This window comes from Natator depressus, chromosome 6 (genome assembly GCF_965152275.1).
Source record: "Natator depressus isolate rNatDep1 chromosome 6, rNatDep2.hap1, whole genome shotgun sequence".
Classification (NCBI taxonomy): domain Eukaryota; kingdom Metazoa; phylum Chordata; order Testudines; family Cheloniidae; genus Natator; species Natator depressus.
The window spans coordinates 56,016,675-56,127,927 of record NC_134239.1 but is presented as its reverse complement, the minus strand read 5'-3'; the positions used below and the strand labels follow the sequence as shown (position 1 = coordinate 56,127,927).

The 111,253-nt window shown below is 42.1% G+C and overlaps 1 protein-coding gene across 1 annotated transcript; it reads right to left on the bottom strand.

Moving 5' to 3' along the window:
- Positions 1-16,632: 16,632 nt before the first annotated feature.
- Positions 16,633-105,676, bottom strand: TTC17 (tetratricopeptide repeat domain 17). The gene is made up of 25 exons (XM_074955305.1): positions 105,500-105,676; positions 87,964-88,053; positions 86,535-86,704; positions 83,090-83,201; positions 82,155-82,286; positions 81,291-81,400; positions 78,874-79,018; positions 78,309-78,448; positions 77,888-78,048; positions 76,572-76,684; positions 73,609-73,755; positions 72,942-73,057; positions 72,331-72,505; positions 71,678-71,755; positions 68,592-68,816; positions 64,790-64,976; positions 38,933-39,106; positions 35,947-36,197; positions 34,716-34,881; positions 30,339-30,459; positions 26,164-26,323; positions 25,336-25,419; positions 22,948-23,067; positions 20,422-20,565; positions 16,633-17,747 (listed from the first exon to the last, which is right to left on the bottom strand). The coding sequence occupies exons 1-25, from the start codon at positions 105,650-105,652 to the stop codon at positions 17,616-17,618; spliced, it is 3,606 nt and encodes a 1,201-aa protein (XP_074811406.1). The 5' UTR covers positions 105,653-105,676; the 3' UTR covers positions 16,633-17,615.
- Positions 105,677-111,253: the final 5,577 nt, after the last annotated feature.

The following is a 111,253-nucleotide window of genomic DNA, read 5'->3' as shown; positions in this document are numbered from 1 at the left end:
AGTAAAAGATTAATTATCGGTAGTAGTGCAATTTCTGCCCTTGCCCCATAGCCAAGATTCAGGAGACAGGGAAGCAGAATAGAGAAATTACGTTTCCATTTCTCTTCAGACCTTTGCTGCCTATGTCATGTGTCAGTTTCACAAGAGAAATTCTTTTGGATCCTTCATACAGGAAGAAATATCTTGGTCCCAAGGGTTGTATGGGGGGAGACAAATCTCAACATTTGCCAAACATCTATCTATCTGAATTAAATACATTTGTAGCACACAACACACCCTGCGAAATGGAGACTGTGAGGCTGGCTTTGTCAGGCAGGAGAGAGTTAATCCCTATGGGGTGCTCATGTACGTCAGAGCAGGTTCCTGTCTGTGCAGTGCTTAGCTTGGATTGAGAGCTTTTGTTCCTTGTTGTTTTTCATGATTTCTTTGCATTTAATAGTGTTTGGATTCCTGGCTTTTTAGACAACGTTTTAAAGCACGTTTCATGCTGGCAAAAGGGGCCAGGTTGACAGCCCTGGAGATGGCTGCCTTCTGGGTATCCACAGAATGGGTACAACTTGGGCATCAGCAGGGAAAGCTTCCCTACACTGAGCCCAGCCAATGTGCCCTGCCCTGGAGGGGCCACACACCCTAGGTGTGAAAGACTAGTTCAGACTCTCTCATCTCCCACTGAATTCTTGGGTTCTCATATGACACTAATATTTGCCACTAGGTTTTGGAAGGTTGACAGCTGCTCGCTAGGAGCTGGACTGAGACCTCCACCCCACATTTCCTTTCACCCAGGTCCCCAGATAGCCCTTGGAGAGCAACTACTTCTCATTGCTGAGATGGGCCCCAGCTGAACTGGTGACCTAGAGATAAAAAGGCGGTGTCTCTCACTCCTAATTCCAGAGTTTTGACCTCCCCCCTGCCCCTTGATTTATTTTTAACAGAATCTGAGTCCATATGTCAGAAAGTGGGTCTGTGGGTCTCTAACAGCTGGTTTGAAACCAAATGCAGAGGCTATTATGTTTGAATCTGCTTGAGTTGGACTCTGGCCTGAACCCTACATTCTAGAAGATATAGAATACATGTGCTGAAGTGCCGTGTTCTAGCTACTGCACTGACAAGTGCCAAGCAAGATAAATGGGGAACTCCCTGCAACTTGATTCTCCATTCAGCTCTGGACACCTTGGTACCAGAATCTGGGGAAACGAGCAACCAGTGTGATAAAGGAGCTGAAGGAATTGCTTATAAGGAAGGTCAGGAGAATTCATGAAATATGTATAGATTAGCCAAACAATGACTAAGGGCAGGAGGACAGAATGACCATCTACAAAGAGGGAGAGGAATTGTTTAGATTGGTGCAAAGAATGAAACTGAACAAAGGAAAATTTAGCCTGAATATCAGGAGATTATTATTATTATTGTGGAAGAGACAAGAGGTGGAATATTATCCCTTGGAAAAATTATAGCTGGATTAGATAAAGCTCCATTGAATATTCTGCAGGGACCAATCCTGCCCTCGACTAGATCACCTCTATTAGCCACTTCCATTGTTAATTTCTCTGATTCAGTACTGGTTGTGTCCTGTCCAGTGCATACAGATAATTATTACTGCTTGATCTTCAGTTCTAGATAACCTTCTCAGCCCACCCAAAATGCACTGGCACAAACCTCTCATAGTAAATGTTGAACTTCACAATGTTAAACTAAAGATCATTTAAATGGAGAAAAAGGGTGTCTTCCATGCTTTTTGATATGCTATGTGGCCAGACCTTTTAGAATGGCGCCCTCTTGTGCTCATGGAGCTCTGCTGTTTTTCTTTTTTGGAAAAGGTGGGTCCCAACAATTATGAACAACAATCATTCTTTGCGCTCTCTATGGTGATATTTATTTTCATAGTACTGAGGAAACATTAATTTAGCCTCACAATATATTCCATGACCTAGGGACATAATATTAATCCTGATGGAGAAACTGAGGCACAGAAAAACAAAGTGATTTGCTCAAGGCCAGAGGGAGAGTCAGAGGTGGAACAAGAATGTGCTCAGATTACAATGTTCTTTCTACTATGGTGTTTGTCCACAGCCCACAGTGGTGTGAGGGAACAGACTGCTGCATGCCTCAGACTATCTCTGAGAATGTATAAGAGGCTCGACTTAGTTTATCATGGGGGGTGTGTGTGGGGGTGGGGGGAGCTGTAATAATGATGTACAGTTTGTTGGTCATCTGATCTGGATGTTTCACAAACTACACATACAGGACCAGGGTGAAAGTAATATTAAATCCTTACTGGTATGGGGCCTTGGGCAGAAGGGGCAGGGCTGGGGTCAGCTGCCCCCAGCAAGCCCATCCACGCTGCCGGGCCCCACTGCCCAGGGCTCCGGCCGCGGCCATGGTAGCAGTGGCAGCCAGGAGCACCAGGCCCTTTTAAATCACCGGCCCCATACCGGTGATTTAAACTGCTGCTCCTTTTGCCCCTCCCCCCGTCAGCAGCCCCGGCCGGGGGGGGGAGGGGCAAAAGGGGCAATGATGTTAAAGCACAGCCGCAGTGCTTTAACGTCATTGCCCCTTTTGCCTCCCCTGGCGGTGGCCCTGCCACTGGGGTCCAGCAGGGCTGCTGATGGGGAAGGGGCAGCCGCTAGGGAAGTGGGCTGCGTACAGGCTTCTTACCGGTATGCTGTACCGACCGACTTTCACCCCAGTGCAGGATCCTAATGTTCTTTACAAAGTACATATACACGGGAGTCATTTCACTTCTCCCCCTTCCCTCCCGAAATACCGCTATCTCTAAGGTGGGAAGGAGAATCCAGCAAACAACTGGTACACAGCATAGCGGGAAAGGAGAGCAGATGTACACCCTGGAACCCCCAACTCTCTCTTACCAAACGTGCTATGGGATCTTTAATATCAAATAGCGCTGTATCCAGATCCGAATCCCAGATCTTAATGCCCTGAACTTCAGGGTGTTTGAAATCTGAATCTCGATTCAGAGCCAAATTTTGTGGCCTGCAGCCAGTCCCTAATGTCCATGCAGAGCACACAGCACATCAGTTTTCAAGGTCTCCTATGAAAAGGCTCACACAATAATTTGCATGGAACTTAGCCAATGGATCCAGAGAAAGTGGAAGTAGACAATGGCTGGCTCTGAAAATGAGACACAGTGAAAGCCTACATGCCTCAGTAACAAAGTGTGAAATCCTAACTCAAAGCTACATTCTAATTGTATGAGCTCATGATTCCTCTTTTTCAAACCATTGCATGTAAACTGGTCTCAGCACTGTGACATCAGCAGAGCTCTAACAAGGCAATTCTCTGCTTTATAGAGCAAATGAACCAAATGTTTGTATTTTCTTTAGTGAATTTTAGTGCTGATGAAGGGTGCCGGACTGATTTGGGGGGCAGATGATGGTCCCGTTTGTGCACAGAGACAGGCACCATAGGAGCAGCAGCAGGGAAAGCTTTCCTCACACTCCTCCCTGCCAGTGGACCTCACCCTGGGAGGAACATCTTTACTAATAAAAGCACAGCTCAGTTTTCATTCCTTTTCCTCCAACGTTGCCCTCAATAGGGGCGGGGGAGAGGGAGGAGGGCGGAGAAATCAGTGCCAACAATGCTGGTGGCTTTGTAATACAGACCCCTGTCCACCTAAGCCATTTTACACAGGCTACCAAAGAATCAGGAGGTAACCTGATCATTCACTGTTAACCTGGGTTACACATGAACCAGTGATCTAAAGGTGAGAGCTCTATATTTACATTACCAGTCCCTAGAGGCACATATGCCCACCCATTGTGCTAACTGGGTGTGTGATGAATTAACCAATCATTAACTGGGAGGGTTACTGAGAATTCAGATCCTTTAATAATCTACAAGCCAAATTTCAAGAAACACTCTGTGTCCAGGCTGCTGAAAACGGCAGGAGTTTAAACTAACAGAAACCAGAGCCAAGCCGTTGCAATGGGGACACCCCCCACCCTTGTCCTATATTTGCTGCCCCTGTCTATAACAAAATACATGATGGGATAGGGAGTGGTGCATGGGGAAAGCAGCGACTGTCTGAAAATAGGGGATCTGTTTTTGTGAGAGGGGGCGTTAGAGGCTCAAAGAGGAGGGGAGAACCCTCTTTGTGTTGGGAAGGGCACGGCCTTCCAGCAGCCTTTGCCCCCCTTTAGTCTTCTTCCTTCCCCCACACAGTCCTGCTGTCTCCAAGCGTGGGGAGCTGCCCACCAGTTCCTGGTCATGTTTGGCTGTTTGTAAGAGTGCTCGTTTCTGTAATGCTCAAGCTGGGGTCCAGCTGCCACCTGCAGGATTGAGGAAGCGTAGGCCTCAGCTTCTTTCCTTTTGACCACTCACAAGTGTAGTAGGTGAGATATGCTTAGAGTGAAAGTGGCCCTTGTGCTGAAATCACCGAGTCCTCCCATTTCCAAAAGGCAATGCCGTTCCTCCCTCCTCGGGGAGGAACAAAGGAATCCAGCTCTGAGGCTGGTCTCCTTTGCGTCCTCTCTCCAGCATAGGGCAGAGTTAATGAGTGAACAGTATGTGCCTCTTTTAGACATGTTTTTCTCCCTTCTAGCAATAGATCTGGCTACTCCCCTGGATTATCACATGGCGGTCATTACATAAATGCTGGCATTATTGGTTCATGCACAAGAATTTTCCCACTAGTAACCTGGAGATACCAGAGGGGCCCGTTTGCTGGTCTCAGTATTTTCCCCAGTGAGCATACGTTCATACTTTTAAAAAAAAAAAACAAACTCTGATTTAACAGATGTGTCTCAGAAAAGAAATAGAACAGGAAGAGCAAGGATGCTACAGGTTAGCGCTGCAGGGCTTTGGCACAGCTGTATATGGGCAACCCAGAACTGGAATAGCAAGGGGTGCTGCAGGCTGGAGTTGAGGGAGCTGGCACAGCAATAGCTGGGGTGTGTAAGACTGGAATATCAGGGAGTGCTGTGGTGAAAATAGAGGGGTGTTGACAGAAAAGTGCAGGGCACTAGGACTGAAATCACAGGGGCTGCTGAAGGCCAAGACTGAGGTACATTGTCAGAGTTGCCTGGGGTGAGGCAGGAATGGGATAGTCACAGGGCCAGAATAAGGTACTTTGGGAAAACTTGTATAGTGTTTACCAGGCAGTGCCATGCTGATTTGGGATTTGACACACTTCGAACAACTGCATATTTTCAACAGGACATGGATTCCCCAGCAAAGCACACTACTGAGCAGGAAAGAAGCAAGTCTGACCTGCTCCCAGCAGGAGAGACCCTCGTAGCTGTGTCCAGCTATGTCCAACGTTTCCAGGAAGCTACAGTGATAAGTTGTTACGGATCACCTCTCAGCTATGCTGCAGCTTCCCATTTAACAGCTGAGAGGGCCATAGCAATGATAATGTTGGAGTGGTTCAGTATCTAGCTATTTTCCCAGCATAGAAGGAGGAAACCCTTTTAAACTAAGGGCGGGGGAACAGTGAAAGGTGTGGAGGAGCACACAGTTCAGAAAGACACATCACTTAGAGGAAGATTTATCAAAGGTGATGCTCTATATCCTATTAAATAGGACAGGATAGAAGTTGATAAAGTACAGGTAGGAACTGAAGAGAAACAGGCAAATGAAAGTGTCCCATTCAATTCCATCAGATAATGGCAGACAGCTAAATATTGATGAATTTTGTAAGTGCTTGTATACAAATGCAAGAAGTCTAAATACTAAGACGGGTGAACTCGAGAGCCAGGTGTTAAATGAGGATATTGATACAATAGGCATCACTGAAACTTGGTGGAACGACAATAATCAATGGGACATGGTAATAACAGGGTACAAAATATATAGGAATGACAGAGTAGGTCAGAGTGGTGGGGGAGTGGCACTATACGTGAAAGAAAGCAGAGTGAAATACAGTAAAAATCTTAAATGAATCCAACAGTACCATAGAATCCGTATGGACAGAAATTCCATGCTTGAACAATGAGAGTATAGTTGTAGGAATATACTATTGACCATCCAGCCAGGATGGTAATGATGATTGTGAAATACTCAGGGAGATTAGAGAGACTACAAAGAAAGAAAAACCCAGTAATAATAGGGAATTTCAACTACCCCCGTATTTGAGTGGGAACATCAGCTCAGGACAGGACGCAGAGATAAAATGTCTAGACATTATGAATGATTGCTTCTTGGAGAAGCTAGTCCTGGAACCGACAAGGGGAGTGCAGTCCTTGAGTTAGTCCTAAGTGGCATACAGGATCTGATCTAAGAGGTGAATAGAGCTGAACTGCTTGGTAATAGTAATAATGTAATGTAATTAAATGTAACATCCTTGTGGGGGATGGGGGGTGAATACCAAAGAAATCCACCACAGTGGCATTTAATGTCAAAAACTACACAAAAATGAGGAGATAATTGAACAGAAATTAAAGGGAACAGTCACAAGAGTGAAATGCCTGCAAGCTGCATGGAAACTTTTAAAAAACAACATAGAGGCTTAAACTATATGTATACCTCAAATAAAAAACAAAAAACAAAAACCAACAACAGTAAGAGGACCAAAAAAAAAAAAAAAAAAAAAAGCCAGCAGAGTAAAAGAGGTTGTTAAAGACAAAACATTTAAAAAAATTGAAGTCAAATTCTACTGAGGAAAATAGAATGGAGCATAAATTCTGGCAAGTTAAGTATAATTAGGCAGGCCAAAAAAGAAGTTGAAGAGTACCCAGCAAAAGACACAGAAACTAACAGCAAATATTTTTTTAAGTATATCAGAAGCAGGAAGCCTGCCAAACAATCACTGGACGATAGAAGTGCTAAAGAAGCTCTCAAGGAAGACAAAGACATTGTGGAGAAGCTAAATGAATTCTTTGAATTGGTCTTCACTGCAGAGGATGTAAGGGAGATTCCCACACCTGAGCGATTCTTTTTCAGTGACAAATCTGAGTAACTTGTTCCAGAACCTCCTCTTGACACCTCAATCTGGAACAGTTGATGAATTAAACAGTAATAAGTTCCCAGGACCAGATGGTATTCACCCAAGAGTTCTGAAGGAACTCAGATATGAAATTGCAGAACTATCAACTGTTGTATGTAACCTATTGAGTAAATTAGCCTCTGAACCAGACGACTGGAGGATAGATAATGTAACACCGATTTTTAAAAAAGTCTCCAGAGGCGATCCTTGCAATTACAGGCTAGTAAGTCTAACTTCAGTGTCAGAAAAATTGGTTGAAACTATGGTAAAGATCAGCATTCTCTCTCTCACACACACACACACGATATGTTGGGGAAGAGACAACACAGATTTTCTGAAGGGAAATCACACCTTGCCAATTTATTAGAATTCTTTGAGGAGGTCAAACAAACACGTGGACAAGGGTGATCCAGTGGATATAGTGTACTTAGACTCTCAGAAAGCCTGTGATGGGATCCCTCATCAAAGGCTCTTAGGCAAAGTAAGGAGTCATGGGATAAAAGAGAAGGTCCTCTAATAGATCAGTAACTGCTTAAAAGATAAGAAACAAAGGATAGGAATATATGGTCAGTTTTCAAAGTGGAGAGAGATAAATAGCGGGATCCCCCAAGGGTCTGTACTTGGACCAGTTCAACATACTAATAAATGATATAGAAAAAGGGGTAAACAATGAGGTGGCAAAGTTTGCATGAAATACAAAATTACTCAAGATAGTTAAGTCCAAAGCAGACTGCAAAGAGTTACAAAGGGATCTCACAAAACTGGGTGATTGGACAACAAAATGGCAGATGAAAATCCATGATAAATATAAAGTAATGCACATTAGAAAATATAATCCCAACTATACATACCAAATTATGGGGTCTAAATTAGCTGTTACCTCTCATGAAAGAGATCTTGGAGTCATTGTGGAGAGTTCTTTGAAAACATCCACTCAATGTGCAGCGGCAGTCAAAAAAACCCCTAACAAAATGTTAAAACCATTAGGAAAGGGCTGTAGCTCACGAAAGCTTATGCTCTAATAAATTTGTTAGTCTCTAAAGTGCCACAAGTACTCCTTTTCTTTTTACAGATACAGACTAACACGGCTGCTACTCTGAAACCTAGGAAAAGGATGATAAAAAGACAGAAAAATGTCAGAATGCCACTATGTAAACCCACGGTACACCCACACTTTGAATACTGCTTGCAGTTCTGATATCTTTTTTAAGATGGAGCAATATTAGAATTGGAAAAAGTACAGAGAATGGTAACAAAAATGGTTAGCAGTATGGAACAGCTTCCATATCATGAGAGATTAAGAAGATGGGGGCTGTTCAGTTTGGAAAAGAGGCGACTGAGGGGGGATAGGACAGAAATCTATAAAACATGAATGGTGCTGAAAAAGTGAATAAGGATGTGTTGCCCGTTCACATAACACACAAACCAGGGGTTATTCAATGAAATTAATAGGCAGCAAGTTTAAAACAAACAAAAGGAAGTACTTGTGGAACTCATTGCCAGATGTTGTGAAAGCCAGAAGTATGCCTGGAGTATATGTCTGGCCCAGTATGGCCATTCTTAGGATCTTGAGACCTTCCCTGGAGTGAGGAGGAGAGAACCTAGGGAGAGTGAAGTGGAGAAGGCGGCAATCACTACCGTTCCCCATCCTCTCATGTTTGGCAGATGTGGGGAGGCAAATAAAATAAAATAAAAGGACTTGCTGCCCAGGATCCCACTGGAGACCTTGGGGCCAGTCTGCAGGTGAGTATGGGATACTGTGTCTTGGAAGAATGTAATCAAGAGATGTTGGTGGTGCCTAGGATTTGAAGAGCCATACCAAATATTTCAATCCTGCCCTGCCCCTGTTGTGTTCTACGGTCAGTTTTCCACTCTCACTAACACTAAAAGTTCACTCCACTTTTCTAAACCTCCTTCCCAGCACCCCACCCCCCAGATTACCTTCACCTTAACACCATTGGTTCTGAAGACTTTCAGCTTGGCTTTCTTGGCACACAGAGAAGTTCTTAAAGGTCAGAAGCATGACCTTGGAAGGCTGGTCTCATGTTAAATAGATCAGTCCCAGTACTGGTGGAAACAACTGCTAAGCCAAGGAGTTACCCAGGCCTCAGCTCCTCAAGCTCTGCAGCTGTCTGATTGCCTCTCAACTACTAGGGGAAGGGAGACGTGCAAAGAAATTGGGTTAAATCAGTAAATAAAAAGACAGGGAAAAATAGAAGTTTTCCCCTTGGATTCATATGGATAATGGGCAACGACTATTTCTCTGCCTCGCAGAGAGATTATTCAGGCCACATTAAACATGGCAAGGAAAGCACTTTAAATCACCCCACAGAGATCTAAAGGACTCCAAATCCTTTGGATGCTGAGAGGAAGAGCCAAGTGGCCAAACAGGCCAAGCCCAGAGGCGTTCCCCTCTGGAGACCTGGAAACAGTGTTTTTGGGGTGTGTGGTGCTCAGAGGGCATTTGTTCACCTTAGAAAACCACCATGCTGCACAGCAAGCTAAAGGGATTCCTTGTTCAGCAGAGCAAGAGGGAGATGACCACGATCCCAAAACTGAGGTGCATTGCTTGAGCGCAGGCGGAAGAAGTTCACAGCATTTCTGCTCAGCATTCGCCACGGCTATTGGTTTCTCATTCTCAGAAACGCTAAAAGCCACCACCAGGTCAACCATTAAGTCATATCTTCTCTGGTGGTGGCTCCCAGAGAATAGAGATCTCCCCAACCTTCCAAACTGTGGGCACCTTTTGTGGTTGCTGTTGTCATGCTGTGCCATTTCCAATCAATCACTTACAAGAAAAGAGGACAAACGTGAATAGAAAGTCAGTCAACTGCTCTCTTTTCCCTCCAGTGTAGGACCCAGGGTGTCTAGTTTAAACTTCAACAGCCCTAAAATAATAATAAATAATAATAATATTAAATAAGCTTAGAGAGCAAATAATTTTGAGTCTAGACAGAGATGGAGACAACTAAAAAGGTATAGTGCAAAGTTTTTCACTACTTCACTCCTAGGTTAGACGGATCACTGCTTGATTTGCTGGTGTCATATCTTTTGTTCTAGGCAGAGAGATGTGGAGCACTTTAATGCCAACCAAATAAGGACAATGATGCTGGGGCAACAGGGCCACAGATCATTATAAGTCTGGTGGCAATATGTGTTCAAGGAAAGAAATTAGTGTAACAGCATCATCTATTCTCGAACATCAAGAAGTAACCAGGGTATTAGAGTATGATCCTTAATGCACTCAGATACACTTCTCCACTCCTGGCATCTCCCATCCAGGGTGGCTCTCCATCAGTTCAAACTTAATGTGGTCAAAATTGAGTTAATAATATTTCCTCAAGCCCTGCCTTATTCCTTCAATTCTCTGCAAGATTTGATACCACCACCATTCTCTCTGTCACTTAGGTCCATCTTCCTCCACATTTAAAAAAAAAAAATCTGCCCTTTCCTCTTCATTGAAGTGGCCAAATCATTCGTTCATGCCCTGATCAACTCCTACTGTGACTATCACAGCCTCCTTCCCCTGGGTCTTTTAGACACTAACCATGTCCCAGCCAAAAGGCTGTTGCGAACTATCATCTTTCCTGACATCACTTCTACCTTGTCACTCTCGGAGTCACTTCACTGGCACTGGCAAGTTAAAACTTATTTGTCCTTGCCTTCCAAGCCTTACATCAAACAGGCCTAGGCTATGTCTCTGACCTGGTCTCCCCTTTGTTTTCCTGTCCTCTCTGCTCCATCAATGACACCAACCATTCTCCCCTTTTTTGTTTCCTCACACGTCTGTGCCTTCTATCACCATACTCCTTACACTTGGACCTCCCTTTCAAAATCTGTTCATCTACCCACTCACCTCCTGAAAGTCCACTTCTGCAGCAATACCTATGAAAAATGGCTGCTTGACCCTTTACAAGACACTGTAAATAAAATGAACAAAAAAACCCCCAAACTCAACTACCCAGAAAAAACGTATGCCTGCACTGGGTAACCTTTTCCCGCTTCCTTTCCCGGCTATTGCTGGTCTGTGTTATATCCTTGCTTACCTGCAGCACCGGATTGGACACCTATGGATATTGATAAAAATTTGAACAAATAAGTGTCATTCAATCCCTGATCCTGCACAGAGCCCCATACTGGTGGATCCTTGTGCTCACACATGGTAAGCTTGTTAGAGCTGAGGCCTGCCTTGCTGTGAAATAACTGGCATCATAAAATATAAATAATAAAATTATGTTAATAATGAGACATGGTCTAGCAATATCCTGATTCTGAGGGACTAAAGAAGGGGAAGTGCTTAAAATTAGTAAACCAAACCAAGCCAAACCAGTCGAATATGCAGTAAACCTAGCTCATTTTGTACTGGTAAACTTACATTCCCTCAGTAGTACCTCTTCCCTCTTTGTCTCCCCTCCTCAAGTGTTGTCAATTCTCACAATTTTATTGCAAATCTTGCCATATTTAATGTTTTTCTTAAAGCTCCAGCTCCTGAAGACATGTGATAAGGTGGGACTTTCAGCTTTCCTTTAAAAAGAAAAGTAAGTTTCTGACCCTCATGGATGCAGAGAAAAACTGGGAAACATGAATCAGCACACACTAAAGGCTCAAAAACCGGAAGGCAAAAAGAAATCAAGTAGACTTTAAAAAATCATGAGATTTTAAACAATCTCATGATGTTTTGGGACCTGATTCATGACTTTTGAAGGCTTGTGGTTAGCAATAAAGCTCCTCCAGTCGTATCTCTGCCTATGCCTTGATCCTGTCAACACTTACACATGTGTAAGCTTTAACATGAGACTAGTCTTATTTAACTCAGTAAGACTACTCACTTGCTTAAAATTACATGCCTAAATGTTGACAGGTCTTAGATTATAAAATCTTCAGGGATGGGGCTGAGTCTGTGTGTGTCCAGATGGCGACTAGTGCATTTTTGGGTGCTCTGCAATAAAAAATTTTTATAACAACTGACCCAGGTACATGGAGACATGGAAGCCTTGCTTACCTTTTTGGACCTGTGTTCAAGAGGATCCCAACTGATGTAAAGGAATATGACCAGCGGATCTCCTAAGAAATCAAGGTTCTAGAGTTACTGGCAGCATTCCAGAGGGACACCACTTATGCTGCTTGAAACCAGGGGATCATTTTGATTACTACACTCAAGAACCAATAGTTCTCCAGGGGAAAGGAGCTTGATTTTTTCACACTACTCAAGGGGTGATCTTTAAAACTACCTGCTGACTATTGATACAGTGGTCCTTAAATTCCTCCTTTCCTTACCTTTATGAGTTTCACTGGTTATCCTGATATTAATTATTATTCATATTATTTGTATTATGTAGCGCACAGAAACCCCAGCTGAAATCAGGGCACTGTACAAAGACGTAGTGACAACTGTCCCTGCCCCAAACAGCTTATTTTCTAAATAGACAAGCCAGTGAAAGGGCGGGAGGAGGAAAAGCAGCACAGAGGGGGGAAATGACTTGCCCAGGGTCACACAGTAGGGTCAGTGGCAAAGCTGGGAATAGAATTCTTGGACAGAGAATCAAATGTTTTTTGCTGTGTGTATTCCCACTTTAAAACAGAACACAGATCTCCTGACTCCAGACCTAGTGCCCTAAACCCCGATTCAATAAGAATGCTAAGAAAAAGGCTTGTAGTTCTACAGTTTTTACCCAGATTATGGTTTTGCACACATTTTTTGGGTAAGCTATGGAGGAAGGGGTGAACTCGGAGTTCATAAGCTTAATCAAAGAAGTCTGTTTTCAGGAGCATGTTTTTGACTTCTCTACAGTTGGCTTGCAACAGACAGAGTGAGGAAAGAAGAATCTAGGGTACTGGTCATGGAAGTCATGTTCCCACTTCAAACTATTACATTACAAAAAGATTTGATAAAATCTTGTGCTGTGGGCCACGATGGGAGCAATGAAGAGGTTTATTTCCCTTTCCACTACAGTGTTGATGAAATTCTGATCAGCAGAACTAGTTTGATTTTGCTGACTCAGAGCTGCCTTTTGTTGGGGACAGGGAGAATCAAATTTTTCTTGCTGTGAGTTTTCCCACTCTGATTTGGACTCACCTGGAACCGCAGTGGTGGCAAAGCACTTTTGAAATTTCTTCTCCACTTTCAGCTGATCTAGTTTCCCGAGTTCCTGGATGTGCTCTGGAAATTTTGGGCTACCACCTACAATTAAGACATGTGTCCTTCTTGGCTGATATGATCTAGTAGGGTGGTACTGGGTCCACTATTGGTGGAGATTGTCTCCACTTGCCTTCCCTTTATGAGGACAGTGAGCAAGCATCTCTCATGTTAGTCCATGGATCAAGATGTGATCTTGTCGTGGACAATCTTCCCAATTATCACCCTTTGTCCTGAATTTCCAGTTTTTGGAGATTATTGGTGGAACAAGGCTTCTATGGCATTACCTGAAGATGACAGAGCTATCTGGGGAAGGGGAGAGTCCACCCACCTTGTGTCAATAACATACAATAACTGGACCACTGGCTATTGCTAGATGCCCGCATGGTAGCAGTGATCAAGAGGGGTTTTTTTGGGCTAGGTGATTGTTACATTTGCCATCAGCTGAGAGAACTTGCGCCAGCTATCTAGGTCTTTGTCACTCTTGGACTGGATTACTACAGTGATACACTTAGAAATGTCAGTCTGTGCACAATGAACTGGCTATTTTTACATGGAGCATCTCACTTTCTGCTCCATAAAATGCACTTGGCTTCCAATTCAGCGTGCTAGTTTTAATTTACAAAGCCAATTTTAAAACAAATTTCTGTGGTGGTCTGGGTCCAGCATACCTTACCTCTTCATGTTTTAACCTGATATTTGAGAACAGCTGGGATACTCAAGTTGTCAATCCCTATTGAGGCATGGCGTTTGGAATGAAGGACATTCTCTTTGGTTTTGCCTTCTGATCAGACACACGCAACTCTATTGATTCAAGGCATATTACAAAGACTATATCCACTCAGACGTTTTCTTAGGGGATGGTTTTGTGGAAAAGGTCTTAGGCTATGTCTACACTAGCACTTTCTTCGGTAAAACTTTTGTCGGTTCTGGGGTGTGAAAAACACACACCCCAGCTGACATAAGTTTCACTGACAAAAGCTCTAACATAAGAATGGCCATACTGGGTCAGATCAGAGGTCCATCAAGCCCAGTATCTTGTCCTCTGACAGTGACCAATGTCAGGTACCCCAAAGGGAATGAACAAACAGGTTATCATCAAGTGATACATGCCCTGTCACTCAATCCCAGCTTCTGGCAAACAGAGGCTAGGGACACCATTCCTGCCCATCCTGGCTCGTAGCCATTGATGGGCCTATCTTCCATGAATCTATCTAGCTCCCTTTTGAACCCCGTTATAGTATTGGCCTTCACAACACCCTCTGGCAAGGAGTTCCAGAGGTTGACAGTGCGTTGCGTGAAAAAAAAAACTTTGTGTTTGTTTTAAACCTGCTACCTATTAATTTCATTTGGTGGCCCCTTATTCTTGTATTATGAGAAGGAGTAAATAACACTTCCATATTTACTTTCTCTATAGACCTAGCCAAGATGCAGACAGATTTCAAAGAACAGAGTTTCCCTTAATGGACGAATTATTTATTAGGTATTTGTCTGAAAAAGTTGATGTGAACTCTGGAAAGTAATCAGATTAAAAAGGCCTGTAGCGCTGAGTTCTGCGATCTTCTTGCTTATGGTACCAGTTTGTGGATATTGTCATGCACACATTCTCAGTTACTGATCAACAGTGTTTGTTCCATCCTGTTGTATGCTACCTGCACGGCTATTTCTAAGAGAAAAGTATACAGCAGTCCTCATAGTATTTTACATCTGGTCTACTATGGTATTGTTAAACATTTTAATCTCTGCTGAATTTGAGCATAATTTCTAGTGGTCCATAAAGATTTGTTGAATCCTATGCCAAGGCCAACGATTGTTTTCTACCTTCCTCCCACTGCTGCTCTAGGTTCTCATGGCCTTGGCATTCACATGAACTGGTACCAGCCAGAAAGAGACAGCAGCAGTGTAGAGAATCCAGAGTGTGGCAATCTCTTGATCCTGACCAGAAGATATAGGGGAGCAAGAGGAAAGCACCTCCTCAGTCCAGACCCAGAACAGGAAATCGTACTTTTCCTTTTAAGATTTGTGGATGAAGCGGCAAGGGAGCATCTGTACCACGAACTAGGTGGCTCCCAACATCTGTTATCAGCTCTAATTGCAAACAAAGGCTGAGGTAAGCAGCAGACTGAAAAGCCACTTTGTAAACAGATTTTTCCAGCTTGGTTGTTGCTTCAGTTCAACTATGAGCAAGTCTTTTACTATAATTATTCCTGGCACAAGCATACAATTGAGATTTCTTTCAATTTATCTTCACCCTACCTCTTGGCTACAGAAACCAAGCTACACTACCATACAACAAGCCTCTTCAGAGTTCAGATCCAAAAGCTGTGTTTTACCAGATCTTCTAGGAAAAGATTCTGGAGAATCTTACTGAAATTACAATTTCTGTATTTTTGCCGATATACACATTCCTCCTCCTCAATAACCTTTAGCTTCCAGTAAACTTCTAGTCTGGGGAATAACAAGTTTTGTGACACCCTGGGCTTTGTTCGCAACCAGACGATGTCGCTTAACGCATACATATTGACTAATTTTTATAAAAATGAATCTGCACAACTGTAATATTTGGTCAGACCTACATCTTCTTTAGATAAGCAGAAATTGGAATAAATAATTCTCAGCACTTATCTTCAGAGTGCATTAAAGAACCCACAGATCTTCATTACAGGGGTATTTTATGAGCTGGTCAAGAATGGCTTCTGTCCAAAACCAGAAATTTTGTAAAAAAGTTACCTAATTTTTTCCATTTTTTAAATAAAAGCCACCAAAATTTTGATTTTTCTCCCCCTATTCCTTTTTCAATGGCAAAACAAAAAGAGGGAAAATGGGATGGGAGGAACAGAAGAGGGGAAAAGGTACATGACATCTGAAAAGAACAGCATTCTAAAATGTTTAAAAACTTCAAAACAAAAAACATTGTTGATATTTTTGTGATTTTCCCGCCCCCTCATTTTTCAACAAGCTGTATCTGTGCTATTATCACTAGATCGGACTAGAGGACGACAGTTCTGTTTCAGAACTTTTGAGGTTCCAAAATTTATTTTTGTTCTGCGCTGGGATGAAAACCCTTTCAAATGCTTTTGCACAAATGAAATGGTCTCAAAATGTCTGTTTTTGGATCAAAACCTGAGCTTGGGAAGGCACTGCCTTGGGATATGGGAGACCCAGGTTCACGTCCCTACTCTGCCTGATTCAGAGCAGAGTTCTTCATTCCAGATCACTCTGCATCAGGCAGAGCAGTGACTTGAACCAGGATCTTCTACATCCCAACCAACGTCAATGCCCTAACCATCCACACTACACAGTGAGAGTCTCTCTCTCTCTCTCTCTCTCTCAAAAAAACCCCAAACAAACCAAAACCAAAAAACCCTAATGACAAAAACCGCAAACTGCTAAGTCTCTGCTAAATGTTTCAGCTTCGATGAAACAAATTTTGATGAATTTAATCTAGTCAAAAGTATTCCGACCAGCTCAAACTAGCATCTCCCTTTTTTCTCCCCCCCCGAAAGAGGAATCTGAGGCACACAAAAAATTAAACCACTGGCCAGCGTTTTGTTCATAAACATAATTTTATTTGTTCCAAGTATGTGCCCTTGTTGATTCAACAATGATGTCTGGAGCTTCAGGTCCTCCACCGACCAAAGAAGATTGACATGGAAACACTTCACCTGACTTGTTTGCTCACAATTTCTGTTCTCTCTTCTTCTTCTCAGCAGTTGAAAGTCTGTAAGGCTCAGAGAGATAGACTGTAACACTTGCACCTTATTCCGAGATGGGTAAAAATACAGCGAACAAAGAATTAGTAAAACAAAGACTCAGGGCTGCAGAGGGCTTCGAATATACAGACAGATATAAAACCCCTTATTTGGATTTTAACTGATTGGCTTCTTTTTGTCTTGTAACCAAAATATAAACCATTTAGACTGTGGTCTCCTGCTGTTCCCATCCTCCTATTCATCCCCATCCCGCAACAGTAATAACAGTATAAAAAAGGCTTGATGTTCCTAAAACACTTTGTTTTTTTAACTAAGATTTTGTATTAAATCATGTTCCCTCCTCCTTCAACAACTAACTTGGAGCTGGTAACACGGCAATATGGACTGGACGAGACTGGGTAAAGCATGAATTTCTGATGGGTGAAGAGCTGATTATAACTTTTTGCTATTTGGTGCAGGGATGTGCTTTGCATTTCCATTGACTTAAATGCTACAAAATGAAGCAAGTTATTGTTGGTGCTGGCGCCAATTTGAGCATTAAGAAAAACCTAATGATCCTGGAGTATGTCGTGGACACGTGGAAAGTTTCTTGGCTCAATATTTACACAGATGTTTTAAATCATGGCTTGTGAAATGTATTTATTTCCCAAAGATAATCCCCCGCCTGAAAAAACAAACTAAAAATCCCTTGATCCAAACCCCATTTCTTTCCAAGAGTTTTGTTAGAAATCTTGATTCCCCAATTTATCTTAGCACCCCTCATTAAAAGCAGAATAGTGAACAATGATTTTGTTTTCTTAAGAAAAAAAGACGAAGCTGCTAATCTTTATGGAGACCGTCGCTCTTTTTTCATGAGTAAATGACACTGGATGGTGCGGATTCGACTCTTTGCTGGTGCAAACTCAGGCTGCAGTTTTAATGTTGATTCATACCATCTCATGGCCTTTTCAAACTCCTCCTGTAAGGAAAGAAGATTGAAAATGTCAGCTTTCAAAACAGCAAAAGCCACAACATATTCTATTCACTTCCTGTCCTAAATGATTGTGCAGTGCTGTGGTGGGTCATTAAATGTGAAGTGATCTCTATATTTTCCTCACCTACCTCTCAGGGATGTTATGTGGTTTACGACCCAATCCCACAGAATGATGAGTGACAATTAAGTCAATGAGAGTTGAGCATGCTCAGCCCCTCCCAGGATATGACTTTTGGGGGTACATCTACACTAGAATAAAAGGACCATGGTATGGCATGGCTGGGCTGGGTCAGCTGACTTGGGCTTGCAGGGCTTGGACTGCAGGGCTAAATATTGCTGTTTAGATATTCAGGCTCAAGCCTGAGCCTGGGCTCTGAGACCCTCCCCCTTCGCAGGAGTCCCAGAGCTCGGGCTCTACCCGGAGCTCAAATATCTACAGAGCAATTTTAAAATCCTGCAGCCTGAGCCAGCTGACCTGGGCCAGCTGTGGGCATTTAATTGCCATGCAGACTTGATCAATAAGCACTTTGAGATCCTTGGATAAAAGGAGATATAATGCCTAGTACTGTAGCCTATTTTTCAAGATTTTTTTTTCTATCTCAGTTTTTTTCTTTTAAACACAAGTTGCACAGTGCATTGAAAGGCAGTGTGGGTCAGCGCTTAGAGCAGGAGACTCAGAGTTAAGACTCCTGGGTCTTGCTCTGCCGTTGACTCAACAAGTGGTCTTGCTTAAGTCACACCTGTTCTGTACCTCAGTGTTTCCATTTATACAATGGGGATAATACTCACCTCCCCGTGAGGTTAGGAAGCTTAATTAAATCAAGGCTGGTGAGGCTTTCTGAAATTTTTGGATAAAAGATGCCAAGTGTTATTTATAATAGTTACACAGACCAACCAACAAAGTTTTTCTATGATTCACCAAGAAGGGGCATTTGTTGTGGAATTACGCGTAAGTAGCCCCAAACTAGTTTCTTATGGGAAAAGTGAGAAATTAATGAGCAGCATCTGATGTGAAGAACCAGAGACTTTTCCATTTTCAGCTCTTATTATTTACAGTTCCGTTAGTAACATACATAAGGATAAATTTTATAGTGATTTGGTTTTACCCTGATGTCCCTTTAGTTTTATTTTCTACACAATTCTACAGTTTTGTGCAAGACTCTGTAGAATCTCCCAGAATTTTCTCCACCTGCCAGATGGCTAACATTTCCAAATTATATGACAATTTGCTGGTTAAATCTAGTGTATGTCAACATTTTTAATGCTGTATTGGTAGCTAATATGACATTTTTGATACTTAGCTTACTGGGACAGATTCTGCTCTCAGAAACAGTAAAGTAATCCCATTCACCCTGCTGGAGCTACTCTTTTTGATGTATGTGTAACTTGACCCAGAAGAGGAATTTGTCTCCATGCTACAGGCCCTATGTAGTGCCTGAACTGGTGCAAAAAAGGCCCCTCACAGGGAATATCCCAAGTCCAGGGAGCCCTCTCCACTTGGCGCTGAACCAATTCTGCCAGCTCTGTCGTGCCCCACCCCCACATCCCCCACCAAGAACCCCTAGGTCCAGGGGGCATTTTGGAGGCAGGGAAAGGGTGTGCTGAGGATGGGAAAAGGCATGGTTGTATGTATTTTCAGAAGATTAACTTTAAAGGGACACCAGCAACTCAATTTCACTTCTGTCTGACATGTTTTGCATACTATTACCTCAAGTGACCACTCAGATTACTATAATATAAAAGGGTAGTAGAAAAAAAGTCTCAGTTTGTTTCCACTGTACATTTGGCAACATTGTGTGCAGTTAGTGCCACAATATATCCAATTATTTATATGTTCCACCCCCACTACAGTAGTACCTGGCCACCCAGTCAGTTTCCTCTGTTATTTGTGTGGGCCTTTCATACAGCAACAAAGGAGAGTCAAAACATTTTAAAACATTAAGAATATGTGACTAAGTCCTGAAAAATTGGCAGGGGCAATCAGAGGCAAGTATAGTACCTGACAATACTTCAGACTCATTCGTTGATACTAAGTAGATTTCAAGTTGATGGTACCCCTTTAACCATCCTGATTTCTTGGTACCAGCCCTACTAATTGATTAGAATCAAGTATACAACATAGGTCCAATGAGAAAGGGATAATCTAGGAGCATGAGAGACACTTGCTCCTTTTAATCAACAGGGTGTAGAATCATATGTTGAAAGAAATATGTCTACAATGTGAGGGAGTTTAAACTCTCTCTAGCAACTAGTGATCTTTGTGGGTTGATAATCTAGATATTGAAATTATGCCTCACTTGCGTTATCCAGTTATTTTGTATTGTATTGTAACCCTTGGGCCTATAGACAGTGACATTATTTATAGGGGAGATTAAGCAGAATTATCTACACCTGGCTACTGTCATTACTAGGCCTTGTAGCTATAGCATTGTTACACCAGACTATAAATACAGTAGCCATCCCAGTATTAAATGATCAGTTTAGATGTTGGAATAATTAAAAGAGTATATTTGACAGAATATTCCTCCTTTCTGATCTTGCTCATCTCCACTTCCAGCCTCCTGAACCTCTAGCCTTGAAATTCTAAGTTTGCTCTTGGGCTCAAAGCTGCTTTACGCTGTATCTGGAGATGGGAGAAAATCTAGCAGCTGCTACTCACCATTGCAACATAGACATTAGCTAGTGTGAAATGATTAACCACGAAGTGCGGGGCTATTTCCACTGCCATGGTAGCCACGATGATGGCATCATTCCAAAGTTTTGCATTGTGGAAGATGTTCGCTAGGCTTATTAGTGGGACATCCTGAAAAGAGAAGAGCCAGAGGTATAAAGGGATGGGGCAGTACAAGCTGCAGTCTCTTGACCCTGCATCAAGGGGTTGGTAGTGAACGCTATTGGCAGAGGGGCTCTGCCCTCTCTTCCCTCCCACTGGATTATTTCTTGGAGATGGATGGGTTGCTCCTATTTTATTTCCCATGGGTTTAGACTTCAGAAGTACAAATCCAGATCTCTGTAATATTTATATGTAATTACACACAAAAATCTACATTAACAGTTCATTCATTATGGTTGCAAAGTCAAGCACTCAAAGGTTAAGAAATGCTAGTTTTAAGGTTGCCTCTGCAATCCTAATTTGGCTCCCTTAAGCATATGCATGATATAATCTTTAATTACATGATCCCATACTATTTTTCCCCCACGGGACTCCGCTGGGGATAAATCAGTGTTGTGTAGTGAAGTTCTCATATGTTGCAGAAGTTAGAAGATGCGTAGTGATGAGTCAGGGGATTTCGGGAAGAGAAAGGACGGTCTTATCGTTAACGCAGCTGAATGCTTTGTCACAGAGTTCCTATGTGATGCTGGGAAAGTTGCATAAACAGGTGGCCACTAATTGTTTATTCCTCATTTTCTGGGCACCTCACGGGGGTCTGATTTGCAGAAGAGGGGAGCACTCACAGTTGCAAATTAAATCAATGAGAGCTATGATGTGAACACACAAATTGCTACATAATGCTAAGTACTCTTAAAAAAAAATCAGACCCTAGACATCTCATATTGGGCACCCAAAACTAATGGACACTTCTGACATTAGTCTCCCTGTGTTTCCACTCCCCATTGTTAAAACGGGGAGAGTACCTCACTTCACCTCACCTCACCGGGTGTTGTAAAAATAAATTCATTCATGTTTGTGAAGCACTCAGATACTATAGTGAAGAGTGCCACAGAAAAACCTACAAGGAAACTCTGTAGTCAGAAAAGGGTTTGAATAACATTCCGTAAATAAGGCATGGAGACACACACGAGGATAAAACAAAATATTGAATAGCTGCTCATTCAGTGCCAAACCTCACAGAGTTTTCAAGCTGTTGGATTTCAACAAACCAAGCCCACGTGTTTTCTGGAGACAGCTGCTCCTTCAAGTAGGAAGACAAGTCCTGAGGTTGGAAAGCATTCTGGTGTTGAGCAATGACATGAAATTGCTGGAGATTGGTCAGCACTGCAAGGGTGTGTTCGTGCCAAGTTGGCAGTGTGCTAACAACTGCCAATCATGTTACTCCAATTCCTCCCACAAAACACATTGCTAAGGGAACCAATTCTGAAGACCCTTAAACAGTTCAATAAAAAGAAAGTGGTGGGGAGATACATAAAAAGTTGATGGTGCTTAACCTGCATAATCTCCTAGTTCCAGTCTTCCTTTAAGAGATGCAGGACAAAGCAAGACTGAATTACAGAAGTGAAACAGATGCAGTAGAAGTGAAATAGATACAGTGTTGTCAGGTGGAGTGCACTTGGGACAGGGAAGCCAGGCATAAACTAATTTCTCTCTTTCCACCCATGAAGAGCCCATCACCACAGTATCTGACCACCGCACAAACACATGTACCTCCTCCCAATATCCCTTCAGGTAGGGAAGCACCCTAATCGCCATTTTAAAATGGGGAATAGAGGTGCACACAAAGACTAAGTAATTGGGCCAGGAAGTTTGTGGCAGAGCCAGCAACAGACCCCAGCTCTCCCAAATTGCAATCCAATGCCTTAATGACAAAACCATTCTTCCTTTTTTTCCCTTCAGTTCTAATCTCAGCTCTGCCATGGACTCACTGAGTAGCCTTGGCCACATCCCTTCTCCATTCTATGCCTCAGTTCCCATAGCTGTAAAAAGAGGCTAATAACTATGACCAACCTCCCCAACAGAGGTAAAACTCTTTGTAGATGGAAAGTGCTATATAAGCAGTAAGCATTCCTAGAACATATTAACTAATCCCTGGGTGGCAGAAACAACAAATTCCTGTTCCAGCATGCCTACATAAATTTAGCAGCTAAGGCAACTGCATATGATCAAGGGATTCATGTATGAATCGACAGCCTGCCTGCCATTTATTACTGAGCATATCAGTCTTGAAGGACATTCACCTGCCTTTCCAGGCTCGGGGAGACTTATAACTGTGTCTTCTGCTGCTGTGTAAAAATACATCCTATATTAAAGAGGTGATGAACGCCTCAAGGACCTTCACTAGGACTGGCTAATATCTTAGGTCAATGTGTTGGCCAGGTGAGAGTGCATATGACATTTACACTAGTTGGGGGGCGTTGATGAGAGCCAACTGATGAGAACTCGTTATCTGGCTCAGAGCCACAAGTTGGGAAGAGCTGCCATTTCAGCAGTGAACAGTGTTGTACGTACCTTCATGTGATGCGGCGCATAGTGCAAGGCCTGCCGCAGACAGTCTATTGCCTTCTTCCCTTGACCTTTCACCCTCCAGTAGAGAGCTGCCATGCTGGAGAGGACCCAAGAAGTCTGATTCTGAAAAAAAAACAATGCAGCAGGGGGAAAAGAATTACACAAACCTGTACAAAACATTCTCCCAGCCCCACCTCCTCCCTCTACATTCCCCCCAGATCCATAACCAATGTTTTCCATTTAAAAATTAAACAGTATACCTTTACAAAAGGCGGCAAAAAAGAGAGTTTGTTGCCTAATAATGAGATATACAAAACAGCTAAGTTATTTAGGTTGCAAAGTCAAATGCCTGAAAATGCCAAATTTATGGTTGCTTCTGCAACTTTCATTGTGACCTGTTGTGCATCCATCTTGTACACTCTTGAGGCATGAGTCCTATGGAAGAACAGTATGTAATTAAGGACTGTAACAATGTATCTGCACCAGCAGGCCAAATCAGTGTTGCATGGACAACCTTAATTCTGGCATTTCATAATTTCTGAGTGCTTGACCTAAAGAAAGAAGAGTTTAGTCACTCTCGAGTAACGATGGTCCTTTCAGATGTGTTGTCCACCTGGATTCTACTATTGGCATGCATACAATCCATGCATGTAAGATTGAATTCTCCTAGCCAGCAGTGTTTGTTGGGACTACACCTGCACCCTAGTTGTCATTATGCCTCCCCACCCTGCCAGCTGAAGGCACAAAAGAAAGAACAGGCCCAACCATCCACCGGTTCCTTCACCAATACAGAATCTCAAAGGAGAAGGACTCCATAGTTGTGGGGAAGGGGGGGGGGGGGTCATGGAATCCATATGTATTACACCTTACACTGTAGGGTAGATAACTGAGTGACTGTTCACATAGATTTCACTCTTGGTAACTAACAAGCAGCTATCTGGCTGCTTGGAGATGGCGAGTCGGAGTCCTACTTAAACAAAGACGTCAGGACAGCCTTACCAAAGCGGGCATCTGATCTAGAAGCCTCTACCAAAGAGTAGTGGGCCATTATGGAACTAACAAAGTCTAGGTTGTTCCAGGGCTAGTAGATAGTCCAATATTGCTGAAATGAGTGATATCAAGACAGACCATTGACGCTGAGATGCCCAAATAGGAAACCTCTTCCATTAACTTTATAAATGAGCCTGGTTCAGGGTTTCCTGCTTTGGAGCAGGATGTTCTGAACTTCACCTGATCAACTTCTTTTGGTGGATGTCAGTCAGACAGCAGATATAATGAAACTGGGTCCAGGTATAAAATCTGACCATTGTTCTATGAGACGCACACACGCACATGCACACTATTAACCAGGGGTGAAAGTAACTTAAAGGACTTACCGGTACTCTGGAGTCCTGAGCAGGGGCATGGCCTCAATTGGAAGAGGCTGGGCCTTTAATGACTTAAAGGCCCCTGGAGCTCTCAGCTGCAGTGGTGGCTGGGAGCTCCGGGGCGATTTAAAGGGCCCGGGGCTCCAGCCACCCCTACTGCAGCATAGCTCCGGGCCCCTTAAATCACTGCCGGAGCCCCAGGCCCTTTAAAGCGCCACCCGAGCCCCACTGCCTGAGCCCCAGGTTAGCGGCAGCAGGGCTCCAGCGGTGATTTAAAGGGCCCGGGGCTCCGGCCACTGCAGGTCTGGTAAGCCGTACCAGACTGTACTAGCTTACTTTCACCTCTGCTATTAACTCAATAGCAGGCTTGCAGTGTTTGGATAGGTTATTTGGCTAAGGAATAAAACTAGCTGATGGACGATCTGTGTTCTATGCTTAACCCAGCCACTGTCTTAGTGAGAGGCCTGTGGTAGACCACAGGGCAAATTCCTGGTTCACTTATTTGGGTGAAGCTCACTGGATTCAGTGGGAGCTGTAACTGTGTAAGAGAGGAGAATCTGGACATTAATCTCTCAATATTTTAGTTTCCTCAGCTTTCCTTAGCTTCCCAGCTTTAAAACAGACATAACAGTACTCTCCCTATTTGGCAGGGGTGTGCCAAGCCTCCATTTATTAATGTTTTCAAAGTTCTTTAAGATCCTCAGCTGGAAGCCAGTGAAGAAGAATGAAAACACTGCCCAGTACAGGGATGATGTCATATGGGTTGAATACTTTAAATGTTTTATTTTATTAAAGAGATATGCACAGAGATCTGATGGATTCACCTCATGTTGTATAAGCACAGAAGGTGGGTCAGAAAAAAGCGTACAAGCAATTGTAGATACTGCATAGAGACAGAACTCTCTTTAAACTATCATCCTAGACTGAGTTTCTAGACACATAGCCCTGAGGCTGGATTGTCAGGCAAGTAAAGAACAGGACACTATAAGACCCTGCTTCAATTTTGTTTGTCGCACACACATACCTTTTCCAAAACTTTGGCTATTCGAGTTCCGACTTGTTCTAATGACTGTGGTGAATATTGGTCTTTGCCAAGATTCTGTAATACCTGGGAAGGAGGAAAAGGCAGGTGCTTAGAGGGTGGAAATTGACAAGATGAAATCAAGGAAAAACAGATAAGAAAATGGCTTCTTAAAATCTGATGCTGTCTCCCAGCAAAGACCTGATCCCGCCCCTAAGAAGCACTCTGTGTTGCCTGCGTATCTGGGGGCTTTTGTGTATGTTACAAATGCACTAGCTGGCAGTGAGAATAGGGCCCCTGAAGTACAATACTGAAATGTGAAAGACATGACAAGAAAGGATTCAGCATTTTGTGATCTGCTTAACATACATGGCAAACTTTTCTTTACATAACTTCGTTATTGGCAAAAGATCCCAGATTGACAGCTCTAGCGACTGTTTAGCCACAGAATAGGTACAGCCTTGGTGGCAGTTGCTTTACAAATTTCCTCTCCAGTGTGTCTTAGAGGGACCACTTCTAGGAATGAGGAGGCAGTTCAGTGTCCAGGGACCATTTGATTCTCATCTCTTTTGTTTAGAAAGCCAACAAGGGAATTAACAATATGGCCTCTGAGCTACTAAAAAATGATGTGAGATCATCATAGACTGCTGAATACCCATTAGATGGTAGTATTCATCCATTACTACCCATGAACAGTCAATCAGCGAGGAAAGGTTCATTAGCCTATTACAAATCCTTGGAACCATCCTATCCTTAACATAAACCTAATTGTCTCTTGATCCTTAAAATCTCGGATAGCCACCAAACAGCAGTGTGAAGACAGAAGTGTACCTCTTTTAGCTGACTCTCTCCAGTGTAATGCAGGCTAGCCCTATTGGAAACCCCTTGCAGATGGTCCAAGGTGTGCATACTGGCAGGTAGATTGGGGCTGCAAAGGGGCTCCATGGCTGGTTCTTGCAGCTGTGTGGCAAAATTGATGTGCTCTGTAATGCTAGAAAGGAATTAAAACAAGTTCTAAGTCATATAAGATCCTCCTGGTCAGGAGAAGGAGAGGGAGGAGTCAATTAACAACAACAGCTTATCTAGCAGGTAAGTTTTGTTTGGATGCTGGCAGAACCTCATTTGGAGAACAGGAAGAATTTGACCTTCACTCTGAAGACAAAATTCGAAAACAGCAGCCTTCTTTGCTAACCCATTCTAGCTGATGCTTGTCTATCTTATTAGACTATAACTAAGTGGTAGAGAAACAAGGTAGGCGAGATAATATCTTTTATTGAACCATCTTCTGTTTGCAAGACAGAAAGTTTTCGAGCTCACACGGAGCTCTTCTTCACGAGTGGCCATTAACCACAAACTAGTTTCCTTACAGCAGCAGAGTTGATATAGGTCACCAAGGATGGAGGTATATTGGTAGTTTTTCCATTAGCACTTCGTACACGTATGATTATACAGCTCACACAACCCACCCACCCCCAACCTCGCTCAGTGTTTGCTTTAGTTAGAGCAGGTTTCCAAATCCAAGACAGCTCACCCTCCTCTGTCTGCCTAATCAATAGGTTTTATATTCTCTTCTGTGAAGAATCCAAATACAAAGGGGACTTGCAATATTACAGAATGGGCTAGAAAGGGATGAGAAAAGGGGAAGGGAAATAGTCTATTTATTTTGTTTTAAATAACAGTGATTACAAGGAAAAACCACTCAACAAAAGAATACAACAAAAATTAAACTAACCAATATGTAAATCAAAAAACCAAAATATACCCGTGCAAACCCACAGCCCTTCCCCAAAGCCCGAGCAAATAGATGGCCTTTGCAGCAATCCCTGAACGTCAACAGATTCCGACCAAGGTGGGTATCAAGGTCCAGAGTCGAAAGGCCCTGCTGGAGAATGACCTGCTGACAGCCTCCTCTCTATTATATCACTGGGATCTAACTCCGCACCTCCATTGACCGCAACTACAACACTATCACTCACAGGCAGCACTCTCTCAGTCCTTAAACACCATCTGGAAACCAGCAGGCAGCCCAGGTAAACCTGGGAGCATTGGTGTCGTGCTCACAAGATACTGTGCATAAGAAATAGGCTGCAGGATTCTGCACAAGAATGGATTTACGGAGGAGGAGCCCCATGTATATTGAGGTGACAGGGGCAGGGACAACAGTAACATGGTTTGTATTTGAGAGAAAAGATTCTTGCCAAGCACAGATAGAAAATAGCTGCCCTGTTCATTGTGTGACTTTATGGGTGACTTTAATTTTCCTGATATCTGCTGGGAGAGCAATACAGCGGTGCATAGACAATCCAGGAAGTTTTTGGAAAGCGTAGGGGACAATTTTCTGGCGCAAGTGCTAGGGGAGCCAACTAGGGGGGGCGCTTTTCTTGACCTGCTGCTCACAAACCGGGTAGAATTAGTGGGGGAAGCAAAAGTGGATGGGAATCTGGGAGGCAGTGACCATGAGTTGGTTGAGTTCAGGATCCTGACGCAGGGAAGAAAGGTAAGCAGCAGGATACGGACCCTGGACTTCAGGAAAGCAGACTTCGACTCCCTCAGGGAACGGATGGGTAGGATCCCCTGGGGGACTATCATGAAGGGGAAGGGAGTCCAGGAGAGCTGGCTGTATTTCAAGGAATCCCTGTTGAGGTTACAGGGACAAACCATCCCGATGAGTCGAAAGAATAGTAAACATGGCAAGCGACCAGCTTGGCTTAATGGTGAAATCCTAGCGGATCTTAAACATAAAAAAGAAGCTTACAAGAAGTGGAAGGTTGGACATATGACCAGGGAAGAGTATAAAAATATTGCTCGGGCATGTAGGAAAGATATAAGGAGGGCCAAATCGCACCTGGAGCTGCAGCTAGCAAGAGATGTCAAGAGTAACAAGAAGGGTTTCTTCAGGTATGTTGGCAACAAGAAGAAAGCCAAGGAAAGTGTGGGCCCCTTACTGAATGAGGGAGGCAACCTAGTGACAGAGGATGTGGAAAAAGCTAATGTACTCAATGCTTTTTTTGCCTCTGTTTTCACAAACAAGGTCAGCTCCCAGACTGCTGCGCTGGGCATCACAGAATGGGGAAGAGATGGCCAGCCCTCTGTGGAGATAGAGGTGGTTAGGGACTATTTAGAAAAGCTGGACGTGCACAAGTCCATGGGGCCGGACGAGTTACATCCGAGAGTGCTGAAGGAATTGGCGGCTGTGATTGCAGAGCCCTTGGCCATTATCTTTGAAAACTCGTGGCGAACGGGGGAAGTCCCGGATGACTGGAAAAAGGCTAATGTAGTGCCAATCTTTAAAAAAGGGAAGAAGGAGGATCCTGGGAACTACAGGCCGGTCAGCCTCACCTCAGTCCCTGGAAAAATCATGGAGCAGGTCCTCAAAGAATCAATCCTGAAGCACTTACATGAGAGGAAAGTGATCAGGAACAGTCAGCATGGATTCACCAAGGGAAGGTCATGCCTGACTAATCTAATCGCCTTTTATGATGAGATTACTGGTTCTGTGGATGAAGGGAAAGCAGTGGATGTATTGTTTCTTGACTTTAGCAAAGCTTTTGACACGGTCTCCCACAGTATTCTTGTCAGCAAGTTAAAGAAGTATGGGCTGGATGAATGCACTATAAGGTGGGTAGAAAGCTGGCTAGATTGTCGGGCTCAACGGGTAGTGATAAATGGCTCCATGTCTAGTTGGCAGCCGGTGTCAAGTGGAGTGCCCCAGGGGTCGGTCCTGGGGCCGGTTTTGTTCAATATCTTCATAAATGATCTGGAGGATGGTGTGGATTGCACTCTCAGCAAATTTGCAGATGATACTAAACTGGGAGGAGTGGTAGATACGCTGGAGGGGAGGGATAGGATACAGAAGGACCTAGACAAATTGGAGGATTGGGCCAAAAGAAATCTGATGAGGTTCAATAAGGATAAGTGCAGGACCCTGCACTTAGGATGGAAGAATCCAATGCACCGCTACAGACTAGGGACCGAATGGCTAGGCAGCAGTTCTGCGGAAAAGGACCTAGGGGTGACAGTGGACGAGAAGCTGGATATGAGTCAACAGTGTGCCCTTGTTGCCAAGAAGGCCAATGGCATTTTGGGATGTATAAGTAGGGGCATAGCCAGCAGATCGAGGGATGTGATCGTTCCCCTCTATTCGACACTGGTGAGGCCTCATCTGGAGTACTGTGTCCAGTTTTGGGCCCCACACTACAAGAAGGATGTGGATAAATTGGAGAGAGTCCAGCGAAGGGCAACAAAAATGATTAGGGGTCTAGAGCACATGACTTATGAGGAGAGGCTGAGGGAGCTGGGATTGTTTAGTCTGCAGAAGAGAAGAATGAGGGGGGATTTGATAGCTGCTTTCAACTACCTGAAAGGGGGTTCCAAAGAGGATGGCTCTAGACTGTTCTCAATGGTAGCAGATGACAGAACGAGGAGTAATGGTCTCAAGTTGCAATGGGGGAGGTTTAGATTGGATATTAGGAAAAACTTTTTCACTAAGAGGGTGGTGAAACACTGGAATGCGTTACCTAGGGAGGTGATAGAATCTCCTTCCTTAGAGGTTTTTAAGGTCAGGCTTGACAAAGCCCTGGCTGGGATGATTTAACTGGGAATTGGTCCTGCTTCGAGCAGGGGGTTGGACTAGATGACCTTCTGGGGTCCCTTCCAACCCTGATATTCTATGATTCTATGATTCTATGATTGCTGCTAGAGGACCGTCTGAAACAACTGAGGATCTACCACTACCCCTAAACTGCAAATGTGGGTGACCCACAGGGACAGACACCCTCAAAGCAAAGAACAAAGGGGCTGTCTCAGTCCCCAGCCCTGCTGTTGGCTCCATGTTAAAGACTCACCTCCTTGGATTGACTACCATAGAGGTGGTATCAAGATTGGCTGAAGCCATAGCAGAGTTGCCATTTGCTTTAGTGGGCCACTAAGATGTTTGGCATACGTACATAAGACTACCATATAGCCACCCTACCCCAATTATTTAAGTTCACATGCATGATACTCACTCAATATTTTTAGCAGAAACAGCTAGCCATGTGCTGGCTACAGTAGTGAACTCCACCCTCCGGAGTTTCAAACACTCATCAGGACTTGGCCAGCCCAGGCTGCGATAGTCACGCCTTTTTCCTAGAAAGAAGCAGGTAATACAAGGAATTATCTTAAAAAAAAAAAAAAAAAAAAAAAAAAAGAAGCAAGCTACAAAGATTCATTTTTAAAGATTTAAAAAGCGTCAGATTTACACAGCACTTTACACATGTAGAGGCATGTGAAGTATTCCCTGCCTCAAAGAGCTACGACCTCAGTCCTGCAATTGGATCCCTGTGAAAAGAGCCCCACACCTGTATGGAACCCAGAGGTCTGTCTATGGTGATCTGATTGCTGGATTGGAACCTAAATAGGATATGACAGGCTCCAATGTGTATGTTTAAAAACTTTTTTATTAATACCTTTCCACATCTGAAGTTTAAGAATAATAATTCTCTGGGTTACACACAAAAAAAGCAACGTGTTACCTGCATTTGTGCACTTGAACTTTTTTGAGGTAAATTATTAAATAGAAAATATTACCAAGGAGGTGCTGAGCTTTCCTTGTCAGTTCTGCAGTTACTTCCAGAATCAATGCAAATATTTTTTGATTATTGTAGCCTCTGTTGTTCTTGTTTCAGAGTGAGATGGAATAATGTCAATATTTTTCAGGGAATAATATTATTATTGATCATGATGGCTGATAACTTTTACACCGTCTTGCTTGTGGATCTAAGAGTACTTTAGAAACCATTAAGAAATTAAATCTCGGAAATCCCTATTAGGTTGGTGAATATTATTCTTCCCATTTTACAAATGAGTAGATTGAGGCAGGGAGATAATTTGTCCATGGTTACTCAGAAGATCAGTGACAAAGTAAGGAATAAGACCAGTGGGCCAAAACCCACTGAAGTCTTTCCACTGACTTCAGTGTGTTTTGGAACAGGCCCTAACATTTCAGATTTCCCGTTTTAATCACCAGTCAATACTGTCTCTCACATGGGAGTTTCAAAACAAGTGGAGTGTATAAACAGAAAAACATTTTAGCCATTAAATAGCTCAGCAAGAGGCTAACTATGCTGGCCCTATATGGTTCTCACTATTACAGTGCTTAATAACATCAACAATACTATGTAGAGAAAAAAAAAAAAAAGCAAGCAAGCAAAGAGCTAAATACATTGCCTGGGCAGCATTTCAAGATCTATTTCTACTTACTTGATTTTCTTTCGCCATTTGGATCCAAATCTTACCTCCTACGCCTGCATGAAAGTGCTTTCCCTTTATTTTTGCAAAATTAAAATAAATCTATTACATCAACTCATAGAAAAGACTGATTAGAGGCCTGTTAAAGGAAGTTGCACTCAGTGTGTCAGTGGGAAAATTCATGCCAGGGTAATCATTTCTCAGCATGTCGGTACTGTGGAATGCATTTCACTCTTCGGTATTCAGTAGTTCACATGGGCATTTCTGAGCCCACCCTCCTGGTGGTGGTGGTGGTGATCATCTCACTAAGGGATGATAATATATAACAAGAGAAAGGATGGTCTACTGGTTAGGGAGCTAGCCTGGGAAGTGGGACATCTGAGCTTATTTCCCTGCTCTAGCAGAGATTCCTACATGACCCTGGGCATGTCACTTTGCCTCTCTGTGCTTCAGCTCTCCATCTGTAAAATGGGGATAAATAGTACTTCCTACCTCACAGGTGTATTGAGAGGATAAATATAATAAAGAATATGAGATGCTCAGATACTATAGTAAAGGACACCATACAAATACCTATGACCGAGATAGCTCAATAATATTTGGGAGCTCAGCATTATGGGGGAGTGTAAGGTCACAGCTCCAATCCAATTTCCAACCTGCGTAGCCTCAAGTAATCTTTACTGTTTAAATATTAAACAAATCCAAGTCTTCCAACTGCTAAAATGGGAGCTTATTAAAAGGCGCATACAGTAACTCCTCACTTAACGTTGTAGTTATGTTCCTGAAAAATGCAACTTTATGCAAAACGATGTTAAGCGAATCCAATTTCCCCACAAGAATTAATGTAAATAGGGGGGCAGGGTTAGGTTCCAGGGAAATGTTTTTTACCAGACAAGAGACATTGTATACATATACAATATAAGTTTTAAACAATTTTAAACCAACAGTTTAATATTGTACACAGCAATGAATGATTGTAAAGCTTGGTTGAGGTGGTGGAGTAAGAGGGTGGAATATTTCCCAGGGAATGCCCTTCGCCTGAGCCCTCAAGTGTTAATACTCCGCTGTTAATGTAGCTTCGCACTCTACAAGACAGCGTGGACTGAGGCAGGAGGGAGGAAACAGAATAGATGCAGGGCAGTAGCTGCAAACACTTCCCTGCAAAAACTGAACTTGATGATGAACCCACGCTCTGCAGCTGGAGCGCACCACTTCCTCCTCCTGACAGCACATGCATGGCTGCACAGGTGCTGACTTGCCCAAGTGCTGGGGGGTGCGTGCATAAGTGAGACACGTGCATTGCCCCTTTAAGTATGCTGACCGCACTTCAAGTATGTTGCTCTTTTAAGCAGATCAGACAGGAAGCAATAGCTTCCTGAAGCTCCCCCCAAGCCCTGTCCCCTCCTCCGCTTTGTGGAGAGGGGGTACAGAGCGGGGGTGGGAGCAGGAACATGGGGACATTCTGACATCAGCATTCCTCTCCCCCCCATCCCCCAGCAAGCAGGAAGTTCCCAGGAGCAGCTTCAAGGGAGAGGGCAGGACAGGAGCAGCACGGCAGTCAGGGGAGGGACAGCTGAACTGCTGGTAGGCAACTGCCAAGACACATACCCTACAGGGAATTTAAGGGAGCTGATGGGGGAGGGGCTGCCAGCCCCCTCTGGTTCTAATCCCCACGAGGAGGGGTTGCTCTTCCAGAGAATTCTGTAAGCAGTGGACAAAAGCAGGCAGCTGCCAAATGACGTAATAAGGGAGCATTGCGCAACTTTAAACAAGCATGTTCCCTAATTGATCAGCAACGTGACAACGTTAACCGAGACGACTAAGTGAGGAGTTACTGTATTAGAACCTTTAAAGTGGCCTCCTAAGTCACAACGTCAAATCCACCCCAACTGGTCAAAGTCAAAAAGTTTCCCTGAGCAGTGGCTCATTGACATGATATGGTCCAGGCATATCGGATTCACAGCAAACAGTACACTAGGGAGTGATGTGGCCAGCATCATGTCCAACCACTTTGACTGTCCTAGTCCAATGAATCAGCTACCCATTTTGCAGCTGGGTGAACTGGAGGTGGCCTTTAAGTCTGAGATTGAATTATACTCAAACCCACAACCTTCAGGATTGTAGTTGAGCACCTTACCCACTTGGCCATCCCATCTTTCAACAGGTCACCGACTAAAATTTGGTGCAATAAGACAGCCCTTTGCTTGAAAATACCAATATGGCTAGCATCAACTCTGCAACATTACCCAAGGACAACACAATCTAGACTTCATGTCTGCTGAAATCCTCCCCATACCTTCATTTCATCTCATCTTGACTATTTGAACTCTCTCCTCTATGGCATCCCCAGGCTCCAGGTGCTTCAGATTCCAGCATGTGCAGAATACCACTGATGGCTCCTGTGGTGGATGCACACCTTCACACTTTTGTCAAGCCTATCTTACAGATCTTGCTTCTTTCTATTTTCCTTCTGCTTTCCCTCTCTGCTCCCTAGCACAACCTTCATCTCTCTCTTCACCTTACTTCACCTCAGTTGGTGCAAGAGTCTTCTCTTCTGCAATTCCTGCCATCTGGAACAGATGTCTAGTCATTGTTTCAGGCCATCACCAAAGAAAACAGTAAAAATAAAAACTCAGCAGTACTTTGTGACTGGGACCATATTTGATTTTTGTCTCAAAGTCCTTGGAGCAGGGATCATTCATTATATCAAATGTATCTCATACTGTGTCTGTCACCGGGGTATCTGAACATACAAAAATGCTGTGCACTTCAATGACACCAGGTAAATTACTACGACTACTACTAACTTCTCCACCTCATTATCTCTCTGGCTTCATTCAAATATTACCCCAAAACATCTTTCCTCCCTTGCTTTTTCTCCTCTCAATTTCTCTCTCTCTCTCATTATTTTTCATTTTACCCCCGAAAGTGTTTTGAAAAACAGCTGAGATGAAAGATGCTATACAAAACACAACTGTGCTGCACTCTAGAAATAGGGGCTCCTAGGAGAATGTTTGTGGGATAGAATTCTAATTGTGCCACATTCATATAGACCGAAATATACTTCTCTAATCTCACTATTATCCATTTGATGTATTAATACAATGAACTGTGAGGCACTGAGGGATTTGCTTTCCCTGAAAACAGTAATTTACCTGGTGGTCCAGGGGAGGGTATCTTTGGGCCACTGATCTCCAGAGCCATTTGGTACAGGTTTTCATCTTCGGCATTAACCCCTTCCTCTCCATTTCTCCCAGGGGGCTCCTGAAGATCCAAGCTTTCTGCTTTTGGTTTCTTTAAACGTTTGACCTGGAATGTGATCTGTAAAAGAACAACATTGTCACAGTTACCCCTACCAAATTATACTGTATTGCACAAATGAAATACATTAGAGGATTCATTTGTGTATGTGAGAGAAAATCCATTTAATTGCTACAGAACTGGAACACTTTCCTTTTAGTTCTGTTCCTAGCACCATCAAAATGGACATCAGGTATCTTCACACTAACTAGACCTTTTAGTTAATATTGTACCCTCCCTTTTATTATAATTTTTCACTGGGGGTAAAAGTCCAAGGCCAGTTAAAGCAGAATAGCATTTTGTTTTTTAGTTTTCTGAATGCATCAAGGTAGATATATTTTTTTTAAAAAAGACAATTGTTTATTAATGTTTTTCATGTTGTTGTCACGATCCCAGGGTATGCGAGAGTCGGGGGTGAAAAATCTTTTATTGGACCAACTTCTGTTCATGAAAGAGACAAGTTTTTACACTACACAGAGCTCTTTTTGAGGTCAGAAAAATACCTAAAGAAGAGTTTTGTGGAGCTCAAAAGCTGCTCTCTCATCAGAGAAGTAGCTCTAATAGAAGTTACTTCAGCTGCCTTGTCTCTCTAAATTTATGCATTTATTTATCAAAATGAATTCAGTTCTGGTAAGTGCCAGATCTGAGAGCATATGAGAATGAAATCCTCTACCTGCACAATGCAGTGTAAATTTCATTCACCAGCAGTGAGACTCAACCATCGTCTCTTGCCTGGACCGCCCCAAAGATAAGAGGTGTACTCTAGCTCCATGGCTCATTCAATACTTGGCCTCTTTGCTACCAATAAAGATGTCAATTAGTAACAATGCTGATGGCAGTTTTGTCTGTTAGGAGGTGGACTGACGCTACCAATTTATTTCTCAGAGGCCATCAACCAGCTCTCAGGTGGTCATGTCTTTTGGTCATTTATGACTCAGGAAAGACTGGTGACCTAGAGATTAAAGACTCTGTATTCCAGGCTGAAGTGTTCAGCCTCCCTTCAAACCATCATTGTTACAGTCATGGTAAATTAGCATATGACTTATGAATGCTACTAAACTATATCTTGCAAATGAGTGCTCTTACCCATTCAGCTTCATCATCATCTCCACAATCTCCAAAACAGGAGCTAGCCAGTCCATCCTGAGAACCTGTCTTTAGAACCCGAATTCCCTGCAAGTCCATCCGACGACCTTTCACCTCCAGTGCCCCCTCAAAGGCTTCAAGAGACCAGGAATTTTCAAACTCGTCTACCAAGGCCAACATTTCTTCAGACATCTGAGCATCTCCCAAACTCTCCATCCCTTCTGAGTCATTGCTTTCTGCAACAACTGTGTCTGAAATGAAATGTCAATAAGCGTCACCAAAATTATTTGTGTTACAATAGTATCCAAAGGCAGTACAAAGGGATATGCCTAAAGTCTTCTACCTGTACAAATATGATGCAGACCATCTAAGACCTTTCATTAAAAAAAAGTAAACACCAAGCAAGGAACTTCCTACAATTTAAAAAAATAAACAACAACAACAACAACAAAAAAAAAACCACAAAAAAACCCCCAAACAAACAAACAAAAACAAAAAATCACAATTTCCACTTTTTGAGAGCCGGAAAACTGATTTTCTTCAACACACCCTGGCTTGTTAAAGTTCTTCAAAACTGTTGAGTTGCATGGGTTTATTTGTTATTATAGGGCTGCTCATGAAAGCTGGATTGACAACAATATTTTGTTTTAATAAACCGAACTGAAATATTTCATTTGAATGAATCCCCTTCCTCACCATGAACATGCATGCACACAAAGGACTCTGAAAAGTGACATAAGCAAACAAGGTTTAGGTGAAATTTAGACCTTGCCATGACCATGGCAGTTGTACTCTCAGTACCAACTGCTCTTTTATTTTTTTCAGAATCAGAAGTATTGAATAGGAAGATCACTGCTCGCTCACTGTGCATCACAAATGGTCAGAAGCTATTGGAAAGTCTTTAGGAAAATATAGGTCTTTGCATAATGATGCTTCATCAATTGCTGATTCAAAAGTGGACAACTCTAGATCAATTCTCATTCTTCTTCTCCCTGTCCATGACAATTGTCTTTGTTTCAGTGGGAAGACAGACAGCTGCTTCTCTGTAGCTTTCTGAGCTTGAGCACTGAGGACGTGGCTACACTTGCAGATGTAGAGCGCTGGGAGTTAAACCAGCCTTCGGAGACCGCAGCAGGGAAAACGCCGCCGTGTGTTTACACTGTCAGCTGCAAGCGCACTGGCGCAGCCACATTAGCAGCTCTTGCAATGCCACAAAGAGCAGTCCATTGTGGTAGCTATCCCAGCGTACGAGTGGCTGCAACATGCTTTTCAAAGGGGGGGAGGGGGGCGGGGAGTGTGACAGGGAGTGTGTTGTGTGTACGTTGGGGGAGAGACTGTGTTTTGGGGGGCAGAGAGTGTGTCAGCATGCTGTCTTGTAAATTCAGACAGTTGCAGGCCCCCCGCCCCCCCGGCATTCCACAGTAATTATTTGCTTTGTCCCGCAGCAGATAAGCATGCCGCCTGTCAGAAAGGGAGCTTTCAAAGGGGATATCCCAGGGGTTCTCAAACTGGGGGTCAGGACCCCTCAGGGGGTTGTGAGGTTATTACATGGGGGGGGGGGGGTTTGAAAGCTGTCAGCCTCCACCCCAAACCCTGATTTGCCTCCAGCATTTATAATGGTGTTAAATATATAAAAAAGTGTTTTTAATGTATAAGGGGGGGTTGCACTCAGAGGCTTGCTGTGTGAAAGGGGTCACCAATACAAAAGACTGAGAACCCGTGGGATATCTGCATGCCTGCAGCAGAGTTGAGAGAGTGAGTAGAGTGGCCACTTTACTTCAGGGGATTATGGGATGTTTCCGGAGGCCAATCACAGTGCAGTAATGCAACGCGTCGTCCACACTGACGCCCAGGCGTTTCAGCCGGGGCGCATCAAACTTTATGCTTCTCGTGGAGGTGGATTACCAGGAGCGCTCCAGCTGCAGAGTCCAGGCACTCTAAGTGCCTTGCTCGTGTGGACACCTCAGGAGTTAGGGCGCCCGGGGCTGATTTAATGTGCTCTAACTTGCAAGCGTAGCCAAGCCCTGACATGGAGTAAAACTCTCCATGTCTTGATCTTACCTCTCGAACTACTAAGGTGAGAATGAGATGGATATATAAATGAACATAGTGTGTTCTAGGAAATAGTATCCTTAAATCTGGACCATACTCTACTCTCTGGGCTTTTACTTGGACCCTAATACTTTTTTCTGTTAGGCTTGAGGAAGAAGAGTGGGGAACAGAATAGGATCAGCTTTAAAGGTTACTTGTTTCTCTTCCTCTCTCTCCCTGGAATAAGGAGACGAAATAAGGAGTTTTCAAGTGCCACAGAGTGAAACGTTATCAAGATCCATTTCAGCAGTTTACCTCATTACTATTGTGTTTCACTAGGGAAAGTAAAAGGGAGGAAAACTCACCAGGATTGCTGTCTGAGGAGTTCAAAATCTGAAGGGTGTTAAATATTAATGCACACAATTCTCTGACTCTTATGTCATGCAGGGGATTGCTTTAAGGCCTTATACAGTACACCCCTAGTAAAACTCACATTAAAGAGGCAGAATGTGTCAAAGATGCTTCACACACTATTTTAAAAACTTTATAACATCTTAAAGGTTTCATTATTATTTCACTTTGGGAGGAGCAGCAACTCGAGAAACAAGTCATGTTCCAGTAAATGAGAGTATTGTACACAGCCTGTGTTTTTGCCCACACAAACTAAAAGAAACAGGGCACTTGAAAGGTAAAAGAAACTCGGTCATAGCCTTGGCTGCAGCACCTTTAATTTGTCTGCTGTTTGGGAAGGACTTGAAAGATCATATAAGAAATCAACTGAATTAAGAAATAGCCTTTCTTCTGTCTTGTCATAAGTGTTTCATCCTTGTGGCAAGCAAAACTGGAGAGCACATCTATAGGAAGGAAAACAGCTCTTCCGAAAAGGAAGCTCGGCTTGAAGTGTAGAAAGTGGCTCATTGTCCAAGCATGCACCGAAATTCTAAGGATGACTTACTTTCCAGTCTCAGGGAGGAAGGGTCTCCTGTTGAACTCTGAACAAAGGCTTCTGGATCTTCTTCTATATCTCCCTCAGAGTTTTCTTCCTCAGCTGTTATTACAGACTCTTGGGGGTCACCGAAGTACTTCTGCTTGTCATGGCTGCCATCATGGTTTCTCTCATGACAGTGGCCTGTAAAAAACAGAGAAAGAGACACACACATTATAAATCACCTTCCCTCTGGACACATCTAATACAAACCCTAAATTATTAAGTTGCAGAAGCAACACTCTAGAAATGACATTCCACCCCTTTCCTTCTTCTCCTACAAGGTACCGAGGATCCTCAACTCAGTGAGATTTTAGTGGGAGTGCAGAGTGCTAAGCACTTTGCTAGATCAGGCCACTAAAAGTTCAGAATACAAGGATCTCAGATGCTTAATCTACTCTGATTTTCTCTTTCATTAGTAGCCCAGTTTCTTCTCCTGGAAGATTACTGGAGCAACTAGTACCTGGGGGAAAAAAACACTGGGTGTTAACTGGGATGTATATTTCTGAAGCACGATTTAGTCATATTATTATAACCTAAGCTAAAATCATAAATTCATTGAAATTTAACTCAAAATTCAGAACTCCTTGGTGTCGGCATACAGATTTGGAAGCCCAGAACCCATTGAAGACATAAAAAGGACTACACAAAATGTCTGGGAGAAATTTCACAAAAATCAGACCCAGAAGGAAAGACAGTAATGAGCATAGACAGAGCAATATATCCATTTATCTTGCATTATGATTACACTGCTCTCTTGACATTCTTCGGTAAAACCTCAGGGTAAACAAGCGATGTGAATAAATCTTAACAGAGTCTGAAAAACAGCCTGAAATAAGGAGTAGCCACTTAAGAATCTAACCACAAACTCGTAATATTTTCAATCTCTAAAGTACATTTCAACTGCAGATCTCAAATGCTTTATCAGTGTTAATTAACAGTAAATCTCAATGTTCCTACCTTATGCACTTATATGACCCTCATCACAGTAGTATCTGAGCACCTACTATATTTTATTTATCAATGTAAGGAATCAAATGCCCACCCCTCACAAAACCCCAGTGAGGGACGGAAGTGCTATTATCACCATTTCACAGCTGGGGAACTGAGGCATAGAGAGACTAAATGACAAAGGAAATTTGCATTGGAATAGGAAACTGAGCCCAGGTATTCAGTTTCAGACTAGTGTCCTAACCACTGGACCTTCCTTCTTGTCTCCTGTGAGTGAGGTAAGAATTATTGCATTCTGTTTCCAGATGAACATACTTAGAGATGAAGTAGTGAATCAGTGGCAGAGTTGGAAATAAAATGCAGGAGTCCTGAGGCTCAGTCCCCAACTCTGTCCTCAAAGATGCTAGTCACATTGCTTACTGCATTATGGAAAGTGTGCCAATTCCACAGTGATGGGTGTGGTAATAAGCTCCTGAATAGATGAGTCGTTTTCAACCTTTTGCACACAGTTTTAGGATCTCCTTCTGACAAAGACAGACACACAGAGAAAGGGAGGATGATTGTGACTTCCAGACTGAAAAACCATGGAACAGATCATGCTGTCTCCAAAGCTTATTCTTTGATACTGGAACTTTAGAATTTCTCTGTCTTTGTAGAAAAAATCCAGTGGGAATTGTGGGTGATCAGAACCTCTGAAAAATCAGCTCACACATTTTTACTGGGGATGCACCAACACAAACAAACAAACAAACAAAAAAACCGCTAGATCTTTAAACCTCCTAGTGACAGTAAATATTTACTTCTCTTTAGCTTTTCAGCTGTATATTGAGATGTTGGCTAAACTAAATTTTTTGAAATGGGTGAATGATGAAACAAAATGGAAAAAGTAAACGTTATGAACTGTTTTAACATCTGCCATACAATTAAATTCTTTCTGGTTTTCACACTTTACTTCTTTCACCAGTCATTGTATCTCTGCCTTTTTCCCCTTCTACTCTCCACGCCTTCAATGAATATTTAATTTTTTTCATCTTTTTAAATCTTTGCAATACGCAGAGAGCTTCATATGTAATTTATAAGAAATGGTGTGCACAAGATCCCAAAGCTGAAATTAGTCCTTCTGGCTGACATCAACACCAGACTGACTTTGATGCAAGTCAGGTGCATTCTAAGAATATGATGCCCTTCAGCGGAGGGAACCTTGGTCAACTTAGCATTCTGATGAAGAAGAAGAAAGTAGAAGAGACTGAGGTACAGACAGGTTTTTTTTTTTTTTTTCAAACTATTTTAAAATTAAAAAAACTGGGAATAGCAAGGGAAAAATACTAAGACATTTAAAAGAATTACTTAAGACTAGCATCGTTAATATTAATTTACAAACACTGACAGCTAAAAACAGACTGCATGAGAGAGTTGGTTTCTTGGGATCAGAAGTGCTGCTATATATAGAAAGCCAAGTGGCCTAAATTTTTTAATTACTGCTTCCAGTTGCCTGGCATCACTGGAGAAGAGAGAAGCTAGTTAAAGCCAAAAATCTTTGCAGATTGGATCAAGTTATTGATGCTGGTGAAAAGTCTCAAGTTAGAACTTTAAATCCTCTGCCCCCAATGATAGGTGCCAGAAGAATAACTGGAGAACATGGGGTTAGAAGGATGGACTAAAAGGTTGTAACATAGCCCAGAAGCACGTGACCATTCATGGGCTGTAGACTTATTATTATTAATTATTTGTGTTACTATAAGATCTAGGAGAGCCCCAGTCACAGATCAGAACTCCATTGCATCAGGCACTGTACAGACAGATTAAAAAGAGTTCCTGACCGAAACCCAGGTGAACATTTCCAACCTCTCTTGTATTCTTGTTTCCCAGTTTATCAGCAGTAGAGTTCTGTGTGTAGAGCTACTGCTGATGAAGCTAAGACAGAACACAGGGGATTCTATTCTACCTTGTGCAATACCAACAGAATAGTTTACTAAGTTCCAGTCAGTTGCATCTGTGTTACACTGACGATAAAGAGGTTGCATAGGTGACATTAGGTCGTTATTTGGCCTGCAAGGCCTTTATTATAGGATTTGATGTAAGAGAAGGGGGAAAAAAAGCCCAGATTGATTCTTCAAGTCATGCTAACTTTGCAGAGCTAGAAATTGGAGGGTTAGGGGGAAACTCTTTACCTATAAAGGGAGTCCATTTAATGGGAAAATCAGGGACACATTAAGAACCCTCAATGACATACTTTGAAAGTCACTTGTGAGCAGGAGTGCATATCAATTGCATTGATGTACTGTCAACTGCCACATCTGTGTTTACTTTCCTTCCATCCCCGTAATTCATTGATAGGCTGTGGGCATCCAATGATGAACACTAGGCTAGCAATAATTATGGCTGTTGCTTATACCATTTCCCTGATTAGTGTGGAAAGAGTTTCCCTTCTCATTCCCCACCCCTTGCCCCCAGGGTATCATATTATAAAATACACTGTTATGGCATGTTTTTTCCAGATGAAAGTCTCAACTCACCAGATAAATGGTGCTAGAAACCACCATGTGTAATCATGGTTGACACTAGCATGGTTTCAAATACTAAACAGAACAGGTACATTTCATTTGAATTAATAGAACTGCAGTATGCAAATACGCTAAAGAAAGAAGGTATCTAACTAGGAACTTACATGCCCCCATTACCATAGTATGAATACCTGATTGACTGGGATACCCTGAAGTCAGGGCCACCACTAAATGAGCCAAGCTGCTTGTAGGGCAGCAGCACAGAATGCACACAGGAGTACCACAAAGAAAGGGAAAGGATCAGAGATATTAGAATGTCCTCCTTTAATTGATCTGTAAGGCCCTCTCCTCCATCTATTCCCTCCTAAACATTTCACGTCATGTCAAAAGGGGAGAGGTGGCATTTAGTAACAAATATATGAAGTATCAAAACACTGAAACTCCCTATACCATTTTACATTGCAATTACTTTGGGGGCAACTGTGCTTGTGTTTGTAGAGTACCTACTACAATGCAGTCCTGATCCTGATTGGGGCCTCTGGGTATTACTGTAATTAAAATTTTAAACAATAGGGAGAAGACCCGTTAGATCCTCCATTCTACTTAGCACAAGGAGATAAACTGCACTAGGAAGGAAGGAAAAGAGCAGTACAGCAACAAAGAGGAAAATGGGGAAGGATGATTTCAGCCTTTAGCAGCAACTGGAATGCACATTTGTGCATGTGTGGTGATAGAAAAAGGGTAGTGAGCAGGAGAAGAGGAGGAGTTGAGAGAGGGCAAGCACTGATCATCCCATCCTGGGAAGATCTAAGAGTTGTATGTGTATTAGACGCTAAGCATAGCTCATGAGGTGCTTCATGGTCTCAGACAACATCCGATGGTCCAGGGACATCTACATCGAACACGTCACCGGCCACTGACAGTACCAGGAGGTGTGAGCCGGAACGACATCGTGCTTCGACTACAAGAAAGGGACTGAGAGACTTTATCCATTGGACCATATGAACTGGAACCATAATCTCACTGAACGTTAAATCTCATCAAATGAGGGTCAATCCATCCTCATCATTGTATCCACTCATTATATACTCCACACCTGAACATAGCCATTATATGAACAACATACCCTCATATCTCAATGTCTGTACTTTGACCTGTCAACCTTTTACCCCCAATCAGGAATACTGAATGCATCCGATGAAGTGAGCTGTAGCTCACGTAAGCTTATGCTCAAATAAATTTGTTAGTCTCTAAGGTGCCACAAGTACTCCTTTTCTTATTACAGACTATGTATTCCTTATGCCATCCGATCCTAAACCAAACTTCGCACCCTTGATAACCTGTACATTATTCCCTGATAACAAGAAACTTTTATGCTTCAACTCTGTGCCATTCACTTTTTAAAAGCATCATCTTAATAAAATTTTTAAACTGCAACTCAAGTAACCAGGCTTCTCTTTGAAGACAAAAATCATATTTGGGGAAAAATATCCATCTCTTATTTGTTAAGTCAAAAACTTTTTTGTGAACAGCATAGACTCAAACACAAAGAGTCCCTGCCCCAAAGAACTTGTATGCAGAAAAGACTGGATGCCTGGGAAATTGCAGAGGTTTTCATTAATTATTACTGTTGGCTTATGCCTTGTGGGTCTCATGGAAGCAGAGTGTCTAGAAGGGACTCAACCATGGAGTCAAACTTTTTACACTAACAGTAATGAAGTGATTCCTTGAAGTGTTGTTCCTTGACTTTAGCAAAGCTTTTGACACGGTCTCCCACAGTATTCTTGCCAGTAAGTTAAAGAAGTATGGGCTGGATGAATGGACTATAAGGTGGATAGAAAGCTGGCTAGATTGTCGGGCTCAACGGGTAGTGATCAATGGCTCCATGTCTAGTTGGCAGCCGGTATCAAGTGGAGTGCCCCAAGGGTCGGTTCTCGGGCCGGTTTTGTTCAGTATCTTCATTAACGATCTGGAGGGTGGTGTGGATTGCACCCTCAGCAAGTTTGCATATGACACTAAACTGGGAGGAGAGGTAGATACACTGGAGGGTCGGAATAGGATACAGAGGGACCTAGACAAATTGGAGGATTGGGCCAAAAGAAATCTGATGAGGTTCAACAAGGACAAGTGCAGAGTCCTGCACTTAGGACGGCAGAATCCCATACACCGCTACAGATTAGGGACCGAATGGCTCAGCAGCAGTTCTGCAGAAAAGGACCTAGGAGTTATAGTGCATGAGAAGCTGGATATGAGTCAACAGTGTGCCGTTGTTGCCAAGAAGGCCAATGGCATTTTGGGACGTATAAGTAGGGGCATTGCCAGCAGATCGAGGGACGTGATCATTCCCCTCTATTCGACATTGGTGAGGCCTCATCTGGAGTACTGGGTCCAGTTTTGGGCCCCACACTACAAAAAGGATGTGGAAAAATTGGAAAACGTCCAGCGGAGGGCAACAAAAATGATTAGGGGACTGGAACACATGACTTATAAGGAGAGGCTGAGGGAACTGGGATTGTTTAGTCTGCGGAAGAGAAGAATGAGGGGGGATTTGACAGCTGCTTTCAACTACCTGAAAGGGGGTTCCAAAGAGGATGGATCTAGACCGTTTTCAGTGGTAGTGGATGACAGAATGAGGAGTAAAGGTCTCAAGTTGCAGTGGGGGAGGTTTAGGTTGGATATTAGGAAAAACTTTTTCACTAGGAGGGTGGTGAAAAACTGGAATGCGTTACCTAGGGAGGTGGTGGAATCTCCTTCCTGAGAAGTTTTTAAGGTCCGTGTTTAAACTTTAAGAAGTTTTAAAGCCCTGGCTGGGATGATTTAGTTGGGGATTGGTCCTGCTTTGAGCAGGGGGTTGGACTAGATGACCTCCTGAGGTCCCTTCCAACCCTGATATTCTGTGATTCAGACTCAGATATCTTAAAATCTAAATTAGTCACCAATAATGCTGTTTATTTCTTGCATTACATTTGCCATGGACAGCAATGGCACATTGCTCATTTTCACAGCCTGATTCCCATATAGCATCCCGCAGCCTTCGGCTAGTAACAATGTAGGAGAATCAAAGTGAAAACATACGCAGGTTTTCATTTTTAAAGCATGTAGTTAATTACAGGAATGGAGTCTATGTTGTGTTTTTATTCTTGGCTTTTTGGTTCATGGATTACAATGTTGCCAAGCTTCAATATTTTATCATGAATCTCATGATGCATGTTAAGTCCCTGCTCCTGGTTTCATGTGATTACATAAGAATCTCAGCTTTCATTAAAAAAATACAATTTAAAAAGTTTCTAGCACTCACGGCTGCAAAGAAATGCTTGCAAGCATGACCCATAAAGGTTCCACCATCACCACAAGTCAAACAACAAGAATGCAACCTGAATAAATTTTTAAAACCATGATTTTTTGGGGGCCTGACTTATTATTTTACCTAGCTAAGGTGTTTGAGAACAAGGGTTTCCTTGTTAAATAAAACCACTGCAGTGTAACCAGACAACCCCAGCACAGCAGGAAGTCAATCTAGTGAGTGAGTGTCAGGGTACAAAACAGACTGATGGAAGGGCTAATAAAAGAAAATTAATCCCATACTTGTGCACTTGGGTTTACTTCCACAATATAGTACACCTCACAGTGAATTTAGTATAGTTCTACTCCATAACTCAAGTGTTTCTTTCACTGTCAAAGCAGCACACCCCTATGCTTCACAGAGATGGAAATGCTACTCAGTAGATAGGCAAGTCCAACTGTAAGTATTTGAGGAATGTTACACTATAAACTGCATCCTGTTTAACCTCACTGCCAATTGCCTATATAGAACCACACAGGTACATATCATATTGCCAGCTAACAATAAGAGAGATAATGTACATTACTCATTCTCACACAAAAACTAGTGACAATTCATGGATCCCAGGAAGGTTTAAGGAGACACTTACTACTAGGGTGTCTACAAATTAAAATTTAAAACTGAAGACTTTAGATATATCCACCATACAACTGAAATTTCAACACAACATATCATTTATCTGTTTGCAGGCCCAGAAGTGTGTTTGGTGCTTTACAGAACAAACAGGATGGAAGAAACGGTTCATGCCTCAAAGAGCTTATAATGTAATTTAGTACTAGTGAGCCTACCACCAACACCACCATCTTGGGTGGTGATCCTTACAGGTCTCAAATTATCCAGGTTTTAGATCCATCAAGCACTTGGAAAGGAGATCTCCGTGGATGGGTCATTCAGTCGATGGCACTCTTCTCTCTACATCAATACTGAGCCAACATCCCAGCATAATGTTAGGAGCAGTTGTGCTGCTAGAGGTGACATCTTTCAGGTGAGATATAAAACTAAGGCCTTGACCTCTTACAGTAATTAAGATTCCCACTCCACCTCCTATAAGAGTTGCAGTGTTAAATCCAACAGTTATGATTCGAGTGATTACATTCTGCATCTCAGAATACTTCCTGCAGTTTCAGGTGGATATGATATTCAGTTTCTTAAAATTTTGTGCACTATTAAACAGCTGCTACTTTTCATCCCACTTTTCAGTTATGGGTGATTTACTTTTGTATGCTATTTTGGTTACAAAACACGCTGAGACCCTTTGGAGCGAAGACACTCTAGTAGCATAAGATAGCATTAACTAAATTAACTGAATAGCATGCAATCTTAGTTAAAAATAAATAGTCTTCGCAGAAACTAGAGGATAATGACCAGAGCCTCAGATGGCATAAGACAGCATAGCTCCACTGACTTCAGTGCAGCCCCGCTCATTGAACAGTAGCTGGGATTTGGCTCTAAACACCAAGCAGCATCCACACCATCCCATTTGTCACTGCGTTGCCTATTGTTTCTTTATAGAGGAATACATATTTACATTATTATTAAAAAAACACTCACCATCCTGAGTTCTGTTAGCACAGAGCACAAAGTGAGACACGCTTACTGAACAAGCTGGGACTACAGCGTCACCAGGGATTCTTTCTGATGACATGACCTAGCCTCCCTGAAATGGCTACAGAGAATCCTGCTCCACGACTGATACTGAGGAGACTAGAGTTTGCTATTTTACAGCACCCAAAGATGTGCAAGACAGGGCCCCTGCCCTATAGAGCTTGTAATCTAGTCTTGAGATGAGCTACAATGAATAAAGGAAACAAGCAGCAGGGAAGGGATGGGATAAGGAAAGATGCTATGATCATGGGGCTTTCCAATACTGTCCTAGCTGTGTCTTAGTGGGTCAGTAAAAAAAATTAAAATAATTAAATAAGGAAGATAAGTGATAATAGACTCTACTGTTGTACTGACTCACTCACTGGGATTACATGGCTATGGTAAAATATGGAACAAACAAACTGCAGTAGGACATGCATCACAAACAAACAACAATTCTCTCCCCATTTTTCAAACTCTGAACTGGCTTTTTGCCACCACAATGCATGATTCTGCTCCCACTGAAGCCAGTGGAAATTTTGCCACTGACTTCAATAAGGGCAAGATTGGATTCCACAATGCTTATAAATAATGCAAACATACTTGAAGTTCCAAAGCATCAAGCAGCCAGTAAAAATCATAGGCAGTGCTGCCGAGGACTACAGTTGGCATCCAGCATTCTCAGGTAGCGAAGGACATAAGGTTTCCTTCTCCATTGGAATACTGCAAAGTCAGCTCAGTAGCAAACATTTAACTGAATAGCTCTCTTTTCCTGCTCTCCATTTCTCTGCTTGGTCCCTGCTTTGGACCTAATTTGCTGGATGTGCACTGTACTCCTGAAAGCATAGGCTATGATTTCTAATGGCTGCTTCAGTTGTAGAACTCTCAAATATTATTAAAGAGCTAACATCCAAGAAGAACTCAGAATTCAGATTAGTTTAATCTCAACTCTTTTCATTATTTCATACAGAAAGGTTGATCATATTTACAGGTGTTTTTTTAAAAAAAACTTTAAAAAATACTATTGACAGCTTTCAGTCAATAGTATTTGCAACAGTACCTATGAGTGAGAAAGTAGAGCTAACTAGAAACTGAGTGAAATGCAAAACATAAACCACCCTCCTGAGTGGCAAAAAGTAATTTTTTTTAAAATTGTCAGTTATAATTTAAGCCGTTAGTAGTAAACTCCTCCTTTAGGTTACCTTTCAGTGGTCCTTAGTCACGTGGGCTGGGCTTTGCAGAAGCACTCCGTGCTGGTCTCCCAGTCTAGTTAATAGTTTCAGGTGAGCAAAGTTAGGCCAACACAGAGTGATTCTGAACATCCCACCCACATACACCAGTGTGTAGAGGGCATCACAACTTGTTGTGCCTTTTGCAAACAGAGCAAGCCACCTCATTCTAATTTTACAATGAAGTATGTAAAGTTCATTCTTTTTTATTACATTATCCCAGTAACAGGTTTTCAATTAAGAGGATTATTACATAGTAAATCAGTCTTCAATAGTGGGAAAATATTTTGTTTTTTTAACCTGGGGGGGTAACCAAAAAATTCATTTATTTAAATTGGCTTAGCTATAGATTTATTTTTAAGACTAACCATTAATCTCAGTACAGCAGTTTTTTTATGATGAAGGCTTATTTATTTATTTATTTATTTATTTAAACAGAGATGCTGTCTGATAAAACCAGATTTCTTGTTCATGTTAAGAGATGGTAATACCTTACCATTGCATAATGGACCTATCTCTGATGAGCACAGCGCCACAAATTGCCCTTATGAAATATAAACCTACAATAAATAAAACATGAATAGAAAAATTGAAGAGGAAGATCTGCCTGTTTAAATTTGTATGCTGTGTGGTTTGGAAGGGACACACACCAAGACAACATACCCTTGGAGAATCCATTGGGCTGCTTTACAAACAGTGTAGCAAACCCTTTAAAAAATATCCTCTTTAATAATTAAGGGAGGGAATGAAGGGCAAGAGGGGACCTAGCTATATTAAATCACTGCACACCCTCCGTTTCTTCTCCTTGATCGTCACTGGCTACAACAGAAGCTCGTTCTTTATGACGCGGGTATAGAAGCCACAGTGTGCTCTCAGAGCTGTCTGGGAACGGGGCCCAAACATGGAAGAAGGTATCTAAATTTAACTCTCCATCCCCGTCAGCAGATAAGAGACTAGAAAATGAGATTAGCAATGCCTCTCTCAGAGTGCTCCACTGCTACATATAGAGCAGCAGGTTAAGCAGCATTGTGGTCTGAATTTCAATTAGTGAATCAAAAATTACTCGACTTCCTTTGGAGAAAGGCGGGGGGGGAGAGAGACAGAGACACACACACATACAAGTTCAGAATGCTGATGGCTCGTCCTCAGTGAGTTCTCCTATGCACTTGGTCCTGCATTTGCTAAATAAAAGTATTTAAAATTTAAAACCACTATTACTTTTCTCTCCACATGGCTATGTCAGTTCATAATCACACAATAGACCATTCAGCTCACTTATGAGACAGACCCCATCATTGGTTGGCAGCAGTGAACTTCCTGAAGGGGGTCTGATGTCAACTTTTGATCAGGGGTGGATTCTCCCTGTCACTACTACAAATCAAGGCAACAGAGATCCACTAAGTTCAAATTAAAAATAAGTCTACCCAGAATTACTTGCCCTCACTTTTTATAGAAGAGTCAGGCCTGATCTACACACAAATTTTGTATGGGTATAACTATTTCGGCCAGTGGTGTGATTTTTTTTTTTTTTTTAAGAACCAAAATAGCTGTACTAGAATACAAGTGCAGTTATACTGGTATAGCTTTTTCTCCTTCCTGTACATGAGTAAGTTATATGGGTATAAGCACCTTTTTACCCCCTGTGACCCGTGGTGCCTGGGGCAGCCCTCACCGGAAATGCCAAGGTCAGGGCAGGCTGCAAAAGGGAGAGCAGATACACAGAATCACCTCTGTGACAACTGAAATATCCTCAACCATAGGCTGAAAGGCACCATCTGTCTGCTCCACAGACAAAGGACTGGAGGTACATTTGCCTTCATTAGGCCCATTGCTATTTTTAACAGGCAAATAATTGGAAACAGTTTTCCCTTCAACAGATAAACCATTGCTTTCCACAAACAGTGGCTCATCACACTGAGCTACTTTAAGCACATCACTTTTACTTGGGTCAGGCTCACTTTCATAAAACTTCACTTGCCAGCAATCCATCACCCACCAGAAATCTGCCCTTTCGTTAGGGCTTCAAACTGACCATCAACTTTGATTTGCTCTAAAGAAATGTTTCCCTGAGCTTCTTTCTGCACTTCATCTAATTCCAGATTCACTGCTGAGATATTAGACATTCAGAAATTTCTTCACCATATAAACTGCTTTTCTGACTGGACAAACAGCTATTTTCCACAATCCCAAGGCTAGAGACACCCTCTTCCTTGTTACAGCATACCTGGTTAAACACGCCACTGCTTAGAGAGTCAAACACACCCACACACCCCCGCCACCTTCACAGACAATACAGAGGATTCACATTCATACTTTTTCTGGGACTGGGTTATGACATTACCCTGATTAAACATAGTTACCACATTATTAAACAACATACCAACGTTCATATAAACTGAACAGACTATCTCCATCATTGCTGTAAAGAGGAGCTGGGCTTCCAGGATAGCACAGCTCCTACTGTTCTTTCATTATTTTGATTTGGAGTTTAAGTTTGGCAACTTCGGTCTCAGCTTGCAGCAGCTCCAGTCACCTCTTGTGAGATTCTGTCTCTCTCTCTCCAGCTTGCTTGGTTCTTTCCTCAGCTTCTTTTTCCAGCTGGGCCAAGGCTTGCTACTCTTGCATCCGAAGTTCTGCCATTTCTCTCTTATGTTGAGGACGCTGTCCCTCTTTCAGGGTTTGACGTTTTGATTGTGGATCACTCATTGTGATTAACTTTAACCTTTGACACAGTTTTAAAATTTCAAATTTGGAATAGCGTGGGGTTCTGATCCAAAACCAAACGACCTGGTTCTGTGAATCCTGCCGACTACACCAATGTGACCCATGGTGCTCGGGCAGGCCTCACTGGAAATGCCAATGTCAGGGAAGGCTGCAAAAGGGAGAGCAGATACTTCCAAGCCTGGTAGGTAACACTGAAGTTATTCTCCTCAACCAGTCACAAACTGTACTTCTCATCCCCCACACTGGTTATCAAGAAGCAAAAAAGAAATCACACAGCCCTCTTTATTGCATTCCCGTTTTCTGGCTCCCAATCAGCACCTAGGTCCAGTACAGTGAGAAGTTATTTTAAACTCTGCTCACATTTACAAAAATGTTCTTCTGACCCCAAAGCGTTGGCCATGTCACCAGGTCAGTATAGGTTTGGATCTTACCCAAAATATCACGCTGCCAGCCAATCCTTTAGTGTCTAAAACTAAAGGTTTATTATAAAGAAAAAGGAAAGAACAAGAAGAGAGATGTTAAATGGTAAAACAATCACATACGTACAAAGACTTCAAAGTCCATATATCAGGTTCCTAGCAGCATTGGTGAGTTTGCTGACTTAAAGGTCCCTCTGGAACACATCCACAGCTTGGATGGATCATTCAGTCCTTTGCTCAGAGCTTCCGTTTGTAGTAAAGTTCCTCCAGAGGTAAGAAGCAGGACTGAAGACAAAATGGAGAAGATGCAGCTTCCTTTTATTATAGTCTTGTGCCATGCAGCCTGTGCTTCCTTTGTTTCCAACACAAGTTGCTTAGCACATGGCTTGGAAGCCGTGCATGCCCATGCATGCCTTGCTGAGTCATAAGGTGTGTCCTCTGCCTTCTCTCAATGGGTCAATTGTATAGCTGATGGCTCTCGATGGGCCATCAAGCAGGGTAGGCAGCGCTGATGCCAAACTGTCTGGGGGTGTCACCCAGAAGCATAGCACAATTTTTGAAACACAGACATACAGACCTATAACCCATAATGCAACAGTGATACAAACGTATAAACAAGATCACCACATTTGGCAAATTATAATGTTTTCACAGATATCTTACATGGCATATCTGGCATAACTCATTGCAATTTTACAACATTGGTATTCATAATATCCCAAAGTGTCCCCCAGATTCCATAGAGTGTCACACCCCCACTAGAGGTTGTGCTGATTTAATTATACCGGTATAGTTAAAGTGGTTACATTTATGTTAAGACAAGTCCTGAGACTAACAAACATCACAACTGACCAGCCCACACCCAATCCTCTTTGAAACCCCACCTCCTTAGCACAAATTCCCCCAACCTCACTCTACTGGGCCATTGTTCTAGGTTTTTTTGTCTCGTGCTAGTTAGACATATTCCCTGTCCTGTAAACTTATCTATCTGTTGGGTCAAATCCTATAATCCCTGTCTGCTCGAACGGGACTACTCATATGAGTTAGACTACTCACATGTAAGGGCACTGCAGGATCAAGCACTATGTTTGATAATCAGTTCAACTAATGGTGCTAAAAGCCACTTACCTAACTATAAAAAATAATATTGGTAGAGTTACTTATTCCACATGATGTGGTAAGATCCACATTGCAAAGTCATGTAACAAACTGCATTAACTTTGATTGTCTCACGCGCACTCTGCCCATGAATTCTCTGTGGCAACTGCTTCTAACACTCCCACCATCCCCAGATTTCAGACACCTAATATTTTTAACAATAATCTGCCACAAGTGTTTCCTTATGTTCCTCTACATGTGGTACTTCTTATCCTTTACCAAACGACATTAATTTTTATTGCATGAGTAATATTCAGGTCCAAAACAATGATAGATTTAATTAACCTGTATGGGATAGGCACCTGCATAATTCACTCATGGCTTTGTCACTCATGAGTAATGCAGCCATCCAAAACTCATGTTAATTAAACTTACACCACATCATGTGCTCCTTACACAGTAAATTTCATCCCACAGCCTAATTGCTTGTAAAGGACTATGCAGCCCTATGGCATTCTAAATTTAGAGAAAAGTGAGTCCATTTTCTAAACTGAGATTAATTTACCTCAACATAAAAAGGCAACAACTTCTGGGCTGGAATGCAACAGCTGTTTAACAATACTCAGCAATGGCACCCAACAGTTTTAGACCAGGAAGCAAAGAATACCATATAGTTAGCTAAAATTGCTAGGGGAATTTAGGACAAAAAATAATGCTAAATTTGGCCAGAACTAGTTAATTTCTCTACTCTTGCAAAAAGCATGATGGGATCTTTACTGGACACTTCAGTCAAGATCTTGGTTTCTGTTCGAGGAGAACATGTTTAGCAGCACAGTACTGGAGCACTGGGCTATTTGCTGATGCAGAGGCAGGAGTGCCACCTACTCAAGCATCAGTAGTACTTCCTGAAGAACACATGCCCTCTGTCCTAGCCCACCACTCCTTTGCTTGCAGAATCTAAAAGAAATACAGAACAACATATTTCTTTTTTCTATAATATGTATTCTCTTCTTACTCATTTGACACACATTTATTAGAAATGTGGGAATAGCCATTTTTGATCAGACCAGATCAGTCTATCTAAGTCTCATGTCAGGTCTCTCACGCTGGCCAGTACTAGATGCTGCAGAGAAAGATGCAAGAACACCTTCATGGGCAATTATGTAATAACTTACCCAGAGGGGAAATTTCTTGCTAATTCTAGGCAATTAGCAGTTGGCTTATGGTCTAAAGGACAAGAATTGATATCCTATATATTTTTTTCCAGCCATATCTAATGTAACTGTGGACTTTCTCATTGTCTATATAACTGTTGAAACCCGTTTCCAATCCCAGTGAGCTCTTGGCTTCAAAGATATATTGGGCCATCAAGATACATAGATTAATAATGCAATGTATAAAAACGTGTTTTCTTCTATCCTTTTTACATTTGTTGCCTCAGTTTCATTGGATGCTCCCTGTTTTGTTCCTAAATGAGCCAAAATTACCAGTTTTGGTTTTTGGTTTACACAGTATCACTGCTGAGATAATTCGAGAACACTGCTTGCTAGCTGGCATCAAGGGCTGAGGAGTTCATGTTTTGTTTTTGCAGAGACCAATAATAAAAAAAACCAAAAACACTACCTGCACTAATTTGTCTTAAAGTTTCTAAGTCACTATAGTGAAAAATGGTGAGTCAATGGGACATTTCCTACCAGGTTAGAATTTTTAAATATAGGCCAAATTTGGAACAAAACTATGAATGTCTTTAAAGTTTCTATTATGCGACCAATTTAAAAAAAAATGTAAGAAATTCAGGCTTTTGTAAAATTACTGAAGCAGCTGTGGAGGATTTGTTCTCTCATTTGCTTTTCATTCTACAGGTCTTTATCTTCAATAGTTTGTCCTTATATTTAGCAATTTGGCCCATGTTTACTCACTGCCATATGACTGGAGGACATGGTTCTAGCTGTTAAGTAAGCAAGAATCCCTGGCCAGAGGAAGAATTTAAGAGAGGGCAGCCCAGAGAAGCAATACAGTGAGGGACATGAGCCATTGAAAATAAATGTCTCCCTCTGGGCTACAGACCACAAGGTTCAGAGGCACTACGTATGTGGAACAACACAAGAACAGGTATGGCTCAGTTGGTCAGGTAGGCATGCTCATTATCAGCCTATGAGAGCTCACACGTTCAGCATTTTGCCTGACAACATGGGTCACCTTTCACACAAGGCTATGAAGGAGAAAAGACTCGTTGCTCTCAAATAAAGGCAGGGGAAATTGACTTGGCTCAATGTCCTGTGCCCGAGTGCACAGTGAACAATAAGTAGGATTAACTTCCTCAAGAGCCCAGCCAAGGAATCCCTGCAGAAAGTGAAGGCTGACAAGAACAGCATGTAAAAGCAAAATAAGGCTGATGTACTGCCAGTGACATACTATTTTAGGCTCCAATATTGAGGATTTCTTCTCCATTGTTAAAACAGTACCAAGCTCCGTCCTACAGCTAGGATAGGGATTTTGTAGTGGGATGCTTGGAAAGACCACACTGCCCCCTCCCCCCCAGTAAATACTGGCCCAAGGAACATCCGTTTCCTTCCATAGGGAAGCTTTCAATTGTCCTAGTTCCACAGTCAGTCACTGGTAGCTATACTAGGTTATAGTTTTAGAGCTTTTGAGGGCATTCAAAACAATGCAAGACAGACAACAAGGATCGGGATCAGGCAAAAGAAAAACAAGCCAATAAAATAGACAAACCATGGGTCACCAAAGTCTATCTCATGGGTCAAAAATGGTTATGGAGTTAGACAAGGCCTGGGCTCAGAACTTCCCCTTGAGTAGGGTTATATATCCCAGGGATACTAGTACTACCGATGCCATTGCCAGCATGCATTGCATCATCTCAATTGCTCAAAGCACCGCATACTGATCTGATACAACCTGAATATAAAGCATTGCATGGTAGGCCCTTCAATCTCCACAAGCCACGCTCTGAGGTTAAAAAGATCTCCAGCTTAAGCAAAATAGGTACAACCTTCAGGATCCTGGCAAGTTGCTAATGAGGACATGTTTGGGCCCCTCATGATAGACGCAGATATCCCTATTCCAATTGGACTCTAGACAACTCAGATCTGCTCTGGACCACCCTGAGGTGGAGCCAATCTTTTCTAGCCTCTTCTTTACTCTGAACAGCATTGTCTAATCTGATCTAAAAGTATCAAACTCAAAGAGATGAACTGCTCCCCAAGAGATCATAGTAATTTGGAAATGACCCACAACTACTTTGTTAAACCTCCCTGCAGAACCTTGCTGCATTACTCAGGTTGCTAAGAACTCAGTGTTGTGCCCAGCACTACATGAAAGGATTTTTAAAAGGGGTGTATACATGGATAGGGAAATACTAAAATTGGCTTTATTTTGGAAAAAAAAAAAAGTTACAGGGAATTATTGTGAAGAATCTTAGCATCTCTTTTCATTTTCCATGGGAGCAAGCAAGTTTGGAAACTGCTGTACCTTGGCTTATATCTATTGCAAAAAAGAGCCACTAGACAAGTAAGAAAGTCTGCAGGGAAAGACTTCATTCAAGCAGCCATCCCTGGCACAAATTTGTCCTGCAAGTACCGGAAAGTCTACATTAAGGCAACAAAGGCAGGAATCTTGTTTTCTAGAGTAATTCTCTGACAAAAAACTGTCTCCTAGTTATATGTGGTGAAGACACATCCAATGGATTAGCTACTTAGAATGTGGAACTAAACCAAAGCAGATTTTGGTTCTTAAATGATTAATTCTTGGTTTGAATGATTATTGAAAGAAGCTGCAAGGGAGGAGGGAACTGTTACCTCCCTCCTTGGGACTGGTGAGACTGCAGCTTGGAACTGGAGGATCAGTGAAAGACCAGAAGACCATATTTTCAATTAAAAGACTTCTATAGACCCTACCAGAATAAGTTCCCTTGGATTTGCAAAAAACTTTAGACATCTATCACTGCTGGGTCTACCTCTAAAGAGAAAACAACTGGAATAAGTACCACTCTTATTCAACAGATCTGCTCCGTGTATTGAATCAGGCATATTTGTTCACTTTACTGACTAGAGTAAGTTTGAACCACTCTTGTTGGCATTGCAGAGCCAATGCAGTTTAGAGAAGGTGACCTGATTCTATCTGCAAAGCAACAGATCCGTTAACTGAAATGCAATTGCAAGGTCTCTGTTGCTGACAATGCTTGGGGCAGAAAGAATCCAGCTTGACTTTCAGATCCCAGGGTTAGCAGTAAGAAAAAAAAATTCAACTCACAGGGAAAATATTGCCATTATTTAGTTGTTTGCCAACAGAATACATATATACTTGTCAAAGCCTTTGAAACACAAAGGTAGCCATCAATAGATATTTAGAGTTTCTTAATTCTGTTACAAACAAGATCTCCAAGACAAATCCTAATGTAATTCCCTCTCCCCAACTACCCTTGCTTCAGAGAGTTTATCTTGCTATAGAAGTAACTGAGGGCTTGTCTACACAAAGTTCCAGAGCAAATCCACATGGAAACATTTTTATACCAGAACAAAAAAGTGGGTTAAATGAAAAGGAACAAGGCACTCTGTTTCCGGAATGAGAATGTCCAGACATGGAGCTGATAAGGAACAGCTACTGTGCTTTAAATTCACACCCTACCTTAATCCACACTAACTTTCAAGACCTGACTGATGTTAAACCTAATTGCACAGTAGGGGGCAAGAAATGAATGTAACAGGCTAACTTACTCCCTCTAATGCATGCAGAATTCAAGGGACATACTAACAATGACCTCTAAATACTAAAAACTCAGAAGAGATCAAGCATCCTCCATTCAGCGGATAAGGGAGGGAGTCATTAAGAAATAGGATAAACTTTATTTGGATGAAGATACTCACTTGAGAATCTAACCTAGTCAATGTGTGTTTCGCTTGCAGCTTTTATCTAGTGTAAATGATGGGTTCTCTGTAACTTGAAGTCTTCAAATCATAATCTGAGGACTTCAGTAACTCGGTCAGAAGTTATAGTTCTATTACAGGAGTGCATGCGTGAGATTCTGTGCCCTGTAATGTGCTGGAGGTCAGACCAGATGATCATGATGGCCCATTCTGGCCTTAAACTTTATGAGTTCCTAGTTGGAAGAAAAAACTCTACAACAAAATTAGATTCTGAGTTTGGCTTAAAAAATACCAAAACCAGACACCTCTAGATAAAAAGATGAGAATGTCTTGAAGAAAAAGCAAGTTAAAGCAGCTTGAGCAAGGGAAACCTCAGTTGATGCCAATACAATAAGCACAAATGTCTACGGACTATATCCAAGACAAACTTTGTGGAAAGGATACCTTTAGCAGCTTTCCATTTAGAACTGCAAGGCTAATCATGCTCTATAGACTATCCCAGGGTCCAATCCTAGGTAAGTAAAGGACAGAGGTGCTTGCACATATTTATTAATTTAATTAATTTCATATGAAATATTTCCATAGTTGATAACACAAAAAATGTTTCATAATTAGTTGCAAAGGTAATAAATACACCATAGTTTTATTTGAAGTGTATAGCACTTGAAAGTCTTTTTGCTTTGAGTTTGTGTGGATGAAATATTACTCTACAGAACTAGGAGTAGAGTCTAGTGGTTGCAGCCTGCTGCTGGGAGTTCGACTCCTGGGTTCCACTCATGAGTCTGCTACTGACTTATAACATTAATTTAGGCAAGTAATTTAATCTCTCAGTTCTTTATCCTATCTCCCCAACCAAATGGGCATCTGATGCTTGAATAGTGCCTATCTAAAAGTTATGTTGAGACTCAGGTTTCTCCTTTGAAGCCAGTGTCACTTGGTTTATGGTCTAAGCACCCCAAGTGTCTACACTTTGAAAAGGCAAAGAAAGAACAAAAGAAAATGCATTTTTTTTTTTTTTAAAAAAGGGAGCAGATACTTTCCCCCATGCTTTATTTTAAAAGGAGGTGGATGAAGGAATCTAAACTTTTGACTTCCTATGGTGTAGGATATTCAGACCACAACAGGGCACCAAAACCAAAGCACCTTCTTAAAAATAAAAGTGTACAACTGCTGTTCAATACATAACCTGTGTTGCAAAATATGCACATCATAACATCACACAGAATGTGATGAAATGCGTATTACCTAGGAAAACAGGCACCTACATGCAAAAAAATTTGCATTCATAGTACATGATGGTATGAACATAGTGTATGCTGAAAGGCTTACAGCAAACATCACCTGTACTTCGTAACCAGTAAAAAGGCTAAATATTTAATAATAGCACACCCACCTGGTGTATAAGTCAGACAATTTGAGACCAAAAAGACACTGGAAAGTCTAAAACATTAAAACAAATGATGATTTCAAAATGGAAGAAAATGTATGCAGTCTATATACTACTAGAGGGTTGCTTCAATCTTCCTTTTAAAACGGGTTGCTTTTTAAAATGACAACACAACTTGAGGCCAGGAGATCATACAAATGGAAATAATTAGAAAGAGGGGTGCAATTATTCACAGACAATAATATTTTGTTTAAAAATAAAAGGGGTTTTGCCTGCCTATAGTTTAGCATTATATGCAATAAAGCAGCTTTTTTGAGCACAGGGCATGGGAAGCTCCCATACTACAGCAGCTGCCTCGTTTCAGCAGTCACCTTAGAACTGATCCAACTGTAATCTCCAGTGCAGTTCAAAGTTACTCTAATACTATGGCAAGCAGCTTTCCCCAATATCTGAGTGTTCAGATTATGGCATTATGCAGTGTAAGGACAACTGCTTTCCAAAAGGGTTAAAGAATTTTCAAAGAGGAAGCTTCTTATGTTAAAATGAGGTTTTTAACCTCTCCCCCGCTGCTCAGGGATTAAAAAAAATGTATAACATCCAGGACACAGTTCCTTTCATTATCAGACGGAACATCTGCGGCTTGCTGCACTAGCAGGACCAGCAGAATATAGCTGACGGGAGTGGCTAACTCCTGAGAGTAGCTTTTGGGATGCTATGGAGTTGACCAATGTTTCCTGTTTGCATTTTACTCCTTTATGTCAATTTCTTTGATCCTGTTACTTGCACACCCTTTAAGACTACTTTAAACAGCTGTTGTGCCACCTGTCCTTCCAATTATGTTTAATATGTATATGAAATACTTGACATGTCAGTCTTCTAATAACCGATCACCAAGTAATTAAACATCTCCTGAGCTCCCACATCACTTTCCATTAAGGGCCAGTATAGGTAGGACCCTTGGCAGTTAGTCTCTTGGTTGGTATTCCCCCAATTTCCTTGGAATGTGGGAAGTGTTTCTGTTGGTCTAAATTATGTAAAGTGCACTCAGATGCTAGAATGACAGTGCCTAAAGACTCTAATCATCATCAACAAGAGTCCACAATTTTCACCTGTTGACAGAAACACGTTTCCTGCAGTGACATTGCCTGTCTAGAAACCTGAAAGTAAAACAGTTTAATATCATACTGTGCATATTTATAGGGACATGGAAGGTTAGGTTTTTATCAATCATTTGTGATAAAAACAATGAAAACTGTTTTGTTGATTTACCCCAATCCCCTGCAGTGTTTATAACCCAACCTCAACAGTACTGGGTTAGTGCCCTAGATCTGGAAGGTGGAAACTAAAACATAAAAATGAGATAGAGTGGGACTATTAAATTTAACCTGCTTCAGACATTAAGTGCCCTGATTCCAACATGTCAGTCAGCTCCCCGCAAAACAAAGATGGCAGGAAAACAAAGCCTGCTACTCAGACGCTGGTTGTTTTCAGGTGGGGTGGGTAATCTAGCAGTAATGAGCATCCAATAAAAATTTAGCATTCCTACAGCACACCTTCAAAACTTCTATATAAACTTTAATATAGTGTCTCAACACTCCTGAGAGGTAGGGATGGGTTACCCTCATTTTACAGATGGAAACCAAAACAGAAAAAAAGATACATGAGCCTCAGAAACAGTCTGTGCAAGAGCCACGACTACAGTTCAGCAATGTGCATTTCCTAATCCCATGCTCACACCATTACTCCATGCTGCTTCCCAAATTCCTCCCGAGCCCACTTGCTCCTTTCTTGTAAGCATGCACAGAATCAAAGCAAACTAGAATTCAATACCTTGTGTGCCTTGCTACCTGTCCCAATTCACACTAATGTAGCAGACAGGCAGAGCACAGGGATAATACAACTTGCACTTGTTCCTGTAAACTGAAGCACAGAAAACTTTGCTAGTGTTCTTTTGTATAATCCCCGACCTTTGATAAGCATTATTTAAAAGTTTAATTCACAGGTACTGAGTTTTAAGCATAGCACATGCTGCAAGACTGCTCTTATATCTGGCAACATATGTGAAGGGCTTCAAAATTAAGGAGTGGGTGTGTGTGAAAACTATGCTGGTTGACCCTCCAGGAGTGGGTGTGTGTGTGTGTGTAAACAATGAGACAAAGCTGAAAAAGGGGAAAAAAACAACATCATGAACATCAGGAGACTATTTTTAGCAATAATTTATTTTGGCTCTGGAAGAGTGCCCCAAGGCAAACAGAATCCCCACTGCTGAAATTATTCAAACATATGCTTGAAAATGTGCTGCATTGGCAGTGGAAGGACTGGCCTTTTCCCATTTCTAAAATGTATGATTCAGTAAGTAGCACACAGGTATGCAGTGCGCATCTGATCACGGAGGGTGTGTTTCAATTTACTATGAAGCCAGCAGTAGCGGCAGCAAGTACATCTCATAGTAAATTACTCATGTATTTCTCAGCAAGTTACTTGTGTACTTCTCATATGTTTCCATAAATACCTGAAGACATAACAGATTTTAGGATTAGAACACTGTGGGTTGTTTTACATATTTGCAATGCAGTGTTCGTCCTTTTGGTTATGCAGTTTATGGCTCACTGTATTTCATAAGATGGTATAATACTAAACAGCAATTAAATCATGGGATATATGTGCCTGTCCCACACTAATTATATTCTTAACTAAACCTCACAATAAACCTGTATCATCAAAAAGCTAGAATTGAAATTAAAATCTGACCACTAAAAATGGTGATTTCTTCAAAGTTGTGCAAACACTTGTGTGCAGGCCTGAGATAGGCAGGAACAACCCAAAATACATGTGCACATATGTAGGTGTCTGTGTGCAAACCTCAATTTGTGTGTGCACTCTCAGTATGTATGCGCTTAAGATGGTCTCAGACCGTCTTGGCCTTCACTTTCCAGGAACCGCTGTATATTTTCCTTGTCAGTCCATCTGAGGCTACAACTACACCATGGTATACGGGTGCAATTTCCAGCTTGCATACATACTCAATGAGAGCTAGCACGAGTTATAAACAGCGTAGCCATGGTAGCATGGGCAGCAGCAGCACAGCTTAGACATGCTGAGTACAAACTCATGTGTGCCTACTCAGCATGGATGCCGCCTGTACTCGTGAGGCTACTCTACTATTTATAATCATTCTAGCTCTCCCCAAGCTAGTATGAGTATGTGTACATGAGCTGGGAATCACACCCCCAGCCTGTAGTGTAGATGATGAGCCTAAATGTGCAATGAATAAAAATTCCCAAACCATTCTCAGCATCCTGGAACCGTCTTTCTTCTCCCTCCCCTAAATGAAAGACAAACAAGTCTGTTTTTCCAGTTTTGCATTCTTAAGATTTTAGATTTTGGTTTAAACCCATGTTTTAAACCAGAAAACTCATCAATATCAAGGTTGAATACACTGGTAAGTTTATTTTAAACATTTCGATAAAACAAAGACATTTACACCATGTGTCAATTTCATACTTCTAATTGTTCTGCATTAGCCAATGATGCATAAGATAACCTAGATGGTCTTTCCCACCTCTAATGTCTATAATACAAAGGAGCAGCATGACACGAAGAGGCACAAAAAAAGGGGAACAGTACAAATATACGGCAAGACACCTAGAAACTTGATTTCTGGCATTAGTGAAGTTAATATACCTGTTAAATGTTCAGCTTCCCTTTTGAATATAAGCCTTACAGGTTCCCTAAAGGACCTCACCAGTTAAACATTCCTGCGCTGTTAACACATGCTCACATTAGCAAAAGCCATACTGTCTGCACAGTTTTCGCAAGCAGTGTGGGCAGAGGTCCCCAGCCCTCCCACCCCCTGAGAACCATGTAAGTCTCCTAAAGTGGTCTACAATCCAATGTTATAACATGAACAGAAAATAAAAGCCCTGGTTAGGGAAACCATGCTAACAGCAGCAATTAACATTTGTTGGAGAACACTTAAATGTGGGGACGATGAGATCAAGAAGGTGCACGTACAAGGAAATGCGAGACTGAAAAACTCTTGTAGAAGCACAGGCAGTTTCAGACAGAGCCACTGTTCATGAGACTCTCAGGTCATGTTAAATAAATAGAGTAATTTAAAAAGGTGTCTTCTCTTTCTCCTCCTATTTCAAAATAGAATTGGCTTTTGTTCAGGTTTCAGTCCAACAAGGTTCTAGGGATTCAGGTAAACAACCAACCCCAATAAAATCATTTGAAAAAGACAGAGGAAGATTTTTATAAGCCCCACAAAAGGCTACAGTAAAGTTCCATCCTGGCTGGGAAAACTACAAGGGAAAACATTTTGAATTGACACACCATTAGGGAAATGACTTCTTTAACAGACTTTAGGGATGGTAGCCCAGAATTAAGAGCTCCTTCCAAGTCAGCTTCAGGAAAGAGGATTTTGGAATGGAGGTAAATGAGAAGCCTAACACTTGAGCGGTAATACCACCTACTAAAATATATTTATAAAGGCCAAACGAAGAGGTTTTTTGTTTTGCACACCAAATAATGAAATGAAAATGTTTAAATGCATCAGGAAATAATATTACTCTGGTGGCATAGTCTTGGAAGATCACCTATGTTTTGTGGCATTCACATCAATCAGCAGCTAACATATTTCTTGGTATACGTTTAAAGTGTTCTCTGAATTAGCATCTGGAATTGAAGAGATTTGTTCCCATACATTTTCAGGAACTTAGGGGAAGGTACTAGTAATATTAAAATCAAACACATTTATCTCATCATGTGAGGCTTTCATTTAAATACTGAGCAAAATCATCCAGAAGTGTCCCTTGGTGATGGTTTCACAGAAAAGGGACTGACAAATACATTCATAAACGGTCTTCAGGATAGCTTGGGAGCTGCACATGAACCATTAGCAAGTACAGAAAAGACATGTGAAATAGTCAATGAGAGGCCAAGTGAAAGTGAGTGAACCTTCTCCACAAGGTTGTACCTTGGATCTTAGAGTAGCCATTAATGGCAACAAAGCATCACGTCTCCAGACAGATTTTTTTAAAAACCATGTCTTTTTCAGCCCCCATCTCGCTGTGGTTTATTTATTAATTTTTTTAAAATAAAAGAACTAGAAATCCAGGAACAATTACTGTAGGTCCTGCATGAACAAATAAATGATCATGTAGTGTAGTAAGAGTGCATTATGGAGCATTTCTAAAAAGTAAATGTCATTTAAAATCTATTATTCAAGCCTGGAAGTACTGGATTAAAAAATAAAACTATAATAGACAATAGTCTCTACCAGAACCTATAGCTTTAAAAGAAAGATCTCACAATACTTGTCTGAAGAACTTAAATGGGTATATAAGGGGGCTAAGAGTAACACACTAGTTGTAGTGGTGAAATGACATGGAGAGACATGGATTCAACCCCCATTACATAGAAAACGAAGGGTTAGGTTGCTGTGAAGGCAGCATGTGCTCTGTACTTAATGGCAGCCCCTCTAGTAACATAAGTAGCCCTGAATTAGCTCTGAATGGAGTACTATCCTCTTTCCCAGAGGAGATGTGCCTCAATGCTAGTCCTTGCTGGGAGAGAGGAGTGTAAACAGAGGAAAATGGGATGATTCTTGGGAAAGAATACAGTGGTCTTGAACTCCAGTAAACAGCCTTACAGGCAGAGTGCATTCTATGTCACTTTTTGGCCATTTTTCAGCAGCTGCTTACCACTGCATACAGAAGAGGTGATGTTGTACACAAAAGGACAAAACTGCAGACAGCGGATCAACTTCAGGCTGCTCTCACACTCCTGACACTTTGTAGTTAAATCCAGCGCATGCCTGAAGGCTTGCAAGGCTTTGCTGATATTCTTCAGAGCCAGATAGGCGTTTCCTAGGCTCAAGAAAGTCAGGGGCTGCAAAGAGAAAAGCAATCTTGTATCAGCACAACAAATGTGTTTTGGGTTCAAAACCAAAGGTAAGCTATTGCAATAGACCAAGTCTCATTCCCTCCACACTCCCAAATCAGCGAAAAGGGTTTTAAAACCAATAATTAGTTGGACATACTGACTGTGCTTAGAATTTCAGGTTTTTAAAATGATACATAAATCTGATATATACCCACAAGTATAACATAAACCACTTATTTACAGCCCATCTTAAACATGGCACATTCTACATATGGCAGCAAAGAACGTGAAGTGAAATGTTTTAGGGGAGTTTTTAGTAAGGAGCCAAGAAGTCTAAAGCAAAAAGGTACCACGTAACATGAGATTTAATATGGGACGGGAGGGCCAACTAGTCTTTTGCCAGTCCAAGCTTATTGTTCTCCAGAAAATAAATAACTAAATTACTGAGCTCCAATTTCACACTAGCTTAGGATTTGTGTCTTTCAGCCCATTGTTCAATTCTTTGCAGTAGTAAGCAGACACTCTTACTCATAATTTTGACTATCCAAGAGCAATCTCTTGCATCAGAGACAAGACATTCTAATGATTCTTCAAAACTAACTGACATGCATTTTAGATATCATCCAGTGATTTAAGTCCTGGCACACAATGAAGCATTACACTTTGTTTTCAAAAGTATCTTTATGGTTTATGTAGAGAAATTAAGTGCTGCATCTAACCCTGTGACCAGAATAATGACCACGCTCACGCAACAGAGCGGCCAATTTCCTCCACTAAATGATACTCCTTGTCATGGAACTTTTAAGACTAGTCATGGCTTTCAAAAATTTTGCTTCTAGTATTAAAAACATGCTTCAGAAGAGTGTGTGCTTTTAACAATCTGATGATGCAATTAAGTCACAAGATACTAATTCATGTCCAGAGAGTTAATTCAAATTTGAGTTCAGTTTGATGCTCCAGCCAACCTTAGTCAGCCAGTTTATTGGATTCTTCTTCTTATGACCTCCCATCATGTGCTTGATACCTTCATTTGGTGGTACTACTTCTTGGGTGCCTTTGGTAATTCATTGCACCTCATTCATTCAGACAAGCCCCAAATCATCCTGCCCTATTGTTAATCATACCTTCTTGTTCACATTATCTTTCCCTTACACACCAGAGAATCCCCTTTAAATGCCAACTCTAATCTATCCACTGTCTGGTTAGCATTGTTAATATAAGGCTTTTGTGGTAAATTAACTGATATCACTATAGCACGGCACACTCAAGTTTGATTGCAATACTCTCAGTCTTGAACTGCTGTAGAGTTTTGCCAAAGGTACTGGAAGAACCTTTGGAAGAAACTCCCGCAAGTGCAACCTGTTTCTAAATACCATGGGTATTGTCACTCCCTCCCTCCAATTTCCTAATTCAATTATTTCATCATTCATCCCTTGCTTTCTTGTGATCCTCTTTTTTCATACACTTATCTGCGATCTAAACTGGTTAGATTCCTTTTCCGATGGTTGCAAAATTGCTGCTAGCTCTTGTATTAAAAATACCCCGATGCTACGCAGCTGATTCTAGTTTTGCCCTCCCCAATTATTTTAAAGTGAATTTAGTGCTGGAGGGGCTGACGACCCTGGAGATTCAAGTCCTTTGTCCAAATAAAAGGGACAGCATGGGCAGAAGCAACCAAATCTAATTGTGCAACCATTAGCTTCCCATACTACTGCTGAAGTGCCTCAATTCTAGGCCCCAAATATGATGGGGGAAGGAGGAATTGTGATCTGGATTCTTGTCCCCTGGGAACTGGAGTGAGACAAACTCATTTCACTTAGGGTTGTTTTTGTTTAAGACTTACACAACTTTTTCTGGCCAATCCAGTAGTTATATACATCTCTTATTACAAGCAGGAAAGTTGCAAACATGGCCTAACTATATTTAAAAAGAGAATTGAATACCAATGTTTTTCCCTGAGAAAATTTTCTTCAAATCATTTGCAGGCTACAAAGTATTTTACAAATTTTAGAAATATACCATAACTTTGTACCAGGCATATTTATAGTTAATGAGAAGTAAAGTTAATCAAAATATTTGCAAAGATGCAACAGCTTTTGCAATAGTCTATTCCCACAAGATATCACAAGAGGCATTAAAAAAATGGAAAGAAAGGAATGTAAAATGCATGAGATTAATCAAGAAAAACAACAACAAAGGAATCATCCAGGCAGCAGAGATGGGTGTATGGTATGAAGGGATATCTAGATAGCCAAGAGACTATTTTTGCACACTACTTCTTTTGGAACACCTATTGATCTGCAGCATTTTCTTTGATAATGCAACAGTATTGTTCTGACAATTGGAATTCATTTTGAATTCTTTTAATGAAGAGCTCATTGTTAAACTTGAAATGAAGAGAAGACATTTTTTCCAAGTACTTACAACACCCTAAGAAAAAAAAGTTCCACAGTACTGGTTAGTGTTTCAGTAATCCAGTTTTTCACTGTTTCCCCACATTTCTGAAAGGCATGTTATTTATCTTTATATCTATCTACCCATTATGTAGGGGGCAGCAGATTCCAAATTAACTCTTGGGCACAGCTAAGTGATGACTAATATTCAGGCCATGGCCACACAAACACTGTACGGCAGGCCATGGTGTAGTGCCAAGCACTAACTGTCTGCATGTTCTCTAAAACCCTGTAGTTGTTCTCTAAAAGCTTTCTAGTGTGCATTGATGTACTGTTTGAATGTGCAGTAGGGAACTTTTGGTGCACAGTACCTGAGTCCATGCAGTTAATGTATGGCATGCTGGAGCGCTGTAGATTTACACCCCAGCTTGTTGTGCAGTAAGTGTTTAGGTAGACGCACATGTAGATTTCCAAACCTAATTCTGCAACCATCAGTTTCCAAAAGGAGAGGATACAGTCTCATACTTTTCATTTCTCTTGCATCTTCCATCAGAAAACTTCACAGCACTTCCAAACATGAATGAATTAAGCCTCACAACAGCACTATGAAATAGGGAATGGGGAAACTGAGCCACAGTAGATCAATTACTTGTGTAATATTACACGAGGAGTCAGTGGCAGGGCTAGAACAGTACTTTGATCTCCCAACTCCCAGTCCTGTGCTTTAGCCACAAGACTATATTTACCCTCATGTAAAACCAGCCTTAGTAAAACTGCTGGGTAGAAGCAACTTCTCAAGGATAGCTTACCTCCTATCAAACCTGATCTAAACATATTTTGTGTAATGGTTTCTCTTTCCTCCAACACACAAGGATTAAATGTTAACATCAAGAATCTCCATTTTAGATATCAGTGATGCCAGGATTTGAATCCAAAAACACAGCCAGCTGGTTGGAATTCTGGTGTCCAGAAGCAACCTAATTTGTTGTCCATATTTAAAGCTATTTATTCTTCCAGACACTGATACTCTAAGCATCCAGTGTTATCTGGCACTTTAATTTCCTGATCTTATCAAACATGAAGCAGCAACTTAAATGAACACGTTCCAAATGAGATGCCTGAAGAATTACATATATGAGAACAAAACTTGGGGATGGGAATTAATGAAGCAATGTTCCAGGAAGACTCTTGTTGTTGATTACTAAATTAATACAAAAACAACCCTTACCTCAGAATTATTGATGGCCACAGCTTTTACCAGGAGCTTGCTGGCATCCAGATGAAGACCATAATGAAGCAAAAGGTTAGCTAGATTGACTAAAGGGATATCCTGATATTCATGTGGGGCTAAGTTCAATGCTTTTCGCAAGCATGAGATAGCAAAGGTGCTATTTCCAACAGCACGCCAGTAGAGTCCAGCCTCATTAAGCATAAGCCATAAAGGATCCCTTGGCTGAAAAAAAGTCACAACATTTCAGGAAATTACAATCGCTTACCATAAACTCTCTCCAACATAAGCAACTCAGTGTATTGCTTTTTGAACTGGATACAATTTATTCTACCCTCTACCTTGGCTGAGGGTAGTTAGCTTACCATTTGAACGTCACAGGTGCAGGGTAGACGAACTAACGTTAATTTAGTAGCACCTGCTAGCTGAATGCTCTTGCTGAGCAACAACCTTGATTTATGGGATTGTCCTGAATGATTTCCACAAAGTCCTTTAATGCATACATATGACAATCCCGCCTGGCCACAGGAATCAATGATTCTTAGCCCTTCGCCATTCCAGGGCGCAAGAACCACATTGCCACATGTACACATAAAAGGATACCATCCATTTGAGAAGTAGTCAGTTTCAAAAAGTAGTTGAACGTGGTTCCAGTTCCTATATCTGATTCAAGTCCCTCTACCAATTTGAGGTTTTAGAATCATTTTTCTATTTTAAATAACTATCTATCCATTTGTATTTTGGGTAGTGCCCACAATGCGCTGGGCAACTGTCTAAACGTATAGCAAGATAGTCACTGACCCAAAATGCTCACAACTTAAAGTAGTAAACATGGTGGGGCAGAGGGATAAAACGTACAATCAACCAGATTTCTAATTATTCTTAGCTGTCCCTTGACCTATAGTTACATGAAACAGACTAATTCATTCTTTAGAGAAGGAACAATGAAACTACGTAGAGTTGTGTCAAATGCACAACAAAATATGTAAAACAAATACTCTCTCTCTTTCAGCTGTAGCAATCTTAGGTGTTTCTTATAACCATAGTGGGTAAAAGTTTTCAGAGAGAAGTACATTTTGTAGATAATGGTATTTCTGCAGTATTTTTGAATCAACAGCCTCATACTAAAAGGTTTTATTTGCATTACAGGATATAATGGATAGTTTAATATGCTATCAAATCCGTTTTCCAATGTTTTTTGGGTAATCTGTAATTGTAGGACAAATCTAATGCTTCAATCCTGCAACAATTTACACATGTGTAATGTTACTTGTGAGAGTAAGTCTTATTGATGAGACCACTCACTGAATAATGTCACGCATGCATGCAGATCTGTCAGGGGTGCATTCTTAGGCCCTATACTGAAACACAAAAAAATACAGTGCTAAATGCAATGGTCTATATGTAGGCCTTGGAGTGATTGTTTTTAGTCCTAGACATAACTGTAGTCATAGCTATTATTGTCTAGAACCTTCAGAATTCTAGAAAGACTTTTGTATTTCAGTTTTTAGGGGTGGGAGACTGTTTTTTGTATTTCTAGTTGTAAATTATGGTTCCTCCTCCCAGCACTTGGTAGGAGAAGCAGTTATTTTCAGATTTCCTACTGCTTTCTTAGCTGATTTTTACTAACTGTAAGAGACACCCTAACTTAAATAAAATCATTTTCAATGAAACAGTTGTAGGGTTTTGTGCACAATTCCTTTCCTCTCCCTTCACGTTATGAGGAACAAGCGACATGCTGCCTATCATTCTAACCAATATTGTTTCACTGTTTCCATGTAATCCCCACGTTGGCCTGTCTCTATGCATCCAAGTATTATGTACTTCATTGTAAGCTCTCTGGGGGCAGTGACTGTCTTTTTGTTCTGTTTGTACAGTGACTAACACAAATAGGGTACTGGTCCATAACTAAGACTTCTAGGTGCTACAGTAATAATTAATAAATGCTGTGCAAAAGTTAGCAATGGCATTTCTTATAAGGGTATTGCAAAGGCTTTAATCCTATTTTTTCAACATAAGGCTGTCATTAATTTAAACATTCAAACCTGTTTGCAGACAGATTTAGTCTTTCCCCAGGAAGAGCATGATGCTTACTGCTGAACTTCTGCTCTGAAAATGCCTCCTGTCCTCTGCAATTTGTGCACATAAGCATGACAAGAACGTGCTTATGACGTGCTCACGACGTGCTCTAACTGGTTAAGAAGTTGTTTATTGGAGAAGCTTTTTCAGCACTAAAGCCATGAAATAACTGAGTATTACCAAGGAAAAAAAAAAAACTATGCATTCGGATGGCCACTTAAGAAAACTCAGAAGGTAAGACATTAGGCCTGCAAAGAATTGTTATGTGCACAAGAATATGAATACCACTCAGATCTGTTCTCCTTCTTATGGTCAATGAAAAGATGACCAAAAACTCCACATATTATATTTAGGCTTTGACAACGTGGTATATACACAAAAGGCAGCATGTCAACAGAGTGAATTTGACATCTGTTAAGACTGAATATGATTTCTCCAGAAGTTTTTCTCCATCCTGACATTTACTATTTGTATTGTGGTAGCACTCAAAGGCCCTACTCATGATCAGGGTCCCATTGTGCTAAGTGCTGTGCAAACACTTACGACAGTCTCTGCCCTGAAGAGCTACCAGTCTAAACAGACAAGCCAGACAAAGGGTGGGGGAAAGGAATATAACATAAGAAAAGCAATGTCTATTGGTTGGCGAACATCATGTTAGTTCCAGGTGTATTTGTTGTTTGATTCAGGAAATGGCATTGTATTCCCTTGCTCAATATCTTGCAAATTTTTACAGGAATGAAATTCACTCACTCCACCAGTGTTCTTACGTAGGAAGGAAGCTATAATAGGGTCCACTGAGTAAGCTGAGTGAAAGGGATGCTTCTCTGAACATTTGTGGTTCTTTGTGGAACCTAGATCGAAAGAAGTTAAAAATTTCAGCTCTGCTATACCCACCAGGCAAGGCAAATTGTAAATAGTGTGCCACTGAACAACGTGAGTCTAGTTATGACACCTCATAGATAAACAAGTATTCTCAAATTTACTTTGAACTACAATTCTTGACTTACCTTCTTTATAGCATGATAGATGAATGCTCCTATTTGCTCCTCTGTAATAGTTTGATTGTTGATACGCGAATGCAAGATCTGAACACGAAAAAGCATTTAACAGAAAAATAGGGTGGAAGATTTTAAAGTTCTCTCTCAAACACAGCTATATCCTGTAAAAACTACCCTAAAATTTCCTAAACCCCTTCTTTGTACTGTAGCTGAAAAGTGATCCCTACAGATGCACTGTTGGTGGTCTGGGGGAGGGGAAGAGTCTTAAGCAACCAAGGGACAGTAAGCAATAACGAAAGACAGGTAAAAAAGTGGGTGTCTCTCCTGTGCCAATGAGGTGGTAAAGCCAATGAACAGTTTTCATGTGGTCTTCAGAGGTTTTAGAAGATGACAGTACTTTCTAGATTAACTATCATTTTTTGTCTATGCACTTTAGGTGTAGGATAGGTGTTTAAAGAGGCCATGTCATGGGACCTCATGCCAGATATTAAGAACTTACACTTCCCAGCAAGGGGAAGCCTATGGAAGTACTGAGCACCTTGCAAAATCAGGCCTATCTTTTTGTTATGAGAATCTGTCAAATCCTGAAGACCTTAGCTCTAAGGCCGTAAAAGGCAGACACTCAGAATGAAAAGGTTACTTATGAAAACAGTGCCTCTTACTTGTCTCGCATGATCATCCGGCATTTTAAATTTCAGCTCCAGATGACCATCTAGTTCTTTGACCAACATGTACAGAGTTTCATTGTTACGGACATCAATAATAGACGAACAATCTGGCAGCTGGGCCTCTCCATGCACCTGGGCCTCTCCTGGGCTACTCAGGATCGATTGGACTCTGACAGTGAAAAGAACCGAGAAGACATGAGTTCATGTTTCAAATGGTGGGATGTAAACACACAAACAGCTGAGTGGCATATGGCTGGACCTGTCCATACTACATTTTAACCATCTTAAATCCAGGTAAGGGGACAGTCATTTTGGAAATGGTTTCCTGACTTGGTTATAGCTGTAGTGCGGACAGAGCATTAGATGGATGTGACTCCTTTTGTGGAGTGGGAAGAGGGAGGGCCTCCAAGAGAATACAATTGCTGCCTGCTACAATCAGAAAGATTGACACACCATCTTCTCCAGCCAGAGGGAGACCCAGCCACTTTAAAAGAATAATATACCAGTTGGTCAGTGACCCCAGATTCTCATAATGAGGCCACATCAGTACAACCAGATTGTACAATACAATGGGAAATTCACTTTATGATTAAATCAACACTTGCCCGAATCCTCTGTTTTCTGGAGGCAGGAAATAGGTTGGCAGTTCCTCTGGGTTCGGGATTGTTGGAAAGGATTTTACACAGTCTGATCTTTTAGGCCAAAGAATATGCTGTTTATCCTAATTGCAAAGAAAAAAAAAATCCTTAAACTATTGCGAAGTAATCAATCTTGTTAACCTTTTTGTTAACTAAATGATAAGAATACCTCAGGAATACAGTAGGATGACAAAAAAGAAAAAAAAACACCCAAGCTCTTCCCTTAAGATAATGGTTTCCTGTCTTTTCTGGAAATTGTCCCAATTTATCAAGCCAAGATTTTGGTTGCATCAGCACAGTGCTTTCTATTTTTAGTGAATTGTGCTGCTCTACCATGAACGGAGGTTTGGGCTCTAAATCCCAATTTTGCAGTCATGAGAGCAACCCAAATCCACATCGTGTGGTAGAGTTCACACAAAAATGAATGGGAGACAGGCAAAAGTAGTGGTCCACTAGTGCTCAGCAGAGCAGCTTACCTGAGACAATGAAGGAGAACTCAGGAGTACCAGGCACATAAGTCCTGCTACATATGAGTGGTTGGACACTGCTGCTTTAGAATAAACTTTTACGAAAGGAGTACACAATCTTTCATGATAGCCCTGTATAAAAGAGCGAGCTCATACTCTTTGCTCACCCTGTAGGCATCTGATTCTAGGCCCCATAGTGAAACAATAGAATGGGCAACAGGAGAAGACTGCAAAGCGTGGCTGAGATCGCTGTGGTTTGCGTGGAGATCCAAATTCACGGATGTCATACTGGATCTTGATGAGTCTTCTCCAAACTGTCGATAAAGAAGAAAATGACAGGGACATTATCACTATTTTTAGACAGTATTTCCTTTCAAGGTAATGAACTACTAACACTGAATTTTGTAAGTTAGATTTGCTTTTCATCACGTATGCAGGTTGTTTACTTCTTGCAATTCCCTTAGCTTTGGCAGCAAAACTAGACTGGTTAATTTATGAGTCATTTCTGGTCCTCTTGCACTAGCACAATATTAGGGTTTCAAACATATAAGGAGAAAATGCAGATCAAAGCAAAATACTGTTTTATTGTTTTTTAAAGAAATATTGTGAAACCCTTTTTATTAATATCAGGCTTTCCAAACTTTTTACAAATACAAATATGACGATATCTACTTTTGCAGAGTGTTTCAACCTTTCTTCAGGCACTATCAAACCCGAAGCATAAAAGCTGGCATTTTAAGCTACTAGACCAACAGCAGCACCTCTATTAGTATTGAGAGTCATTGTTAGATGGGCAGAACTCACGTTATCACTCACACTCTTAGCAACATAAAATATTCAGAAGTATAATGCTGATTCCCTCCCCTTTAAATCTCATTATGTTACAAAAGTTTTTAGAATGATGTTCATCAAGATGAACTGACTGAAAATATCAAGAAAGAGGGAAGTATCGCTATCCATCTTAAATAATTTGTAAAAGCGTATATAAAGTAAAAACCAACAATTATTTATATATACTGTAATAGACCCAGGCCAGTTGGGTACAGCAAAGTAGCCCTATTGGGATCCAGGAAGTGGGCGGGCAAAGCCTGCCCACTGCTAAAGGATCCACCCCCCGCCCCAGCCTAAGGGGGGGGTCCACAGGACCTGGAAAACCAAATAATTACGGGGGACAACTAATGAACAACAGGGACAGGAGTGCGGTCAAAGGGTCAAATGAAGAGAACCGGATGGGGACACCGAGCAGAGAACCTGGACAGCGCCCACTGCTCCTCAAAGGCGTCAAGGGAGTTAGTGGACGCCACCCAGAGGAACTCTGCCCGGAAGCGTGAACTGACAGAGGATCAGAAATAGGCCCCACAGTCACAGGAGATTCCATTGGCCAACCTCCTCACCCTTGTTTTATAGATGGCCACTTTAGCCAGGGCCAGGAGGAGGTTGATCAGGAGGTCCCACGACTTAGTGGGGCCATGGACAGGGAGCGCATAGATGAGGAGGTGAGGGGAAAAGTGCAACCAAAACTTTAACAAAATATTCGTGAGGAGCCGGAATAGGGGCTGCAGCCTGGCGCACTCCAGATAGACGTGCGCCAGGGTTTCCCTCACGCCGCAAAAGGGGCAGGTATCCAGGATTGGGGTGAACCGCGCCAAGTACACGCCCGTGCTCACGGCCCCGTGAAGGAGCCGCCAACGGATATCCCCAGCGGGCCTCGGGACCAAGGTGGAATATAGGCTGGCCCACCGGAGCTACAGCAGAGTAGCAGAAGGTAGATATACCGCCTTAACAGTTTTCTGTTTCCTGACTGACCAGAGCAGGGGCTGCACCAGGCTAATGAGAACACCTGACTCCAATTAACCTGCAAAGAGTCAGGTGAGGCCATTAAGCTAACGTGACCACCTAACTCTAACTAAGGCCCCTTTGATAATATAAAAGGGCTCACTCCAGTCAGGCAGAGAGAGCTAGAGGAGAGGAAGTGTGGCTGAAGGGCTGGTTAATGAAGACACCCTCAAGTCATGGGTGAGGGTGAAGAAGGGAGAAGCAGGAGAGCTGTGTGGAAGTGGCCCAGGGAAATGTAGCAAATCTGGCAGTGAAAGGTTGGCTGCCAACAGCTGCTACCATAAGGGTCCCTGGGCCGAAACCCAGAGCAGAGGGTGGGCCTGGGTTCCCCCCAACCCACCACTACAGAAACACCTCCTGGGAGGGGAAAACAGGCCCCTGTCAGGACAGGAGGCTAAACTGCTTTGGCAGGAGGCTGTAGGAGCAACAGAGACCGTGGGAATTCTCTCACCAACGTCCATTGCTGGCTTATGATGAAAAGGGCACAGTAGACTATATCCCTGGCTCTAGAGAGAGAAGGGCTACCTGGAGGGTTGCAGTGAGCATCTAAAGCTAGCATAAACCGCCTGGAAGGTCGGAGCTCTGCCACAATACACACACTTTTTCAGCTGTCATAGTGGGGTACATTATTCTATGGGAAGTACTATATGTGGATCCAAAGAGAAAACCGATTCCTTAAAGGCATGTGTCTCTTTATGTACATTAGTTACCTAGTGTACGTTTGCTGTGTCCTTCAAGGAAACTAGATTTGGAAATGGATGCTTCACATCTCCAGAGGCACACCCCTAGCTACATGACATTTAGCATATTCATGTAAGACAACTACACTCCTTCTCAAATCATCTGATGCCTGTACTTAATAGAAAGAGGGCATTCTATACAGAGGAAAAAAAAGAGTGATTGAAAATCCAGGGCAATGTTGGGGTTTCACAAAACACTCCAGAACATTTTCCTCCCAAAAAGATAGTTGAGAAGAGCCCGCATTTTGCCCCCTCCCTATGCAACAAAACAAAATCTTTGAACAACAGGCATTGGGCTGCCAAAATCCAGAGTTATTTTCGGTTCTCCCACTATTAGCAAAAGGGTCACAGGAAAATTACACGAGCAGAATGTGCCTTTTACTCTTTTATATATATACATATATATCACACATATATACACACACATATATACATATACATACATATATTTTTTTTAAAAAAGAAGGATTGTGTGGTAGCAATTATGGACATCTTACGCCCCAAGGACTTGTGTTGCTTGAGCGACTAGTAGTGGTGCTAATTCACAGACAAACCTGAACATATTCCACATTTTCAAAAATGTCCCCACGGTGATAGCGAACAGGCTGGTCCCACTGGCAGCGCAAGCTGTGCTGTTGGTTGCCAAGCCGACATATCTGATGGTTCCCTATGGAGCACAAACATTAACAAAAGTTCATTGCTGTGAAAGAGCAGAGGGTTTCTCAGCTGACCAAAACCAGCACATTAGCTTGCAACTAGACTCGGATATCTTGTTGACTGGTATTAATGGAGAACTCCATCTTTGAAAGAAGATAGCTAAACTAATATTTTTGTAAAGGACTACATGACATTTGACTACACTTCCTGCAATACAGTTTGCATGGAGTTTGGGATTTGACATACACATTTCTGCATTCCCTACTCATTTTCCTACAGTCCTTTTGCACTTCATTCAGCCTTTTTGGCAGTCAGTCTTTTCCAGATAGGCACAAGAGTGCTGCTGAGAAAACTGAATGGTTGCTCAGATACTGGATATGTAGGATAGATTTAATCCTTTAACTACGAATTCACAGAAGATAGGACATTACGTTCCAAAAGTTTGTTCTTGTAGTGCATTGAGTGTCCTAGATTTACTCGGAATTCCCTCAAGTCTAGAATCTATAGCTTAGGGCTTATCTACCCAGCAAATTAGTGCCCGGTATAGACAGAGTACCTTGCCTTGCTGCAAACACCCTACTACATGTGCACTAAAAGTTCTGTAGTTGAAATCTGTAGCATCAAAATGCACTACAGAACTTTGTGTGCTGTAGCAAAGTCCACATGGCAAGTTAGTGCTTGGCAAGCTAGTGCACGGCAAGCTAGTGCACTGCAGATTCACACCCTGGCTTCACACCCAGCATTAACTTGTTATGTAGATAAGTCCTTAGAATAACTTAACAAAATTCAAATATAGTTTAGTATTAAGTAGGAGGGATGGGTTTTTTGTCAGATGTTTTCCTGCACAATTGCCCAGCCTCCATTATTCAAAGGCCTCAACATTTCAGCATTTCCATTTCTAGCTATGATGGACTACAGATCCTCCATAAGCTAATCAACATGGGCTGTACTAGCTCAGGGCCCCCAAGAACAACAAAACATGCTCCCTTTTCCTGAAACTAAGCGTGTTTTATAGATTTTTGCCTTTGCCAGACAAGGACCTATGGACTGATCGGAGAACATGTCACACACAACTTTTTCAAAAGCAAAATGAAATGGCCACCTAAGAGCATCATAACCCAATATGGGAGTGAATTGTTTCACTACATTATGCTGTGACTGAAAGTGACTAACTCTTACTCGTTACATTCAGTGCTCATTACAAAATTTGTACCTAGTTGTGCCTCTTTTGCCATCTGCGTCTCATGGATGATGTTCCTCAGGATTTGCTCTTCTTGGATCAGCTTGTGCTTCTCTAAGATCTCCTGTTGTCTCAGGTAATGGTCATGCTGTTTTTGATATTCCTTCAACTCATTTAGTGTTCGCTGAAGTGATCTTAAAATTTGACACCAGGAAAGTTTATGTTGAATTGTTTTAAACATTAGCCATCTGTCGTTTCACATTCATATGAAACTTTTGGTTGCTTACAATATTTGTATTTATGATTATGCAATAGTTGTAAACTGTAGTAAATTAAAACATATCATTGTTTTACCACAATGGTGAGCAATAATCACAGGAACAGAACATTGAGAATGAGACCTCTTGCATATGAATTTTTATTAGGCTTTTCAGAGGATGCATGTCTTAGTTACCTATGCTGAGCTTCCAGTTTCTGCTCAAGTTTTTGCTGACAAAGGACAGCGTGCTTCCTTTTTACAGCTTGCTCAAACCCTGGTTTGGCCTGTAAAGCATGATCATAACACAGGACTGAGTGGTTGTACTCCCCAAGCATCTGAAGAATGATTGAAAGAGAGAGAAAGTTAGCCACTGTTCAGCAACATTTAATGAAACACTTCCAGTGATTAATAAAGATCAGTTTTTTACTTCAATTTAATATTGATTTGTTTTAATCAGCAGCCAATCTCTTCTGAAATTACAACCATGTTGTTGGGTAAATCAGCTACAAGACTGGTTTTGCTCTAAGAGGTGTTTTCAACAGCAGATATAAGCTTTTCTTCGTTAGTTGAAAGATTAATTTCTCTGCGAAGTTGGTTAGATTCAGACCTCTTAAACATCAAGCTTGAACAATGTGTGAAATTTATTGCAGGATCATTTAATCATTGCGCTGTATTTTAAAAGTGCTGCAACTGTAGCCAAAGAGATTAAATTATACCATCTGGTTTTCTGTAGTTCTTGGAAAATAAAAATCTTATTTACTGCGTATATATTTCCCAAAGTGTAATAGCTGGTAAAGAAGTCACTGTAATCCAGAGCTGCATGGACCACGATGGCTGCATCTGCTGAGAAATGAGCCCTGTGTAGAACATTTGCCAAGTTTACCAGGGCAATATCTTTACTGTGCCTAGAGAAAAAAGGAAAAAAAAAATATATTAAAAAGATGTCTGATAATGAGTTTCTTTATTCATGTTTCTTGTGTGCTCTCCAGGCACATGTTACAAGGACTTTCCAAAACTAACAGCAGCTAGTAAACATTGCAAGTATGCAGTGCTGACTTCAAACCTTAATTGCATGATCTAGCCCAGTGGCTCTCAACCCTTCCAGACTACCCTATCCCTTTCAGGAGTCTGATTTGTCTTGCATACCTGCAAGTTTCACATCACTTAAAACTACTTGTTTACAAGATCAGACATAAAAATACAAACAAGTGTCACATCACTCTATTACCAAAAATTTGCTTGCTTCCTCATTTTTCCACATAATTATAAAATACATCAATTGGAATATAAATATTGTACTTACATTTCAGTGTATAGTATATGGAAAAGTATAAACAAGTCATTGTCTGTATGAAACTTTGTAATGACTTCCCTAGTGCATTTTATGTAGCCTGTTGTAAAAGTAGGCAAATATCTAGATGAGTTCATGTACTCCCTGGAAGATCTATGCATACCCCTAGGGTACATGTGCCCCTGTTTGAGAACTACTGATCTTGTCAAAATATATTCTAAAAGTATGTTCAGCTTCTAGATGGTCTGTGGAAAAACTACTCATTACTCAGTCAGGGGAACTAACTTAATATTGGATTGTTCCAGCCAAGGTGTCATTTGGATGGATGGCATTATGTTTATGAAAACGTTGTACTGTTTTTCATTTTTAATACTCCATCTGTGTACTTTACAATCAAATGTACGTGTAACCTTTATTTCTCATACAGGGTGTATAGACAAACTACTCAAGCTTCATTTAGCAGTCCAGAATCATAGAGCAACACACATTTAAAATAAAACTAGGTACATTACTGAATCTTTTCACAATAGTATCTGTGCACACCCTAAAATAATTTATGGATTTATCATTATAACACCCCTGTGAGGTATTATCCACATTTTGCTGATGAGTAACCAACAAGGAAGGCACTAAATGACTTGCATCAAGAACATGATTTCATGGCAGAGCCAGAAACTGAACCTAGATCTTCTACATCCCAGACCAGTGTCTTAACTATAAGATCATCCTCCTCCTCCTCCTCCATCATTCCAAAAGTCACATCACAAGTCACAGTGAGCAAGCAGGATTTGTCTCATCAAGGTATTTACAGAATTTGCTGAAGTGCCATCTTGCAAGTTTCAGAAAACTAGAAAGTATTGTTTACTAGAATATACTAAGATTGAAGCACAGCTTTGAACTGCTGCCACCTATAGCCAACCTCAAATTGTGGTTGAGAGAATGAAATCAAAAGTGGGTTTATAACCTCTAAAGAAAGCTACCACTATTCAGCTATGCAGCCACCCCAATGGCACAGCAGAGGTTTCTTCAGTGCCAACCATGTAGGATAAGTTATAAGAGCACTGAGCTTAATTACAAAACACCATATATTGCAACTACTCTGAGTCATCAGTTTTCAGTTTCAATTAATGCACCTTATAGGTAGTGTCTACCCTCACTTGTACTGCTGCCCCAGGCCAACCTTTTCTAAACGGTGTTTTCCTGGAATGTCACTGGATTTTGAAAATTGATGTTTGAAGAGTGGCTTTGAATGGATATTAATATTGTTGGTGGCACTTTCCTGATCACTGTGCACTCTCCTGATACAGCAGATAGCTACTCATTCATCTAGGGGGACGATCACAGATTTAGCAGCCAGAGAATAACCCTTCCCACCAGACTAGACCATCTCCAGGGATGCTACCAGAGCCCTAAAATTGCAACAGCTCCATTGTTCCTGTGTTCCCAATCTGACAAGACTCCATTACAAGATGTGCCTTGACACAAGTAGCTTAGTGTTGGTTACGTTCACATCTCATTGTACCAACTATTCTGCAGCACATTTCGTACCTTCTCTACAGAATTTGGCCAATAAATTTCTACTAAAAAGCAGCAAGATTGTCATTCTTTTGGTATTGTCAGGTTTGTGGATTACTGAAGTGAAAGACTGCACAAGTCTAACATAAATTGAATAAAATTTTCAGTCTTTACCTCCTGGCTATTTCACCCTCTTAAGAGCTATTTAAAACTGTAGCTGCTTAATAGTGGAACTCTGAATGGCAGTCTCTATTCAGTAGACTCTATCACCTATTTTCTTAGGATACAATTTTCAGTAACTAAAAAACTGTATACTGTTTAGGATAAATAGAAAGCAGACTGGAAAAGGAACCTGTATCAGCTGCTCTCACCTTGAGGAGAAGTGGAGAGCCCGCATGGCACACTCCACTACCTGATATGGCTCATTCTTTATTCGCCAATAAAATGAGGCCATATTATACAGCACCCAGGAAGAAGAATTCTGTAAGAAAACACATGACTGTAACAACTGTAACAATCCAAGACCCAAGGTATACTATAAACCAATAGGCTGACTAGACTTTCCAATCGGTACTGGAGGCAAAATTAAACTCTGAAAATGCCTTCAGTTATGCCTCTCCTTCTGCAACAATGCCCTTCAATAGGAGCTGGGAGCATTTAAAGGAAGAATGAATCAGCATATAAATACATCAAGGATATATGAACCCCAATATTAACTTTCACAGGGATGCCTGAAGTGACCATTTAATCATCAACATTTTTATTTTAAGCTGAATAAGGAATGTGCACAGCAGTATGGTGCAGAAAAATCTTTGAGAAAATGGCCATTTCAGTTCCATTGTTTTCTCTTTTTGATGCCTTTGCTCTTTAACTACTTGGGTTCTATTTCAAATGTTCAGGCTGTTAAGTGATGACTGTGTATTTTCTGTGGTTTGATGAGCTATATCTCACCAGATACTAAAGCTGAACTTTAAATCATGTCCATTTACTTCTCTGGCTGCAGTGAAAGACATGGCTTCCCGTGATGTGTTTATTTTCCAGTGGAAAACACTGAAGTGCTGCCCCATGTACCAGGGATCTCAACATTTGTTGGTACTTACACATGATGAATAGTATGTGGACAGACAGTACCCATAGTGTTGTATTCCACAAATACACTGTATATGCAACAGCACAAGGGCTTCTTGAGGCTGTTCTTGTGCTTGCCACAACTATGAGGGTCCCTACTGTCATACCTTCATTAGACCTTCATAAATGCGATGGCCTATGTCCTCTATACTTCTTCCTAAACGTCTGGATAAGTAAATGGAGATAGGATCTTCTTTAGGTAACAAAGGTGCGGAAAGATTAACTCTTTCTTGAACACCCTAGATTGAGGGAAGAGAACACAATAAATGTCTACTGAAAGTTTTATTGAGGCTAAAGAGTAAAATACAGCAGGTTTCAGGAAAATTTACAAAATAATACTTTATGCTCCTGTAGCATCTTCCACCCGAGTATCTCAAAGTTTCTCAAGTTTCTTAAGCTTCATCCTTGAGACACCAGCATTATACTCACTCTTTTACAGATGGGAAAACATTAGAATGATATTAATGCAAACACATCCAAAAGCAGCCTCACATCCTGCATTTTTTGGGGTCCCCCCCAAATTGAGATAACTAGGATTTTATTTTCTATGGTACTGAATACTGACAGCTCCCATAAATTCAACTGTGGGTGCCAAGTATCTCTAGAACATCAGACAAAGTGTGTTGAGCGAGGCACTGCAAAAGTTAGTGCACAAAAAGGAGTGAGTGGATGCTTTTGAAAATTATTGAAAATAATTCAGGACCCAGCCAGGAATAGAACTGAGAAACCCTGGTTCCTGCTTCAACTGCAAGAATATCCTCTCTCTTTTGGAAGTAACAGAAACCTTTTATTAAAACCACTTCTTTTTAAAAAATAATCAAGAGACAGACCCTAAGGCCAGGTCTGCACTAGAAACTTTTGCTACTGCAGTAATGTTGCTTAGAGGTCTGATTTTTATACAACTTTTCTATACCAGCATGAGCACTCTTTTGCTGGTACAGGCTAAAATTTAGATTAGGAAGGTTTCCCAAAAGCTATAACAGCCAACCTCTTCAAACCATCAGGCAGCAGGAGGAGAAACACCTTGCAATTGCCTACTTACCCTTAAGTGCTGAAAAGCATGAATGCTGTACGGAAGATCTAGAATTTTTGTACAGTCTGGTTGTTCTAGGTCAGGAGGTACAGGAGACTGTGTGTCTATATAGTCTTCGGGGCTAAAATCAGAAAGCAACATATCAAACTCAGTGCTTACAAGTGCTTTAATCCATAAAGTTCACGAGAGGCACTAGTGAAATAGTTAGTTAAAAATGCCAATGTTTTGTGCTAAACAGACCACTACTTTTAAAAAATGAACATCTGTGTTTGAGCTAGTTAGCACCCCTGAAGCACTCTCTCAGATTTATGAGTCAGTACAAGGGATAAACAGTACTTCACTTTCAGAGCAAAGCCCCAAATCAGTGAATAGTTAGCTATCTTAGAAGAGACAGATTGATAGTTAGAAATATACTAGCTGGGAGATTTTGGCAATACATGTTGAACATCTGTCCATCCAGTGTGTTTCTGTTGTAATTATTCTTCCCTCTACAAGGCAGATAGTAATACATTCTGACCAGAGAAGTCTCTCTGCCCTGGTCTACACGAGTTTAGGTTGAATTTAGCAGTGTTAGATCTATTTAACCTTCCACCTGTCCACATGACGAAGCCATTTCTGTCAACTTAAAGGGCTCTTAAAATTTATTTCTGTACTCCTGCCTGACGAGCGGATTAATGCTGAAATTGACATCGCCAGGTTGAATATGGGGTACTGTGGATGCAATTCGACGGTATTGGCCTCCTGGAGCTATTCCAGAGTGCTCCATTGTGATTGCTCTGGACAGCACTTTGAACTCAGATGCACTAGCCAGGTACACAGGAAAAGCCCCGGGAACTTTTGAATTTCATTTCCTGTTTGGCCAGCGTGGCAAACTCAGCAGCACAGGTGACCATGCAGTCCCCCCAGAATGTTTCTACGCTCCCCCATCATCTCCGTCCCTGAGGTTATTGCAGATTAGAAGGCGAAAAAACGCACTCGTGAGGACATGTTTTCCGAACTCATGAAGTCCTCCCGCACTGATAGGGCACAGCTTAATGCATGGAGGCATTCAGTGGCAGAGGCCAGGAAAGAATTGCTGTGTTTGCTTAACAACAAAAGTATCATGCCTCGCTAGCGATCCTGCCCAAGCCAGGTCGCTGTGTCACAAGCACTCCACGCTGTGTCAGCCTTGGGCGGGGGCAAGACCGCTTTGTGAGCAGGAAGGCCATAGATATAGACATTGCATTAGGTAGCTTCTGTAGCTAGAGAAAACAAAACATTCTTGTGCATTCGGCAAAGTCTGTGGCTAAAAAAGAGAAGTCCCGTGACACACCAAACTATTAATAATACACAACCACACGTTATATAAAGTATAATAGGGACCACGCGAGGGGTATGTTCAAGTTGGGTTTCCATAGTGTAGTGGTTATTGCATTCACCAAACACACGAAAGGTCCCCGGTTCAAAACCGGGTGGAAACAGGTCCCCGATCCTTTTTCTGACTCCCCTCCTGCATTTTTAGTCTTAGAACAGACCGCGCTGCGAAACTTCACTTTTATTTATTCACTTTTATTTATTCACTTTTATTTATTTATATCAATTATGAGTTAAACAACATGGAAGCTCTCTCTAAATTATAGTCCCGGATTCCTTACCCTTGATAAATTAACATTTTTGTTAGGGGCGGGGGAAAATTTTCATGAAGCCTTTTCTAGGGACTAAATGCTATCTAGGACTCTGAAATAATCTTAACGTGGCCCATAGAGTGCAATCCTTCATTCTGAATTTGTCATTCCACAAGCTGAACTGCTCCTTACTACTGTCCAGGCTTCATGAGCCATGGGAGGAAGGGGCAGGTATGACCGTGCGGTGCTGCCGGCTGGGAGAGCAGCCTGAGGCAGAAGCCTCCAGCTTGCATAATATTCCAGGCAGGACTGAATCTCCATGAGACGAAACTTAAAGAAGAGAATGACTTGGAGTCACTCCCATTCGGTGCTCCAAGAGGAGGATAGCCATGTCTGTCCAGGCGCCCCGATCGACCTCACCTAGGTCTACCAGGAGCACCCAGGAGACGTACGACGGCCATCAGTCCTACTGCACCATCTGCCACAAAGGCAAAGAGCTGCTGCTGGGTAGCAATGCAGTACCGCGTCTGCCAGCAGCACCCAGGAGACGTACGGTGACGGTGAGCTGAGACCCCGGCTGGCAGGGTATGGCAAGCATGGCTGCGGGCTGAGTGGGGCCAGCGGCTGAGACCCCGGCTGGCAGGAGCTGGCGGAAAGAGCCCCAGACCGGCAGCGGGCTGAGTGGCTAAGCCCGCTGCCAGTCTGGGGCTCCGTCTGCCGGCCCTGCTCAACCCGCTGCCTGCCTGGGGTTCGGATCATCCAGGCAGGCAGCGGGCTGAGCTGGGCCGGTGGACAGGACCCCGGAAAAAAAGGTGAGAAACGATTGTCTGCCATTGCTTTCATGGAGGGAGGGGCGCCCGACGACATGTACCCAAAATCACCCGCGACAAAGTTTTTGCCCCATCAGGCATTGGGAGCTTAACCCAGAATTCCAATGGGCAGCGGAGACTGCAGGAACTGTGGGATAGCTACCCACAGTGCACCACTCTGTAAGTTGATGCTCGCCACAGTAGGGAGGACGCAGTCTGCCGACTTAATGCACTTAGTGTGGACATACGCAATTGACTGTATAAAATCGACTTCTAAATATCGACTTCTATAAAAATCGATCTAATTTTGTAGTGTAGCCATACCCTTAGATTGTGATATACAAATATTATGAAGAGTGAAGAGAAACCTGTAGAATCTGGGAATGGGGCTAGACAACTCAGATCTAGGGAGAGGAAGTTTTAAATAAAGTAACCCTTCTCCACACCTCAAGTACACACATGGCAAGGCAGGAAGATCAGCCCTGAAGATCACCTCAACCAAAAAAGTTGAGCTTCACATGGACTATTCATATTCCTTTTATCTTCTAAGCATTACAGTTAGGTAGCATTTGATTCATTAGTTTTCTATTTCTGGAGATGCTACTTCAAATTTGTCTTGAGTTAAAAATGAACCAGGTGGTTTCAGTCTGCTCCACACTAGAGGAAGTTTATCCACTTAAAAAAAACCACCCTAAAAAACCACCACCATGTAGCTCAATTCACATGACTGACACTCACTACTCAGGAAAAATCCTGGTTAGGAACATTAGTCTTTATAGATCATCATAGACGGAAGCCCCGAAATGCAACACTACAAGTCAGGATTGAAGTGCATTAGTTTGGGGAGGAAAGCAGTACTCCTCCACATACAGTGAAAACTCCTCCAACATTAACACACAATAAAAACAGATGCCATCCAAGGGAACTATCATCTGACAATTTCTTAAAAATTCTCTATATGAACTTTTTTTGATCTCACGCTCAGGTATTAATTTTTATTTTGTAAAACCTTATTAAAGTACAAGAGTTTCATCTCATTACCTGATATCTTTGCTCTCTAAGGTGATGTATGTGCCATCATACAGATCCAAGTCCCCCAAGGGCACCTTTGCTTTAATGCAGTCTGGATCCTCTTTATTATGCCTTTGTTCCAGCCCTGTGTCTCTGTCTTCATTCTCCTCTATATGAATCTTTTGAGCAACTAACTGTTTCTGTAGGAATAATAGAAACATGCATATATTGAGGTAATAAAGCACATCCCCACTGACAGGACACTTGCTCAACCCAAGCTTCTTTCTTACCAAAGCAACCCATTCAAACAAAAAACAGCACCACTACCTAAACAGGTCTCCCTTGAGAAATCAGAGTCTGTTACAGATATTTTGATTTACCCAATATATATATATATATAGAGAGAGAGATATGCTTACAGAAAAAACAGTATAAACTGACCAGACCCTCCTTTATTTCTCCCATTCTCCCTAAAGAATGACCAAAGAGCACTCAAATTTCACTGTAGGTAAATTTACAAACAGAAAGAGGAAACACTACCACAAAGTGTAGACTCCTTGTGACAGGGTGTACGAGGTCTTCACTACTCCATACAGGAGGGCCACTGCTCTGCTGCACCCTGCCCCAGGAAACAGTTAGTTGAGAGGAAAAGAGCAGCCATTTTCAAAACCAGTGAGATCTGATCCTTCAGCAGTCAGAAAGGCTTGGGACTAGCAACAGCCAATCAATGGCCAGCAGGCCAAAATAAAAGGAGCTGCCTGCAGCCAGCCAGTCAGTTCCCGGATAGAGCCAGAGGAGTAATGAGGGACACTCCCTAGGCTGCAGCCAGAGGAACAAGGCCAGGCCGCCTCATTACTACATGCAATCAGTGGCCGATGAAACCCTGCTGATTCAATTCCAGAGAGGGAATTTAACCCAGAAAGGGCCAGAATTTATTTTGCTTATAAACTGGCCCAAAAGGGCTTGGAACAGTTTCTATTTTTGAGTTCATTATGCCCTGGAAGGTGTTTTGGACTATGTGACCTGGCCAGAGGGCTGAGCCACAGAAGACTCACAGAGGCAAGCTGACAGTCTGCAGCAAAGTCAATTCAGAACTCTAAGCAATGCTTCTCTATAGCAGCCTGTGGAATTCATTACACAAGGCAGCAGAATCAAATAATTTAGCAGGAATATTTTTTAAAAAGCTAATGTAGGTTTCATGGATAACATTATGAATATTAACAATATATTTAGCAATGCAACCCAAGACAATACCAAGAGATTGATCAAACTTCCCCCAGAAAAAGCTTGTAAAGGGAGGGAAGAATTCTTTATTCTTCCACTGAAACAGCACTGCACACTCAGACATGTGAATTACATTCCCTGCTCACACCTCTATCCCTAGTTGGAATTTGTACAGCCTTTTTCATCAAAGCACTTTGCAAACAGTAATGTATTATTCCTCACAACACTGCATTACCTCCAGCTCTCTGAGGTAGTTTACCGTTGTTTCTTGTCTCATTAGTATCACCAAATCATGAGGATGTTTTAAGTTCATTGGCGAATCCACCTGCAAGACAGTTTAAAATGTAATTGTTTTAATCAGGAGAATGTTACAGCTTTGATAAATGGAGTTTTAAAAACGAAAATTAATGTCATTCAACTAAGGCTCAAACCAGTTTTATGGAGCTGTTGAACTAATTTCAGAAGTTTTTATCTTCAGACATTGACAGTGCATCCATTATTATTCTGTATTACAGTATGCATGCAATATTTGTGGCCACCTTTGGGGCTCTGAGTTTGCAATTCAGTTGAGCATTTAATTTCAACCCTATTCAAATATCTTCAGGTGTACAGCTTCCCCTAATGATAATGGCAAATGGATGATTAAACCCCTTATTTTATATGAATTTCTAAATCATCCATTACTGTAGTATCAAGGACCTTAAATAGAGATCGCAGTGATCAGTTTTAAAACATTTCCATCATAAAGTCCCCCTGTAAATATACAACACAAAAGTAATGTAACCTTAACGTACCCACCTACTTTCAACCCTTTTCAAGAATTTACTTACGCAGAAGACTGGAAATAAATGAGCATAACACTGCACCATGAAGCGTCAGATCAAGAGCAAAACACACTCCAGAAGTTAAGGTTCTCAACCAAAAACACCCTGCCTCTGTCTCAATAGACTGTATGTAGGGACTGGTAGCTCAATATGTAAGGTTACACTGTGGGTAAGTCAAGTCACAGTCCATGACAACGATGTGCAGTAGGAGGCATTCACTAGCTGTGGAACTGCATACCAGAGTTGGAATGGTGTGATCCTGTCCTGATGCCAGTTTAGCTCTGCCCCCGGAGTGGAAATGGCAGGGCCATAGAACCCTTCAGCTTCTTTGGACAAGTGTCTCACACTGCTCCTGGATCCAGACCCTCTCAGACTTTGCACTCAGAAGTATAAAAACTGGGACTGGAGCTAGCCACTGCACGGGGAGCTCCTTGTGTCGTCCCCTAGCTCTACTTCCCACACCACAGTGGGCCAGCCAATCTGTAATTACTTACACATGCATGGGATTACCAATACATCCTTTTCTATACAAAGGTCACAGAGAATATTAGCTTACTGTGACACTACACCCCATATTCCTGATAGTGATATGATTATGGCATAATTATGGTGCATTTTGTATAAGATAGGTCATGTTAGGCGTCATCGGAAAAGTTAAGATAGCCAGATTCAGCAAATCGTTTGTGTGCATGTATCATTTTTGCATCTAAAGTTATGAATATTGACTATGTATCTGTATTTCAAATGTGCTTACTCTGAGTAGCATGCACAGCTAGCCTTTCAGGCACAACAATGAAGAGGCTAGACAGTATTGATGGCCCACCAGCAAAGGCAATGGGCTATGGGAGAGTTTAGCCTTCCCATAGAAGTTTCGGCTGGCCTGTAAGTAATGGCTGCTATGACTCAACAAGGGCAAGTGACCAGACCACATGATACTGAACTACATTTTGGGTACCTGTGTTTTTCCACAAACTGGGCTGGGAACTGTTTTTGGAACAAACGGTTCCCGCCATATGTTAAAGCTATCTAAAGGGGTTTGTGTGTGTGTGACATCATCTAGGGGCCTCACTTCCCACACAAGAGAATTCCTGGACACGTCTGAGAAACAAAGACTGAATTGGGGGAAGTGCTGGTCCCGGGCTAAAAGGATTTCTAGCCTGTGTATAGAAACCAGATGGACTGCTTGTATCATCAGTAAGGCTACATTTTAGTCACAGCTATTTTTAGTAAAGGTCACGGACAGGTCATGGGCAGAAAACTAAAATTCACAGGCCCATAATCCATGACTTTTACTAAAAAAATTCCCTGACTAAAATTGGGGCTAGGGTGGGGGAGGAGGAGAGACTCGGGGGGCACCACAGGTGCTGAGGAGGGGAAGTGCCACGGGTGGGGAGATGGTGGGGCTGGGGCAGGCTCCTTACCCAGCTCCTGGGAAGCAGGGCCTCAGCTTCCTAGAGCGCCACGTGCTGCCTCTGCTCTGCTCCAAGTCCTGGTTCTGCAGCTCCCACTGGCTCGGAACCGTGGCCAATGGGAGCTGCAGGGGTGGTGCCTGGCTGCCGACAGAGGCAACATGTGGAGCTAGGAGAGCTGAGGAAGAGGAGCCCCCCATCCCAGGTAAGCACCAGTCCCAACTCCAAGCCCTGAGCCCCCCCACACCCAAACTCCTGCTGCTGTGGGGCTCCAAGACTGCCCCAGCAGCAGCCAGTGAGACTGACCCAAGGAATGAATGAGCTGCTCAAGTGGCTCCTGGGCCAGCTGCATGGATTATGGAGCCTTAATCATCAGCCTGGGTGAGAAATTGCTTATTCACATCTATTCAATCTAGTATCTTACGCTTTGTTTGTAGTTTTGTTTATTTGTTAGGTAATCTGCTTTGATCTGTTTGCTATCACTTAAAGTCTATCTTTTGTAGTTATAAACTTGTTTTTTGCTTTATCTAAACCAGTGTCCCTTTAAATGAAGTGTGTGGGGGGAAAAATCTCATCATGGTTAACACAGGCTTGTTGCATATCTTTCCCACATTGAGGGGAGAGTGAACTATTTATGAGCTTACATGGTACAGATCCCTGTGCAGTGCAAGATGATATAATTCTGGGTTTATCCTCCAGGAAGGGGGTACATGTCTGGGGAGCTGGGAAGTTTGCTGGTGTCTGCTGTTTGCGCTCAGGTAGCTCAGTTTGGGTGAGTGGTGTCACCTGCTGTCGTGTTGGGTGATAACAGGGCCTGGTGAGGCTGGCCATAAATCTCCCACAAAGCAGTGTGAGCTGGGCCAGCCCAGCTGGGTTGCCAGAGGGGCACAGTGGTGCCCACAGTTCCCAGATTGCATCCTGGGCGTGACAACCCATCGCACCTATTATCAATGCCAGCTGACAGCTGCTCCTTTAGCACATATGAAAAAAGTCTGCATTGTGAATTTGACTGTTCCAGGTTTAAACCTTGATGATTATCCATGGGGGGAATGCAATAGAGGGTCCATTATAGAATAGAAAAGGCCTAGAAAATTCCATACCAAGAAAAGTTAAGATTATTGTTAGGGTTACAAAATCAAGTTCAATTGTGACAATCTTTAGTTATGAGATCACATATTGATTCTCCCCCACAGAGCCCTCCTCATTCAGCACACAAGCTAGTATTACATAGTGAATGAGGTGGCTGTCCTTAGGACCTTTACATCATTTTCAGACATTCGAATGTGGTCAAATGAATGAGTGCCGTACTGGTTGCAATCTATTTTGAAGTTTATTCTAGTGCCCAGAATAGTATCCAAGCCTTGTAATATTTTACTGCATTATTCCTTTAAAATGGAAAGGGATTGTTGCTCAGAAGAACTTGAATACCCCTCTCCTCCTCCTCCCTGCAATAAAAAAACCAAGCAGTAACATCCTTGAGTTTACTCAAGCCCATCTCCACCTCCCAGGAAACTACATCAAGTTTGGTAATGTCATATTTCCCACTCTCCAGCATTTTCAACTTAAATAACAGAGTCTGTAGTTTACATACAGAGGTAGAGTTTGGTTTTCTGAGGACAATCGTTACAAATACTCTACATCAGTTTAATAATGAGGAATATGATCAAATACGTACGTTTGACCTTTTCTTAAGAATGGCGTAGAGCCTGAATTGAGCAAACCATGAAACTAAACAGTTTTTTCCGAAAAAGACTTTGACTTTCTCCTCTGAAATTTGATACCTTAGGTTTCATATTCAAGTGTTTCATATATTCAAAGCTTCCCATTTCAGAAGAGTCAGAGATGGCATTTACCCTAGCATGATCTGACAAATTAAGGCGTCTCCATGTTGTAGTACAATTGCTACGAAGGATTGATGTCTATTGATGTCTGTTGAGTCAGCAGTGTGCCCTTGTTGCCAAGAAGGCCAATCGCATTTTGGGATGTATAAGTAGGGGCATAGCGAGCAGATCGAGGGACGTGATCGTCCCCCTCTATTCGACATTGGTGAGGCCTCATCTGGTGTCCAGTTTTGGGCCCCACACTACAAGAAGGATGTGGATAAATTGGAGAGAGTCCAGCGAAGGGCAACAAAAATGATTAGGGGTCTGGAACACACGACTTATGAGGACAGGCTGAGGGAACTGGGATTGTTTAGTCTGCGGAAAAGAAGAATGAGGGGGGATTTGATAGCTGCTTTCAACTACCTGAGAGGTGGTTCCAGAGAGGATGGTTCTAGACTATTCTCAGTGGTAGAAGAGGACAGGACAAGGAGTAATGGTCTCAAGTTGTAATGGGGGAGGTTTAGGTTGGATATTAGGAAAAACTTTTTCACTAGGAGGGTGGTGAAACACTGGAATGCATTACCTAGGGAGGTGGTGGAATCTCCTTTCTTAGAAGTTTTTAAGGTCAGGCTTGACAAAGCCCTGGCTGGGATGATTTAATTGGGGATTGGTCCTGCTTTGAGCAGGGGGTTGGACTAGATGACCTCCTGAGGTCCCTTCCAACCCTGATATTCTATGATTCTATGAAGGATCTGAATGCAGATGATCTCTACGTAGTATAGGTTTGTGAAGAAACTCCAGATCCAACATACTCAAAGTGTTCCTCTTTGGCAGCCTACAGAAGTTCTTTGATTATGGCATATACCGCTCTGTTCTTCAGTTTACCTATTTGCAAAATGGAGGTATACCAGGACTTCCCCATCCTTTGCCAAGAGCACTGAAATCCACAGAAGAAGTGTGCCATATCACATTAAACAAAGCAGTGTTAACTGAACAATTACCAACAAGATGTTTTATGGCATGCAACATCCCAAAATTTATCAAGACATGATTAGAAGTTGAAAAATCATACTACCAACTGATCTTTGGAGACTATATCCTATATTTGGGGGGACAAAGGGAAAGTGATGTGAAATCTTTCCCAAATCTATTTTCCATGACATTTCGCATTTAAACAGCTGCAATCTTGCTCCTCAAATCATTCAGAAAGCTACCAAAATAGTCTTCCTGGCTAAGGACCCCCTCCTTTCACCATTTTCTCCACTCTCACACCACACCCCCAATCCTTTTTCCAATGTAAACGTAAATTGATCATTTACACCTCTAAGGGCTTCTACAGCTTAGCCCTGCCCTTTCTAGCTGATCTACTAACCTATAGGAATGCTGAGACTATTGCTCGCATTAAAAGCCATAAACCTAATTCATGATTGTCAAGGTTCCTCCCCCACTCTGAACTCTAGGGTACAGATGTGGGGACCTGCATGAAAAACCTCCTAAGCTTATCTTTACCAGCTTAGGTCAAAACTTCCCCAAGGTACAAAATATTCCACCCTTTTGTCCTTGGATTGGCCGCTACCACCACCAAACAAATACTGGTTACTGGGGAAGAGCTGTTTGGACACGTCTTTCCCCCCAAAATACTTCCCAAAAACCTTGCACCCCACTTCCTGGACAAGGTTTGGTAAAAAGCCTCACCAATTTGCCTAGGTGACTACAGACCCAGACCCTTGGATCTTAAGAACAATGAACAATCCTCCCAACACTTGCACCCCCCCCTTTCCAGGGAAATGTTGGATAAAAAGCCTCACCAATTTGCATAGGTGACCACAGACCCAAACCCTTGGATCTGAGAACAATGAAAAAGCATTCAGTTTTCTTACAAGAAGACTTTTAATAGAAATAGAAGTAAATAGAAATAAAAAAAAATCCCCCCTGTAAAGTCAGGATGGTAGATACCTTACAGGATAATTAGATTCAAAACATAGAGAACCCCTCTAGGCAAAACCTTAAGTTACAAAAAAGATACACAGACAGAAATAGTTATTCTATTCAGCACAATTCTTTTCTCAGCCATTTAAAGAAATCATAATTTAACACATACCTAGCTAGATTACTTACTAAAAGTTCTAAGGCTTCATTCCTGGTCTATCCCCGGCAAAGACAGAATATAGACAGACACACAGACCCTTTGTTTCTCTCCCTCCTCCCAGCTTTTGAAAGTATCTTGTCTCCTCATTGGTCATTTTGGTCAGGTGCCAGGAAGGTTACCTTTAGCTTCTTAACCCTTTACAGGTGAGAGGAGATTTCCTCTGGCCAGGAGGGATTTTAAAGGGGTTTGCCCTTCCCTTTATATTTATGACAATGATAAACCGTAACAGAACTAAAGCAATGGGTTCTAAGATAGCACTGTCTAGAAGGTCATTCTCTCACCCTTCAGCTTTGTGTCTGCCAGCAAGCATGCACACTGATCCTCTCTAGTAATCAGTCTATTGGCAGGCCTCTATTTGTCTTATGGGGGTAAGTTCCAAGGATCTTGTAACAATCACATAGCTTACGAAATAAGACAAGATGTTTCTATGAGATGCTTGGCAGTAAAGAGCAGTGGCCTCTTGTTTGCTGCGGTTGTTGTCCTGACATACAGTTTCTGAAGCAAATCTTCCCCTTGATAATGGTTCTTCTTTCCCATTAGATAATATATTTCCTTACCCAGAAGTGGTAAGCAGCATGTGGGGTGCTAGAAATATTCTGAGGAAGAGATCCATTTTATCCATGTAGGTCTAGTTTCCACAAATCACATACCATTCACACTCCAAGTGGTGTGTGTTTATGAAGTACCAGCCCATGCCTTTGCTTGTAAACCAAAAAAATTCACACAAAGGTATCTGCAAAACTGAGTGTTGAAAGTCTAGACCTGCATGACTGAAGAGATCATTTAGGCCCTGTCCACATGGGACCAGTGATGTTCAAACATGGTTGCTGCTAGCAGAATTGTATCAGAATTTTTCTAAAGCATGTGGGTAGGGCTTTGTTTTGAGAACGGAGCAAGACAAGTTGTGCTGTAGGCTACAGTTGTAGCCTGAGTTTTTATAGCACAATTTTCAGGAAAAGAATCTTTGCCACCATGTTTAAAATCAGCTGTGTAACTTGCATAGTTCTGAGAGTGCTCACAAATCTTATGACAGAGGTGTTCATGTTTCCACTTCACCACTATTATGACAGCACAAAAAAAGTCTTAGCATGACAACAAAGTACAAGCTATCTTCATACTTCCAAATTAAGAAAAGGGAAAGCAGTTGCACCATTAGTATGTAACAGCATAAGGAGGGTTATTCATCTTTGCACATTTCACATGTTAAAAATGACACGTTTTATTCTTATGCTTCCTGTCACACTTAACATACCCCCACTTTCTCAAAGGAAGTAGCTATGGGAAAACAATGCACACTAAGATCCCAGTTCAGTGCCTACATGGAGCTCTACTGAAATCAATGAGACTTCAGGAGGGCACAGTTCTATGCCTGTATGCAGTGAATTACAGGATTGGGGCCTTTTAGTTTCATACTGTGAACACGTGGTATTCCTCCTTTCTCATACCAGTGCGTACACTGGATTTGGTCCAAATTTACCCCTTTTCTGCAAAAAGTGGTCAATTTATTTGTACCACCACATCATACACCTTAAACCAGGGGTCGGCAACCTTTCAGAAGTGGTGTGCCAAGTCTTCATTTATTCACTCTAATTTAAGGTTTTGCATGCCAGTAATACATTTTAATGTTTTTAGAAGGTCTCTTTCTAGAAGTCTATAATATAACTAAACTATTGTTGTATGTAAAGTAAATAAAGTTTTTAAAATGTTTAAGAAGCTTCATTTAAAATTAAACTAAAATGCAGAGCCCCCCGGACTGGTGGCCAGGACCCAGGCAGTGTGAGTGCCACTGAAAATCAGCTCGCGTGCCGCCTTTGGCACATGTGCCATAGGTTGCCTACCCCTGCCTTAAACTAAGCTTTCCTCCAAACTTGTCCATTACTGTGTTTTTCACCTTTCTGAGCCTGCTTCAGGTTCCCTCTGCCTCAAAGACTCTGACTCTTGAAAGGAGCTAATAGAAGCTACCTGTTTTACACTTGGCTTGGCAAACAAATAATTCTGCATCTCTGTGACTGGTCCCAGACCTGACCCACACAAACAACAGAATCACTATTTCAATCTGACTAACATCTAATCACTGATCTTCACAATATACAAACCTATGCACTTTAACTTTCTGTCAAGCTGCAAGCACACATCAACAGGTGCTTGACCAAGTACTTGCCATTATAGGTCAGAAACTCCCAATCATCCAGACCAATCAAGCTAGGTTTCTTAGCCCTTAGGTACAGAAAGACAGACAGTCAGGATCAAACTTGAAAAATACTCTTATAAGACAAAGTGTACCTGCAAATGTCTTACAAGTTTTTAAATAGAAAGGGCCTGACATCCTATTAAAGTTTTCCATTAAGCAGGCTAGGTGAAAAGTTAAGAAAGCTTGGCCAAGGATAACCTGATCTCACATACAACTTAATTTTAAAAAGCAGCTGTATTTATGTTGTACGTCCTTCCCTGAAGGCTAAGATGCTACTCTGATCTACACTTACATTTGGTGTTTTGATTGTCCTCTTCATGCTGGATGTGCTGGTCAATGATCATTGACCTCCAGCCCTTGTCTCCTTGTAAATGCGATCAAAGGGAGTTGTACTGCAGACAGTGCTTCAGGAAGCACACACAATATTAATCACTTGCCCTCCTCCCCAATTGCACAAGGACCTAGCAGAGCTGGAGGAAAAAACTCAGTAAAGCAGTAGGCCAGATGGCCAGGCAAACTGGCATTTACAAGGAAAGTGAGGCAGGAGATCAGTTGTCACTTTTAGTTTTATCAAGTGTGTTGCTCAGTCAATATCACCAGGAAATGTAGGGGCAGGCCAGCAGAAAGTACCGTAATTTTTTTCATTTGTCTGTATTGGATTTTAGATTGTCCCACGCTGCTAAACTGCAAATATATATATATATATATTTTCTTCTCTCTCTCTCATTATTGCATTAACTAGCTCCTCCATGAATCATCCTGATGTGGAGACTCTCCCTTGTTTAAACTACTAGCACAATTACATTCAAACCTCTGATCAACCACATAACTGTTATTTAACTTTTCTTTGTTTGCACCTAACAGAACCGGGGAAGAGAGAAAACACACATTATGGGACTATGTGGGATTTTATTAAGATTCATTGCTGTGATGTAAACTGCTGGTTAAGCTCCCCACCCCAGGAAAGTTTAAATGCTACACCTTGGTTCTGTTCAGGCCCTCTCTCTAGGGCACTGTTTTATTGATTGCACCATCAACCTTTAGTAAACCTCCAAATCAAGCAGTTCAATGTAAATCCAACAGCTTCCTTTCCCCTGACTCAGGGAACTCCTCCATACTCCTGTCCACTCTTCCCCAGTTCTCCTATAAGCCATCTACCTGGAAGTCGCCCTGCTCCAGGCCCTGCCACAGGAGCCAGCCTGCTTCCCACAGCTCTCCCCCTCAAACTCAGCTCTTTCAGCCTTCACAGAAATCAGGGCGTCACCAGGCAATCTTCTGATCTTTTCCCAGATGGATCTGATAATGCCCTCTATCAGGCTCAAACACCTATTTTCACACAGGCTGGTTGCCCCTTAAAGAGACAGACCACCCAGTTACATGACAGGTTTCAGAGTAACAGCCGTGTTAGTCTGTATCCACAAAAAGAAAAGGAGTACTTGTGGCACCTTAGAGACTAACCAATTTATTTGAGCATAAGCTTTCTTGAGCTACAGCTCACTTCCTCGGATGCATTCAGTGAATGCATCCGATGAAGTGAGCTGTAGCTCAAGAAAGCTTATGCTGCATCTGATGAAGTGAGCTGTAGCTCACGAAAGCTTATGCTCAAATAAATTGGTTAGTCTCTAAGGTGCCACAAGTACTCCTTTTCTTTTTTCAATTACATGACTTTGGTAAAGCTGTTTCTCTCCATTCATGGAGGCATGAATTAGTTCGGCAAATAAATCCTGATAGCATTGCATTTTGTTTGCATCATTTGTGTTGCTCCTCTTTCAATTTCTCTGCTTTGCAACAGATGAAGTGCATAATATTAGTCTTGCCATTGGTTGGGTGAGTCTTAGTGACAGCCACAAGTGCAGTATAAAGTCAGTTATATATTGGTCTGAACTTTACAACAAAATTTGTGACACAACAGATTTATATCCATTCTGCACATGTACTCCTAATATCATTAAAAAGAGACGATTTGCTGTATCAGTAGATTTGCGAGAAATAGCATTTCAGGGTGGATGCAAACCTATCAAAGGAATGTATATTAACTACTCCATAGGATCATAAATTTGACCTGAAAATAGCAATTAGTGCAACAGCTGAAACTCAATGGCTTTGTCATTACTGAGACAATAGAGATCCCTACACACACTGCAGGGAATTAGTTTGCTACTTCATTTGGAGATTTTTTACTATAAACTGGAAGAGCAGTCCCTAGCCTTCTTAGACAACTATACCAACCTATCAGTTTACCAGAGTAATACAGATGAGATCTCTCGGATGTACTGAAAATTCTTACGGTTTGGCTCATCTTGTCACCCAAGCTTCATTCAAGGCACTGTTAACTGCCTTGTCCTTGGGGTGGGGAGGGCACAGCTCTCTCACAGGGTTGTGAATAGAGAAGTGATTTCTGATGTTGAGGGCCTTGAAATAAAGGCAGTACAAGTCAACAGGAGCCAGTGGGGAGTGAAACACACAAGCATGAGATGTTCTCAGCATTCTCCCCCTCCCTTATAAGTAGGGCCCTACCAAATTCAGAAGAAGGAAAGGAGTACTTGTGGCACCTTAGAGACTAACCAATTTATTTGAGCATAAGCTTTCGTGAGCTACAGCTCACTTCATCGGATGCATACTGTGGAAAATACAGAAGATGTTTTTATACACACAAACTATGAAAAAATGGGTGTTTGATCACTTTAGATAAGCTATTACCAGCAGGAGAGTAGGGTGGGGGTAGAGAAAGCCTTTTGTAATGATAAACACCCATTTTTTCATGGTTTGTGTGTATAAAAATATCTTCTGTATTTTCCACAGTATGCATCCGATGAAGTGAGCTGTAGCTCACGAAAGCTTATGCTCAAATAAATTGGTTAGTCTCTAAGGTGCCACAAGTACTCCTTTTCTTTTTGCGGATACAGACTAACACGGCTGTTACTCTGAAACCTACCAAATTCAGGGTCCATTTTGGTCAACTTCACAGCTGAGGATTTTAAAAATTGCAAATTTCATTATTTCAGCTATTTAAATTGGAAATTTCATGGTGGTGTAATGGTAGGGGTTCTGACCCAAAAAGGAGTTGCGGGGGGGGAAGCTGCAAGGTTCTTTTTGGGGGGAGGTGGGGGAGGAGGGTTGCAGTATTGCTATCCTACTTCTGCACTGTTGCTGGTGATGGCACTGCCTTCAGAGCTGGGCAGCTGGAGACCGGTGGCTGTTGGCCAGGACCCCAGCTCTGAAGGCAGAGCCACCACCAGCAAGAGCAGCGCAGAAGTAAGGATGGCATGGTATGGTATGGTATTGCCACCCTTACTTCTGCACGGCTGCCTGCAGAGCTGAGCCCTCAGTCAGCAGCTGCTATTCTCTGGTTGTCCAGCTCTGAAGGTAGCAGCGCAGAAGCAAGAGTGGCATGGTATGGTTTTGCCACCCTTACTTGGCCCCTCCAGCAGCAGCGTAGCTGTCTTCAGAGCTGTGCACCCGGCCAACAGCCGCCACTCTCTGGCCACCCAGCTCTGAACGCAGCATAGAAGTAAGGGTGGCAACATTGCGACCCCCCTGCAACTCCCTTTTGATTCAGGACCCCCAATTTGAGAAACGCTGGTCTCCCCATGAAATATGCACAGTATATGGTAAAAGCACACAAAAGACCAGATTTCACGGGAGGAGGCCAGCTTTCATGGTCCCTGATGCGTTTTTCATGTCTGTGAATTTGGTAGGGCCCTACTTACAAGGGTACAGAATGCAGCATCTTGCATAAAGGCTGGTGTTTCTGTATTGTCTCCACTTTCAGCTCCTGATGCAGTGAGTAACCTGTAGTCCAATTTGCAGAGAAATGTGTGGATCATTGTGCGAAGCGAAGGTCAGGGATGGCGTTACTTGTCACTGTTGCTTATTTAAGTATCCAGGATTAGTGATTAACCTAGTAAGACCCAGAAGCTTCATATTACCTTCCCATCAGCTTAAGCCTTGCCAACACATAGTTGGGTATGTCTACATTGCAATCATAAGGTACGACTGCAACATGAGTAGACATATCTGAGCTGGCTTTAATCTAGCTTGCTTGAGTCCCAGAGCAGTGAAGCTGCAGCAGCCCACATTTCATCTTATGCTCTATTAGCCTGCTCAGAACCCTGGTTAATTACTCATGGGGCTAGCCTGTGTTGACACAGACACTGCTGTGGCTTCACTGCTCTGGGACCTAAGCTAGCTAGATTAAAGTTACTTTATGTGTGTTTGCTAAAGCTACAATCATGCCACATGACTGCAGTACAGACATATCCTCATGCACCTGCCCTTCAGATATTTCATCTCCACCTGGGCTACCTCTATAGCTCTGAATAAGTCAAAACCTCTCAAGTTCAGTTCTCCCTTCCATAAAATTATAACTATACTTTCTTTGCAAATACTAACCTGGACAACCACCTAAGTCAACTAAGTGCTATTACCACCAGGTTAAGACCTTAGTTACCAATAGGTGTTTACCACTTCCCATTTACTTTGGCATTACTCAAACTGGCAATAAAATTGAGCCTGCTCCAAACCTGAGCCTCATGACTGTAAACAGGGAGTCTCCATGGCAGTTGAGAGTCCTCTGTGAACAGAAGGTAGGAAGCTATGGGGGCACCAAGGCCCAGAACACAGGCTCATAATTAAAGTAGGGCCTGGGAGGCTAGAATACCAGTGAAAAATTGTGAAGCAGTAGCAAATGAACCTGAGAACTAGTGACTCGGAGAAACTAATTATATCATTCAACAGAATAATGCAGGATACCCTAGAGTGTGAAAATCAGACAAGTGCCTAATATATGTGGCCTCACTTAAGCACTACACACAAATCTTCACCGCCTAAGGGCTCCTGTTGCCAACGTTTAAGAAAAAGAAAGAAAATAGCTGCAGAGGACAGCCCTATTGAAAATGTAGCCACCTGTCCTGCTCAATTAAAAATTATTTTATTGAATAGTAACAATAGTTATACAATTGATTGAATGACCAATTGCTCTGGTAACAAGACAGACTCACCTGAAAGAACTGCGGACCTAACTAAAAACCAATAATGTTTTGGAAAATTAAAACAAAAAGATGCACTGGTCAGAATTTAGGTTTACACTCTATTAAGTGCATTATCTACTGGTACCAAAGGAGTATGCTCCCATGTAGCATCTGGCACCAGTTGCGTGCTTCTACCACTGAAGTGGTAAATAATCCCTCTAACATCTTGTTGCCATAGGCCAGTGGTTCTCAACTCTGGTCCACCGCTTGTTCAGGGAAAGCCCCTGGTGAGCCGGGCCAGTTTGTTTATTTGCCGCGTCCGCAGGTTTGGCCGATTGCGGCTCCCACTGGCCGCGGTTAGCCGCGCCAGGCCAATGGGGGCTACAGAAAGCGGTGCGGGCCGAGGGATGTGCTGGCCGCCCTTTTCACAGCCCCCATTGGAGCGTCGAACCAGCAGCGGACCAGAGATGAGAACCACTGCCATATGCAGTGGAGGACTCTCTGTTGTGGTTCACTGATTACAGCTCAAAAATGTTACATGATCATATTTTGGCATTTGAAGAAAGGGCATTTATGGATGCAGCAACAAAACTAGACTATCTTTCAATCCACTTGGCAAGGGAAATAACTTCAGTTCTGTTTTTTAACTTACGAAAATCCAAATAAATGAAAAATTAAAATTCAACGCAGACCTGCTGGGGTGAGAATGGAAACTCAATGACCACACACCAGCTACTAAGTTAGCATTTTGATGTATATTAGAATGAGATTTCTATCATCATCTCCTTTGGGGAGAAGACAAAGGAACAAGTTCAGAGATGGGAAATAAATCAAGGTAATAAGGTTACGCTGCACAATAAACCATTCCAATGGGAAAGATACAAGATCTCCAGCGCCACACTAGAAATGCATTTACAATATGCCAGACAGTTCCTTGGTGACAACGAAAATGATCACATGTTCACCCAGATGAGGTCAGAAAAGCACACACTAGCTGCTGGGTCATCCCTGTGTCCTCTAAGTCTGTAGTTTTTAATAAATGATTTACCTTGCCAATGTCAGCACAAGAAAAATTAGAGATCGTTGCTTTCTGCAATGAAACAAAATGACCTGAAGTCCAAACAAAATCATGTCATTGATGAACTGAAACCCTCAAGATTATAGGTTTCAGAGTAGCAGCCGTGTTAGTCTGTATCTGCAAAAAGAAAAGGAGGACTTGTGGCACTTTAGAGACTAACACATTTATTTGAGCATAAGCTTTCGTGAGCTACAGCTCACATTCCTTCAACAGGATATGCTGGATACATGCTAACTTACAAAACGTTCTTTGCTGAAGGTTATTACAGTTTTTGCTGCATAAGCATTAGTTCTCAGAAACAGATATTACTACAACCTCAGTCATCTCTGGTGCTGTACAGCATTTGTATTTGCTAGGATACAAACCTAATGACACCTAGATACTATAATGATAGGTGCAGTAGAAATATTATATTTATTATAACTTAAATGAAAACAATCTTCAGTAAATAAAACTTCAGAGCCTTTTTTATACAAACTACATCTCAAGGTGCTTTAACAGAAATACCACCAGTGGGATGGAAAAATTAAGAAGGAACCTGCTGAAGGAGAATATTTTCAGCCAGGATTGGAAAGGAGATGGGAGATGATGAGGCAAAGACCTAGAAAGGGTGTTAAAGAAGATGCAGATGCAAAGAGGGCTTGCTCCAACAGTGCTGAGACTGTAAAAACAGACAGAGGCTGATGCTAAACAAGCAGCGGGTATTTTCATATTCACTAGTGGAGCTTTATGCTATTGCAGCAAACGTCCAAGGTTTGCTTGACAAGAGAACAAAAGAAGTGCTTATTACTTAGAATGAATCCCTGGGGCAGCTGATACACCATAAATAAAAAGTGATGCTCTTTGAAACTTGTAGTACCTAAACTGAAGAGAACTAGGCATGCTATTTTATATTTGGAAAAGTTAATAACCATAAGCTTCTTCAGTAATATTAGCAATTGCACTGTAGAAATTCAAGCTGACAACAATGTAGATTTCAGTTTAATAAGAACAGCCAGGCATCCCCAACTAGAACACTGAGAAAAACACTGCCTAATAGGTTTCAGAGTAGCAGCCGTGTTAGTCTGTATCTGCAAAAAGAAAAGGAGGACCTGTGGCACCCTAGAGACTAACATTTATTTGAGCATAATCTTTCGTGGGCTACAGCCCACTTCACTGGATGCATGCAGTGGAAAATACAGTAGGACAATGTTATATACACAGAGAACATGAAACAATGGGTGTTACCATACACACTAAAATGAGAGTGATCAGTTAAGGTGAGCTATTACCAGCAGGGATTTCTTTTCCTGGGTTTTTCTAGGATATTATTACCTTCTGACTAAGAACACTGGGATTTTTAGCAATCTGAGCGTCTTCCTGGAAGAGAAAGAAACACCTAGACAGAAGCCATTACTTTCTCAAAACTGGAACTTCCCAGTCATTCTTCCTACCATCCATCCAGAGAATTTAGATCTTATTCGGAGAGATACACTGAAAAATTGCACCACCTTATGAAGAACAATCATAGTTACAAACTACTGAAAAAAGGAGCCATCTCACCACACTTCATATAGCCACAATACATACAACTTAAGAGCCCATTTCACTAGCTGCCCACAAAGTAGCTCCCTCTTAGAGAGGGAAGACAGGATGTCTAAGTCAATCACTCACCTTTCCCTATTTTCTCTGATTCATCAGTTAGAGAAAGGGAGAAGATGCTTTGACTTTCTCCCTTCTAGGGTTTCCTCTCCTCCTTTTCCTTACAGTATGCTGAATTGGCTTTTGAACTGAAGTTTAGGCTAAAGGTCGATTTAGTGTAAAGTAGATTTTGATTGTTCCTCTTTACAATACAGAGGGAACAAATCAGTAAGAAAAGAGCAAAATCAATGGGAACTACTGCTCTTCAGTAATTGAGTGAACTGAGACACAAACCTTAGTATCAAAATGAAAAGCTGTGACCAAGAATATACAAATATTGTAGAGTGGAGATAACAGCTAGCTGCATTTCAGTGCAAATATCGTGTCTGTCTCATCCTAAACCAGCCCGTAGGAATACGGAAGAGAATAAGGAGAGAAAATCCCAAACTCATCCATACTTCAGATTTTAACCATCACTAAAGCAAAAAGACTCAGTGACAAAAGAAACAGGCACAGCAGTCACTTTCCATCATCTTCCAGATAAAGGACAGTGAGATCTGCTAATACAAAAAGGATTGCCTGAAGCTTCACCACAGGGTTACTGAGCACTTATTGCATAGGAGGACTAAGTTATTTCCATGTTGTGACTCAGAACTCAGATTTATTTTTCTTTTGTGACACCATCTATAAATCTGAACATTCTTAGTGAGTTACATCCAGGCACTGAACCTGAATGTTCAAAACACAGCTTTAATCTGAACTTACATTCAACTTCCCCACATACTTATTTCTACTGATTAATAACCTCAATAGCCAGTGAGGGCCTGCTGGGCTGTCCGTACTTCATTGGTGAATATTACAGAGTTCCTAATCAATTTCTAGAAACTCTGGTGCTATTTGAAACAGACATTCAGCCAACAGGCACCACAAGTGAAGATCTAGCTGAGCAGTTATGACTATGAGCTAGTAAGTGATATGAGCTCTCAGAGCAGCCTGGCTTTGCACCAACACACTGAGTTCAACCTAGGTATCACCACCCATAACAAGTATTACCCTATACTAGACTCAAGGAGTAGGAAGAAGTATCCATACCCTGTGCAACAACCATCAGGGACTATCCGCTGGAGAAATTACCACGTGACATCAACATGCCTCCATCTACAAAATGAAACCTACACATCTGCTTGTCCTGACCCTTTCAGCATCTTCTCTGGGACACGAGACACTCTAATATCAGAGAGGGAAATGGCAGAGACTAAGTTCCATCAGTTGCCCAGTGAAGGAGGGGGGAGAGAGGTGCATCTAACAGGGGTTCCTGCCCTGGGCACCTTGCGGAGATCAGACCTAACTAGGCCCACCCTGACCGGCAACAGCAGAGAGATTCCCTGGGAACCGGCTCTGCGAGGGGGGCAAAAGGGCTATGGGGGCCGGCGGGGAAAGTCACAGCAACAACGGTCACACGCTGGGGAAGGCAAGCGGGGTGGGATGGGGGGAGGTGACGTCACCATGGCGATGTCTCCAAGGGAACGGAGGGAGGGGGGTGTCGTGGGGGCAGATCCTATGGGGATACCCTACGAGATCACCATGGCGACAGCAGGGAGGCGGTTTCCACACTCTCGTTGAGAACTGGATACCTCCTCACTATGGGGGGTGCTCTTTCTGGGGGGAGACATCTCCAGGGTGACGGTCTCTAGGGGACCCCCTTACCTGCTGCTGTATCTTGCCATCCTCGGTGACCACCCAGTGAGTGGTGGCAGCGCCGGGCCGAGCCCCTAAACCCAGCAGCAAGGTCAGGCCCAGCACTCGGCCCCATACCGGCCAACACCGACCCCACCCGGACGCTCTTGTTGCCACCGCCATCTTCCCCGATCCCAGCCTTCCTGGACTACCCGGAACCGGAAATACCTGCTCCGCCATTTTGGGGTGGGAGCGAGGGCAAGGCTCTTGCCTGTCCCGAGGGGAGGGGGTGTGTCTCTTCTGTCCGAGGCTTCTCGTGCCCTGAGGGGTTTGAGCCGCTCTGGTTCCGGCTGCCTGTACGCGCTAGGGCGACCGCTGGGTCCTAGCGGCTGGGCGGCTTGAGGGCTGAGACAGAGCCGGGGCGCAGTCCCTGGCTGTGGCCTGGGAAGAGCGGGGCCGAGCTCTCTGCTGGGAGCAGGAGAGCCACGAACCTCCCCACTGGGGCTGGGCCTCTCGTCTCGTCTAGGTGAAGGGCTGGAAAGAGGAGAACAGCCCCAAATGCCCCTGGGCTGTGAGGCCCGCTGCCGTAGCGGGGGCGTGCTCAGTTCTCCCCGCTGCCGTAGCGGGGGCCCGGGGGCGTGCTCAGTTCTCCCCGCTGCCAGCGGGTGCTGCCCAACCGCAGCTTTACAGAGAGGAGCCGAAGAGAGGCCCCGAAAGGGGAGCGGGCGTAACCGCTCCAGCGGTGGTCGCCCGAGGGGCTGACCTGTCCCCCTCATCTGCGCGGCTTGTCGGCTCATCTCTGCCCGTGCTGGTCGTTTAAAGGCCGCCTTGGTTAGCGAGGTCGCTGCTGCTCAAAGCGTGTGAGGCAGGATCACAGTGATGTGGAGATCTGCGCTATCGCCTCCGGATGCCGACTCCTGGTGCCAGCAGTTCACAGTGCTTGTTGGGAGCTGTCACCCCCTTTTTGTTTTCCAGTTGAGAAGGCAGCTAGGAGAGACCTACCAAGGGGAGTTGGAGCTTCAGGAGCCTAGCAGGGTACCTGAAGTCCCCTGAGGTGAAGTCAAGCCAAGTCCAAGAAGCCCAGCAAAGCATGCATGCTCATATTCTAAACATCTGCCCAATCTAGTGGGAATGGCCATCTCCATTTGTTGTCTTAAGTAGGTAGAATTTGGTAGAGTACTGCTAATTTTCTTTCTCCATACTGGTCCTTACTTGAACCCTGACCCGAGGGCTGAGTGGCTGGGGCCCAGGCCTAGTGTGGACAACTGTTGCTGTGCTCAAAACTGGAGAAATGGACCCACCCATGTGTCCAAAAGCCAATCCCAGACCTAATCCTGTGAACTCTTCCCTTTTGACTGTCTGCTCCTCTGCACACTCTTTTCTGTGCCCCACAACCTCTTTCCATTCTTTCTTTCTAGTTAATTCTGCCCAACTCTCACTTTCACTCCTTCAGCCTGTATACTCCCGAACCATATTAAGGGCTTTAAAATGTACTTGGCTCCTAATAGCCAAAGAATTAAACGAAAGTGATGGTGCTACTGTCTAGGAGCAACACAGAGTTGAAAAGTCAAGCCTCTTTCTTCCTCACACCCAACCACTGGGATTCCTGGCAAGGTGCTGTCCCTGGAGCCTGCTGACTGCTTTGGGGTTCCCATCTTTTATAGGCTCCAGCTAGCCACCTGCTAATAAATTTGAAGTGTCTACTTCAAAACACCTCTGGCTGCTAGGAAGGTGAAAAGCATTTTCTCCCTTTCTTCTAAGTCTCCTGACTTCTCCAAGGTAGAAGAGAATCTCCCCTAGCCTCCCATTTTAAGTTTTCAGCTCTAGTGAATAGTTCCAGTGGTTTCTATGGCAGCTGTGCAAAACTTACACAAATGAAAACAGAATAAAGTGAACCGTCTGCTTTTCAGTTTGGTCAGTTTTCACTCTGCTGTAGCTTGGGACTCTGAGAAGCTTCTGAGGTGCTAGAGTTGTCTGCCTGCAGGTTCAGGCAGACATCCCTGTATAGGCTTATACTTTTACTTCACATTTGGAAGGTCATCTTCAAACTGACAACTAGAGCCTTCAATTAAAAATTCAAACTATTTGTATGTGGTACCTCTCACCACTGTGTCCTATCAGAAGAAACTGGACTTTTTTTTTGGTGGTGTTCATGTGTGAGGAGTAGGTTGAAGTGTACATCCAGATTTCCTGCAGAAGTGAGTTGCAGATTTGTGGGCCAATCTGTGTCCAAACTCTGTCTTTATTTTGAGAACATTCACCATTGAGAATGATAGCTCCATCATCTCCAAGGAATGTAGCTGGCTAGGAAGGTAATATCAGGTAGGCTGAAATGGTCCTTCAGGTGACTTGGGCCATTCCTACAATAAATAGGCGTTGAGGTCCATGACTAAGTTGCAAACGTTTCCTGACCAGTTGTGGACAGGAAGCTAAAGTCTTGTCTTCAATTTTTTTATTTGTTTTCAGCAACTGGCATAACTACGCTGATACAAACTTTATCGTAGATCTGGTCCATTTGTGCAAACTGCACCTTGAATCTGTACAGTTTACCCCAGTTTCAAACAGGCAAGGCATAAGACTTCAAATTTAGTCATCTAAGAAGAAAACTTGGTTGTCCCAAGTTTTGAGGGTTGTGGTTCCATTCTGTCACGTACATTAAGAAGAAATGTTGTGATTTTGTAAAGGCATTTTTCTGCATCTTATTTGTTCTGTTTTGGACTGTTGGGCCAGGGATTTATCATTTGTATTTATTATTTCTTTTAATGTGACAGTCTTGTGTTTAGTTTTGTCTTTAATGTAAATTAATGCCACTTCTACTACTAATCAGAGATGGACGCTATATCATAATTTATTTAAAATACAATAATTCTAATTCCTTTAATTATATGCATATACAAAAGCACTACACTGTATATGACTTAACATATAACATCTAACAAAACCACACAATAAAAGTTCAGTCATCCAACAGTACATACTCTTCACATTCCTCCATGCACAGGCACAGACTTCGCTAACAGCAGAACCACCATATACTACACACACCACAACTTTGACTCAGGTCTCACAGGGATACCAGAATTTCAGAATCACCTTTCCCCAAATTCGCTCCCACAAAGCGGAATAAAAAGTTGCAACATGTGGTTTGTGTTGGTTGTGCTAGTCTCAACTTTTTCAACAAGTTAACGACAGGGTAAGTTTGAAGGGTAACAAGCTACTGTGTTTGTTAGCTAGAAGGCTCAAAAACTTTCATTGGAGTCGGAAGTGATTGTTTCTTAAAATTAAGACCAATTAACTCAAATTTAAAAAATTCTCTTAAGCTTATTTCCCAATACACTAATAAGTTCAATTCCTGCTTTAAGAGAAGCACTGAAGAGAATCTTAAATAAGGAATTGCTACTAGCACCTTCATGGTTATGGATAATATGTCCTCCTGGCTAGGAATCCAGATCTCTATGCAGAATAGCCTTAGTCTAATCCTTTGCTAGAGCTACCTACTCTTGCTGCTGAATGCTTAATCTGAATGTGTCCACAACTATATTCTGTCCTCCTCCTCCTCCAAACTCACTGAGAATAGCCTGATGGATATGGAGGCATCCGTATTAGGCTGTTTCACTAATAGTGGCATCAGATTCTGGGATGTGCGCCCAGAAACACAAACATTTGAATGCTTGTTTCTGATTTATTGTGGGAAAACCAAGTTCTGCTACTTCAGTGCTACAGGGCATTAAGGTCAGTACTTCCCCTAAAATCACGAACTTAAAGGTATGTGGAATGATGTTGAAAAGCTCTTAAATATGCGGTTGCCCTACTAGCTGTGGATTTGATGGTCATGTCGTTGTAGAGGCAGTCATTTGCATAGCACTTTTTCCTTCTCCTTCACTACCTGAGCAAAGTGACCTAGAGATTTAAGGCATACAATGCCATAATTATTGTAATGAGACAGTTCATTTGATTTTATTACTAGGCCACTATGTGCAATCAAAGCATTGAAGCCATATGAATGGTGACTGTAGTAGGCCTGGTGAAACCGGCATCTGACTATAACCCGCATGCTGTATTTTCCCTATTAAAATCAAACCACAGTGTAGCTTACAGCTCACTTTACAAAGTTGTGCATATTGCTACACCGCCTGTTCTGGTCTGAATTGAAACATTAAACCATTGCTGGTCTTTCTGGAAGGAAACTGAACTTTTCCTTTGAACTACATGAAAAATCCAAATCTCTCCCACTCCCTACCTCTAATCACAGTAGTAACAGAGAACACATTCAAGCATTCCAAGACATGCTCCACAGTGCAGTTTCCAAAGGTATGGAAGCAGTACCCAATGTCATTGAACCTTCCCATGACTTCTCTACTGAACTTTTCTGGAATGCAGGAAACTTGACAAACGTCCTTGCTCTGAAGGTACTTCTGTTTGACTTAGACTTTTGGGCAGTAGGATTGTTCCTAGCCTGAGGAGGTCTGAAACCTTAAATTTGACCCTGGTTTCCCTGGAAACCAGAGAAAAGAGCAAAGCACAGCAATGGTGTGGTCTCAGCAGGCCTGTGTTGCTGAACAGACAGGCTGTTTGAATCAATTTAAGGTAGTTTTCTTTTTAAGAAAGGAATGAAACATCTGCCATAGGTACAGAAAATTATAGTAAACAAGCTTGGAGACCATATGAATGTGCTCACAGAGGCTAAGTCCAAACCAACATATGGATTTAAGATTCTTCTAAAGTGGAGACATGCTTCCTGGAAGTCTGACTACTTGATAGGATTTTCAGGCCCAGCAAATTCCACCAAATAAAACGAGGCAGAGAGTAGATGGAAGTAAACTCATTTCACAGAGATCATTTCAACAGCCTCTAGCTGCTAATGAATCTAGACCCTGCCAATGGGAGTTTGGGTCTACAATGACAGGTTTCAGAGTAGCAGTCGTGTTAGTCTGTATTCGCAAAAAGAAAAGGAGTACTTGTGGCACCTTAGAGACTAACCAATTTATTTGAGCATACCCCAAGCAAGATATGTTCATACTGGCATCCCACCTAAATAAAGGTAAGTGCAAAGAACTTGACTTAGGAATGAAAAATCAAATGCACAGCTACATGAGGAATAACTATCTAGACGGTAATACGGCTGAAAAGGATCTGGAGATTGTAGTGGATCACGAATGAGTCAATACAATGCAGATGCAAAAAAGGTTAATATTCTGCAGTGTATTAACAGGAGTTTTGTCAGTAAGAGACAGGGACAGAATTGTCCCACTCTGCTTGATACTGGTAAAGCCTCAGCTGGAATACTGTGTCCAATTCTGGATGCTATATTTTAGGAAAGATATGGACAAATTAGAGCGAGTCCATAGAACAGTAACAGAAATGATAGTTTTAGAAAATCTGACCTAGGAGGAAAGGTTTAAAAAAAACTAGGCATTTAGTCTCAATAAACAGAGGACTGAGTGGGAACCCGATAAGTCTTCAAACATGCTAAGGGCTATTATAAAGAGGGTGGTGATCAATTTCTCCATGTTCACTGAAGGTAGGACAAGTAATGGGTTTAATCTGCAACAGCGGAGATTTAGGCTATATATTAGGAAAAACTTGCTAACTGTACAGGTAGTTAAGATCTGGAATAGGATTCCAAGAGAGATTGTAGAATCCCCATAATTGGAGGTTTTTAAAAACAGGTTGGACGAACACCTGTTAGTGATGATCTAGGTTTACTTGGTCCTAACATAGCGCAGGAAGCTGGATGCTGACTTCAAGTCCCTTCCAGTCCAACATTTCTATGAATTGTAGAAT

Bases quoted from the DNA above. Each gene is read 5' to 3' on its own strand.
- TTC17 (XM_074955305.1), bottom strand. From the start codon at position 105,652: ATGGCGGTGGCAACAAGAGCGTCCGGGTGGGGTCGGTGTTGGCCGGTA. The intron at 68,817-71,677 runs GTAAGTCAAGAA...ACTTTTTTTCAG, and splicing joins TCTATCATGCTATAAAGAAG to CCAAGGGATCCTTTATGGCT. The intron at 17,748-20,421 runs GTGAGTAGCAGC...CTTTCCTTACAG, and splicing joins CTAATGTCTATGTTGCAATG to GAGGAGTTTGAAAAGGCCAT.